The sequence below is a fragment of the Lynx rufus genome, unplaced genomic scaffold, assembly GCF_022079265.1.
Source record: "Lynx rufus isolate CCGP_SWC_20201006 ecotype Redwood Valley unplaced genomic scaffold, mLynRuf1.p SCAF_5, whole genome shotgun sequence".
NCBI classification, from domain to species: Eukaryota; Metazoa; Chordata; class Mammalia; order Carnivora; family Felidae; genus Lynx; species Lynx rufus.
Genome location: NW_025814867.1, coordinates 88,362,013 through 88,485,973, shown reverse-complemented (window position 1 = coordinate 88,485,973; position 123,961 = coordinate 88,362,013). Strand labels below are relative to the sequence as shown.

At 44.7% G+C, this 123,961-nt stretch overlaps 1 protein-coding gene across 1 annotated transcript; it reads right to left on the bottom strand.

The window, feature by feature from the left end:
• Positions 1-32,519: 32,519 nt before the first annotated feature.
• Positions 32,520-120,459, bottom strand: HEG1 (heart development protein with EGF like domains 1). Its single transcript, XM_047100436.1, has 19 exons — positions 120,422-120,459; positions 120,144-120,340; positions 92,071-92,358; positions 90,127-90,408; positions 83,013-83,366; positions 81,738-82,085; positions 78,047-78,313; positions 76,002-77,399; positions 73,582-73,698; positions 72,837-72,956; positions 68,837-68,940; positions 65,655-65,713; positions 65,246-65,406; positions 60,722-60,856; positions 55,424-55,466; positions 55,253-55,290; positions 42,295-42,382; positions 38,792-38,966; positions 32,520-36,018 (listed from the first exon to the last, which is right to left on the bottom strand). Exons 1-19 carry the CDS (start codon positions 120,457-120,459, stop codon positions 35,869-35,871), a joined length of 4,362 nt encoding a protein of 1,453 aa, XP_046956392.1. The 3' UTR covers positions 32,520-35,868.
• Between the last annotated feature and the right edge of the window lie 3,502 nt (positions 120,460-123,961).

The window sequence follows — 123,961 nt, the reverse complement described above, 5'->3', positions numbered from 1 at the left end:
CAAAAAACCATTTTCTATGGCTCCTGATATCTGTTGCCGCATTTCCTTTTGAAGGGAATATAGCCTTTGTAAGCTTATTAAAGTATCTGCACCCTCACCTGAATTGACTGCAAACATTTTTAAAGATGTAAAATGTTATTTTGTTTTGCTAGTAGCGTATCTGTAAAATGAGTGAAGGGCATTTCCCTCACATTTCTTTATGAATTTTATTTTCTCTTTTTATGAATAATTTGATAATGGCAACCAGCTTTTGGAAAATAAGTTATCCAAATATCTGTGAGCCTGAAGACCCATGACTATATCTCATTTACTTTGCATTCCTTGCTCCCTGAATCTAGAACAGACTGAATGGCATTCGGCCATCCTTTCCTTTATTCCATAAATATTTAGGAAGCACCAGCTTTGTGCCAGCTGCTCTGGATGCTGGGGACAGAGGAGTGAACAAAGCAGGGAGGCTCTCATGGAAGAGGAGCAACAGACAACCAAACCAACAAAGAGACCACGGAAGTTCACATTGTGAGGATGGTCATGCAAAATGAACTGGGGGCCTGTAGTCAGGTGGGGAGAGGGGCTCCTTTAGATGAGACCACCAAGAACCTTCCTGTTGTTGCACTTAGACTAAAATTTACACTCCCTGTGGCATCAGGCCACACTTCTCTGACATCACGATTCCATTATCTATCTTCTGGAATTAAGCTCTTAGGGAAGTTATATGGAGGGGCTTTCCCCAGGAAGCAGCTTCACCTTTCACACACCCAGCTCCCCGAATGGGATGACGGGAGATTCCATGTAGGGGAGGAAGGTCCCTATCGCCTCCACCAACTGTAATTCAGATTTCCTCCTGGAGGGGTGAGTGGTTCAAGAGATTATAACGCTGCTGTTAGGGTGCTAGCACTGGGCCTGGGCTCGTTGCTCTTGGAGAGGAGAATTGCCAACAACAGAGGGGAATACATTAGCACCTGTTTAGGGATCGCAGTGGTTTCTGGTTTGCACCTGCCAGCGTCCCCAGTCCAGTTGCTCCTAAAATGGGAGACAACGCAACGAGCAATGAGGGCAGTGGCCCTCAAAGTGTTCCCCGCACCAGCAGCATGCCCACAACTCGGGAACTTTTTAGAAATGCACATTTCAATCCCCAGCCCAGACTTACCGCATCAGCCATCTGTGTTTTAACAAGACTCCAGGTAATTTTGCTGTGTGCTCAGGTGTGACAATCACTGTGCCCGTGGCACAAAGTTGATTTTAAGTGGTCTGTGGTCACTGTTAGAAAACATTGATTTACTTGGAGGAGGAAAGTAATTGCCTTTTCAAACGCATTTCAGACACTCTGACTACACAGGGAGAAAATCACGCTGACTGCCAATGTATCTGTGTTCTGATACTTGCATATTTCCTTTACAAGGAAGACAGAGCAGCCCCAGGCACAGAGCCTTTGGCAGAGATATGCACCTAGAACCCACTAACACTTAATTTTTGTTGTGTTTATTTTATGATGACTTTCTATTTATGAGAAAGGAAACTAGTTTTTTATTTAAGGTGATGATGTAAAGTTTATTTTAAAAGTAAATTCATTTAGGTCTTAAGTCAATTTCCAAACGATATTCTAGAGGAAAGAGTAAAGACGGCATGTGGTTTGTCAAGAATCCCGAGGGTGGGACAAAACTGCCTGACATTCAGAGGACACCATGCTGGACACATCCTTGGGTGAGTTGAAGAAAAGTGGGGGTGGGGAAGCAAACATAGTAAGTTAGCTAAAATATAAATAAAAGAAATACCAAATATCAACACCATGAAAAGTGTCACTTTGCACTAGGAAAAGAGAAAACTAAACTAAGCCTCATTTGAAGCTGAACTCTGAGTTATTTTCGAATGGAATTTAATCAGATAAGTGCCTATTCTTGGGAATTTGGCTCCTATACCCCCCAGCTGGCTGTCAGTCTGGGGAGGGGGAGGGCCATAACATTTCATTTGACATTCAAGGCTTGAACTCAACTCAACTCCATAATCTTTAACCAGACATTCTTTTGAATTGTTGTTCAAGTTACCTATGAAATATCTCCTCTAAGAAGGAATTTTTGATTTGGCTTTCTAAGGAACTGTTTTCTTTATGACAAATTTGAAATAAAATGTCAGCACATGTTCACAAGCAATTACCTGAGAGGTTGCTCAGCACCAGGAACCAATTAGATACTATGGCTGTGGGCCTATTTTGAAAGATTGAAAGATTGATAGATCTTGAAGATTGAAAGATTGAAAGAATGATAAGATCTGCTGTTGGCAATGGTGTGTGACCAACATGCCATTACGGAAATTGCAACATGTATTACAGACCTTTAAAAATGGACAACTTCTGGGGCACCTGGGTGGCTGAATCAGTTAAGTGTCCGACTTTGCTCAGGTCATGATCTCACGGTCCGTGTGTTCGAGCCCCACTTGGGGCTCTGTGCTGACAGCTCAGAGCCTGGATCCTGCTTCAGATTCTGTGTCTCCCTCTCTCTCTGCCCCTCCCCACTTGCACTCTGTCTTTCTCTCTCTCTCTCAAAACTAAATAAACATAAAAAAAAAATGGACAACTTCTGGGAGGATGGCGGAGTAAAAGGATCCTACTAGATCCTATCATCTATTCCAATAGACACACTGAGACAACAGGCAGATTAGTGCAAGGAGCTCTGAAAACAACCTGACTGGCAGAACAGACTTTCCACAGATAAGTGTAGAGAGGAGGCCGCATCAAAACGGGTAGGAGGGGTAGAGACATGGCTGAGAACCAACACCCCCCAGCAGGACTAACCACAAACAGGAAAGATACCACAAGCCAGAGAAGTTAGCACTGAGAGAGGATCAGACACCACCCTAGGCATGGGTGACCTGCATTGGGAAGACAGGTTCTCATAACATCTGGCTTCGAAAACCAGTGAGGCTTAACTTTGTGAGTTTTTACAATAATCAGGGCTTAAGTCTGGGTACTTTAAAAACCATCCGGACTTAACTCTGGGAGAGCTGGAAGGCAGGAGGAAACTGACACCCCGCCCTTAAAGAGCCCGCATAACAACCCCACTGAGAAATAGCATAGAGCCAGCTGTTTGAAAAGCACCTGGGGTATATGTGAAGATTTATTTACTAACCTCAGAATGTGCACTGGAAGGCTTGTCCAAGAACAGAAGGGCTGGCACACACCTCCCCCCTCTCCACCCCCAGCCGAGATATCAGGACACTTGCAGAACCAGCAGGAACACTCTCCACCAGGCTCTCCAACACCTAGCACTGTGCGCTCCACCCACGTTCTCCTGCAGAACCACCCCGTCCAGCTTGTCCCACTGGGCAGCGGGAGTCTCTCCAAGGCGCTCCTGCCCCAGAGAGGGGAAGACAGCCACACGCTCTGGTGCACCTGCGGTCCCAGCAGCCAAACTCGCAGGCCACAAAACAACTCTCAATAAATTAAAAAAGATTGATACCAGATCATGCATCTTTCTGACCACAGCGGCATGAAACTAGAAGTCAATCACAAGAAAAAATGTGGAAAGAACACAAATGCGCGGAGGGTAAGTAAAATGCTACTAAACAATGAATAGGTCAACCAAGAAATCAAAGAGGAAATCGAAAATTAAAAATAGAATTACCGTCTGATTCAGTAATTCCACTGCTGGGTATTTACCTAAAGAAAATAAAAACACTAATTTGAAAAGATATTTGCACCCCTATTTTTATTGCAGCATTCTTTACAATAGCCAAATTATGGAAGCAACATAAACCCAAGGGCCCATTGATAGATGGATAAAGAAGATATGGTATAGATATGCAATGGAATATTACTCAGCCATAAAAAAGGATGAGATCTTGCCATTTGCAACAACATGGATGTATCTAGAGGGTATAATGCTAAGTGAAATAAGCCAGAGAAAGACAAATGCAATATGATTTCATTAATATGTGGAATTTGAGAAACAAACAAATTAAAAAAGAGACAAATACCAAAACAGACTCTTAACTATAGAGAACAAACTGATGGTTACCAGAGAGGAGGTGGATGGGAGGATGGGTGAAATAGGTGTTGGGGGGCATCTGGGTGGCTCAGTCAGTTAAGCACCTTGACTTCAGCTCAGGTCATGATCTCTAGATTGGTGAATTCACCCTACAGCAGACTCTCTGCTGTCAGCACAGAGCCTGCTTCAGATCTTCTGTCTCTCTCTGCCCCTCCCTCCCTCACTCTCTCTCTCTCAAAAATAAATAAACATTAAAAAAAAATACGTGGTGGGGATTAAGGAGAGCGCTTGTGATGAGTATCAGGTGTTGCATGGAAGTGTTTGTTCACCATATTCTACACGTGAAAGTAATACAACCTTGTATGTTAATTACACCTCAATAAAAAAAGAAAGCAAAGAAAATAGACATATCACTTGACCAGCGATTTCATTCTAGGAATTTGCCCAAAGGACATAACTAGACATGTACTCAAAGGATGCATTACTATTATTTTTCAAAGAAAAAAACATAAAACTATATAAATGTCCAAAAGCTGAGCTAGGTCAAGACAAATTTGGTGACTTCTTGAGAAGAATATTAAGCAGTCATCATAACAAAGGAAATTTTCAACAGAACTGTATTTTTACTAAGTGTGACTAAACTATCAAATAATCTACATAGGGAGGCATTGGACTTGGGGTCCGCCACCCATTATTGACTTTAGATTATTTCCTTTATTCACCAAGTACGTTAGAGCATCTTACAAGCACCAGACACTGTCCCAGGCTCTGAGGTTATAGCGATGAATTGAAATGAGCATTTCTGAGATAACTCTGTACAAAGCGCTACGAGGGACACATTCAGGATGTGGTGGGAGGATGTATAAGGGGACGAGCTCACCTTGGAACACTCAGCAAAGTGCACCCAGGAAGCAGGACACCCCACAGAAGCCAGCATGCAGTAGGCGTGCGATAGCCTTTGACTGGCTGACATTGTTCACGGGTGTGAAAATAAAAGAAACCTCATTTAAAACCAAGTTGGGGAGCTCTGAAGGGGATCTCTCATGCAGGTACCGCTCCGTGCAGCCTGTATAACCAGCAGGAAGAAGGAAGACCATTCTTATCTTGACAGGAGAGGACATTTTTCACATCAGAATGTCACTGCCTGCTTTTAAGAAAAAGAAGGAAGAGCCTTCCGGGCCTATGAGCACTTACTACCGCTTGCAGCCAGTGAGAAACCGCCACAAGCTCCAACTCTTGCTCTGCGCCAGCGAACTTGTATTCAAAACAACCCTCCCTGATTTCCTCCTAAAAGCTAATAGAAGCTGACCTTCCCTTCCCTTTATCTCTGGACTTGTCTGTCATCCACCATAGTTTCCAATTCTTCTGTTATTCTCCCATAAACTTTTTTGCTGGTAAAATAACTGGCTATTTTATTTTTAAGGTTGACAGGTACAAATATCCCCATTTCTGCTCCACCCCGGGGGAGCTGCTGCCTCTCAGGGCAGGACCGGAAACCAGTGTCCCCTCTGACCTTCTGTCCCGGTGTGGGGCCTGCCTCTCCAGGAGCACTCCTTCCTGTATGGAGACTTCTTTCCCAGTGCCCCTGCTTCCTCTCCCCAGAAGAGAGAGGAGAGATTTAAGTCTCTGTAAATCATAGGGATGGAGGGGGGGAGGTGCGCAGTAATCTCTGCAGAACTTCTTTCTGGAAGCAATCTTGTCTTGCTGAGTCAAGCTCCCTAGTAATAATCTGCCTGTAAGTATTTGTAGTTCTTTGAAAAACATTTCCACATTTCCCAATAATGCTTCTTAGAGGGTTAAGTAAATGCGTAGTTTTGTGAACCGGAAAGCTACCAGTGGGGCATAATCTCTGGGATCCTTTTCTCCTATGAGAAAAACTTAACTTTTGGTGGAAATACCCCGGTGTGCTCTTAGAGCTGGGCTCCCAGGGTGATGTCCCCACATGGACCCAACCTAGAGTGGTGAGGAAGGTAGTTTTCCAACACCCCATGTCAGAGAATTAAAAATGAACTGGATGTTACTTTACAGTCACTTGGAATGCTATAATAATAATAATAATAAGCAGATTAATTGCAAGTGTTGGTGAAGATGTGAAATCAGAGCCCTCATACTGCTGGTGGAAATGCAAACTTGGTGTAGCCACTTTGGAAAACAGTTTGGTGATTCCTCAAAATTAGACATAGAGTTATCATGTGACCCAGTGATTCTACTTCTAGGTGTCTTCCTAAGAGAAATGAAAATATGTCTACATAAAAACATATACATGAGTGTCCATTATTCATAATAGCCAAAAGATAGAAAGAACCCAATGTCTATCAGCTAATGAACAAAATTGGTATTTCCATACAATGGACTATTATTCTGCCATAAAAAAAAAGAAGTACTGATACTTGCTACAATGTGGATGAAGCTTGAAAATATTTTGCCAAGAAAAGCAAGCCAGTCACAAAAGACCACATTTCAGATGCTTCCACTTATGTTAAATGTCCAGAACATGTAAATCTATGGAGACTCAAAGTGGATTAGTTGCGGCCTAGGTCTGTGGGGGAGGTGAGAGGATTGGGAGATGACAGCTGAGAAAGTGCAGGTTTCCTTCTGGGTTGACGGAAATGTTCTAAAATTGGTTGTAGCGATGCATTGAATGAAATGAGTGAATTGTAGAGTATGTGATTTATATCTCAATAAAGCTGCTACTAAAAAAATGAAAGAGGAGGAGGAGGAGTAGAGGAAGGGGAAGTGAGCAGGGATAGGGAGGTGAGTGGGGGGGAGTAGCTCAGTTAGTTAAACACTGGGCTCAGGTCATGATTCACAGTTGGTGGGTCAAATCCCGTGTTGGGCTCTGTGCTGACAGGTTGGAGCCTGGAGCCTGCTTCAGATACTGTTTCCCTCCCTCTCTGCCCCTCCCCCTCTTGTGTGTGTGCTCTCTCTCAAAGGTAATAAATAAACCAGGACACCTGGGTAGCTCAGTCGGTGGATCATCTGACTTCGGCTTAGATCATGATCTCACAGTTTGTGGGTTCAAGCCCCATGTCGGGCTCTGTGCTGAACACTTGCTCAGAGCCTGGAGCCTGCTTCAGATTCTGTGTCTCCTTCTCTGTCTGCCCCTCCCCTGCTCACGCTCTGTCTCACTCTGTCTGTCAAAAATAAATAAATGTAAAACAAACAAACATTTAAAAAAAAGTGAGCTGGGATGGATTAGGTAGAAACCACTTTAGGACACTTTTAGAGACGACTGTCTTAAAGGACATTTTTATTCACTGACAGATAACCTTTTTTGTAATGACTACAATTCTATAGAGTTCAGAAGAGCTATAGAAATATAGCTATTAATGTTAATAACTTGCATTATAAAAGCACCTACCACATGCCACCATTCTACACACTTTACACTTATTAACTCGAAACCATGAAGTAGATTTACTATCATAGCATAGGTAGGACTGTGACTTAGATCAAGCTTAGCAAATACTTTCTATAAAGAGCTAGATAGTAAGTAATATAGGCTTTGTGGGCCAAGAGGTAAGACTGAGGATATTATGTATACATTTGTAGAGGAAAGAAAATAAATTTCCAAAATAAATTTTATTGATAAAATGTAAAATATAATAATAATTGAGCACAATTTTTGGTAATACTGGCTTACTAATAGAAGAATGGAATTCTTTTTTTTTTTAGCAATCAATTTCCAGTTTGTTTTTTTTTAATATATGAAATTTATTGTCAAATTGGTTTCCATACAACACCCAGTGCTCATCCCAAAAGATGCTCTCTTCAATACCCATCACCTACCCTCCTCTCCCTCCCACCCCCCAACAACCCTCAGTTTGTTCTCAGTTTTTAAGAGTCTCTTATGCTTTGGCTCTCTCCCACTCTAACCTTTTTTTTTTCCCTCCCCTCCCCCATGGGTTTCTGTTAAGTTTCTCAGGATCCACATAAGAGTGAAAACATATGGTATCTGTCTTTCTCTGTATGGCTTATTTCACTTAGCATCACACTCTCCAGTTCCATCCACGTTGCTACAAAGGGCCATATTTCATTCTTTCTCATTGCCACGTAGTACTCCATTGTGTATATAAACCACAATTTCTTTATCCATTCATCAGTTGATGGACATTTAGGCTCTTTCCACAATTTGGCTATTGTTGAGAGTGCTGCTATAAACACTGGGGTCCAAGTGCCCCTATGCATCAGTACTCCTGTATCCCTTGGGTAAATTCCTAGCAGTGCTACTGCTGGGTCATAGCGTAGGTCTATTTTTAATTTTTTGAGGAACCTCCACACTGTTTTCCAGAGTGGCTGCACCAATTTGCATTCCCACCAACAGTGCAAGAGGGTTCCCGTTTCTCCACATCCTCTCCAGCATCTATAGTCTCCTGATTTGTTCATTTTGGCCACTCTGACTGGCGTGAGGTGATATCTGAGTGTGGTTTTGATTTGTATTTCCCTGAGGAGGAGTGACGTTGAGCATCTTTTCATGTGCCTGTTGGCCATCGGATGTCTTCTTTAGAGAAGTGTCTATTCATGTTTTCTGCCCATTTCTTCACTGGGTTGTTTTTCGGGTGTGGAGTGTGGTGAGCTCTTTATAGATTTTGGATACTAGCCCTTTGTCCGATATGTCATTTGCAAATATCTTTTCCCATTCCGTTGGTTGCCTTTTAGTTTTGTTGATTGTTTCCTTTGCAGTGCAGAAGCTTTTTATCTTCATGAGGTCCCAATAGTTCATTTTTGCTTTTAATTCCCTTGCTTTTGGGGATGTGTCAAGTAAGAAATTGCTACGGCTGAGGTCAAAGAGGTCTTTTCCTGCTTTCTTCTCTAGGGTTTTGATGGTTTCCTGTCTCACATTCAGGTCCTTTATCCATTTTGAGTTTATTTTTGTGAATGGTGTGAGAAAGTGGTCTAGTTTCATCCTTCTGCATGTTGCTGTCCAGTTCTCCCAACACCATTTGTTAAAGAGACTGTCTTTTTTCCATTGGATATTCTTTCCTGCTTTGTCAAAGATTAGTTGGCCATACTTTTGTGGATCTAGTTCCAGGGTTTCTATTCTATTCCATTGGTCTACGTGTCTGTTTTTGTGCCAATACCATGCTGTCTTGATGATTACAGCTTTGTAGTAGAGGCTAAAGTCTGGGATTGTGATGCCTCCTGCTTTGTCTTCTTCTTCAAAATTACTTTGGCTACTTGGGGCCTTTTGTGGTTCCATATGAATTTTAGGATGCTTGTTTAGCTTTGAGAAGAATGCTGGTGCAATTTTGATTGGGATTGCATTGAATGTGTAGATAGCTTTGGGTAGTATTGACATTTTGACAATATTTATTCTTCCAACCCATGAGCACGGAATGTTTTTCCATTTCTTTATATCTTCTTCAATTTCCTTCATAAGCTTTCTATAGTTTTCAGCATACAGATCTTTTACATCTTTGGTTAGATTTATTCCTAGGTATTTTATGCTTCTTAGTGCAATTGTGAATGGGATCAGTTTCTTTATTTGTCTTTCTGTTGCTTCATTATTAGTGTATAAGAATGCAACTGATTTCTGTACATTGACTTTGTATCCTGCAACTTTGCTGAATTCATGTATCAGTTCTAGCAGACTTTTGGTGGAGTCTATCAGATTTTCCATGTATAATATCATGTCATCTGCAAAAAAGTGAAAGCTTGACTTCATCTTTGCCAATTTTGATGCCTTTGATTTCCTTTTGTTGTCTGATTGCTGATGCTAGCACTTCCAACACTATGTTAAACAACAGCCGTGAGAGTGGACATCCCTGTCGTGTTCCTGATCTCAGGGGGAAAGTTCTCAGTTCTTCCCCATTGAGGATGATATTAGCTGTGGGCTTTTCATAAATGGCTTTTATGATGTTTAAGTATGTTCCTTCTATCCCGACTTTCTCGAGGGTTTTTATTAAGAAAGGATGCTGAATTTTGTCAAATGCTTTTTCTGCATTGATTGACAGGATCATATGGTTCTTATCTTTTCTTTTATTAATGTGATGTATCACATTGATTGATTTTCGAATGTTGAACCAGCCCTGCATCCCAGGAATGAATCCCACTTGATCATGGTGAATAATTCTTTTTATAAGCTGTTGAATTCGATTTGCTAGTATCTTATTGAGATTTTTTGCATCCATATTCATCAGGGATATTGGCCTGTAGTTCTCTTTTTTTACTGGGTCTCTGTCTGGTTTAGGAATCAAAGTAATACTGGCTTCATAGAATGAGTCTGGAAGTTTTCCTTCTCTTTCTATTTTTTGGAATAGCTTGAGAAGGATAGGTATTATCTCTGCTTTAAATGTCTGGTAGAATTCCCCAGGGAAGCCATCTGGTCCTGGACTCTTATTTGTTGGGAGATTTTTGATAACTGATTCAATTTCTTTGCTGGTTATAGGTCTGCTCAAGCTTTCTATTTCCTCCTGATTGAGTTTTGGAAGTGTGTGGGTGTTTAGGAATTTGTCCATTTCTTCCAGGTTTTCCAGTTTGTTGGCATATAATTTTTCATAGTATTCCCTGATAACTGCTTGTATTTCTGAGGGATTGGTTGTAATAATTCCATTTTCATTCATGATTTTATCTATTTGGGTCATCTCCCTTTTCTTTTTGAGAAGCCTGGCTAGAGGTTTATCAATTTTGTTTATTTTTTCAAAAAACCAACTCTTGGTTTCATTGATCTGCTCTACAGTTTTTTTAGATTCTATGTTGTTTACTTCTGCTCTGATCTTTATTATTTCCCTTTCTGCTGGGTTTGGGGTGTCTTTGCTGCTCTGCTTCTATTTCCTTTAGGTGTGCTGTTAGATTTTGTATTTGGGATTTTTCTTGTTTCTTGAGATAGGCCTGGATTGCAGTGTATTTTCCTCTCAGGACTGCCTTCGCTGCATCCCAAAGCATTTGCATTGTTGTATTTTCATTTTCGTTTGTTTCCATATATTTTTTAATTTCTTCTCTAATTGCCTGGTTGACCCATTCATCTTTACTAGGGTGTTCTTTAACTTCCATGCTTTTGGAGATTTTCCAGACTTTTTCCTGTGGTTGATTTCAAGCTTCATAGCATTGTGGTCTGAAAGTATGCATGGTATGATCTCAATTCTTGTATACTTATGAAGGGCTTTTTTGTGACCCAGCGTGTGATCTATGTTGGAGAATGTTCCATGTGCACTCGAGAAGAAAGTATATTCTGTTGCTTTGGGATGCAGAGTTCTAAATATATCTGTCAAGTCCATCTGATCCAATGTATCATTCAGGGCCCTTGTTTCTTTATTGACCTTGTGTCTAGATGATCTATCCATTGTTGTAAGTGGGGTATTAAAGTCCCCTGCAATTACCACATTCTTGTCAATAAGGTTGCTTATGTTTGTGAGTAATTGTTTTATATATTTGGGGGCTGCCATATTCGGCACATAGACATTTATAATTGTTAGTTCTTGATGGATAGACCCTGTAATTATTATATAATGCCATTCTTCATCTCTTGTTACAGCCTTTAATTTAAAGTCTAGTTTGTCTGATATAAGTATGGCTACCCCAGCTTTCTTTTGACTTCCAGTAGCATGATAAATAGTTCTCCATCCCCTCACTTTCAATCTGAAGGTGTCCTCAGGTCTAAAATGAGTCTCTTGTAGACAGCAAATAGATGGGTCTTGTTTTTTTATCCATTCTGATACCCTACATCTTTTGGTTGGCACATTTAGTCCATTTACATTTACATTCAGCATTATAGAAAAATATGGGTTTAGAGTCATTGTGATGTCTGTAGGTTTCATACTTGTAGCGATGTCTCTGGTACTTTGTCTCACAGGATCCCCCTTAGGATCTCTTGTAGGGCTGGTTTAGTGGTGATGAATTCCTTCAGTTTTTGTTTGTTTGGGAAGACCTTTATCTCTCCTTCTATTCTAAATGACAGATTTGCTGGATAGAGGATTCTCGGCTGCTTATTTTTTTCTGTTGATCACATTGAAGATTTCCTGCCATTCCTTTCTGGCCTGCCAAGTTTCAGTAGAGAGATCTGTCACTAGTCTTATCAGTCTCCCTTTATATGTTAGAGCACGTTTATCCCTAGCTGCTTTCAGAATTTTCTCTTTATCCTTGTATTTTTCCAGTTTCACTATGATATGCCGTGCAGAAGATCGATTCAAGTTACGTCTGAGGGGAGTTCTCTGTGCTTGGCTTTCAATGCTTTTTTTCCTTCCCCAGATCAGGGAAGTTCTCAGCTATTATTTCTTCAAGTACACCTTCAGCACCTTTTCCTCTCTCTTCCTCCTCTGGAATACCAATTATGCATAGATTATTTCTCTTTAGTGCATCACTTAGTTCTCTAATTTTCCCCTCAGACTCCTGGATTTTTTTTATCTCTCTTTTTCTCAGCTTCTTCTTTTTCCATAATTTTATCTTCTAGTTCACCTATTCTCTCCTCTGCCTCTTCAATCCGAGCTGTGGTCGTCTCCATTTTATTTTGCAGCTCATTCATAGCATTTTTTAGCTCCTCCTGGCTGTTCCTGAGTCCCTTGATCTCTGTAGCAATAGATTCTCTGCTGTCCTCTATACTGTTTTCAAGCTCAGTGCTTAATTTTATGACTATTATTCTAAATTCACTTTCTGTTATATTGTTTAAATCCTTTTTGATCAGTTCATTAGCTGTCGTTATTTCCTGGAGATTCTTTTGAGGGGAATTCTTCCGTTTCGCCATTTTTGCTAGTCCCTGGAGTGGTGCGGAACTGCGGGGCACTTCCCCTGTGCTGTCTTGAATAACTTGCGTTGGTGAGCAGGCCACAGTCAGACCTGATGTCTGCCCCCAGCCGACCGCTGGGGCCACAGTCAGACTGATATGTGCCTTCTCTTCCCCTCTCCTAGGGGTGGGATTCACTGTGGGGTGGCGTGGCCCGTCTGGGCTACTTGCACACTGCCAGGCTTGTGGTGCTGGGGATCTGGTGTATTAGCTGGGGTGGATCGGCAAGGTGCATGGGGGTGGGAGGGGGAGGCTCAACTTGCTTTTCCTTTGGTGATCTGCTTCAGGGGGGGCCCTGTGGCACCGGGAGGGAGTCAGACCCGCCACCAGAGGGACGGATCCGCAGAAACACAGCGTTGGGTGTTTGTGTGGTGCAAGCAAGTTCCCTGACAGGAACTGGTTCCCTTTGGGATTTTGGCTGGGGGATGGGCGAGGGAGATGGTGCTGGCGAGCACCTTTGTTCCCCGCCAAGCTGTGCTCTGTCGTCTGGGGCTCAACAACTCTCCCTCCTGTTGTTCTCCAGCCCTCCCGCTCTCCGAGCAGAGCTGTTAGCTTATAATATTCCAGATGTTAAGTCCCGCTTGCTGTCCAAACACACTCCATCTGGCCCCTCCACTTTGCAAGCCAGACTCGGGGGCTTTGCCGGCTGTCCCTCCACCCCGGCTCCCTCCCGCCAGTCCGCCTAGTGCACACCGCCTCTCCGCCCTTCCTACCCTCTTCCGTGGGCCTCTCGTCTATGCTTGGCTCCAGAGAATGCATTCTGCTAGTCTTCTGGAAGTTTTCTGGGTTATTTATGCAGGTGTGGGTGGAATCTAAGTGATCCGCAGGACGCCGTGAGCCCCGCATCCTCCTATGCTGCCATCTTCAAGCCATTCCAAGAATGGAACTCTTTAGTGGGGATAATATTTTGCTTAATTGAGGTTCAAAACTAGGTTCCCGATCATCAAAAATCATCGCAAATGTTCAACTGTTCATGCTGATTTATAATGAAATTTTATGTATTTCATTTTTAAAATGTCTGTCCACATAGATAGTTCTGCCAAATGCTGGTATCAGTCCATGAATATGTAATTTTAATTATGTATATTTGTTGCTTGAAAGGCAGTTATAGAATTCTTTTTTTTTTAATGCTTATTTATTTATTTTGAGAGAGTTCAAGCGGGGCAGGGGCAGAGAGAGAGAGGGAGACACAGAATCTGAAGCAGGCTCCAAGCTGTCAGCACAGAGCCTGAGACATGAGGCTTGAACCTGAACCGCAAGATCATGACCTGAGCTGAAGTTGGCTGCTTAACCAATGGAGCTACCCAGGTGCCCCAGGCAGTTACGGTTATTAAATTCTTCTTTTGGCGGTTGCCTTTTAGCATGTCATTATATTACAAATTAATTACTTCCAACTGAAACTTAAGTAAATGCTCTCCTTGATTACATAGTAAAACAGATTTTGGGATATGGAAATTTTCTTCACACTTGCGCTGAAGTATGAAAAACACTGCTGGAACTGTAGTTTAAGTTCAAAAACTATGTCAGCCGCAGATCTGTATGGGAAGGAAGATCTTGCTTCTCATTTTAATTTTTGACCACACGTGGAAAGTATAGAAAGCAGCTTGACATTCCTTGGGAATTACACAATGTTAGTTGTTAAAAGGACTTTACTACCATATAAAATTTGCGTGTTAGTGCTGTTTTGCCTTGTAATTTTAAGTTGAATTCATCAGGAACCATTATTAGGTTTTCAGCAAAAGAGAACTTCAAAAGCCATTCTCCTTTGATTAACAGTGGTTGAGTGGTTCATCTCACTCAGAAGGATTTTAATCTCAGCCCTGTGCTCAAAAACTTGCAATAAAACTTTGCAACTGCTAAGCCATCAAATTGCTTTACGGTAGGATAAGTCAGGATACTAGCCAGCTTCTATATCTGATAAAATGTACAGAACCGCGGTGCCGAGCTGGCTCAGTTGGTAGAGCATATGCTACTCTTGATCTCAGGGCTGTGAATTCGAGCCCTACGTTGGGTGTAGGCATTACTTAAAAATTAAAAAAAAAAGCTTTAAGAAAGTAAATTCACAGAACCAATGATGATTAAGTCAACTGACAGTGAAATGAAGTTCACCACTGACGCTACTGGTTTTGTAACACATATTTCAATATTTTCCACAGAATACTCATGAATAATGTGATGAATTATCGTAAGCTTTATTTTTTTTTAAAGCTTTTTAAATCTTTTTTTTTTTTTTTTATTTTTGAGAGAGAGAGAGAGACACAGAGTGTGTGGGGGAGAGAACAGAGAGAGAGGGAGACACAGAATCTGAAGCAGGCTCCAGGCTCTGAGCTGTCAGCACAGAGCCCGATGTGGGGCTCAAACTGTGAGATTATGATCTGAGCCGAAGTCAGACGCTTAACTCACTGAGCCACCCAGGTGCCCCTATTTTCTTTTTTAACTAACCTCTACCCCCAACGTGGGGCTCAACTCACAACCCCAAAATTGAGAGTCACATGCTCTATTGACTGAGCCAGCCCCGCATCCCTTATTACCATAAGCTTTCTGAATGAATCCAATCATAGCTTTTTCTGCTCCATGTGTTTCTGCTACCCTCACTTGTAACACATCTTAGCAGATTCTACTTCAGTTTATAGTGAAACGGTGGTTTCTCAATTTCTTTGAAAATATTCTTAAAAAAACACACAGCTTTATTGAGACTTAATTCACACATCATACAATTCACCCATTTAAAGTGTGTAATTACATTTTGAAAATATTCTTTCCTATAGTTGTTCCGCAGAGACGTACCATGGAGGCTAATTCCTCAGTCACTTCCAACTTGTCACTGGCTCCTTGAATAAACCACCACTGAATAGTACTGGTAACATTTATCAACTCGTCAAGAGCCAGGGAAATCCACTCAGAGCTATTTGTTAATTGACTATTGGTACTCTTCTCAGTGTTCTCAACTCTCTGAAAGACCGTTTGTTCTTGCCAAAACAATCTGAAACAAGTTTCTTTCCTCTGGACACATTTCTTTGGCTGATGCGATCAAACACAATTTAATTAACTCATCCCTAAATGACTTTCCTTGCTTAGGCAACAAGTGAGCCACTTGGAAACTTGCTTTGATTGTGGGCCTCACTTTCATTACTTAATTGGATGAAGAAATTCTGCTGCAATGAAATATTCCACCTAAAATTTTCTGGCTTTCTGATGGTTACTTTCCTGTGAGTTGGGAATATTGTGATATGCTTTTAGTACGGTAATATGACATAATCTATTGTTTTAGCCCACGTATAGATTCACTGCATAATAAATAATGTTTGCCATCTAATTTGGTAACAAAATAATCCATGCTGTGATTTAAAAGCATGATATTTAAAGTCCATTTTTCTCTTCTTGTTTTGATGTGATGAGTACGCCTTGGTAATTTTAAGAAGAAAAAAATGTCCTGTTAAGGCCATACACGTGGCATTTGAAACACTGTTGAGTTACGACTACATCACTGCAATGTGTGGGGAGCTCTGGGGAGCAGTGTGAAATAGAGAGAGTATCACACATAATCTCTGTCTTGACTACTGGACTCTGCCATTGTAGCGTGAAAGCAGCTAGAGACAATATGCAGGCCCATGTGTGTGGCTGTGTTCCAAGAAGATTTCACTTGCGGACACTGAAATTTAGATTCTACCTAATTTTCACATTTTATAAAATATGATTTTTTTTAAGTGATTAACAAAATATAAAAATCAATCGTAGCTTGTCGATCCTGCAAAAACAGGCAGCTGGCTGAATTTGGCACACAGGATGTAGTTTGCTGACCCCACTCCAGAGTGCAATCAGCCCAATAGGGTTAGGGCCTGCCTCATCAGGGAAGGAGCTCATCCCTGTCTAAAAGCTTTTGGAAGATCGACAGAGGCATTGGTGTTTTTAACCTCTCTGAAGGACCACAAGCCTTGCCCTCCATGAGAATGTCACAAACCACCATCTTCCAGAGCTCTCTGCAGGGACTCTGAGTTGAATAATACAACACATCCATTGTCTCCTTTACCTCAACCCTGAGAAGTCAGTTCGATGGACAAGTTTTTACAGACTAAAAACCTAGGTCTTAGAGAAGTTAAGTAACAAGGGGATGTGTGCCAGACCTGGGACCATGTTCCAGCTTTCAAAGGCCATGCTCTACTCCCCATGCCCCACTGTTTCTGTTTCATCCTGCCCCTGTTCTCCAACCAGGCCATCTCACAGAATCACTGAAAACTTCTGCCTCCATTATGGAGTTCTGCCATGTCACTCAGCATAGGTGGGCTTGCTGGCCTTGCCCTCTCCCATATGCTCATGGAGCTCACATGTTTTCATGACATGTGCCCTAGAAGTCATAATATATTGGATGTCTAGACCCTGGACTCTTATCTCAACTGTCCCATGGACCAGTTATGCAAACTTTGGAAATCTGCCCTTGTCTGATCTTCAGTTTCCTTATCTGAAAAATTGGAGTGGGGGGAGGAGGGTGGATCAATACCATCATTTCCTGAGCTCTTCATCAGTTTTAACTTTTTATGAGTCAGCTGACTCCCTGCCTTGTTTTATTACCCACATGTTGCCACATCCCTTTATAGTAAGCGTTATAGAAAGTTACTATGCTGATAAACCCAGAGAGGCAAGGACCCTGAACCTTGCTTTAAGGTATGTGACGCAAGAGTCTATTAATAATCATGGCACCTCTGAAATGCCAACTGGTTGGCACATGCACAACAAGGACACTTCAGAACAAATTAACTGAACAAAGAGACCAACTTGATCTTCGGCCAAATGCACAAACTAAAGAGGGTAGAGGATGGGGAATAAAGGAGTGAGGGCAGCTGAAGTGACAGCCACTGCTGCCCATCTCTATCAAGCATCTATCATGTGTGTATTGGATAGAAGACAAAGAGATAAATAAGACTGACGTCCTTGCCCTTGAGGAGTTCACAGTCTAGTGGGTGGTAACCAAAGAGCTAATAATAGAAACTGAGGAAGAATAGGAATGTAGGAGTAATCTCAATCAAGTTAGGGAGCCTTTTGACTGACCTGCCTCTGTAGAGAAATAGGCTGAGAAAGCTTATTTTATTGTGATGTCTATCAGGGAACAGAGAGCCTCGGGGGACACTAACAGCCTCAGAGTTTCATTTTTCCTGAAGGTCAACCTGACTTAGTTCTTTGGGTACAAGTGTAGTGTTGGCTGGCAAAGGAGTAAGAAAGACGTCCCTCTCAATGTTTTTTTTCTTTTGTATTATTTCCTTAGTACAAATTCCAGGGAGTAAAATTACTAATTCAAGAGATAAAAAGTTTAAAGCTTTTAGAAACGGTTGCCAAATTATCTTCTTAAAAATTTATATTAAATTACACCCTTGAGGTTTTCCTCTCATTCATTAGCATGAAGCACTTTCATTTTTAAAAAGTGGGCTTTCTTTCCTACCATGGTAGGTGAAAAGTGATACCTTAGTATTTAAATTTTCATTGATTCGACCACTAGGAAGGTGAACACACCACACATTTGTTATTTGTAATTCCTGTTCATGATTTTCGTCTATTGTTTTAAGAGAAGGGCTATTCATAGTGCTCTAATTACAGTGTATGAGCTTTTTATATATCTTATGGATTAAAGCTATTAACCATGGTCGGCCCTTCATTGTCACCCAGGCTTTCCTGCTTCTGAGTTCAGACCCACAGGTTATAACTCAAAGAGAAGTCCTCTAGTGGTAACTTCCCATTCTGATGCTACCTGCCAAAAAAACCCTTAATTCCAGGGCAACATTGGCCCCCTTCTTCCTCCAAAACCCACTGCTGAATTCTCCTACAGGAAAATTATTTTATGTGGAGATTGCTACCACTGCAAGTTCACTGTCATCAACCTCTGTCCAATACCAACTCCATGTCCTGAGTCAGCTTCCTCCCACATTCCTAAATGGCTTCTCCATAGGTTCTCTCCTCCCCTCCTTTCAGCCCCTCCACCCCCTTGGCCTTCTCTTTCAGGAGGAGACCTTGTCTTCTTTTTCAACTGAAGTATGATTGACATATAACATTGTACTTGTTTTAGGCATACAACATAATCATTTGATGTGGGTTTATACTGTGAAATGAATACTACAATAAATTTAGTTCACATCTATCCCTAGTTATGAAAAATTTTTTTTCTTGGGATGAGTACTTTTAAGATCTACTCTCTTAGCAATGTTCATGACAATGTCTCTCTTGTTATAAGGTGATTCTCAACTTGTTTTGTGGTTTAGGAATTTCTCAGGAATATGATAACTAATAATGAATTAGTAAGTTGCAGGATACAAAATTAATATACAGAAATCTGTTGTTTCTATACACTAATTACAAAAGAGAAAAGAAATTGAGAAAACAATTCCATTTATAACTACATTAAAAAGAATAAAATACCTAGGAATAAACTTAACCAAGGAAGTAAAAGACCTACACTCTGAAAACTAGAAGATGGTGATGAAAGAAATTAAAGAGGACACAAATAAATGGAAAGATAGACTGGAGAGATTAATGTTGTTAAATGTCCTTACTACCCCAAGCAATCTACAGATTCACTGCAATCCCTATCAAATTACCAATAGTATTTTCAAACACAAATAGAACAAATAATTCTAAAATTTGTATGGAACCACAAAAGACCCCGAATAGCCAAAGCAACCTTGGGAAAGAACTCAGCTAGAGGTATCTCAATCCCAGATTTCAAACTATCCTACAAAGATGTAGTAATCAAAAGCAGTATGGTACTGGCACAAAAAGACACACAGATCAGTGGAGCAGAACAGAGAACCCAGAAATAAATCCATGCTTATATAGCCATTTAGTCTAGGACAAAGGAGGCAAGAATATACAATGGGGAAAAGACCGTCTCTTCAACAAATTGTGTTGGGAAAACTGGACAGCTACATGTGAAAGAAAGAAAATAGGACCAGTTTCTTACACCATACACAAAAATAAACTCAAAATGGATTAAAGACCTCAATGTAAGACCTGAAACCATAGAACTCCTAAAAGAAAACATTGGCAGTAAACTCTTAGACATCAGCCTTGGTAATATCTATATCTATATCTATACCTATACCTATATCTATATCTATATCTATCTATATATATATTGGCTTTGTTTCCTCAAGCAAGGGCAGCAAAAACAAAATAAACAAATGAGAGTACATAAAATTAAAAAACTTGTGTGCAGTGAAGGAAACCGTCATCAAAATGAAGGGGTAACCTACTGAATAAGAGAAGTATTTGCAAATGATATGTCTGATGGGGGTAATATCCAAAATATATAAAGAAGTCATGCAACTCAACAGCAAAAACAAAATAAGCAACCTGATTAAAAGTTGGACAGAGGACCTGCCACATTTTTTCACAGAAGACATATACGTGGCTGACAGACACATGAAAAATGCTCAATATCACTATTCATCAAGGAAATGCAAATTGAAAATGCAATAAGATATCACCTCGCACCAGTCAGAATGGCTAGTATCAAAAAGATAAGAAACAACAAATGCTGATGAGGCTTTAAAGAAAAGGGAACCCTTGTGCACTGTTGGTGGGAATGTAAATTGGTGCAGGTGCTATGGAAAACAGTATGGAGGTTCCTCAAAAAATTAAAAGTAGAAACACCATATGATCCAGCAAATCCACTTCTGGGCATTTACCTAAATAAAATGAATGCATGAATTCAAAAAGATGTAGGCACCCTTATGTTTATTGCCATTATTTACCATAGCCAAGATATGGCAGTGATGTAAATGCCCATTGACACATGAATGGAAAAAGAAGATGTGGTATATATACACAATAGAATATTACTCAGCCCTAAAAAAGAAAGCAATCTTGCCATTTGTGATGACATGAATGGACCACAGTAGAAGGTATTATGCTAAGTGAAATAAGTCAGACAGAGAAAGACAAATACCATACGACTTCACTTACATGTGGAATCTCAAAAACAAAACAAATGAATAAACAAACAAAAGAAACAGACTCATAAATACAAGGAGAATTGGTGGTTGGCAGAGAGGATAGAGGGGGAGGGATGGGAAAAATAGTTAAAAGGGATTAAGAGGTACAAACTTCCAGTTATAAAATAAATAAGTCAAGGGAATAAAAAGTACAGTATAGGGAAAATAGTCAAAGGTATTGTAATAACTTTGTTTGGTGACAGATAGTAACCATACTTACGGTATTTCATAATGTATATAAATGTTGACATTTACGTTATATACCTGAAACTAATGTAGTATTGTATGCCGACTATACTTTAATTTTTTTAAACAAAATGAAGAATGGTGTTTCCACTTTTTTTTTGAGAGAGAGAGAGAGGGGCGCCTGGGTGGCGCAGTCGGTTAAGCGTCCGACTTCAGCCAGGTCACGATCTCGCGGTCTGTGAGTTCGAGCCCCGCATCAGGCTCTGGGCTGATGGCTCAGAGCCTGGAGCCTGTTTCCGATTCTGTGTCTCCCTCTCTCTCTGCCCCTCCCCCGTTCGTGCTCTGTCTCTCTCTGTCCCCCCCCCCAAAAAAAAAGTTGAAAAAAAAAAAAGAGAGAGAGAGAGAAAGAGAGAGAAGAGGGACAGAGGGAGAGAGAAAGAATCCCAAGCAGGCTCCACTCTCAGTGTGGAGCCCAATGAGGGGCTCAATCTCATGACCCTGGGATCATGACCTGAGCTGAAATCAAGAGTCTGATGCGCAACCGACTGAACCACGCAGGTGTCCCTACTTTAATTTTTTAGAAAGGGGGAGGGCAGCAAGGTTTAAAAAAGAAACCATATGAATAATATTTTCCTTTTACTTCAAAATATTTGTAGCATGTTTATAATGGCAATATAATATTCTGTCAGGAGGAAAGTAAACATTTACTAATTTAGTTAGATAATTCTAGACATTTAGGTTGTTTCCAATTGCTCACTTTTATAAATCCTTGATGAACATCTTTTGCACCTAACTCTTTCCGTATATTGAATTATTCCCTAAAAGAAGATTCTCCCCAAGTGGAATTTCTGGGTCGATGGAAATCAAATTTTTATGGCTTTTAGTAAGTATTGACAGATTTCAAAGGATTTTTTAATTTACTCACCCACCCATAGACTCTTAATGAGAAGGACTTTTTCACCTTATTCTCGTGAGCATTAGGTTTTGCTCATTTAATAGGTGAAAAGAGTTTGATTTGAATCATACCAGTCACTAGAGCCATAGCTTGATGAATGAAAACACCTTGGTCTTTGGAGCCTGAGAGACATATGAGTTCATTTCCAGCTTTGCCAAGTGATATTGGTCAACAAGATACCCAACCCTTCTGAACGTTAAGTTTCCTTGCTTATAACATGCGAGGTATGATATTTAACATGCTCATGGTTGTGAGGATGAAATAAAAACCAATGCAAGATGATTGGTCCCCAGACAGTGCCAGCCTCCTTTCACCTTCAGCAGTATGTGAGAATTAATATTTTTTATACCATGTTTCTTCTTGCACTTTCTTGTGAATCATCTGTGCATGTCCTTTGTCCATGTACCTGTTGGGTTCTTAGTGGGTTTTTTTGTTTTTTTGTTTGTTTTTTAAGTAAGGTCTACAACTAATGTGGGGCTTGGACTCATGCCCCCAAGATCAAGAGTCACATGCCCAATTGACTGAGCCAGCCAGGTGCCCATTTTTTTTGTTAAGTAATTTGTAGGAGGTTTGGAGCATCAAGATACATTAACCTTCCTTCCATCATATCTGCTGTAAATCCTTAGTTTATCACTTGCTTTTAATATTTTTCTTTATGCAAAGTTTACATTTTTTTATAACTCTGTCCCTCTTTCAGCTAAGAATCGAGGGGCCTCTGTACCACTGTTTACATCAGATAAGGAGTCCCTTCTCTGAGATTTTAGAATTTTATGTAAATATATTTCAATGAATTAGCAGAACCCTTGGATAAGTACCAATTTACCAAAATATTCAAGTACTCTTGGGATCCTTGTGGTCTTCGGATTGCCAAGCTTTGTAAGAGAAACTTAGGAGGCATTGCCTATAGTGATGGCCCTGATTCAGGCTGTCCATCTCTGATCACCTTCGTGTATGTGAGGGCCTCCTCCATCACGAGTCCTGTGTTTCCAAGATAGAAGCCAACACCTTGCTTTTGCAGCTTCTCCTATCTCTAGGATGCAGGCCTCCGACTTTTTGCCGTAAACCAGAGGCATCTGCACAGGACTTGTATTTAGAAGAGAGAAACGAAAGGAAGTAGCACCAGATGAGTCCACTTTCTGGCTTTCGGGGTCAGCAGAAACTGAGGTGCCAGCATCCTGCCTCAGTTCCATGGTCAGAGGTGGGGGGGTCTGTGCAGAGCAGCGTTGGCAGTGGGCTTGTCCTTACTGGAGCACTCCTGCAGGGTGACATGGCCATCGTTCCTGTCTGCAGATCTTCTGAGTTCCTCCTGGAGTTCTGTGAGCCACCTGCTGTCCTTTAAAAAGCCCAACAGAATGGATGCCCACCTCTGCAACTAAGAATCCCAGCTAATACAGGAGATTATTATAGTCAGGATGTAAGTCTCTTCTTCTCTCCAAGAAAGCAATAATAACAGCACCTGGCATTGAGTACCTACAACATGCCAGGATGTGTGCTAGGCCATATAGGTTTGTGTCTGTGTTTGTGTGTGTATGTATATGTGTACATATAAGTGCACACATCACTATATATGGTATATGTACATATATTCTTTCAACAATTCTGTAAATTATATATTGTCTTCATCTTATTTTTTTTAAGTTTATTTTATTTGTGAGAGAGAGAGAGCACACGTGCATGCCAGTGCGGGGGGAAGCAGAGAGAGAGGGAGAGAGAGAATTCCAAGCAGGCTCTGCCCTGTCAGCACAGAGCCTGACGCAGGGATTGAACTCATGAACTGTGAGATCGTGACCTGGGCCAAAATTAAGAGTCGGACACTTAATCGACTTAGCCACCAGGTGCCCGGTCCTCATCTTATTTTTTAAATTAATAATTTTTTTATGAAAACGCCTCATCCTTGTTAAAATAAATTCAAGCAACATAGGAAAGCATGAGGACGAAGGGAAAAGCCACCCACAGTCTGATGACCAGCATTAACATTTTGTGGATGCCACGTGAGATAATCCTGTCCATGCATGTAGACTGGAGAGAGAGAATGGGTGGAAGTACATAGATGGATAGGTATAATTTTATAAGCATGGGCTCATAATATAGATTCCTTTTTTCAAATGGAACAAGACATTTCGTTTTTTATTTGAATTAACAGACAAAAAATCAACTGAGGCCAAGATGAAATAATTTCTAAACTTAAAAAATGTTTCTTTACTACAAGAGATACTATTTCCCAAAACACTCCTTCGAGATAAAGATGAAAAGTCAGGCACACCTTGAAGGTATTGCAGGTTCAGTTCCCGACCACTGTGATAAAGCCAGTATCACAATCAAGCGATTCAAATGGATATTTTGGCTTCCCAGCTCACATAAAGTTATGCTTACACTATACTGTAATCTGTAAAGTGAGCAATAGCATTATATCTAAAAAATGCACATACCTTAATTTAAAAATACTGTATGGTTAACAAATACCGGCCATCACCTGAGCTTTCAGCGAGGCATAATCTTTCTGCGAGCAGAGGGTCTTGCCTTGATGTTGATGGCTGCTGACTGATCACAGTGGTGGTTGATATGCCTCTGGCAGCTATAATAAATAATAACACTTGGAAACGGAAATTACTCCTTGATCTATGGGTTCAGAATGGAGGTTGTGTTAGCAGACAAGAAAAAAAAAACCCACGAATCTCATTGGAGACCTCCATCAGAGCTCTCAGGTGACACTGTGCATGGACAATGAGCAGTCATATTTTGAAAGGAATCTTTTTTTTTCTGAGCGGTAGATCTCAATGGTATGCTTAAAATATGCACTGACCCACATTGTAAACAGATGTGCGGTCATCCACACTTTGTTGTTCCATTTATAGAAACAGACAGAATAGATTTAGTACAATTCCTAAGGGCCCTAGGATTTCGGGAATGGCAAATGAGCACTGGCTTCAGCTTTAGGTCACCAGCTGCATTAGCCCCTAATAAGAGAATCAGCCTGTCCTTTGAAACTTTGAAGCCAGGCATTGACTTCTCTCTGGCTATGAAAGTCCTAGATGGCATCTTCTTTCAATAGAAGGCTGTTCTGATCACAGTGAAAATCTGTTTGGTGTTGCCACGTCCATTAATTACCTGAACTAGATCTTCTGGATAACTTGCTGCAGCTTCTGCATCAGCACCCGTTGCTTTGCCTTGCACTCTTCTGTTATGAAGATGGCTTCTCTCCTCAAGCCTCATGAACCAACCTCTGCTAGCTTCCAACTTTTCACCTGCAGCTTCCTCACCTCCTCCGCCTTCACAGAACTGAAGAGAGTTAGAGTCTTGCTCTGGATTAGGCTTTGGCTTAAGGAAATGTTGTGTCTGGTTTGACCTTCTATCCAGATCACTACCACTTCCTCCCTATCAGCAATAAGGCTTTGTCATCATTTGTGTGTTTACTAGAGTAGTACTTTTTCTTTTCTTCAAGAACTTTCCTTCACAACTTGGCTAACTGTCTGGTGCAAGAGGCGTAGCTTTTGGCGTGTCTCAGCTTTCGACGGGTCTTCCTCACTAAGCTAAATCATTTTTAGCTTTTGCTTTAGTGACAGACACGTGACTCTTCCTTTCACTTGAACACTTACAGGCCACTGTAGGATTATTAACTGGCCTGATTTCAATACTGCTGTGTCTCAGGGAATCAGGTGGCCCAAGGAGAGGGAGAGAGTTGGGGGAATGGCTGGTTGGTGGAGCAGTCAGAATACACACATTTTTCTATCAAATTGGCTGTCTTATATGGGCTCAGTTCATGGCGCCCCCAATTACAATAGTAACATCAAAGGTCACTGATCACAGATCACCATAACCCACATAATAATGAACAAGTTTGAGATATTGCGAGAATTACCAAAATGTGAGGGAGACATGAAACGAGCAAATGCTATTGGAAAAATGGGGCCTGTAGACTTGCTCAATACAGGACTGTCACAAACCTTCAATTTGTAACAAATGTAATGTCTGCAATGCACCATAAAGCAAAGTGCAATAAAATGAGATATGCCTGTACTGTGAAAACCCATAAGACATAGTTTTTAAAAACTTATTATTTAACTTCAGACAGTATGGATTGATCCACCTGCTCTGAAAAGTAAGGGAAAGAGCATCTCATTCTTGTATACTTCGTGTTTTTGTTACTTACATTGTATTTTTACTTTGCCGGGGTTTTGTAAGCTTTATATTCTACTCCTAAATTTTAATTATTTTTCTTCACTCTTAGGTCTATAGTTAAACAGTTTCAATACTTACCCTCATGGCTTCTCCATTCCTAAATTCAGGATTTTGATTTTTCTCCTGGTTGGCTGGACTTCACCATGGAATCATTTTTTTGGGTGCTGGGTTCCCTGAAATATTTTCTTTTATACAACCCCTCCCTATTGCTTTCATGATGAAATAAATAACTTTGTAGATATTGCTTCATTGTCCTCAAGCTTTGTGTGTTGCTGTGAAGTCTGAGACCAGCTTGATTCTGTCCTTTTGAAAAGGACTTCGTTTTTATACTTGACACTAACCTAGTTTTAAAAATGGAAAAAAAACCCAATGACGACTAAGATGTGAGGAATGCCACAGCTTTGTCAAGACCCTATCCTAGTGAGTGGCTCATCGGGGCCCAGGATTTGTATCCAGATCTGTCTCTGAAGCCTGTACTCTTTTAAGCACTGTGTGATGATGCTTCTTTCTTGGACAACAACCAGGGACAATAGGAAACCTTGGGAAAAGTAACTCAGGCTCATAGGGCTTTCATTTCTTCTTTCATAAAATGGCCTAGCTGGAACATGTCAGTGGTTCTCAGATTCAAACGTGTAAAAAAACAAAACAAAACAAAACAAAACTAGTGCTATGTCCCAAACTAGTGATGTGGAGGAAATGGATACAGAGGTGCTTGCTAAGTAAGTGTGGGCACAAAAATGGAAAGAAGAAAGAAAGAAAGAAAGAAAGAAAGAAAGAAAGAAAGAAAAAATGAACTACCATTTGCTATCACCATTGTTTCATAAAATAAAGGTCATTTTATAACTAAAAAAGTAGAAAGGATATTATCTCCTAAAAATATATTTATTATTTAAAAAATTTTTTTAATGTTTATTTTCAGAGAGAGTGTGCATGTGCATGCACACACAGGAGAAGGGCAGAGAGAGAGAGAGGGAGAGAGAGGATCCCAAGCACGCTCCACACTTAGTGCAGAGCCTGATGCAGGGCTTGATCTCAAGACTGTGAGATCACAATCTGAGCTGAAATCAAGAGTCGGACGCTTATCCAAATGAACCACCCTGATGCCCCAAAGATACCACGTTTAAATTGAACAAATTTAGCTTTTTGAAAAACTCACTACTTATTTCATGCATTGGCCTCAGCCCAGTGATGACTTCTTCCTGGCCCAGCTCCTCTCTGAGGGCAGGTTTTGTACACCATTGGCCTAGACCTCACCGAAATGCTCTCCAGGTCTCATATTCAAAGATTCTGTGAGCAAAGATGACCCCATTCTTGCTTTCCCAGGTTTGGATGGCTATATTCGAATCCCTTGGTCTTTAGAAAGGAATTAGTTTCAATGTGAAAGGTGAATCAACCAATAAGGAAGTAAGGAAGCTGAGAATCTATGGTTGGGATGCTGGGTGTGGAGTGACAATTAAGATGGACTTTGTTCCTCAATTTCTCGAGTCATCGCTGGGCTAAATATAGATCAAGTTCCCCGTGGAGAATAACGTACTGTATTGTGCAAAACAACTTTTGTCTTATTGACATCATAGTGATAATGCCTGACAATGGGATTTGGCAGCTGTGAGGTAAGCAGGAGGAAAAGGCAGAGGAACTAATATTCTAGCTTTATCTGAACAAGACAGCTGCTTCAAGCACACCTACCGTGGAGCCTGTGAAACACATCTACTCAATGCCAGCTTTGTCCCAGGCCCAGAGGTAAACGATGCATCCTGTTGTTCAGATATGCTTTATTATTTTTCTGGCAACTTTTTGAAATGTTTTTATTTTTGAAGCAGGGGAAGAAGAGAGAGTGGGGGAGGGACAGAGGATCTGAAGTGGGTTCCACACTGACAGCTGAGAGCCCAACATGGGGCTTGAACTCATGAACTGTGAGATCATGACCTGAGGTGAAGTCAGAGGTTCAACCAACTGAGCCACTCAGGCACCCCATTCAGATACACTTTAGAGACATCCTATCATTTAATCTCTCAACATACCTCTGAATTAGGATATCATTATTTCTAATTTCATAGAGGAGGAAAGTAGTGATCCAAATAGTCAAAAAATTCATCAAGATCTCACAGCTAATAAACTGTTTCAAACCTAGGTCATTCTGGTTCAAAAGCTCATCCATATCACAAAGTTTCAAGCATCAGGCTTAAAAAATATTAGCCACTATTGAAGGTCTCTAATGTGACCTGCTAAAAAACAAGACAAAAAAACAATCACACAAACCTAAAATCACTTAGTTGGACAATTTCAATGATAATCATAAATGTTCCATGGCATCGAACTAGTGACCAAGCAATTCATGTAAACATCAGTCACTAGTGTTAATTTTAGAGCGCTGTGCCAGTCAGGATGGACCAGGTAATGCTGCAGTAAATGACTCCTAAATCTCAGTATGCAACAAAGCAAAAGGATATCTCTAAGCCCGATGAGCCAGGGTCCCAGGCCAACAGTAGTGGCTGCACTTCAACATGTATTTCCATGACTGCTGAGACAAGAGGAGTGAACCTTACACACTGGCTCTTAAAGGGTCTTCCCAGAAGTGTTACATTTCACTTCCACTCACATTTCTTTGGTCAAACCAAGTCACATGGCTCTATTTGAAAAGAGGCGGGAAGTACATCCTACCATGTGCCTGGAAGGAGGAAAGCTGGAAATGTTTAGAGAACAGCAGAAATGCCCCTCCCTACCTCCAAGCAACCACTCATCTGTTTTCCTGTCTCCACAGTTTTGTCTTTTCTGGAATGTAATATAGATGGAATTATACAGTATGAAGGCTTTTATGTCTGGCTCTTTTCACTTAGCACAATGGTTGTGAGACTCTCGCAAGGGGTGCTGCCTGCTGCGATAGTTGGTTCCTTTTCTTTGCTGAGTAGTATTTCATCGTACCATTGTTCCACAATCCACCAGGCAAAGGGCTTCCTGGCGCATCTTTAAAGCCCTGCTTGGGCTTTGCTACAAGAGATCTTTGCTAAGGATTCCTGTTCAGTGTGTGTCACAGCCGTGTGCATACTTGCTATCATGGAGCCTCCAGCCTGCAGCTACTGGAGCGACTAAGTCTCCAGGACCTCCAACTTCAGTGTATTTCTCCTGTTGCAATGTTTCAACTTCCCACTTATTCACTCATTGTGTTTTAGCAAATGCCTGTTAGGCGCCAGGCACTGAACATATAATATTCAATAGGACAGGCTCCATTCCCACCCCTAGAGTTTACAATTTTGCACTCATTAATCCCTTCACGATATGGGGAGCAGGTGGAGGGACAGGGAAGGGAATTGTCAATACTTTGACAGCAAGTCCAAGGTCTTTGGGACCAGTTACTAATGAATCAACTTCGGTCTGACATCATGATCTGGGACAAACAGCCATGACATTTAGAGAATGTCTTTACCGGTGGTCAGAGCCCAGGCCTTCTGATGGTACTTTAAGTTTTTATGAGGGCAATAAAAATCAACAAGTGTCTTTATTCCTGGCATCTCTCTTCTTTCTGGAGTTCATGCTTGCTGAGTGAGATGGTTGCATGATGCCACAACCCAGTTCTGGGGATGTCAGAGATATCTTGGCCATCTAGTACCCCGTACAGAAGGACTCTGGCCTATCTAATCTATAGATTATGCCCCTTACCTTTCGTCACTTCCCAAGCAACTGGAACAGTTGGTGAAGTACATTGGAACTGTACATTGGTGAAGTCCTTTTACAGATATTTTTTAGGTCTTTACTTACTGGCAAATCGATGCCTGAGGTGGAGGCACAACATTCCCGGGTCAGATGCACAAGAAGGGCAAGCGCTCCAGCCAGCTTGTCAGTGGACAGCGTTGGACCCGTTTTAGGTCCCAAACAGATACCAGGGGTGAGTGGGTCTGAAAACGCCGTGATGTTTATCACGTCTGGCTGAGCTGGGTAGGAAAGAGAGGGGTCAGTCCTGGACTCCTGTGAAGATCTCAGTTGGGGTGGCCTGGGAAAGCGGAGTTGGGGGGAGCCGGGTCAGGACAGGAGAGTGCTGCTGGTCATCTCCATTCTGAGATGTTTGAGGGACTGCAACCCTGATCTAGTCTGCCCGAAGTTCACCATCATGCACCAAGCTGCCATTATTAGCCTCTCCTAGTGCCCAACGTTTCTGTCATAAAGCATCCAAGAGGTTCATCCATCCCTGTCATGAAAGGCACTGAAGGAAGCAAATAATTAATGAACATACATCTAGCCAGGCAGCCACATTCACTGGCCAGCGTAAGGGTAAGGCTCAGGCTCATGGCCCATCTCTTCAAGTTCCACGGATTCTCCCTGCCACAGAGCACAGACATGCTTATAGCCCTTCCCCCTCCAAGATGGGAAGAGTTGGCCTGGGGTGGTGGAGGGGGCCATTCAGGAGGAAATGTTTAACATCTGAATTGGTTACCTAAACTCTCCAATCCACAGAAAGAAAAGTAAGGGAAACAAAAGCAGGTGTTATACCTGAATTAGGCTTTTTATCATTTAGGTCAGTGTGACTGTCCATCCACCCATCATCAAAAGTGTCTTTCCTCACTGTGCTGGGCACTGAGTATACAGAAATGACTCAATCCCTAGATTTGCCATGCAAGAGTTCACTGCACAGTCCCACTGTTAACTTGTGAAGGGTAACTCGCTGTACTCTGGTCTAATTAGCTTGTTAGTATGAGAAAAACACACAAGGAAAATGATATTCATTTTATTGCATCATTTACTGACTAGAACGCCAGACTTAAAGTAGGTATAAGTATAAAAATAACCAAATTCTTACAAATAATACTTTGCTGCTACAGTACTGAATAATTAGTGGAGGTTGCAATTATAATACAACTTTAAATAACATTCTCATAATGGTTTTAACACAATCAACCAGGGGCTAAGGTTTAAAGGTTTGCAAAAAGAAACTCGGGACAATGTGAAAACTCAAGAAGTTCATATCCCAGCTACATGCTTCATTTAACCATAAATCCAGCGACACAAACAGTAACAAAACTCACAGCAACCCAGGATGAAAGACATCTTTTTTTTTTTTTTTTTTTTTTTTTAAAGAAACAGGCCAAGGTAATACAGAAATCTGTGTTAGTTTCCCAGGCAGACCTGGTTCCATCCCACTTCTGTCCAGTCCCATCCTTCCTACACAAGAACTCTGCACCTGCAGTGCATGTCCAAAAATACGTATAAAACCAGAATCTAATATGCAGATCCTTTGAAAGCCTCTTAAAAAATGCAGAGGGGACAAAGCTGGTCTAAGACCTGTCTCTTTGTAAACCTTAATTGTCCCCTTTGGTTTCACAGGCTTTTCTGTGAGCAGTTGACACCAACTAGGATGGATTATAACACTATTGAAAAGATATTTTAGCACAACAAATTCACTGGCATTTAATACTTTGATGTTTCTAGTATTTTAACCAGTTTCCTTCTCTGGGGATTTAAGAAAAAAAAAAAAAAGAAAAACAGAACACATACTCAAAAGACAATTCTACAAAACCATATCTCTCTTCCAAAAAGGCACATGAGAGCCTCAGAATGATGCTTTGTCAAGAAGGAGGAAAGGACAGGTCCCTTTTAACTCCACACAAGTCTTCACATAGAAAAATATCTTTGATATTAAGGGCAGTTTTAAAGATAGAAAATACTGAACTTTGTATTCTTTCTGTCTCCAAAGAAGTACTCTTGCTTTGAAATCAGTGTAAGTATCTTAGAACTATGGGTCTTAACCCTACTTTGGGGTACACTGGGCTGACCTAAGCCAGAAGCAACTAGAATGCTCAGCTTTGGCCTCTTCAGGCAAAGTTCCCAGAGTTACCGCGCACCTGGGCACTTCGCCAGTGGGCAAGATGGCTTCATGGAGGCCCCACAAAGCCACGTGTGAGGGATGACCCTAATGTGCCTGCTCTGGGAACTTGGACATCTGAAAAATATCGTCCTTCAAAAACATTTTCTCTGGCAGCCATCCTGCCTTGTCTTGCAAAGATGCTGCCCTTCTGTTTGGGCCAACTTCTTAAGAATTACCTCTTGAAGAGCTTAATACTCACATCTTTGTTTATAATTTCAAATGCTATCAGCCAGCTTGATTACACTACCCATTCAACAATTTTGGCTCTAAATGACTTAGCTGCTTCTGAAAATAAAATTTCGTCAAAGAAGGAAGATTTGTCAGCATTTAAGACATTCAACTGAATATGTTCCCAATTTCTGATAACGTTCACAAAAATGTGCTTCCAGTATGTGGGAGCCATAGCCTTACCATGGGAACAAGGCCAAACAGCCCTGAGATGGACATCTAAGTCTGGCTGTGTTTGTCAGAAACCTGGGTCATCGCCTTACCCTTCCTACACTCAAAGCCACGCACCAGTATGCTTCTTGCTAAGCACAAGCCAGTCGCTATTAATGATGACCTCAAGTGTCCAAGAAATATATGCAATAACAAACCCGAAAGGACTTTTTCCAAAAGGATTCAACCTTTTTTTTTTTTTTTTTTTGGCATTTCATCTCATTAGTTTAGTTAATGCTTAATAATATTAAGGTTATTTATTTTTTCTTAAGTATATTTTAAGCCCAGTCTCTCAAGCCCTCTTTGACATTTAAGGTACACTTAAACGGCGAGGCATTCACCATGATGGCAAGGCAGGGAGAAGGGTTTGAATCCTGGCGCTCCAAGGCAAGATAGTTTTCCTCTCTGGAAGTTCACACGTACAAGAAACGGACACTCTCATGCATACTTCACAAGGGTGTGGTGAGTGAGGCCAGGGACGTTGCACAGAGCCTGGCCATAGTGGGAACCACCAGAGATTCTGGCTGTGACAGGTAGACTTCGTAAGTTGTCTCCAGTGTCCTGGGCTGACTCATGGGGCAGAGAGGAAAAGACAGGAGAAATAAGAGCCCCTGGAGTTTAAACAAAACCCACAGTTGCCAAGTGGCTGGCAGGTGAGTCCCACCCTGCTCTGAGAGTCCCAGCAAAGTGCTTCTGCTTGCTACAGGACGCATGGTTTCTATTCAGTCAGCTCTCCCTGCAGAAGTTTAAGCCTCTCAAGAGCAGTTAAGTGTCACTTTTCCCTTCCACCTTCCCCTAGCTGTGGGGCCCCAAGGAGGCAGGACCATGGTATTTCTATGGGCACGGATCACACATTCCAGGTACAGGGGCTGATACCGAGCACCTATATGGGAGCTGAGAGCTTCTGCTTGCCAGGGGTGCCCCCAGCCCTGTCCCTTCAATCCAGCAGCTGCTGCTGTCCTATTGGTTGTTTGCCCTAGGCCCAGGCAGGGTCCTTTAGGAGGTATTAACCCCAGGCCGGGGCAAAGCCAGCCTCTCCCTTCCTCACTCACGGTGGCAGCTGGCACCGGATAACAATCATGCTGTTTGCATACCTTCTTAGACCCTCACGCTTTTGAGATACACTTTCTCCAACCCCACAGCCTCCTAGAAATGAGATACATATGAACTTAACATTGTACGGGTCCTCCTTTTTTCACAGTAAATGAAAAACAATATTCTTAATCCATTTCATGTGCACAAAACGTACTCACAGGAAAGCATTCTTGGAACTCACAGGACACTGTTTTCTGGACTTTGGGATTCTTCCCAAGAATGCTTTTGAGACAGAACACTTCATTTTATGTAACTTCTAGCTTCTAGTCCTGACACAGGAGATGATTTGTCAGCTGTGATGTCATCCAACACCCTTAGCTGAGTAAGCCTGGGAATAGCTCCCCGCCATGGCTCTGGGTCCCTGGGAGGAGCAAGGATCAATATCGAGAGCCAGGAAGCTAGGCTACTCGCGAGACAGCCAAGCCTGTCGGCTACGGTGAGCCGGAGTGCAGGGGCTCAGAGCTCTCCAGTTAGATGCAAGACCAGTTAGATGGTCTAGATGCCAGCTCTCCAGTTAGATGCAGCCCTTTGTTTGCTGTTTGCTGTTTGCTTCCCCAGAGAGATCCAAGACCCAAGGATTCTGAAAGGTGATGCTCTGAAATTTTAAGTAGGCATCTACTGACAAAAACAGAATTGTTTGCGTTTCTCGGGAGATGAGTGCAATTTAACGACTAAGAAGCATCACACCTGATTTGTGTTCCTGGCTCGTGGAGACCCCGGGACACAGGAGTTGACACTTAAGACTGTTAGGACGAGGATTACATAAGAATAAGGATGAGATGCATTCTAAAAAGAGAACTCTGAGAAAACAACCACACCCAAGACTGAACTGTCCCCCAAGGCTACACCGCTTCCATAAATGCAGGTGCCACGGAGCTCCAAGCTTCAGGATGGGAACAATTCTTTTGCCACTGTGTTCTCATCCCAAAACAGGATGTTTCAAAAGCAGATGATGAGAACAACTGCAGTTCCCCAAGCAGCAGTTAAAGACGCTGAGTACGGGGTATGCCCCCTCCTCCCAGGACCCATCTCACAGGCATAATAAATAAGACAGGTGGAATTTCCTTCCCAAAGGCAAACTCTCAACTCCTTAACTGGCCACAAGTCTTTACTCTCCAATGCTGACTTAAATGATGTTTCTGGAGGGAACCATGCAGTAGTATAAAGAGGTACAAATTACTGCATGAGTGAAAATAAGTTATTCAGTGAATAAACAGCTTTGAGCAGTTGGTTGAAAGTTCGCACTGAGTCAGCGGACAAGATCTGGGATACAATCAAAGAAGGCTGCACTAGTAAGAAAGCAGACTCACAGACGGGACGTGTGGCTCTATCCCAGCTCCCTAGGCTTCCTCAGGAACCCACATGGCTTCCCAAAGCACTGGGTTTCGGGAAACTGAACGTGCCCTATCAGCCTGCTCCTTTCACCACATTCAGCTGCGGGGACTCCATCAGGCTGCTTTTCCGTTAGTGGTGGAATGCCCCTCAGACCCAATCTGCATTCTGCTCTCCATTTCTACTGCATACACATAGTACTTGGGCCTCAAAGGTGGGGGGCGAGGCACTCAGGGACGAGAAGCACCCCACCGCCTCCAGCTCTGAGAGTCCCCCACCAGGGCCCTCGCCCAGCGCCTGTGCCCACTGCTGCCTGCTGGGCCTCACCACAGGCAGGGGGCGCCTCTACTGAAACCCACGTGGAGCTTGTTTTGCCCGGATCCAGACTTATTTGAAAAAGTGGGATGTAACTGCAGAGGGAAAAAATACTCCTAAATAAACATGTCACCTTGATTAAAAAACAAAGTGGAGTGTGTGCTGTGCCTCATAAATTTCAATTCTTCATTTTGAGGGTGGGCTTGGAAACTGCAGGAGACCAAGAAGCCCACGAAAATACTGTATGTTCCCCTACAGCATCTCCAAACCTTAGCGGTATGTTTATCATCGTCATCTGTTGTTGAGCATGTAGATACTGGGCAGGAACACAACAAAAGAGCCAGTGCTCTGCCGTAAATTAACCACCACCCAACTGAGGCCTATGGAAGTGTCTGAGGAAGAGAGGCCTTCTTTCTGGAACAGTCTTGAAACAAATCCGAAAGGAGACCTCCCTATCCAATTTACTAAAGTGCAAACTGAGGAAAGACTAGGTCCTGGTGAAGGTGCCTGACCATGTGCCTGGCTAACAGTCAGCCCTCGGCCGGTGGCGGCTGCTGAACTCAGAGACTCCTGGTACCGGCCCACGTTCACGTTCACAGTAACAGTGAAGGTGCCTAACAAGCAGCCCTCAGTTCCACGTCCCCGCATCCATCCGTCTCCTTCCACTGTGGTTACGCCCCTCACGCCTGTCCCGCTTCCTGCTTGCCATTCACATGTGGCTCCGCGAGTCCTGGGAGCAGCCAGTATTCGCGGGCCCCCCTGGTACAGTACTCTGAGCAGCCGAGATCCCGCAAGTTGCTCAGAGCAGTGGGCCCTCCCTCTCTCTTCCGCACTTAGAAATAGTCTCTTCTCCTGCTCTCATCACTGATGAAAGATGGGTTATACTGTCCAGGGAAGATGCACGAGTGCCGTGACCCCGGCAGTCCAGTGTAGGCCGGGTAGAGTCCATTTCGTTCAAGTTCAGGATTCCTTACACCTGTGGGCTGGTGGTCAGAAAGAAAAGGAGAAAAGTCAATTTATTATTCATGGATCTAATTTAATGTGTGTGTGGTTTTGTTTCTTTAAGAATAATGCTATGTTCTGGGGCGCCTGGGTGGCTTGGTCGGTTGAGCGTCTGACTTCGGCTCAGGTCATGATCTCATGGTCCGTGAGTTCGAGCCCCGCGTCATCGGGCTCTGTGCTGACAGCTCAGAGCCTGGAGCCTGTTTCAGATTCTGTGTCTCCCTCTCTCTCTGCCTCTCCCTGTTCATACTCTGTCTCTCTCTGTCTCAAAAATAAATAAAAACGTTAAAAAAAATTAAAAAAAAAAAAAGAATAATGCTATGTTTTAACAAACCTACGATGGAGGCAGCTAAACACAGCAGAGCAGGGCCCGACCCAGAAGTCAGGACCTTCCAGGCCCTCCTTTCGTGAACCCTGGGATACTTTTGCCTATATTTCATTTTTTCTTTCTTTTCTTTCTTGCTTTCTTTTCTTTCTCTCCTTCCTTCCTCCCTCTTTCCTTCCTTCCTCTCTTTCTTTTCCTCCCTCCCTCCTCTTTCTTTCTTTTCTTTCTTTCTTTCTTTCTTTCTTTCTTTCTTTCTTTCTTTCTTTCTTTCTTTCTTTCTCTCTTTCTCTCTCTCTCCCTTCCTTCCTTCCTCCCTCTCTCTTTCTTTCTTCCTTCCCTCCCTCCCTCCCTTTCCTTTCTTTTCTTCCTTTTCTTTCTTCCTTTTCTTTCTTTCTTTCTTTCCTCCCTCCCTCCCTCCCTCCTTCCTTCCTTCCTTCCTTCCTTCTTTCCCTTCCCCTCCCCTCCCCTCCCCTCCCCTCCCCTCCCATCCTCTCCTCTCCTTTTTCTTAGTAGGCTTCATGCCCAGCATGAAACTCAGTGCAGGCTTGACCTCATGACCCTGAGATCAAGACCTGAGCTGAGATCAAGAGTTGGACACTTAGCTGACTGTGCCACCCAGGTGCCCCTGCCTATATTTTAAAAGGAGATTAAAAAAACTATCAAGGGGAGCCCAGCGATTTTAGACCAACACAGGAAAAGACCTGGGCTAATTATCAAGATTATTACTTGATTATTACCAGGTGTGTCTGTCTCTGTAGACCACAATGGCTTTAAATCCTCCCTGGCATTTACCAGAACACTACTGTCTCTGCCATGAATGGGGAGTTGACTTTTGCAAGGTCATAGGACCAGCTGTCAAAGGTGGAGTGAGTACCTCAGGGCGGGAGGCCAACAGTGATTCTCAGGTGTCTCTGACCAGATCCTAGCTGAGAGCATCATGACTACCTAGCTGATGTGCAAAAGAAGCCCCCAAGGAATGACATGGCTACTTTGAGGAGGCCCCACTGAGGACCACCAGGAGAAAATGCTTGCCTGGCAGAAAGAAAACACTGGATACGGCATATAATGAACATGAATCCTAGGGGTGCCCAAAGTACACCTGAGACCACTGTGAGGGACAGCCTTCTCAGGTGACAAGCTGCTTCACGCCATAAGCGTAGGCCCTGCTTCTACAGACTGCTCAGCCTATTTCCGATGTGCAGATGGGGCTGGTCTAAGTTCCTGATGATATCTATTTAAGGCAACTCTTTAGCTAACTCCATGGAAACGAAGAGGAGTTGGTCCTACGACACCACGGGTCTGTTTGTCCCTATGTGATCTCACCACACTGGGGTGAAGAGTCCCTAGTAAAATGTGCAAGTGTGCGGGCACACTTGGGTAAGCCCCCTGCTTGGTTAGCAGATATCTGCAGATACATGGCTGCAGTTATTAGAGTAAAAGGAGTTCCCAGACTGAGAAGGAAGCAAAGCACTTATGCAGAAACATCAGTGGGAACATTTCAACTAGCGCTATTTGTGTCTGTGTTTATTTTTCCCCTTATTCCCCTTGTTCTTCCTCCAGTTTCAAGTTCTTCAAAGGGTCCACTGTTAACAACAGCATCCTTAGCGTGAACCCCTCCCATCCAAAGTCTGAACCCTCATGGTTAGTCCCCATAGTAACCAGAGGTGTTTTGACTTCTGTCACAGGATTGCCTAGTGCTATTAAGTGCCCACAGGGCAAGGTTTCATGTTTATTGCTACCTCAAACGGGTCTACATGGGATGAGAGGTCACCTATGTCTGTTTACTTTTCAGCTCAGGGTTGTGTTTGCTGGAGGGCTGAGGCAGCGTGATGGTGAAATGAACCAAGGCAGCACATGGGAATAAGACAGGGGTAATTCAATGCGGGACAGAAGGAGCAAGGGTTCAAGGTAGTCTACCAGCTTTCCAAATGATGCAGTCCAGGGCTGGGTGCAGTCAATTATTGAAGACCTACTGAGTGAATACTATTCTAAACCTCTGAGAAGTGCTTGCTGAGGATGACATTGAATTGTTCTCTTTATACCTGTTTCTAATCCCCCAGTTTTAACTACCCAAACCACAGGAGGTAAAGTATGTGCAAGGGCCACAGGCTAAATGTCACTGAATTTTCTCTCAGTTTCCAATCTTATAACTTAAAAGCAAATTCCGTAACAAGAAGGGTTACTGCTATGACCCCATGGAAGTAATGTGTTCTGTGGAAATATCCTTTATATCTTGATGTCAAAACTAATAGACACCATGCAAATAGATCGTAAGTAAACTGAATATTAAATTATGTAAATAAGAGGCTCATGCCACCATTCTCTTTAACCCTCAACTGACTGGTAGCGTCTTTACCACCAAACACAGTCCAGAGGGAATCGTCAGAGGGAACCGGAGCCTGAGCTGCACCAGGCAAAGGGATACGCACCGAGTAATACACATCCGTCATCTGGAGGAGGTTTTTGGTACTTCCATTCTCATGCATTTCAATAGCTTCTCGGCCCCAGTCTTGTGAGCGAGGGTTCTTGGGGTACTCAGCATAGGGAGACATTTGGAAATCCCCACTTTTGAAGATGAGTTTGCTTATGTCATTTTTACTCTTTCTGTGGAATGAAAAACATTTGGAAATTTAAATGAATAAGTTCTGTAAAGAAATGATATCTGTGAAAGCACATTCTATTATTTTAGAAGGTAAATTAGACTGAAAGCTACCATTATATTCTTCTGTAGATGTCCACTGAAAAATGGCATTATTATTATTTTTAGTGTTTGCCTAAAACAAGTGAAAATGCAATTAGAGGGGCGCCTGGGTGGCGCAGTCGGTTAAGCGTCCGACTTCAGCCAGGTCACGATCTCGCGGTCCGTGAGTTCGAGCCCCGCGTCAGGCTCTGGGCTGATGGCTCAGAGCCTGGAGCCTGTTTCCGATTCTGTGTCTCCCTCTCTCTCTGCCCCTCCCCCGTTCATGCTCTGTCTCTCTCTGTCCCAAAAATAAATAAACGTTGAAAAAAAAAATTAAAAAAAAAAAAAAAAGAAAATGCAATTAGATGCAAAAAAAAAAAATGCAAAACAAAAAAGTCTTCCAACTCGAAGGGACAGGTTACCAGGGACAGAGAGGACAAACACAGCTGCAGTGAGGCAGACAGTCTCTTCTGGGGACAGAGGTTACTGCCTCACAGGGAAATCAGGGTCATAAATTCCCAGAATGCTGGCACCAAAGGGCCTTTAGGATTCTTCAGTCCAGTGGTTCCAAACCTGCCTGAGCACGAGAATGTACATGGAAGCTTCTAGATCACACCAAGATTTACTAAAAAGAGGAGCTCTGGGGATGAGACAGTTCTGGCTTTGCAAAGAGATGAGATTTGTTCCCCAGGTCACATTTTGCTACTAGCAAAGTGGGACTAGAGTTCAGGCCTCCTGCTTCACCAGCCAGTGCCCTTTTACCACATGAGGCTACTTCACAGACCATAAAAACAGGATATTTCACCTGCAAAAATGCCCACCTGTTTATAGTTCCCACACATATTCTCCTTTCAGCAGGTTGGGGAAAGCCCAGGATAAGTTCCCTACCTGTGAGGGTTCACTAGCTAGAAATGGTTGAAATATGTGTGACTCGGGGTGCCTGGGTGGCTCAGTTGCTTAAGTGTCAGACTCTTGGTTTCGGCTCAGGTCATGATCTCACAGTTCATGGGATCAAGCCCCGCATCAGGCTCTGTGCTGACAGTACAGGACCTGCTTGGGATCTTCTCTCCCTCTCTCTCTGCCCCTCCCCTTCTCTCTTTCTCTCAAAATAAATAAACGTTAAAAAAAAAAAAAAAGAAAGAAATATGTGTGATTCACTTATCGAATGGGCCTAGGATCAGACATTTTTAGTTACATTTGCCCTGGGTAAGATATTCTGAAGTTTCTTCCTTTTTACCTCACTTTCCTATAAATAAACTTTCTGGGAAGGCATGAAATGACTCAGGGTCATAAAACCAAATGTCCAGCATGTGGCTTAGGCGTTGTCTTTCCTTGCACGTTAAGAACAGACCTGCCACTGTGTTGCTCCCTGGAGGGCAGGGCGTCCGGTTTCAAACAATGACTTACTAATTCACAGTCACCTTCCCTCTGCAGCCCATGGTCACAGGCTCCTTCTCCAGGCGGTTATACTACCTGGTACTGCACCCTTAGCAAATATGAGACTTACGTCTCCTTGAGGTTTAATCCCTCTAGCTTCTAGTCTCATACCCAGGATTTTATTTCCACTCATAGTTTGTCTTTGATGATTTGGTGGTAACTTTGTAAATGACAGGCAAAGGACCATGTTCCTGAATGGGCGGTTAGGGTACACTGCTCTCTGCAGCCTTCCTAGAGGTGAAGGATATCTTAAAATGTCATTCATGCCAACGGTCGAAAAGATAACTTGCTATTTTGGGAAGTGCCATCCATCTGTTGCGTCAGAGAAATTCCTGCCATTTATAATCATCTAAATCAGAGGTCATAACTTTCCCTTATCTGAATTGATAATCACTGAGAATCCAACTCCTTCCTTTCTCTTCCTTTTCCAGTAGAAACTCAATCACACTGGCTTCCAGGAGGCCCAGAGCCAAGCCTCGTGCTGAGCACCTGCTCACCCCATGTGCCTGCTACAAATTGTTCACTGCTAAATTATCTCAGGTAACCCTCTTCATCTTTGCTTCTAAATGTGCCCAAAGTGTACACACCAGTGGTCGTAGTATATTCACACTTGTGCAACCATCGTCACAATCAATTTTACACTTCCATCACCCCAAAAAGAAACCCCTTACTCCTTGGCCATTACTCCCCAGTCCCCACTCCCCCTCCACCCCAGCCCTAGACAACCATTAATCTACTTTCAACCTCTATTAGATTTGCCTATTTTGAACATTTCATATAAATGGAATCATATAGTAGGTGGTCTTTTGTGACTTCTTTCACTTAGTATAATATTTTCAAAGTTCATAAACTCTATAGCTTGTGTCAGTACTATGCTCCTTTTGATGGTTGAATAATATTCCATTGTGTGGATATATCCCATCTTGTCTATCTATTCATCAGTTGGTAGATATTGGGGTTATTTTCACCTTTTGGCTCCTATGAATAATGCTGCTATGAACACCCATGTACATGTTTCTGTGTAGACACGTGTAGACACACATATTCAGTTCTCTCCGTAGCTACCTCAGAGCAGAGGTGCTGGGTCAAATGGCAACACTATGTTTCACTTTCTGAGGAACTGCCAGACTTTTTCAAAGCCTCTGCACCATTTTGTGTTTCCACCAGCAGAGTGTGAGCATTCTAATCTCTCCACATCCTCACCAACATTTGCTATTTTCTTTCTTTCTTTTTTTTTAAATAGCCATTTTAGTGGGTGCGAAGTGGTATCTAATGGCAATTTCATTTGCATTTCCCTAATGGCTAATGATACTGAGCATTCTTTCATGTGCCTCCTGGCCATATGTTTATCCCGTTTGGCGAAATGTCTGTTCAAGTTCTTTGCCCATTTTTAAATTAGGTTGCATCTTTATTATTGAGTTGTAGAATTCTTAATATATTCTAGATACAGTCCCTTATTACACATAGGACTTTCACACACTTTCTCCTGTTCAGTGGGCTGTGTTTTCATTTTCTTGATAATGTTCTTTGAAGCACAGAAGTTTTTACTTTTGATGAAGTCCAATCTATCACTTTTTTGTTGCTTGTGCTTTTGGGTATTCTCTTTTAGTAAAGGAAATAAAGTCCCATGTGGTATCCTTTTCTTTGTTCAATGGCACTACCTATCAGGAATTTCCCTTTCTCCTTTTTTTAATGGTTCAGTCAGACATTATGATTTAATACTGCGAACCACCCCAACCATACTTTAAAAGAGTAAAAACTGACCTGTGCTTAGCACAGGCAAAGAGAAATAGAATGTGAACCCCCATCACTCACCGGCAGCAGGTAACAATCAGCGCAATGCCTAGAATAAGGAGAAGCCCGCCTCCTGCTGCTGCAATCACCACGGTGATCAGCTGATAGGCTAAACAGGTTAAAAAAGGATAAAAGTGGACAGGTAAGAGGTTATAAATAAATAAATGCATACGAAGGAGTGATTCCCTCCCCAGCCCATAGCTATCATCAGGCCTTAGCTGGGGACCTCACCTTTCATTCCTGGGCCCCTAGGAAGGGCTCCTCAAGGCCAGCACTGCATTTTCTCTGTTGGAGAATAGTACAGTATACTACCCCAAATATTCCTTGTTGGCATGCTTATTTTGAGCTGATTATTTTTGAGAAACTGCAACACAGGAGAAGCTCTGAAAAGAGCAGGAGTAATCCTCGGGTCGCCTGGGTGGTTCAGTCGGTTAAGGGTCTGACAGCTCAGAGCCTGGGGCCTGCTTCAGATTTTGTCGGCTTCCCCCTCTGCCCCTCCCCTGCTCATGCTATGTCTACCTCTGCCTCTGCCTCTACCTCTGTCTGTCTCTCTCTCTCAAAAACAAAATAAACATTAAAGGGGCGCCTGGGTGGCTCAGTCGGTTGGGCGGCCGACTTCGGCTCAGGTCATGATCTCATGGTTGGTGAGTTTGAGCCCTACGTCGGGCTCTGTGCTGACAGCTCAGAGCCTGGAGCCTGCTTCAGATTCTGTGTCTTCCCCTCTCTGCCCCTCCCCTGTTCATGCTCAGTTTCTCCCTATCTCTCAATAATGAATAAACATTAAAAAAAATTTTTAAATAAACATTAAAAACAATTAAAAAAAAAAAAAAGAGGAGTAACCCTTTTGTAAGGGAGATTTACATTAGAAAAGGGGCCTATGCCGGGAAGGCTGCTGTGACCAAAGATCATTTTTTCAACAAAGAGAACTGGTCTTCCCCGCCAGGCAGCCTTTGTTGACCTAACATTTCCTCCTCTTACCTTCAGCGGCTTGCCTTTGCAGCCCCTGACACCTTGCCCTTTCCTTAACTCAGAAGGGTATATAAGCATCAAATATCTGGCTGCCTTTGAGCCTCATATCTTTGTGGGGTTCCTGTGTGTGCTATATAATTAAAATGGTTTTATTTTTCTCCAGTTAATCTTTTACTGAGCGGAGGGAGGTACGGTTCTAGAAGGATAGAGGGGGAAATTTTTTTCTTTCCCTACCTACACTGTTTTGAGAAGACTTATCCTTTCTCAGCCACTCCTAGAATGGTGCACGGATCCCAAATTCTACCTGTAGACCAGCCCCGATGTCATTTTCACTAACAGAAAACTAAAGGAGATGCATGAAGTCTTCAAAAACTGAATCTGTTGGTTTTAACAACTGTTCTAAGATTTTATCCTTCCTACTTTTTTTTTTCTCACTTAGGATGGGTGCATTTTATTATGTGTAAATTAGGCCTCCAGTAAAGTTGTTTTTTATTTATTTAATTAATTAATTAATTAATTAATTTTTTAAACATTTCAACGTTTATTTATTTTTGGGACAGAGAGAGACAGAGCATGAACGGGGGAGGGGCAGAGAGAGAGGGAGACACAGAATCGGAAACAGGCTCCAGGATCTGAGCCATCAGCCCAGAGCCTGACTCTGGGCTCGAACTCACCGACCGGGAGATCGTGACCTGGCTGAAGTCGGACGCTTAACCGACTGCGCCACCCAGGCGCCCCTAAAGTTGTTTTTTAAAAAAAGTAATGGAGAAAACAGAGAAACATTTCTTGACTACTTCCCACACTTTGATATTAATTGTTTTTAAAGTTTTTGAATTGATGATGATAAAGTAGATATAAAAATTCTTTATTTGGTTTTAGGTTCTTACTTGATAAGATAAAAAGTAGGCAATCCTATATTATAAGAAATATTACTGGTCAACTAAGTCTAGAGTTCGGGAATCACTGCATGAACCATGCTAGGCACTGAGTTGTTCACTGAATACATACAAACTGGATTTAACTACCAGATACTAGCAGTCATATATGTATATGTATATCATATGTAATAAACACATATCATATGTAATAAACAATATTAACATTTTAATTAATTGGTTTTATACCTGCATATTTCTGGCAAAATTACATTTTCAATAAAGTATTCAGAGGCACCTGGGTGGCTCAGTGAAGCGCCTGACTTCGCCTCAGGTCAGGATTGCACGGGTTCGTGAGTTTGAGGCCCATGCCAGGCTCTGTGCTGACAGCTCAGAGTCTGGAGCCTGCCTCAGATTCTGTGTCTCCCTCTCTCTACGCCCTACCCCTGCTAGCTCTCTGTCTCTCACTCTCTCGTAAAAATAAATAAACATTTAAAAGAAAAAGTCTATTCAGTATTCGGATTGGTTTTTTGTTGTTTTGGAAATATAATTAAAATTGTGTTCCCAGGTTGTAAGGTGTAGGATGTTTAAAAAGGGCCAATAACCAGACTTTCTATAGTAAATTAAGACTGGAAACACGTTCTCTTGGTATTCAGGTAAAGTCAAAGTAATGTGCAGAGCTGACAGCAAGCAGACTGTGTGATAAAAGCAAATAGAAGCTATCCAACCACTTACCTATCATTTATTTAAATAAATAGCACAAAAACCTGATTATCTTGAAAAACCATCAGTATTAAGGCATATAGGAAGCAAAGGCAAACCACGGAATGAGCTAATCCTCTCCCACATCTCCTGACACCTGTATTCAAGTTTCATTTTCAACAAAATCTCTTGAATCTGTTGACTTTTCTTTGTCCCCACCAACACCACCCTAAACTGCCATCAACTTTTGACCAGGCAACGGCAACCACCTCCCAACTCACTTTCCGGTGCCCAGTCCTGCTCACTCATTTCAAAGAACAAGTCTGATCAAGCTGTTTCTCTGCTTTAAAATCCTACAGTGGCTTCCTTTGTTCCTAATGAAAGGCCGAAGTCTACTCCTGCTTCACCCTCCACGCCAAGTTCAAATTTTCCCACTTCTAGCAAAACGAGCAGGCACTCATTTTAGAAGCCACCCTTGCAACTGGCTGCCAGTTGTGGCAGAGTCCTCCTTGGAACAAAAATTTTGTCTAAAAAGAAACACAGATGGGGGTGCCAGGGTGGCTCAGTTGGTTAAGCGTCTGACTCTTGATTTAGGCTCAGGTCACGATCTCATGGTGAGATCGAGCCCTGCTTTTTGGGCTCTACGCTGACAGTGTGGAGCTTGCTTTGGATTCTCTCTCTCCCTCTCTCTCTGGCCTTCCCCTGCTCACTCTCTCTCTCTCTCTCAAAATAAAGAAATAAATGTCAAGAAATAAAGAAAGAAAGAAACAAACACACACACACAGATGGAGTAGACCAGTGCTTCTCTCAAACTATCTGCTGCCAAAGACCAGTTCTTCTTTGTTGGTGATTTTGGGTATTGTTTTCAAATAAAAAAATACAGCCTCATTGACAATTCCTGCCTTTCCCTACAGGCACCAATCCTGATTTTCCCTTTCTCCATTTTTTAAGGAGTCCTGTGGACTGGTTGTATAAAATAAAATAAAACTTTCATGCTTGGATGTCACAGCCATATCGAATTAACATAAACGTTCCCAGGTGCTCCCTCTCCAGTTTCGTATTACTCCTGTCCTAGTCCAGGAACAGTCCACAGAGCACATTTTGAGTAGCAAAGGTACAGACCAGCATTTCTCAAGCTTTCCTGTGCATCTGAGTCACCCAGAGGGCTTGTGGGAACACAGATGCCTGGTCCCCAGCCTGAGAGATTGAATTCTGTAGGTCTGGAGTAGGGCCAAGAAGAGAGATGATCTCTGGCAAGATTCCGGGGCATGGTGGTGCTGCCAGACTGCAGACCAGACGTGGGGTGGCACTGGCTTCAACTGCACAGTAGAGAAAAGAACACTGTACTGAAAGCAGAGGACCTCACACACATGAGCATAAATGGCTGGAAGGGGATCCACCAAAACATTCATAGAAGTTGGTGCTGCCTTGGGAAATCATGGCTAAACTTCTACTTTCTTCTTTGTGCTTTTCTATACTTCCCAAATGTTATTCATACACACACACACACACACACACACACACACACACAACCTCCTCTTTTTTAAAGCATATGTTCAATGGTCTTTGGCAGTTAGGTCTTATTACCAGGAACTTGTAATGAGCTTATGGACAAGATAACCCATAATTTTTTCCCTCATATGTGCTATCAAGTGAGTTCATGAACTAAAACAGATCTTTTGAACTTAAGACTGACCTTGGATTTATGATGAGGCCACATAATGATGTGCAAGAGCATGGGGTTTGAATAAACACCAAATATAACATTTACAGTTTTGTGGGTGTTCTGTTTATTTATTGCGGTGAGACAGAAGGCAATGAGTGCCGTCTTAGGCTTGTCCATCCCATCCTTTCTATCTGAAGAGATTCTCCAGAATGATGAACTTGGAATTCTTAGTTCTACTTCCTCCTTGACATTTGTTGATATTTTACAGCCTATCTTTTCTTTATTCTTTTTTTAGTTTGATCATAGGTTGATGCTGCTGTCGTTGTTGGGAGCCCATTGTGGGCTTGGTCTTTCCTATAAGCTACATTTGTCCTTGTTTATATGCTCATTTGGATGAAAACTACTACAGGACTGTTTAGGCAGCCCCTCTCTGGGAACGTTCACACCCCTCATGTGCAGGTTACACCGGGGATGGTTAGAGTGGGTTACGTTTGTGTTTATAGCACCATCCCTGGCTACAGCTGACTGGTCCAGGAGTAAACACATGATCCAAGTGGATCAGTCAGTTCCTTCCCAGGATTTGCAATTTGGTGAAGAGAGAGAGAGGGAGACAGACAGAGACAGAGAAAGAGCGCATACACGCCTTCTCTTTCAAAATGGCTGAACGGTGACATGTACTTGAAGCTGCCTGCTGAGTCTATTTTCAGTCATGTTGTCTGGGAAGGAGGGAAAGCCTGTACATGGACACACACAGCAAAGAGTGAAGGTGAGAGATAAAGATGGAGTCTTGTTAATGTGTAGTCTGAAAAGCAAGCCCCTAAGCTCCAGCTGCTGTGGTTCCCCACAATTCCCTGCTTCTTACTCCTTCTGACCCTGGAATTCCATGACACACCCCAGGATCCTTCCACTAAGCTGTCTTTTGTTGCTTAAGCTAGTGAGGCTGATTTACTCCAGAAGAACCTTAGCCAACTGTGATACTGTGATTTATAACAAGAAATATATATTTGGTCTTACCCCTTCCTGGCACAAAGTTTTTAAAACCCTTGGAATTTCCTAAGTGAAGAGAACAGAAAGGTGTCTTTTGTTATATTAAAGAGGTGACTTTTGGAAAGTGCCTGAGGATGGAGGGCTGGTTGCCAGGAGAATCAACCATGTGATTAGAGGGTTGGAATTTTCGGTTCCCATCCCCTGACCTCTGGGGAGGGGAGAGGGGCTAGAGGTTGAATTCATCAATGGCCAATGACTTGGTCAATCATGCTGATGTAATGAAGCCTCCATAACAATCCAAAAAGACAGAGTTCACAGAGCTTCTGGGCAGATGAACATGCAGAGAGCTGGGGAGAGTGGCTCCCTGGGAGAGAACATAGAAAAACTCCCCAACCTTCCCTTGGGCCTTGCTCTGTGTGCCTCTTCCATCTGGCTGTTCATGAGTTACATCCTTTTATAATAAACCGGTGATCTAGTGAGTACACTATTTGAGTTCTGTGAGCCACTCTAGCAAATTAATGCAACCCAAGGAGGGTATTGTGGGAACACTGATCCACAGCTGGTTGGTCAGAAGTATAGGTAACAGGCACTCAGACTTGCAGTTGGCATCTGATGAGGAAGGGGAGACGGTCTTATGGGATCGAGCCTTTAACATGTGGGATCTGATGCTGTCTCCAGGTAGATCATGTCAGAAGTGAGTTAAGTGCTTGGTGGCATGGAAAAAACACACACGTCACAAATGGTGTCAGAACTGAACCAACCAGTACACCTTCTTTTAAAACTCTTGAGCCCATTACAGACTTTTCTAGGTGGCCACATTGTTGTATTTAAAAATTCCTTCAGCTATCCCCATGTTCCCCCTCACTGAGCTCATTAGTAATGCATGGTTAAAATTTTGCCTTTAAATCTTTCCATTCCTCTTGCCTTCAGAATCTCTGTTCACAGCATTCTTTTTCTTGTCTGTAGCTTGTGAAATGTGTCTTTCTCACATCTATAGGCTGTATGTGGCCATACCCAAGAGGAGATACAGAGCAATATTCCCCTCTCCCAAGCCCTGCTTCCTTTCTGTTCTGACACTGAGTGAGGTCAGTCAAGATTGCGTGAGATGTTGGCTTCAAGGGGAATGAAATTTCCAGATGACTTCTGGACAATTAATTATCTTTTTTCGTTCCTAAGCAGTTTAGTGCTGTCATCCTGGATGTTTGTTATGAGTAACTGACTCCTGCCAACACACAGCATTTCCACTGGTGTGAATCTTTTTAAAGCCTAGTGTAATAATACAGTGAATGCACTACAAGATACTTTATACATTGGTCACCAGATGGTGGGATGGGTGGGAAGACCATGTAGATCTTTAAGTTGAATGTTCTGGTTTCACTGGAAGCAGAGAAAGAGGATCATATGTGGGGAAAACAGGCTCTAAATCCTTGCTGGCCATGCTAGGAGGTTGGTGGGGAAGGAGTCTCTGCTGAAGGAACACAGGACGTTTGAACAGAAAGAATGCCCTACAAAAAGGCATGTTGTGAGGGGCACTTGGTGAGCTCAGTCTGTTAAGTGTCCGACTTTGGCTCAGATCATGATCTCATGGCTCATGGGTTCGAGCCCCGCGTTGGGCTCTGTGCTGACAGCTCAGAGCCTGGGGCCTGCTTCTGATTCTGTGTCTCCCTCTCTCTCTCTGCCCCTCCCCCACTCACGCCCTGTCTTTCTCTCTCTCTCTCTCTCTCTCAAAAATAAATAAAAATTAAAAAAAAATTTTTTTTAATTTTTTTAACGTTTATTTATTTATTTATTTAATTTTTTTTTCAACGTTTATTTATTTTTGGGACAGAGATAGACAGAGCATGAATGGGGGAGGGGCAGAGAGAGAGGGAGACACAGAATCGGAAACAGGCTCCAGGCTCTGAGCCATCAGCCCAGAGCCTGACGCGAGGCTCGAACTCACGGACCGCGAGATTGTGACCTGGCTGAAGTCGGACGCTTAACCGACTGCGCCACCCAGGCGTCCCTAACGTTTATTTATTTTTGAGACAGAAAGAGACAGAGCATGAATGGGGGAGGGTCAGAGAGAGGGAGACACAGAATCCGAAACAGGCTCCAGGCTCTGAGCCATCAGCACAGAGCCCGACGCAGGGCTTGAACTCACGAACTGCAAGATCATGACCTGAGCCAAAGTCGGACGCTCAACCGACTGAGCCACCCAGGCGCCCCTAAAAAAAATTTTTTTAAGGCACATTGTGAACATATAAGAGGGATGGGTAAAAACGTCTGCAGCCAGACAAAGGTAATCTAGGAAAATTATGCGAGTTCTATAATCACAAAGTGACAAGAACCACAAAATAGAAAAATGGCTTAGAGGATGGGAATATAAAAAAAGACATTAAAGAGGTAGTAAGAGGGGAATGGTGTATCTGCAGAGTAGAATCATAGTTATCGAAAGTGACCTTATAAAATGATGTAAATGAAAACACTGCACAGCTTACTAGGCTTAAAAACAAGTTACAAAACAGTATATTCTGTTAGAAAGATGCACACATATGTACTTCTGGAAAGATACATAATACCAGTGCTTCTCAAACTTTAATATGTGTATAAATCTGCATATTAATCACATTGAGGGGTCTGGTTAAAATTCAGATTCTGATTCCATAGGTCTGGAGTGGAGAGGCCTGAAATTCTACATTTCCAACAAGCTCCCGGGGGAAGCTGGCACTGCAGGTCCTGTGAGCCATGCTTAGTAGCAAGGGTAGATGCCAGGGTATTGACAGTGCAGTTTAGTAGGTGATGAGAGTGTTTACTGTAGTTTCCTTCTTCCCTCAACTTCTATTTTCTAATTAACTTGAGTTAAAAAATGAAAATTAACGGGCATGTGTCATTTTATATTACGAAAAAACAAAATTAATTTATCTTAAAAAGAGAAAAGAGGTGAAGCAAACCAAGATGGCATGGGAGGTGCAAGGAGGAGCGCGTGTAAAATCCAAGCAAAGGAGGAAATGAGGGCACCTGAGAAAAGGTGGAGCAGAAGGGGAAGCAGGGGCATCTCTGTTGACAGTTTGTAAGATCATTCTGAGGCCAGTATAAGAGCTAGAAGGCAGAATTGTTAGGCTCTGTGGTGTGAACAGGTGTCTGTTTATTGGACACGGAAGAAAATAAAAAGAAGTACAGTGACAGGTGCAGACTTGAGCTGAAGGGTGAATGCAGGGGGTGCAGGTGGCCCTACCAGGTGCTCCTGGGCCCGTGCTACCTCTGAGATGAACGGGGTTTGCAAGAAAGGCTTGTCCTGACCTCTCCAGCTTGAAGAATATTCTCTATGAGGAGCAAGAAGTGGAATCTGCACATAACTCAAAAGCTAACAGAAACTTTCAGAAAGGCAGGTCATAGGTTATGCCTAAACCCAGAATGTAGTGGCATGGGATGACTTCCAGAAATGTAGGAGTGAGGGAATCTCAAGACTTGGCTAAACAAAGGTGAGCTCTCCAACTCATTGAGCTTGGGTAGATCATGTGCCCCAAGAAGTCTGCATAGAGAAGCATTTCTTGCCTGCAAAGAATCCAGCCTAAACCCCAGCCCCAAGAAGGCACTCACTATCATTGATGGTGAGAGCAGAAGTGACAGCAGTGAGTGGTCAGAGCGCTGTTATTTGGCACAAAACATTGAGTGACAAGCCAGATTCCACAAGGTGCCATCACCACAAATGGGGATGAAATTCAGGTGTTCCCATTCCTTAACCAACACGGAGGGCCGACCTGAGATCTCAAACAAAGGGATAGGTGGAAGGTGCTATTTATTATCAGCCACTATTGACTGCTTTGCAACACTAAAACAGATATCAAAATCGTACAGTGATATTCACACACCATCAAGGAGTTAACAAGTCACCAACACAAGGTGGCTGGAAGCGGGTCATCCAGACAGAAGCCTGCCCTCTGCTGGACATAATGATAACAACTTGGATGAAAGCGGAAGGAAAAGAAGTCTCAGGATCAGAGAGAAATATCCTGGCTACTTCCAAGACCCCACAGACATAAGGGAGAGACACAGGAACTTACAGAACAATCAATGGATATACGGGTATATCATCTCCAGACCTGTATAGTCTTTAATGATCTCTGAAGAAAAAAATCACTAAATGCCACTTAGAACAATGCCCTACAGTTCAGATCCCTTTCCCCAACCCTTTATGGGGCTTTCCCCTATATCCATTTTCCCTCCTTGGATCACTCTTCCACTCACTGAGAAATCAAAGCATTTTCTGGTAAAGCCTATTTAGGGAGCTGTTTGAGCAAACGGGGTTTGAAGTACTGGCTCCTGAGAGGCCTGTCAGGACCAGGAGACGCCAGAAGGATGTGACAGATGGCGTCTCCTACTTCCTGCTCCCTGGCTTAACCCCAGAGCTAGACACATCTCCACACTCCTCACCTGCTTTCCTCATTCTCCCTTTGCCATCTGATGGGGTTCTATTCAAATAAGTTTCTTGCACATGTGATACAACTCTACTGTATCTTGAGCCTTCCTCCTTCCCTCAAATTATTCTAAAACCATCCCCTATGACATTATCTAAAGCTTCTCCTTTTCTAATACTTACAGTGTCTTAGAATAAGGTTTACAGGCTCGTGGTGCAATCGCCACTGTTAGCTCTAAACCATCTCTTCTAAAGAACTATATATACTCTTTAGTTCTAGTATTCTAGCATTTGGTGAACATGTCTCAAATTATCGTAACTGTTTTGTCTGACTGTTTAGGCTCCTTCTTTCTACAATGAAAGTTCTAGGCTTTCTTCTGTCTATTTTCGTGCGCAGGCTACTCCATTCTCTGATCAATTTAAGAGTGTTCTATGGCTTGGTTCTGGTTTTAAGTGAGGAATGAGATTCACACTAGAAAGTGAACAAAGATAATTCTGCACCCCAGGCAGCCCCTGTAAAGCACAGATACCTTCCTGAACACAAGCATAAAGATCCTGAACCCAGTTGACAAAGCTCGTCTAAATAGCGATTTTTATAGAGGGACATATACTGCTATCCACACTGTTTTACATAGGCCAACAAACCTCAGAAAAAACAAAAAACAAAGACAAAAAAACAAAAACAAACCCAGAAAACAAAACAAAACAAAAAACCAAAACAAACAAAACCAAAAAAAAAAAAAAAAAACCCAAACCAAAACACAACAAAAAACAAAAAAACCCACAAAAAACAAAAAAACAAAAAAACCCTGAAGCCCCCAGTTACGGAATGGATAGGTCACAGGAATAAAAGGTCCAGCATAGGGAATATAATCAATGGTATTGTAATAGTGATGGATGGTGACAGATGGTCGCTACACTTGTGGTGAGCACAGCATTATGTATAGACTTGTAGAATCATTATGTTGTGCACCTGAAACATTGCGTGTTGACTGTACTTCAATTAAAAAACAAAAACAAAAAACTAAAGTCTACTTTTTTTTTTTCCTGAAGATCTAATTGGCTTTATTAAGTGGTTCATGAGTCAGACAGCATCCAATCCCATGTAGGAAGTAGAGAGGATTTCAGAAGCCCACTTTTTCAAGCACTGATATTTAAAAATAATTTTTACTATTTTATAATTTTTAAAAAGCATAATGTATGATAACTCCCTCCTCTTGTTAAACTGAGTACACCTGTGATACTGCGATATACTAAGAAATTTTTATTTGGTCTACACTCCTGGTTCTTAGCCTAAGGGCTTCTAAAACCCTTGGAATTTATGGATGAAAGGGGTGAGAGTTACACCTTTTGTTATTCATTTGGAGCCTTTCTCAACCACACCTCAGTTTATGCTAATGAAGTAACCCTCCAAGGATGGGGGCTGGTTGCTGGAGGAACTTAAATCCCACCTCCAACCTCCAATGGCCCATGACCAGTGATATCATTTATTGATACTACGTACTGGAACTCCCCCCCAAACCCTAAACAAGGAAGTTTTGAGAAATTCTGTGGTGGTGAACATTTAAAGGAGTGGGGAAGGTGGTGTGTCCAGGAAGGCATGGAAGCTTCCAGCACCTGCCCCTATACCTGCCTCTGCATCCCTTTGTTTGGCTGTTCCTGAGTTGCTGTTGCTATAAGCTGTTCTAGCAAATTACTGAACCTGAGGAAGGGGTCATGGGAACCTCTGATTTATAGTTGGCTGGTCAGAAGTCCCAGAGGCCTGGACTTGGGATTGGTGTCTGAAGTAGGGGCAGTCCTGGGACACGGAGACAGTGTCTGACACTAACTCTGGATAATGTCAGAATTGCTTGGTGTGAGGAAAACCCTGACACATTTAGTGTCAGAAGCTTTGTAAGTAAAAAACAGTTCATAATAACATGGAACACCATTTGGTGTGTGATGACTTGGGTCCATCATGATGAATATCTGTACTTAAGTGGTTTTACGGCATGATGGTGTCCTTAGGGATTACTAAATAAGACAGGGTTGTCTACCTCTCCATGGCCTCAGCTTACTACTTAAAACACACACATACACACACACACACACACACACACACACACACACACACACACACACACAAACCCCAAATCACATTAATTCTGTGAACTCCTCCTCCCTTTGTTCTATATGACTCTATACATATTGGCTTTTAGCAATGCTTCCCCAGTCTTTCTCTTAGGCTATTTACTGTAACCTCTTGCTAGTTTGCAGTCAGGATAAAGCCAATGCCCAAATCACCAGTAATCCTAGATGGATATGTAATTCTAAGTCTCTAGACTCTGGCCTTGAAAGTGGCTCCGTGCTGGGCACACCAACATAGCTTTATGTCAGTTAAGTATTGAATTTGTTTTACTTTATTATTTTAGTTTATTTATTTATTTATGCTCAAAGAAAGTGCAATAATGAAACTTTCTAATAGAAAGCTTTATATGCAAAGAAAATACCAGTGAAGACATAAAATGTCAGGTATACTACTGGGGAACAGGAACTGGGCACTTTTACACATATTAAATAAGGTCATGTCTACTTTTGGTCTAATAAACTTCGACTGTTGGTATATTCATCTATAGAATGAGGGACAAAGCTATCCTAAAATAAAGTACTGAATGTTATTATTCCTATTGTATCATATATCCAGAATTTCCTTCAATCATTTCTCAGCTCTCCGGATCACAAAATGTCAGTGAAAGTGATCTTAAATAAGTCGCAACTGCTTTTCTCAAAGAACAGAACCCACCCTCCTTACTGAAGCCTGACCGGATTTTCTCGATCAACTGCTATCTTCTCTTGGACTCTTGCTTCCACCATGGATACTGATTAGAGTCGAAAGTCTCAGGCTGGCCATCAAACACCAGAACAGCGTGGTCCCTTTTTCCTCTGCCAAACTAATCCTCCACTCTGCCTTCCTCTCCTTCTGTCCTCAGCCACACCACACACATGGTCCCTGGAACACCACCAGCCCAGGCTGCCCCAAGACCTTCAAGTTGTTCCCTCTGCCTGGATTCCTTCTCCTCCTTCTGCCAGTTGAAGTCTTCCAAAACGTCCAATTCCATCCCCTCCAAGAAATACTGAGGAAGCTCTTCTATTCTCCTGGGCGTGCTCTGTCTTGCCTCCCACCTCCCACCTAGCTTCTTGTATTAACACTCCACCGTCAGGGCTGTTCAGGAATGTATTCATCTCCTCCGCCAGACCTGGAGCCCCTGGAGAGCCCTCCACTTTCCCCACACCTCCCAGCATAGGGGCTGAGAGGAACCAAGGGAAGGGGAAGCATACACCCTGTGCAGGACAACAACACTGGCCCCGCCCACACGAAAATCCAGACCATTGCATACTCACGGTTTCCACAGTTGAGACCACCGAGCCCAAATGGGCAACTGCAAGTCAACAAAGAAAAAGAACAAGAATTACTTTCAAAAATCAAAAGAAGTAATGGGAGGCAATCTACCCAAGTAACTTCTAAATAAGGCCTGTCACAAATGCATCAGAATATATGAGCACAGAGCCTACCTCATACAGGTTTCATTTTCAAGCCTATATCCATCTTCACATGCTGAAAGAGAAAAGGGAAATCCATGAATATGTCCCTTGACTTCCTTTGGCCCAAACTGACAGGTAGTAGACACCAGTCCCTTTAAGTCTCCAAGAATATTCTAGAACCAGAAGCCTACAAATAGCTTTAGAATTATCTAGTACCTGCCAACTCAACCTTTTATTTTACCACAGAATTTTCTTAACCTTTTAGTGGCTCTCACTTTCCCATCTATAAAAAAAGGGGATAACAACGGCAATAGTAGTATCTACCTTGTAGTTTCTTGGAAGGAATTAAATAAAATAAGGCATGTGAATGGTTTAGCAAAGCGCCTGGCACATAGTTATCACCAAATAAATGTTTGTAGTTATAATTATTATCCAACAAATGTAATTATTTTTGGAAGTTTTCTGTGGCCCCTGTGTTACATCCTTCCACATACACACAGACAAATGCTTTGGTTTCTTTAATGTAAGTCAAACCTTTAACCTGCTGTTGCCCTCACTGACCCCTTCCAAGAGGAAGTAGGAGCTGTGACATCCTCTGGGACATGGTCAGGGTGGAGCTCACCCTACCGTCTGTGCAGGGGATTCTGGACATATCTAGATGAGTGCTAATCAGCACATCACCCAAGAACATAACTTTGAACCCTCTGGTGCTGCTGCTCATGGACTGAAGGGCTGTGGCCCAGCCATTCCTGGGGATCAGCAGTTTCTGAATTTATTTGATCATGGAACACTACAATAAGCTGACAGAACAGCATGAGCTATAACGCATGCTTGGATGGAAGCAGACAATAAAAAATGGCCTCATAGTCAAATTCATTGCTGCAAGAAGTGATAGGAATTTGATTCATGAATAATGTACGATATACTGCATAAAAGATGACAGATAAGAAAAGGTACACAGCATAGAGCAGCAATCCCTGGACAGACAGCACACACGCTAATGGTAAGATGTGAGTGTCAGCAGCATGCACGGATCAGGGGGTGCATGCCCTGTGGGCTGGGACAGGAGGTCTCTCACAGGCGTCCTGCATCCTCTGTTACGCGTAATAATTAGTGTGTAATAATATTAACTTACATAGATGTGCCCAACGCTGTTCTTCCTTCTGTTTGTTTAATTTTTAATTTAATTTTTTATTTTTAGAGAGAGAGACTGTGTGAGCAGGGGAGAGGGGGCAGAGGGAGAGAGAGAAAGAATCTTAGGCAAGTTCCATGCTCAGTGCAGAGCTGGACACGGGGCTCGATCCCATGACCCTGGGATCATGACCTGAGCCGAAATCAAGAGTTGGATGTCAACCGACTGAGCCACCCAGGTGCCCGCTTCCTTCTGTTTTTAATGTTAGATGCTAAATGTTTCTAGCATCTATTTTGTTGTCCTAGATTATTGAGATATCACTAGAGTTTCATAGAACAGTTCAGAAAACACTGCTCTAAATAATCCGCAATTCTTTTATACCAGATCATTAGAGTTGTCACCCTGGACTGTGCTGTTTTGGCTCCACAGAACCACTTTTCCTGAGCTCCATCCTCTTGTAGTAAGGGCTATTATAAGCAGCAGCCCTGGGAAGGCCCCCAGTATCTACTGCAGGATGTCACGGGCCACACTGCCACAACACCACACAGTAACCTCTTGATGAGGACGCCCCAAAGAAATTTCTCTTGGGCCTTGGGGCCTACAAAGATGGGGATGCTTCTGAACGACTGTACTTTGTTTTATGAACCCTGACTCTCTCTAAAACTGTATTTCCCTCTTTGCCTCAGTGTCCAGAAAGCTCAGAACTTGAACGAGTGGCCTACCTTTAGCAAACATGCAGGACTTTATAGTATATCTTTCTGCATATTCACTTTCCTCTAGCTTCAGCAAAGTAGTAGCTTTATTTCCACTTCAACCTAATTTATCTTTTAAATTAAATCTTATTTAGTTTAAGTTTAGGCTTTTTAGTAGGTGCTTCCGATCTTTTTTGCAACAAAGTAGGGCATGATCATACTCCATTTAGGGGAGGAGGAACGAGCCCCTTCCCCACATCTTGGGACACCTCTGAGTTCGCTGCTGGCCTTACTCAGGTGGGGCCTTCTTAAGGAACAAGCTGAGAACTCCTGCTTCCCTGGGCACGGAAAGCACCATCCCTGGCAGTCTTCATGCTACAGTGGTTTGTGGGAGCCGGGAAGCCACTCCTGGGTACTCCACGGCTCTTTCTCCAGGGCAGCTCCACGGGGACCGCTGGCCTCCCTGTGACTCATCCCCATCCATCTCAGCACTGAGGCAGGCTGATGTCACAGCAGTCTGTTCTATTCTGAACACTTCTTCCCGGAAATGTTTTTACATCAAATCTACCCACCCAGCCCTCCTCTGCTGGGTGGGAGCTTTCCATCCTGTGGCTGTCATCCTGCCAGACGTAACGTCCATCTGTTGCCCAGGCTGTGAGCTGATGGGTTGGTCTGTTTTCACTCAGCCTCAGAAGTGGCCTGACTTCCTGGTGTAACGATATTTTTTCTTTACTTCGAATGGGCTCCTTTGGTCATTCACCAACGACAGAGTGCCACCGTGGGCCTGGTGCTGTTCTAGGGGTTCTTAGAAAGAAAGCTCCAGTGCGCCTTAGGACCCAGCTCGTCATCTTCACACCCTAGTAGGACTGATCCGTGGAGCACTGGAGACAATGGAAATGTGGCAACTGCTAGTGTGTATGCCCAGATTGGGTTTCCCCTATTGACAAGGAACATAAGCCAATTCAAGCCTCCTGGCCCTTGATAAAATAAGCAAATGGTGGAGTCTTCAAGACTCTCTTGTTCCCAAGCTCTGCCATTTGTGTTCTATCATATTTGCTACCTTGTCATCCAGTTGTTAATTCAACAGACACTTGTTAAACCCCACAATGTGCTAAGCATATTCTAAACACAGTTCTGGCTCTCAAGGCACCTGCTGCCTGGTGAGAGAAAGAGGCCTGCATGGCAGAAGGAAGCTAAGACACCTATGGGAAGGACACCTACTTCAATTTTGTATGATGCTTTGAACGTATGGTAAAGACACTGTGAAGATATTTCATGGGAGACATTAAGAAGTGCATACGTACGTACAACAGAGAACAATAGAGTCCTGCTAATGTACAGATTTAGAAAACACACCTACATACCTCTCTTCCCCATTTATCTGGGGACTGACCTTGGATGTGAAGTGACCAAAGGGGACTTTTTTAAAGAAAAAAATGTGTTTATTTATTTTGAGAGAGACAGAGAGAGAGAGCACGAGTGGGGGAAAAGCAGAGAGAGGATCCTAGGCAGGCTCTGAGCTGTCAACACAGAGCCCAAAGCGGCTGGATCTCAGGAACTGGAAGATCATGACTGTAGCTGAAATTAAGTGTCAGTTGGACTGAGCCAGCCATGCTCCCCAGGGACTTATTTTAAATACCCCAGTGCTCCAGCACTAATGGCCAGAAGATGTCACTACAATCCATCAGAACCCGGCCAACGGGGCTGTGCCCAAGGAGCTGCCGAAGCCATTCATCAGAGGCTTTCATCTGACGGATGAAAATCTAAGCGACAAGGATACTGCAGAAACCGAGGCTTTGTGGGGCCTTGGCAAAAAGCCCGAAAGCTGACCAAGGTTTCCTTATGCTGCATCTTAGGTCATTACCTCATAACATAAGGTTGCTGAAGCCTGTATCCCTGCATTTGGAAAGTCTCTGACGGCCTTGCTATTGCTAATGCTAGTCTGTAAGTGACACGATTAAATTGCTGACTTGGAAACAAAGGCAAGTGGCTGGGGCCAGCGAGAAGCAGAGGTGGCAGGGCTGGCTGTCCTTGAGGCTGTGGGAAACTCCAGAGACTCCACACGCCGGTGCCACCACTCCCGTGCGCTCCACTTCTGCCCACTTTGCCTTCCCTCCTGCCAGCTACACAGCGCCCCAGCACATGGATTTTAGCAGAGGTCACCTTCCCACATGCCGCGGGACTCAATGCCCCAGTTTCCAAGAAGGGCCAGGAACACATGGCATGAAACCAGGTAAGAGGGAACTAGGAAGCATCATCTCTTTGTATCACAGGGGCAGACGGACATGTGCTGAAAAGCGCTGCAAGGCCGTCGTGCCTCAGGACTGCTGGCCGGCACACGGGGTCAGCCTCCCCTTCAAAGCCCACCGCAGGGCTTGCGTGGGGAGCAGAGAGGGTGCACTTTCAAAGCCAGTGTGTGTAAACCTAAGTCAGAGGGTCTGAAGCTCAGGACGACAGCACTGCCCCGAATGTATTTTTATCCTCTCCTGATGGAACGAGCCCTCTACTGGGAAGTCCTGATAGAAATAAATGACAAGGTCACCTTTCCCCAGTATGTGACTTTCACTCAGATTCCAGTACATCTGTCACCAGTGGGTGTTGGCCAAGCAGGAAAACTGTGTCATACACATTCTAATGTGGTACAACGCTTAAAGCCACACCACGGCCTTCATATTGCTAGTTTTCCTGGTGATTACAAATTCTAGCAGTCGTTTGTAAGTCAGGGACACAGTGCTCTGGACTTGAATTAATTTTACTTTAAAGTAGTATTCTTGCCATGCATTTACTGAGCATTTTAGTTCAAACTGAATGGATTTAAGTCTCACCTACAAGGCTAGCAGGATTAGGTTTCTGCCCTCACACCCTTCATGAAACCTTTAAAACTGGAACTCATTAATTCAGCCACATCCTGGGTAAAAAACAAGGGCAAATGCTGATGGCTTTCAAAGTACCTCCATATACATTGCTTTCTTCAATCCCCAGAATATCCAATGAAGCATCAGCATACCCATTTTGCAGAAGAGGAAACCAAGGCGCAGCAAAGCAAAGTGTCTTGCTCAAGATGATACATGATCCATGAGGCAGAGTCGGGCTCTGATTCTCTTGAGCCTCAGCAGTACTTTGTCTACTAGGCCACAGCTGCCTCTAAAGAGACAGGCCCGACTCCATGCCTGTGTTTCCATTTTCAAAGATTAGCAGACAATAGAATAAAGCTTTGGGAATTAAAACAACAATTTTCCTAACTTCCTCTAAAAAAAAAAAAAAGGCACTGCATGCAATAGGCATTCCATTCTCTCTTCTTTTCCTTTGAATTTGATTGGCCAGACCCGTTTGCGCAGGTCAGAGATAATGCTATTATTCTAAGGAGATAACGCATTCAATCCTGCTGTGAGCAAAATAACAAGAACTAGTTACCCCTAGTTTAGGACAGTCACACCTAGAGCAGAGAAAAATATCTTCCCTGTCCCTGCACGGGCCACAGAACCCTCGGGAACTTGCTGGTACCTCGGCAGGAGTGATCCATCTTGTTGAATTGGAAGTAGCCTGACTTGCATTGGCACAGGGCGACACCGTCCAGGTCAGTGCAGATGGAGGTCTCCTTGTCACATTCCGGAGTCTTCCGCTTGCACAAGCTGCCCGCTAAGATGAAAAAACAAGACAGTGAAACAAAACAAGACCTCCTCCACTGCAAACCTCAAGATACATCAACTTTCTATTTAAAGAGGCTCTGAGAACAGTTTCTGAAAAGTGCCTGGTACAAGTCTCCTTTCAGGGGCCCGCTTTTAGCTGCCTTGGCCACTCCTTCCCTGTGTCAGCCCCAAGCCTCTGTACTCCAGGTCACACCGCATGCCATGGGACAGAGGACCCAGACAGAAGAAACAGGGTGCTGTCTCCGACCCCGCAGCCACCGTAAATACGGCCCTCGGTGCCATGGTGTCTTCCGTGCCTGCGTCCTAACAGACTGTGGGGGAGAGCCAGCACTGAGCCAGGAAACATGATCGTGTCCTTCTTAGGAAGCCGTAAGGCTCAGACCTGTCTCAGCGGAGGCACAGCTCTGGGTCTGCTCTGTGTCTACATGACCTAACGGGAGGCTGTGCACTCCTCTGGCAGGACAGCTTGCTGCCCACAGACCTATTCCAAGGGTCGGTGTGGAAGACAATCTGCTGCCCCGGCACTGTGGTGTCATTATGTTTCCTGTGTCCCCACTACACTGGCCATTTCTTGGGGCTTACTCATCTCCGGGGCTTCAGCACCTTGCACAGGGATGGTCACACACAGTGCTCAATACATGCATGCTGAAGTGCTTCAGGTCACCAGTCACCAGGCCGTCACCACGGGAGACAGAGCTGGGGAGAGGAATGTGCCTTTCTGGCTTGCTACCTCCTTCCCTTTAGGGCCTTATTTTCTACATGTGTATCTACTAGGCTTGTCCAGCTCTGGGCATGTGGGTCATGCTCATTTCATGGATGACAAAGAAGTATCTCCTTGTTGTCAAAAAGCACTCATTGTTGGGCATGTGGCCCTCTCTGAGGCTGCACACAGTAGACCCTCTCTGTATACACGAGACACATAATGAGGGCACGTTCACTAAGACACGCCTGACGAAAAGGCACATGTAAATGGGGGCACACAGAACAAAAACGCACAACTAACTGGATAGTGGACAGTAACTTCTTCACAGCCAGGTATAGAGCAAGGCAGGACCGACATCTGCTCTTGCTGCAGGGAGGTAAGAGCAAGTTCACGACCGGGAGAGCTGCCGAAGGGTGATGTGTACACCGTGCAGTGAGGCCTGGTCTCCCCTTTCCCATCTTAAGGAAGACACCAACCTATTCAGAAACCAAGTACTGGTTCTTACCATGGCAAAACTGCCCCGACCATGGTGATGTGAGCTGACACCCACACAGGGTCCCCACAGCCGCCTCCTTTTCTGAGTCCCAAGAGCTTGGGACCTAGGGGACAGCCTGGTCACAGGGAGGCGAGCTTAGGACACAGCCTTTAGTTTTCAACACTGCATTTCCTGTCTTTATCATTGGAAGCTGGTGTGCTAAATCAAAACTCAGCTTGTGTGTGCGATAGAATTTCCTTTGTTTATTGTGAAAGTTGGTATTTAAAAGAGAAAAATAAAAAATGGAAAATCTCACCAGACAAACTATAAAGCTGGCATCAGAGAGGTACCAAACGCCCACAATTCGTCATCTAAACTTTTGGAAAGCTTTGCCAGTCCTCAAGCTTTAATATAAAGGAATACTTCCGGGGTAAAAGGCTGGCGCTAGCCTTGTCCAGTAGCCAGACTGAGTTGCCTGGCCTGATTAGATATTTTCTGGAAGTCAATGTCACATTTTCCTTCCATCCTGCCCATTAATCCAGCCTGCTGACAAATACTACTCGCCCTGCTGAAGCAACCCTTCCCTACAACGAAGTGAAGAAGCCAGGCCTTACCTCTGCAACAGTGGAGTTGCTATCCTAAAAATCCTTAAAGAACATTCTGCCATAAATCCATCAAATGCAACCACATATAATCCCATTTTCATTTTTAAGCCTGGCGATGTGATTTTTCTACATCCACAATTCCCATGGTCTTTCCTGGGCATAACATCCGCCTGACAGACAATGAGAACTTATGTAAATCTAAGGCTGAGACACTCCTTGGGGGATTTCCAAAGACTCTAAACCTCTGGAGGCATTAGAGCTGCAGCTCTTTGGAAGTTGAGGAAGTGGACATTTTGCAAACTGCAGGGTGAAAACCTGCCTTTGCAAGGGCAGCGTCCAGAGTAGCCCAGCATACCCATGTGTTGGAAACACCTAAATATCAGAACCTGACAGCTCCTGCCTGTCAAGGCTACCTCTCCAGCACTCAGAAAGGGAGCAAAGAGACAGAGTTGGGTATGTTGGCAAAGCCAGGAGAAGAACTGGGAGGAAAACCAGAGAAGTGAGCCTGTTTTCAGCCAAAAGGCATGGCTGTCTTTGTTTTCGAGGGCTCTGGAAGGAGAGGTACAGAATGGGGACCAGAAGAAGCACATGTAGGGGCAAGAGGCCATGTGAGAAATCCTCTCAGTTTTGCTGTGACCCTAACGCTGCTCTAAGAAAATAAATAAATAAAATCTAAAAAAAAAAAAAAAACAACAAAGAATGGGACCTCAGCAAGGAAGCTAGGAAGCTAGGGGCTTTCCCATAGGCCACATCCAAATAAGAGAAAAAAATGGGGTCAGAGTAGGCAGACCTGCCATGAGCAGGATCTTACAAATCCAAGTATGTGGCCACTTGATTTGCAAGACATGAAACACATTTACTGGGGACATAAAAATAACCTGGTACTATGCTGACCATATAGGATGAACTTTTTTTTTTAACGTTTTTATTTATTTTGGGGGGAGAGAGGGAGAGAGAGAGAGCACACACACACAAGCGGGGGAGGGGCAGAGAGAGAGAGGGAGACACAGAATCCAAAGCAGGCTCCAGGCTCCAGGCTCTGAGCTGTCAGCACAGAGCCTAACGCGGGGCTCGAACTCATGAACCATGAGATCATGACCTGAGCTGAAGTCGGACACTTAACTGACTGAGCTACCCAGGGGGCCCCTAGGACGCACTCTTTAAGTGTTTAGTGAATGAAAAGGTCCCCTTCCTGCTAACTAGAGATGAAAAATTGGGACCCTTGAATCACTGGCAAGAGAAACAAAGAAGAGCTCTTGCCTCAAAGTTTAGAGCACAGTATAATGGGGCGTAAACTTTTTAGTTAATTCCCCAATGATGCTAAATGACAGCAACTTCAATTCCAGAAAGTTCAGCTCCTTTCTTCCCCCATATGAATAACTAGCCTTGAAAGGAGCTAAAGCTACAGCATTCACAAGGTTATGCTCGCAGCTCCCCAGCTCTGCCATGCACAGGCCTGTGAGAAGAGCCCTGTGGATCAGCGCTCAGAAAGCCCTGAGCCCCTGGGAATGCCCTGGATCTTCCAGCAGATACAGCCCCAAACCTGCTCCCTACAACTTACATCCAGCGTCTGGACACCAGATGGAGAGGCTCAAAGAGTCTGCATCCTTTGCTAGTCCTAACTGTCTAGCACAGGGAGCTAACCAGAGCTCACTCTGATCACTTACGAGACAGCAGCAGGAATAAGCCTCCTTTGTGAGGAAGCAATTTTAATTCTAGCAAAGTTTTCCCAACCCAGAGGCAAAACTTCCTCTCCAAGATCCAAGTCTGCCTTCTGAACTCGTTGTCTATAATCCCTCTCTGTATCTACTTCACAGATGTACTGCAGAAGTTTTGACGAAGCAGATAAAGCGAGAACAAGAAAAGGGAAACCAGCGAGTAGTCTGGCCTACATCGTTCCGGTCTTGTTTCTGTGCATTGGTGATTTGCAAACACACGAACAAGATGGGTAATACTGCCCATGCTTTTTTTTTTTTTTTACTTAGTGGACTATCACGATGAAGGTTTGGGGTATTGATAAGCATGTATATTCTGTGCAGGAATTTCTGTTTCCCTCAGAGAGAGCTGGAACTTTTTAAGGTAAAGAGGAATGATTTCATCGCATCAGCTCCTGTATCCCATCATCTCTTATACACCAGTGAAGAAGAGGAGACAAAAAAGAGGCAACATGCCAAGAACCCCGTGACTTCAAGGCTATGTGTGTGTGCACGCACACATGTACAAAGATACAGACACACAGAGGCCTTTCGCTTAACACCCATTTCTTTTTTTAAGTTTTTATTTATTTTTGAGAGAGAGAGAGAAAGTGCGAGCAGGGAAGGGGCAGAGGAAGACAGAGTGAGAACCCCAAGCAGGCTCCACACTGTCAGCGGGGAGCCTGATGCGGGGCTCAAACCCATGAACTGTGAGATCATGACCTGCACCAAAGTCAGACCCTTAGCAAACTGAGCCACCCAGGAGCCCCAGCACCCATTTCAAAGATAGACTGGCTCTGTGATGAACTTTTTGAATCTGAGCCCCGAGTGCCTTACATATCTATCCTAGGTCTGTGCCTAACTATATAGGCGGGGTTCTCCCAGAGGGCCATTCTCTTACCTCTGAAGATCCGCCTCTGAGATCCCAAGAGCTGGCAGACCTCAGCAGAGGACCTACAGGAGTTGACACATTTCTGCATCCCATCAGCCAAGTCAAACAGTGTCACATTGGAGGCCAAGGAGAACGTGGTTTGCAGGGACATGACCACTGCACTGGACTCCCTGTAGACAAAGTGTGTAGGGTTTTAACTGTCCTAAAATGACATGTGGGCCCAGGGCTTTTGGAAAATGAATCCATCTCCGTTCTCCAGGAAGGGAATGGGAGAGCATGGAGGCCCAGTGACTTTGGCCCCCCTGGTCACTCTGTGGATTAGTCAAAACAGAGCCCAGTTTAGTTGCTGTCACCTATGTTAGAATAGCCTCCCCTTTATGAAAACTGGTTCACAAGTGAGAGTAATTCTGTTACTTACCTAGAAGCATGAACTGTGGATCGGGTATAACCAGGAAACATTGAAAAACACACATTTAACTGAAAGGAAGAACAGGTTGGTCGTTAACTGTGAGATAGATAAAAGCCCTAGACCTAGAACCAATTTCCTATTTTCAGGATAAAATAGGCATTTTCTAGCTATCAAGTTATCAGCAGGCAGCTTTACAGAGGAGTGGTGTCCTTTTTTTATTCCCTTCTTAAATGCCTCTCTGCTCTTGTTCTGTTGTTCCCTGAGTACAAAAGGAAAGAGGCAGATAGTAAATCAGTGGGGAAAATCTTGGCAGGAAATGATGTTCAGAACAGCACCCTTGGATGCAAAACATCTTCAAAGGAACAGATCTCTTCTAAGACCCAGGGTTTCAAAAAACTCAGAGGCAACTGTTTATTTGGACTTTGCAGAGTGAACGAGGCTCACTGAAAAGACTTCAGCTACCCCCGGTCTGGCAGGCCCGACACGAACCCCTCATAATCTGCAGTGAGTTGACCTAACTCAAAGATAGGTCCTCTTCAAAAAGGCTCTCCATGGGAAATTACATTACATGGGTCAAGAGCCCCTTTGTCGAGAGCAAATTAAGAGTGACTCTCCCTGTGTTTGCCTTGTGCCCTCAGAGAGAGCAGAAAATCCCTCTAGGGCATCAAGTTCCATGCCTGTTTTTCTGCTCCCCCAACAGTGGAGGCTGGAGATTCCTTCTATGCTGCAGAAGGTTGTAATACCTTGACCTATGCAGACACGCCTGTCTTCAAAGCCTGTGTGTCAGACACATTTATTGTTCATAAGATGGAATAAAACATAGGATGTTATCAAACCTTTGGCTTTGTATGACATTGCTTTCTATTCTAATAGGCAATGATTTATTAGTAGTATAATTACTTAAACGTTTTTCCCCAGGTGAAAACAGAAAAGGCACATTTCAGAACAGAATGGTATCTTGGGAAAGGCCACTTGAAGTGGCTTCTCTAGTCTAGTCTAGTCTATGGGAGTGGGGATGTCACATCACTAGTAAATTATACACTCATACCTGGTGAAAATGAAGAAGTTAAGTAAGTCACTGAGCAGCGTATACTGGGAGGGACAGCACCTCTGCACAGGATTCTAAGCCCCTGTACTCCCTTCAAAGGAAATATTGACCTATAGCACACCCAAGAGGCAGCTGTGGTGAAGTGACAAGAACACCAGGTATAGGGCTGGTAGACATAAAATCCTGCTGTATAGTAAAGAATTTAATCTTGCTCAAACAGAGGTCTGGCCCTTGGCTCCCAGAAGCTAATCAATAAGCTTTTGGAATATCCTTTGTCTACCTGGAGGCCCTGGGCCACTCCAAATATCTAACAATGTGATTTATGCAGGGGTTTGGGGTTATATGGTATCAGCCTAACCTCGAGAGGGGCTGGAGACTGAGGTCAGCCATGTGAGCGGTTGAATACGTCCATATATTTGCTCTAGACACCAAGGTTCAAGTGAGCTTAGCAATACTCCATGAATACTGTATACATCATTGCCAAGAGGAGTTAACACAGTGCATGGCTCCATGGCGATAGGACAACTGGATGCATCAAATTTGGAATCCTCCTTGACTCTGCCCTATGTGTCTCTCCCATAGCTGATTGTAACAGGGACCTTTTCACTGTAATAAACCATAACCGTGAGTTTAAGAGCTTTCACTGAGATCTGAAGTCCTTACAGTGACTATCAAATCTGAGGGTGGTCTTGGGGATCCCCAAACTTGCAAATGGTGTCAGAAGTGAGGCTGGTCTAGTGGGCTGTTCCTTAACTTTGCATCTGCTCTGTGTGAACTCAGGCAATGTCATTAACTTTCAGGGCCTCCCCAAATTCTAGCTGTAAATGTGTTGGCAATACCTCTTACAGGAGTGAGGCATCTGGCAAAGTGCCTGTCATAGACTAGATGCTCAATAGGTACAGAGACAGAATTGGAATCTAAATGTTACGCAAATAAAATCTACAGTCCTATAAAATCCTATAGGTTTTGGCTAATATACTCTTACCTATAAAAAACAAGTAAAACTGAAATCAGAAATCAATTAATCTCTAAAACTTATATTAATGGCAATTTTCAATGTTCTGAACACCAAATCTTAGACTCAGGTAGCAGTTGAGAGGTAAAATTTACTATTTGAGCTTCTTTTTTTTTTTAAAGAAAGAGCAAGAGCGCAAGTGGGGAAAGGGCACAGAGAATGGAGGTTAGAGGATCCGAAGCGGGCTCTATGCTGACAGCACAGAGCCTGATGTGGGGCTTGAACTCATGAACTGTGAGATCATGCCCTGAGCCAAAGTTGGATGCTTAACTGGCTGAGCCACCCAGGTGCCCCTGAGCTTCATTTTTATCTCGTTTTCCTTCTTTTTAATTTTTCCTTACTTTTTCCACCTGACAAAAAGTAGGCAAAGAGGGAAAGAAGAGGAATCAAAGGCCTCTCGATAATCTTTAAAAAAATTTTTTAATGTTTATTTATTTTTGAGAGAGAGACAGAGTGCGAGCAGGGGAGGGTCAGAGAGAGAGGGAGACACAGAATCCAAAGCAGACTCCAGGTTCCAAGCTATCAGCACAGAGCCCAACGCAGGGCTCAAAGTCATGAACCATGAGATCATGACCTGAGCCGCAAGTCTGATGCTTAACCAACTGAACACTGAGGCTCCCCAAAGGCCCCTAGATAATCTGTGCAGTGAGTTCTCAACCCTGGAAAATCAGGATTAACTGTTATGTCTTTGGCATTCTCCTGAGGAAAAAGAGCATCATTCTCCCCAAGTTTGGAAACACAGAGCGAAAGTCACACAGCATGTCAGCTGCAGATGGGAGAGTAGGATTTTCTGGATCTTTCCTCTTTGCCAATAGTTCTTATTGGTGCATACCATCTAACCGTCTGTGCCTATGAATCTGCACAGGGAAAAGAAACACCAAGGCACTGATAAAGGCTGCATGTGAGAGCACACCGAAGAAGTGCTTCTCCTGGGTGTCACTGGATCTCAGCACCTCCTTTCAACTTCCAAGAGGCTTTTAATTTTACCATGAAGTTTACCTCCCAAATGTAATGGAAATGAACAATAGCCCAGGAAATATAGCTGGTCCTCACGAGGTTCCCAGTTCTGAATGAAATTTGTTCTAGAAAACAAAGGACTCAAAGAAAGATGCTTTTCAGGAAACTTACTGTTCTGGTGATCTCATTTTCAACTTCACGTAGGTCTGAGTGTTTCTCCATGGTGGTATTGAGAAACGTTTTCTTTAATTTAAACTCTGTCACGAAGGTCCTAACTGAAAATGAGAACATAACCCGTGAGACCACGCAACTGGCCGACCGATACATAGCCGTGTGTTTGTAAATCTCTAGCATATCACTCTTAACTCCACCTCGCAGGACAACCGTGGTGCCTGTCCTTCTCCTTGAGGATAGAGAACACCTCTCCCTCTTCTAGCTCCTCTCTAGGAAGGTGGGCTTCCACTGAGCACAAGGCTCAGACTCAGTAAACCTTTGGGTCAAAAACTCCTTTTGCACGTGTGTGTGGGCTGCTGTGAGGAGCCATCCTGCCACCTTGCCAGTCGCCTCCTACACAGTAGATGCTCAGTGAAGCTGGGACAAGGAGGAAAGACCAGCTGGCCCAAATGACATAATCCCAGGAGGAGGGGGAGGGGATGTGGGGTCAAACACAAAACACGTTCGTCAGGCCTGAGAAAGCTTTCGATAGAGGAACGCTGTTGTTCTCTAGCCTACACTGCAAAGCCCTCAGCTTCAAGGGCAGGCTTTGGTTTCCTCTTCTCATCAGAGTTACCCCACCAGCCGCCATCCCTCTCGCATAGAGGAAATGCCCATTTTGTCGCTGATGAAAGAGACTTCCAGAAATCGGACAACGGATTCAGGACGACAGAGAGGCTGTGGAGGAAGGTGCCAAACATCTGTAGTGGGCCCAAGCTGCGGGAACCGCCAGGCCCCATGGTCACAAGCCAGGCAATGCAAACGACCCATATTCAAGATATTGTTTGAGTTCAGACCTGAAAGAAAGCAGCCCCGTTTTCAAGGCCCATTTCACTCATAAAATAAAATCGTACTCATCACTTTGTGCTGACTGGGCCTGAGGAGAATGGGACTTACAAATGGGCAGGCAACCAAAAATTAGCATAGCATGCTTTCTATCTGCCTCTTATCTTCCTTTATATTAAATTCTTATCTTTCCCTCTGGACAGGGAGGGAAAAAAAAGACTCAAAACCCAGGAACCCACGAAGCTGCTCTTTCACAGAAAGCTTGCCTGCTGAATTAAGAAAAAGGCCCACAAATGAGCCAGGGAACACATTTAACATCTTATACTTACTGTCTAAAGCCCTTAATCCTTATTTAACATCTTTTTGCTTGTTCTACAGTTCACTGAAGCCAGCTGCTTAGGACTCTTTCTGAGCAGCAGGGAGCTCTTTGAAAACATTCTTGGCCAAATGAAAGCATTTCAGCATGCTCTAATTTGCATGTTCCTCTGATGTTTATGAACAATGAAGCTAAATGACTTGAAAAGGGAAAGATGATTGTTAACACAAAAGAACGGCTCTCCTCCTGATCTGAGGTGCCTGTGGGACACTGCACACAGGCTTCCACAACTCCCACCCCACTCCTTCATCTTCCTTTCTCACCCAACCAGGCTGTTGGACGGAACAGACTCTCTGGACGGAAATATACATATTGTAACTGTTACGTACACAGATCTCTTCCGAATCATGACAGTAAATGTGGTCTCTGCTTTAAGAGCAGCTCTGAAGACGGCATCACGCCGCGTCCTGCAGCCCCTGCACGCTGCCCAGCACACTGACGTCTTCACGCCTGCCTTTCATCATCTGGCTTTAAGGCAATTTTTTACTTCACATGCAACTAACTGCTGACTTATATGGGTTATATAAATGGTTTTTTTCATTATTTATTTATTTTTATTTACTAAGTTTTTAATTTCGATTCCAGTAAGTTAACATAGTGATATATTCATTCCAGATGTCCACTATACACTTCCATGCATCACCATGTGCTCATCCTGACAAGTGCCCTCCTTAACCCCCATCGCCTATTTTACCCATCCCCTGCCCGCCTCCCTCTGGTAACCATCAGTTTGTTCTCTATAGTTAAGGGTCTGTGTTTTGGTTTTCCTCTCTCTTTTTATAGAAATGAATTTTTAAAAGATCCATAAGTATTACTTTGTATTCAGAGTACTTAGTGTTTTCATTGCTGTCAATTCTGGTCCAAGAGGTTGGGGGCTAGTGTTAAATGATACCTCCCATCTGGAGAACTCCCCCATTTTCAAAGCTTGCTCAGATACTTCATTTTATTTGTTCTTCACAATAACCTTGAGTGGGAAGCAGAGCAGGTGGTAATCTGATTTTACAGATGAGAAAATGGAGGCTCAGGGGTCATGGGCTGTAGGTGGTAGCTCCAGAGCTGGAAGCCGGGCAGCTGAGCTCCTGGCAAGCGCATTTTCCACACTGCTTCAAAACAAAATCATTCCATCTTCTGCATCCTTAAACCAAAGACTCCTGGCCTATTTCTTCCAGGGGGTAGCTAAATGGAATCGGTTACCCCCAAAACAAATAAACTATTAGAGTAAGAGGAACTCTTGATTTCGAGTGATGTCTATATGCCTAGATTTTTTTGTCCTTTAAATAATGCTTTGACTTGGTCCTTGTATTTTAAACAATTTCCAAAATCCTACCATTATTTTAGTAGGGTATCAACTGTTTGAAATACATTTCTAGGCCCAAGATGGAGCTGCTCCTGCCCAAGGTGCCATGTCAGCCAACCGAACTTTCGAGTTCTGTAAATGCCCCCCCCCCCACCGTGACTAAAATTGCAGCATATTCAGTCGGTCAGTTCCCCAACGCCAAGTCAACTATTGGCTCTATACTTACTCCCTTGTCCTTGACCTTTCTAAATAAGGGCAGATATGCAAGCCTAGCCGATCATGCCCTGTTTCAGAAGTGATGCCGCTTCTAATACTCTATAAAACTCCTGCTTGCCCAAAACCCCTCAGGGAAAGAGCTCCACTGTTTGTGAGGCTCCGTATTCCCCCAGTCCACGACTGTTCCCCTTTAAAGAAAGGACATCAAACTCATTACCTAGCCCTTCTAGTTTTGTCATTTGACACAATCTTTTTAAAAAATCTGATGATTCCCCTCAGCCTGTTAATTCACGCAAATATCACTTTTCAGAGGTCACAGACATTCATTCTCTCAAAAAAATATTTACTGAGCACTTTTTGTGTGTTAAGTATCACACCGGTCAATCAAAGGTGAGTCACTTTACCTACCAGTTTCCTTATCCAGACTAGATAACTCTATGCCCTTCACTTCTAATTTCTTCAACAAGTTCCATGTTGAACTGAACACTCTAACGCAAGGTTATACCCTGTGTGGAAGAAAGCTTTTATGATGAACACATTATTATGTGATGGGAGCTGTGGGCTGAAATGTGGCCTCTCATCAAACAAGCGTAGATACTTGGCCACTTAGCACCTGGTCAGGACCTTGGTTTTCAATTGTGTTGTTTGCTTTTTAACATGTAAGCTGGAGATCATATTTAAAATCAACCAGCTTCAGAACTATCAAATTAGGGAATGAAGTAGGACAATCTGTATGGTACAATTATGGCAGCTTTGGAAAAATGTATCTGCCTATGAACAGGACCATGAAGATCATTTTTTAAAAATGAAAAGGATGTGTGAATGTGGTAGGATAATCAGGGTTTTATTCTCTCTTTTTTCTCCTTAAAAATATATTTTTTATTATGTAGTTAGAATATCCTTTTGATATATATTTTTCCTAACTGTAGGGTGAACGGTTAAGCAAATAGTGTTATGCACAAATAATGGCCTATCCATGTACTCATTGGGAAGTTTGTAAAATATTTTTAATAACATGGAAAAATGTTTAAGATATAAAGTTTGTACAAATACTACATGGTTGCAATTGTATACAAATATAATGCAGAGTAAAAAAAAGATTGCAAATAAGGTGCTGTATCTCTGAGTGGTTGAAAAATAGGTAGCATCTTTACTTCTTTCTATATTCCTTAAGTTTATACCTTGGAAAGATCCTGATTGTTTAGGGAGGAAAACAATAAATGTTATTTTTAAAAATATTTTGTGGTACAGAAAAAAATTCCAAGATAGATTAATTCTCTTACCCAGATTGCATATTCCTTTTTCCAACTGGTACCCAACCGGGCATTTGCAGGTATAGGATCCCTGAGTATTGTTGCACATGGCCAGGGGTGGGCAGGGGTTCAAGAGGCATTCATTCACATCTACAGAGGAGAGAAAACGGGGCCACACTGAACCTGCGGCAGACAGCAGAATCATTATCCAGTGCAGTGAGCACTTCCGAAGGGCCAAATGGCACTGGGTGCAGTGGGGCCCCAGAGATGAGTAGGATGTTGCCCTTGTCCTCAAGGGGCTGTCTATCTACAGGGGATGGAGGCCGTCATGTATATGACCAACTAGAAACAAATCAGGCTTTGAAAGTACAGAGAGTAGGAGATCCTGATGGAAGGGAGATTAAGGACTATTTCAGATAACATCTGAACTGGGACTGGAAGGACTTTAACAAGCAGATGGCGGTGGGGTTGCAGCCTGAGGCACCAGCAGCGAAGGCCACAGGCAGGAAAGCATAGGGGTCTTTAGGGAGCTATAGATGATCCAGTGCAGTAGGGGCAGAGGCAGCCCACCAAATGGAGCCGGATCATGGAGACGCGTCAACATTATCGTCTGATGTTATTCTGCAGACAACACATAAGTATGCCAACTCTCAAATAAGTAGGGTTTTTACTTATGAAAAATCTTGCTTTCCTACATTTTGAAGGAAAACAGCATTATTGACTATCTCAAGGACATAGTGTAGTACAGACCACTGGAGACTACTTTTCCTCTTACCCATACTGCAGTCATCCCCTTGCCAGGAAGGTGAGCACATGCATCGATACCCACGGCTGCTGGAGTCCACAGAGCATTTCCCATCATGAAGACAAGGGTTAGTGGCACAGCTGTTAACTAAAAACACATTCCAGGAATAAAGCAGTTAATCACATAGGAAATGTAAAAGCAGCTCTAGGTAAATATTTAATTCTCCTGGCTAATATTTGATTTTTGCTTATTTCTGTTTACTTGCCCTGAGAGGTCGCACTACTAAAATAGAACGGGTTCCCGGGAGGTACAGAAGAGACGCTGAGGGACCAGATCCTGGCAGTAGTTTGTGTACGTGCACGTGTGTTAGACAATTGGATCCTTGAATGCAAGAATTGGTTCCAATCCTAATGCTGCTTACAGGTCACTCAGTTCAAGGCTGATGATTATATCGCCTTTGACACTCAGAAAATTCTACTTGAATCTCTGCCAATTTAAAACACACATCGGGGGAGAAGAGGTCCCTGATTAACCATTCTCCCTGCTCCAGGATTCCCCCGTTCCAAAAAAATCTTAAAATATAACTGGGCCTCCATATATGGTGCAATCATTTGGAAAAACAATCGAAGTTGTGCACTACAGTGCCCTCTCTTTACATAATGTGACTATGAACCCTATCTAATTCATCTAGGCCCTAATAGTGCCCAGGCTTCAGCATCATCTTAGACTCCCGGGGCGGAGACCACAACTCTCTGTTTTGGTATCTATAACTAGCATTGTCATGCTCCAGTTATGTAATAACTGCGTAATAAAGCCTTCTGACACATGCTCAGAGAAGCTGAAACCCACAACATAACTGCATCATTTCCAAGCAGAAAAATTGCTGGAAGAATGAGAAAAGGACGGCAGGAGTCAAGAGTTGTAATGCCAAAAAAATAATCCTGAGAACAAATGAGCTAAACCTAACAATGGTGTTCCTATTTTGCAAGGCTACGTTAAATATACCTAAAACTACCCAAAGAGGCACAGGACCTGCATAACCAAACACCGTACCATGGATACTATCATGAAAAATATATTAGCAGGAAGTAACGATGTTACTTATTCTCGCCTACAGTTATCATTGTAATGACTACAATTGGCTTTAAGGGAGATTTCTGAATTAGGTTCCATCTGGTATTGGAATAGATTTGGCTGGAAATGAAGCCCTGTGAGTCCTGAAGCAGGGCTCCCAGCTTCCCTGGAGAAGGATCCACCTTTCATTTCCCAGAGGTGTTCAAATCACTGGCACAAAAGAGACACTGATTCGCCTGACATGGGGGGCTGGTGGCAGGGGTGGTCATGGGCCTCCAGCCCCCAGGCTGACCGTGGCTGATTGGCTGGAACTCAGACACTAACTGAGCTCCCTTGCTCTAGTCACCACAAAGTACTTCTCTTCTTTCCTCCTTCCTTAAGACGTCAAGCTCCAGGGGTGCCTGGGTGGCTCAGTCAGTTAAGCATCCGACTTTGGCTCAGGTCATGATTTCACAGTTCATGAGTTTGAGCCCTGCATCAGGCTCTGTGCTGACAACTCAGAGCCTGGAGCCTACTTCAGATTCTGTGTCTCCCTCTCTCTCTGCCCCTCCCCCACTTGTGTGTGTGCGCGCTCTCTCTCTGTCAAAGATAAATAAAGATTTAAAAAATTAATTTAAAAAAATGAAAATAAAAAAAGATGTCAGGCTTATATAAGCCCTTCGCAGTTTTCCTTTTCTGGATCTGGACAAGCCGAATGTACAAATTTGAACACGACATCGAAAGATATACCATTCTAATTCCTTCTGCCTTTCCTTAAACTATGAAGAATCATGTGAATGGTTTTATTTCCCTCATACCAGCCACTTCAACATGAATATAAAGATAACCTCAAGAGTAATGTCAAGAAGCTCAGGTCGCCCTGTCACTATCAGAAAAGGTTAGTTCATCAACCCTTTGCCCGCATTTGTCTACTAGCAACACGTTCTTAGGAAGACCAAGGAGCCCAGCTTCCCTTGAATCAAGAGAAGCCTTCCCGGTGACTGAGAGGCTGGCTGACTGAGAGGCTCAGGGCTCTGACCGGCGGACAGAGCCTACTCATTCCCTGTCTTAGAAAGGCCACCTAAAGCTTCTCGATGCAGTTCTTCCACCGTCCCATCCCACAGCGCTGACCCGCTCTGGCCTCACAAGACTTAAAGGCATGCCTGAAAGGCTCTTGCACTTCTGGGAATTACAAGCCACAACGGTGCTACCTACTGATGCCATACACGGCCAATGGCATCCTCACCTCTTCCTTTAGGGAGAGTTAGGTAACTCAGAGGTGAGAAAATTAGGTCATCCATGACATTGTGTTATAAGAGGACAACACAGACACGGAACTATTGCAAATCTGCCACACATTCACAGGCATCCCGAGACTGTGCGGCTCCGCCTTCTACCTGGAGCTGCCGATGACAGGGCTGTCGGTGACAGTGTGCTGCCCCGAGCAGCGAAGGTAGTAGATCTAGGAGTCAGTACTTGGTCTGTGGAAACGCCTATGGTCTGGGGAGAAGGAGATGTTCCGAGGAAGTGTGAAGCCGGGCTGTTCTCTTCCGTCACACCGAGCCCCGTGGTTGGTCCTTTCGCTGACATGGGTACACTGGTCAGGGGCACCAACTGGGTGGTAGCATCTACATGGGCGTGGCTCTTTTCTGTGGTGACAGCACTTTCTGTTGAGATTCGTGGTACTGGAATTTCAGGGCTGGTTGGCAAGAGCTGCTTTCCAGCCGTAGTCTGTACTGTTGTGGGGTCAGCCATCAGGGCTGCTGTGGTTGACGCAGGGCTGGGGGGATGAGAGGTCTCAAGAATGGTGGTTGTCAAAGCTGGAGACGTTCGGGCCATGCTGGTGCTTACGGCTGGAAGCGTTTGCTCAGTGGAGGACTCTGTTAAGGCCGAGGGCATAGGGATCCCTGAGGTAGACCTCATTGTTACAGCTTCGGTGGCCTCTGTGGGCAGAGACTCCAGGCTCGGTGGCTTTGACTCTGTAATGACTTTCTCATGGTATGGGTTACTCTGGTTCTTAGGATTTGCCGTTTGACTGCTGGGGAGCATTGCCACAGACAATGCCATTGTCGCCGTCTGAACTGGAGTCACAGGCAGGACCAGAGTAGAAGGTGAAGGTGCCAGCGTTGTTTGGGAGGTGGACGGCGAGGCAGGGGTAGATGCTGTCAGGGACGCTGGTGAGGAAGACACAGGTGTGGGTGCATGGGGAGTGGACTGCAGTGGAAGAGTAGAGGCCCTGGTTGATGGTAAGATTGAGGAGAATGACTGGTGGGACTGGGATACTGAGGGCAGGGGCAAAGGGGGTCCCGAAGAAGAAGAAGAAGAAGAAGAAGAAGAAGAAGAAGAAGAAGGAAAAGAAGAAGAAGGAGAAGAAGGAGAAGAAGAAGAAGGAGAAGAAGAGGAAGAAGAGTTGCCAATTGATCCAGCATCAGCGTCCAGAAGAACCAACGTGTTTGGCATGTTAATGGTGGATGTGTAGGACGGAAGGTTGGCTGTGTGCAGAGCCAGGGACTCGGTGGAAGGCTGGGCGTACTCCCCTTCATAGGATGACACATTACTTCTTTCAGTCTGAGCCTGAGAAGAGGAAGAATAGTCTGAATGTGAAGAGTTTGAGATCTTAGCAGAAGAGGTCGAACTCTCCCTTATGTCCGGGGTTGAACTGTTGTCTACAATGGACAGCAATGCCCGTTCTCCTTTGGTAAAAGTAGAGGAGACATAGGTGTGGTCTGCGTAGTCGCTGGAAGCCTTCTGTTCAAAGTCCGTGCCACTCACTTGACTGTAGCTAATTCCAGTGACTGTAAATGGAAACACAAAAGTTAGGTCAACTAGACATACAAGAAATATCCCAAACACATACTAAACGCTTTCTTTGGAGAGGTGGTTTTCAACAGCGAGCCCTCTGGATGAGCAATGTGGGAAGGCAGGAACGGGCAGGGTCTGCACAGAGTATATTTACCCTCCTGGGAGGAGTGTGGGTGGCAGCAATGCAAATGGTAATAAAAGAGAAGTGGGGCCAGGGGCTGAAGAACAGGGAATAGGTCCAAATTCCTTCCACATGCCTTTTTTGATAAAAGCAAACTGGTATCTGAAAAGCTCTTAAGACCCCAACAGAACAATTGTTCTGTCTAAATGGAAAAAGGAAAACCCTCCCCATTTTCCATTCTGTGTAATGATAATGAGATATTTCTTTCCCAGGAGACTGGCCTTGGCCACAACTGGTTGGTCTCCTTTATTCCAAGTATCCTGGTGGACAACACCGTAAGTGCCTTAGGCAAGTGCGTGTGGGGATAGGTGAGGGGGGGCGGTGAGAGAAACTAGAAAGTTCTCTTCAGACAGAGCTTGTAAGGTACTTTCTGGGTTGACAGCAAACGTAATCCTTCTAGGACTGTGAGTACGCTGACAGGTGAGCTGAAATAACGTGGGAAGAGACCCTGCTCCTCACCTCCCAGGGCTGGTGAGGCCGCCAGGGAACCGGAGACCAGGTGGGCGTCAGCAGTCACCGTCACGTTCCCGTGCTGGGTGGCACTCTCGGTTTCTCTGGGCACCACAGAGTGCCCCACTTCTGCAGAAGTTGTGCTTGTGTTGGTGAGAGACCGCGATGTGCGCTCTGCAGTCCCCGGAAAAGTAGCTGCAGTGTGCGGGTGGGGAGCCTCGGCAGTCCCCTCCTGTGCGGCAGAACTTCCTCCAGGCTCAGGACCCTCCTCGGTGGCTACAAGGAGATTGAAAGGGGATGGCCAGTCAGTACAGGGGTGCAGCAGCACTGTCAGAAGCCTCAGGAATGAGCCTCCCTTCGTGCACTAAGTTAGCCAAAGTGCTTCCCTGTGCTTTCCCTGGTCTTTATGTGAAACTCACACGTGGGAAAACGAGATGCATTGTCCCCCGCCCCACGGATCACAACCGCAACCTCAAGAGGCACTGCCGACCAGCATATCCGTTCAGGTGACCTGGATTTATGGGAAGGTTTCCCACTTCAGGGAACAGGATCAATATTGTATTTCTGCTCCATGATACATAACAAACAGAGTTTACATCAGGGAAATCGGTGGTGGTGGCAGGGGAGGTGAATGCTCAGCAAAAGGCTAACAACCCCTTTGGGGCTTTATACTTTCTGACAAGTCACAGGAGGGAGACCCCCAGGACTCCGAAGGCTTTTTACTCCCTGGTAGGACCAGTGATACCTGAACTGAATGGGGTTTGCCATTCTTTTAGAGTTTTGGTTTTTCCCCTTAATGCATGGTGGTTGGAGGTAAAGATGGGCTTATTTTCTGTTTTGTGTTATTTTTTTTTAATGCATTTATTTATTTTCTTGGTGGGGATGGAATGGGGCAGGTGACACATGAAAACATCCTTTTCCTCCTTTCTTGAGTGTATGTTTTATACTATAAGCTCAAAGAATCTAATATTAGATTATCAAATAAACTCTTCTTCTCAGAAATTATGGAAAGGAGGTCTAACTCTTCTTGGCCTAAATACTTCCTAATCTGGATCTATAAGAAAACAAGTTATTTCCCTGGTTCTTATTCCTATTCTCATACCAGACTAGCTCTTTTTTTATCTCAAGTTTATTTATTTAAGTAATCTCTACACACAATGTGGGGCTCGAACTCACAACCTCAAGATTAAGAGTCGCACACTCCTCTGTGCCAGTCAGGTGCCCCCAGACTAGCTCTTGATGGACACACCCCAGTGGAAAACAGAGGTAGAGCTGCATGTTAGGTAAGTTCACCTCATGATACGTTTGCATTAACTGACAGACAGGAATGAGTGTGGGGACAGGGATACACAGTGAGCTGGAGCAGCACGGAGACAGCCAGGAGGCAGGTGAGATGTGACTTGACCAGGCTGAAGGGCCTAAGAAACTCATGGGAAGTCCACCAGGAGAGGCTTGAGGCCGTGTGTATCTGAGCACAAGTTCCCAGGGCAGAGAGAACAAGGCCTGGGGTGGGAGGATTGTAAGACTCTTAAATGGAATTTAGGCGAACCACCACGTCAGGCTTCCAGGGTTTAGAAAGTGGAGAATCGTGACCTGAGATGGAGGGGCTGCATCCAAACCCAGAAAAAGGAACAGACCACGAACTCTGAGGGGCTGGATGGCAGAATCAGTTCACTCTGAGTGATTCAGAGCAAATGAGATAAGGCATTTGGCTAACAGACAGTGAGTTGGTTTCAGAAAGGAGGCTATTCCTTATGTAGCTCTTTATAACTGAACACTGAGACCTGCTCACACTGACATCACAATTTCCATACAAACCAAGGGCGCACGCATTACGGAGCAAAGGGTCCTAGTACTGAAGAGATGCACGCGGGAAAGGCACCTGAGCTCCTGGTCTGAAGAGGAGAAACGTTGAGCCCCACATTGTGAGGGTGGAAAATGACTCCTTTTGTTTAGGAGACAGATAATGCATTTTCCATGGACACACACGAAAGAACATAAATATTCTCCACCCATGCATGTGGTATTCTTTCATGACAAGCATATGCTTTTCCACGTCACATCAGTAGTAATAAACGCGAGTTTTCCTCACCAATTAGGATGTTCATATGGGGGAAAGGGAGCTGCTATTATTAGTAGTGGTGGAGAGGTAAGAATGTAAACCTGTTATAACCTTAAATGATCAATTATTGCATTTTTGCTTTAGTCAGTACATGCTTTGCATTGACAAGGTTGCTGAGAATGGTTTATAAAATTGCCCAAAAATGTTATTAAAAAGGACCATCCAAGAAAAAGTTTTCTCAAATTGATAAACTGATAAATTGATAAATTGATAAACTTCATCAAAATTAAAAACCTTTGTGCTGCAAATGATATTGTCAAGAAAGTGAAAAGAAAACGCACAGAACAGGGGGAAATGTCTGCAAATGGTATATCTGATAAAGGAACAGTGTCCAGACTACAGAAAGAATTCCTAACTACTTTTAAAATGGTCAAAAGATCAGAAAAGACTTTCCCAAAAGTGAAAAGATACACAACATCATTAGTCAGCCAGAAAATGCAAATCAGAACCACTCGTGACACCACTTCACACCCCCCAGGATGACTAGAATCAAAAAAAAGATGAACAACAGGAGGTGAAGAAGCCGAGAAACTAGGATCCCCCGTCCCTCCTGGTGGCGGTATAAAGATATAAAGCAGTGCAGCTGCTTTGGAAAACAGTTTGACAATTCCTCAAGAAACAGGGCTACCATAGAAGCCAGCCATTCCAAGAGAATTTAAAACACATATTCAAAAAATAAAAAACAAAATTAAAAAAAATAAAACACACGTCCACACAAAAACTTGTACTGGAATGTTCACCACGGTACTACTCACAATAGACGAAAGGTGGGAAAAACCCACATGTGCAATCGTTGACAAAAGGATAAACGAATATGGCACATCCGTGCGATGGAACCAGTACTCAGCCACACAAAGGAACGAAGTACTGTCACACGCTACAACATGGACAAACCTCCAATGCACTATGCTAAGTGAAAACCACAATAGGCCACCTATTGTATGATTTCCTCCATAAACTGTCTAGAATAGGCACATCCACAGAGACAGAAAGTTAAGTTAGTGGCTGTCAGAGGCTGGGAGGAGGAGAGAACACAGAGTGACTACTGATGAGCACCGGGTTTCCTTCTCGGAATCAGACAGTAGTGGTGGCCGCTGTATTACAACTTTGTAAATACACTAAAATACACTGAATTGTATACTTTAAATGGGCAAATTGCATAGAATGGGGATTATATGTCCATAAAAGCTGATTAGACAAGGGGGAGAGTTGCTCTTGACGAATGCCCAGACATGGGGTGAACAACCACCCATGAGAAGGTGATATTTTCACCTTCCAGAAGCTGTGTGATTGAGGCAGGCATGGGGGTGTGGGGTAGGCTACAGGGCGAGGTAAGACATGGACAGAGAAGTCCCTGAGCTGTGCGTGAGAGGGGCGGGTGGCAACAGCAGCTCCGGGGAGATGTACCAGAAAAAAAAAAAGGAGACATACAGCTAAAAGAATGGCCTGGGAATAGTGACAGCAGAGGGGCCTCTGGAGTGGTCCATTAACGCACGGCCTTACTGTGCCACAGAAGAGCATGAGCCTCGTAAGCCCTTTGCCCTCCGAGTGGTGCAGTTCTGTGAAGGGGAAACTCACTTGAGCACTCACCACGTGCTGCTGAGGAATCCAGGCTTTCTGAGGAGGATGAGGACAAAGACTCCGTGGCCGGCTCAGAGTAGCTCCTGTCGCCCAGTGCTGCGTCACTTCCTCTAGACTGGGACACAGAGGCTGAGAACCGGGTCAGCACTGAGGCATTCACAACTTCAGGATAGGAAGTGGAGCTTCCTGTCGCATCTGCGAATGTCTTGCTGTTGGTCAAGAACCAGCGTGCTGTGCTGGCTCCATTTCTGCCCGACAGGACTGACCTAGACACAGTCTCAGTTTGAGACATGGGACTTCCATCCTCTGCGTCTGAGCTGCTGGCAAGCTGCTCTCCTCCCAAGGCTGTAAGATGTCAAGGAAACAAATGTCATGACATGGATGCGAAAGAGATTCCCCAACAGCTGAGACGTGAGTCTTCTCTAGGGAAAGGTTCCCTTTGCAAGGATCTTGTATGGTATTTATTTTACGTGTAACCTGACATGCATTTTCATGTTCTAAATAATTATTTCAAAACTCTTCAGTGTCAATAAGATAGCAATACTAAAAATAAGCATTGGTGAAGAAGGGAGCCTTTAAAGAACAAGTGCAAAGTAGCAGGGCAACTTCTAGGCTGTGGTGTTTTACTCCCTTTCCCCAAAAGTGGTCAAGGGAAGGAATATGTTATGTCCAACAACAAATATGACGTGCCTACCTACAGTGCTTAGTCACATGCATCTTTCCAAAACAGTTCCATTATTAATAAAGATTATTCTAATTTTCAAGTATAGCAAACAAAAAATAAACTATACGGCATAAACTGAAGCCATGAGTTTGGAGGAATATATTTATGCCTGCACATTTTATTTGCAAGAATGATCTGTACATAAAATAGCTCCAGCTAGTCTGAAAGAGCAGGCCAGCCCTCACCTTGAAGACAATCCCACAGAGCGGTAACATGCGATTGACAGTGACCGCTCCAAGGCCAAGCTCTCAGCTCTGCTGTGAACAAGCTACATGCCCGTGCCCTCATTTCTTAAACCCTCTGGGCCTGAGTTTCCTCGTCTATAAAAGAGCAGGAGGAATGATGCCTGTCTGATGAACTTCACAATGTTCGCATAAGGACAAAAATCAAAATGAGATAATGTGGTATACCAGATAAAGGAGATGGTGTTAGCTAAGAATACACTGTATTTATTTTTTGAGATTTCAAATGGTCTTGAAGTGATCTTTTAAGGCAATCCAATAGTTTTTAAAAGTCCATGATAGATCAAGTAAAACTTAAATACTTACTTGGGGAATCATTTTGCCAGAATTCCACTGAGACCCCAGAAGATGTGAGGCCAAATCCATTTTCTGTGGATGGCTCAGTGAATTCCCCATCCCCTGGATTCCTGATTACTCCACTGCCTCTTCTCAGCTCTGCCTCAAAGGGTGAAGAACGGGCTGATACTGAAGTCATGGCAATTTCTGAGTCCTTGGGGGAACGCTCCGTCTCATTTAGAGGTTGTGGACTGCCGGTTAAAGACTGGAGCATCCCTGGGACACCACTGGGGAGCATGGTGGTAACACGCACGCTCTGTGTCCCATTCAGCAAGGTGCTTCGGAGAGTAGTGGAGTTGTTAAGCATCTCAGTGCTTCCAGAAGCTAAAACAGAAGAAAATATGCTTTAAGACTACTCAAGAGTTGGGGTCACCTGGGTGGCTCAATCAGTTAAGCTTCCGACTTTGGCTCAGGTCATGATTTTGTGGTCTGTGAGTTTGAGCCCTGCGTTGGGCTCTGTGCGGATAGCTCAGAGCCTGGAGCCTGCTTTGGATTCTGTGTCTCCCTCTTTCTCTCTGCCCCTCCCTCACTCATGCTGTCTCTCTCTCTCTCTCTTAAAAGTAAACAAACATAAAAGAAAAAAAAAACACTTAAAAAAAAGATTCCTCAAGGGTTTAAGAAAATCAGGGAATGTATCTAGATACAAATAATGTTTATTACATTTTGTTGGATAAATCTAGATAATGTAGACCTAATATAGATAAACACATTTGACACTCTCTCTTCACAGGTTCTGATTTTCACAGAGTTCAGTGAAGAAGCAGTCAGGTCCTTCAAGCACAATGAAAAGCTTCGGCTCTGGCTGAAAAGAAAATGGAACAAAGCCTCTAGAAATTCTTTGCCTTGGCTTTTATAGAGGAAGGTAAAAACTTGTACTCTTGAATTCCACCTTATAGATCATGTAGGGACAGGCCATTGTGATAAGGTACAGGTTTTTGTTTTGTTTTATTTTAGCAATGTAACCCTTTTGTTCAAATGCTAGTATAAAGTAAAACCCGTACGTAAAAAATGAATAAAAGTAAGGTGGTGGTAGGAGCCCAGCCCCCAGGTCACCACTGGGGAGGCCAGGGCTCCACAGACCACAGTGGGAACAATACTAGCCTAGAGCAATAATTTCTGGCCTTGTCACCATTAAGGGTTCTTTATTATTTCCCACCTCATGGCCACCGTAACCCTTATGTTCTGAAAGACTATAAACTGAACTGCATTTAAGAAGTAACAGAGCTTCTGATCAGCAGGAGATACTCAGTGTTACCCCACTGATTTGATTTAATTCCATCCAAAAGCAAACAAGCTTCATTATTGTAGTTAGCCTCATTAGGCTTTGGACACCGACTCTCAAGCTTACATACTACCCCAGTGGACCACGAGCAAGTCGAAGACTCCAGGCGGGGAACAGTTTTTCTGATGAAAAGGATGGCAGGATGGCAGACACTGGATTAATTTTCCAAGAACCTCAAAAATGGATTGATAGGCCATTTTGGTCAAAATGCGCAGCCTGTTCCACAGGAGTACAGGTGGCTTGCTCATGTCTCCCTTCCACAAAGAACTTTCCAAAGGATACCCTGAGAACTGGCCTCCGGAAGGGCACACTGACGTGCTCATTCCAAACAGGAATAAACTGCAGGAAAGCTTGGTGAGTGGGAAGAAACATGGCAGGCAAGATCCAAAGGCAAGAGAAAACATTTTTCTTTTCAAGCCAAAAATAATAAAAAGTAACTCTATACCTTTATAATGAAAGGTTTCAAGCTGTTATTTTTGACCCTGAAAGGGCAGAATTAACTTGCCATTATAAATGGTCCCTTGAAGACCAGTCCTATGTGTAGTTGTGACCAAAAGCACAGATAAATATTAAATATAATTAGAGAGAGAGCAAGAGCGCCAGGAAATAAAGGCTCCTCTTACTCTTGTACAAACCATGGAACCTGTACTATATATACCTAGAACACAGCAGGCAGTTCTGGACACTGGGCCACAATGAAAGCGAAATGAAGGGGTAAGCAAGCCACACAAATAGACGGGACCCCAAAGCGGAGTCCCAGCTGACCTAACCATCCCCCTCGCTGAAAAACATAAACAACCAAATAAAAACGCATTAGTATAAAAAAAAAGGAACCCATCATATATGTATGCCCCAAATCCTCACTAGCTACTTAGCCTCTTAGGACCTAACGTCATCAGAATCATCGTCTAAATCTGCCCGTTTTCAACCTCCTCGGTTGCTGGGTGCTCTTTCAAATCACTCTCATCCCCAGTCAACTGCATTATTTCATTGATTCACTGTACAGCGGCAGCTATATTGGACTCAGCCTCCAGACCTGTATAGCAAATCGATGGCCACAGAGACGCAATTACAGAAGTCACAAATGCTGAAAGCCACAAAAGGAAAATGGCTGCGTTCTCTCTCCCTGACTGGGGCCCCATGGAATGCTGCTTCACCATCTCATCAGCATTATTAAAAGCTGCCATTTACCGACCAAGTACAATGCGCCCGTATTTTATATATACCTTTGTACATTGTGCTAAGTACTTGATTTACATAATCTCATTTAATCCTCATGGTAAAGCTATGGAGCAGTACGAATGCTTCTATACAAGTGGTGAAAAGGAGAAAAAGTTAAAAGTTCATCTATAACCACCACTTTTACTATTCAATGAGCACCTGCTGAACACATCTGGGGGAAATCTGCCATGTTTCCAATCGACAGGCCAGCAATATTGGTTATTTAATAACTGTCCTTCCTTGCTCATTTCTACTCTTGAAGCACCCATTCAAAAATGGGAAGACCATCCATTTGGGAGCAGAAACAAGCCAAGTTCCCTAATCTTTATAACAGGAGGTGGAAAGAATGCCCACTCATCTGGTAAAAGTATGTACATCACTCTCCAACCACAACAGAAAATGCTGGAACCTCAGGCATGCAGCAAGTGCTCAACCTTGGCTTGACTGCTGTCCAGAACCTGCCAAAAATCCAGCTGAAGTGGCTGATAGTTGAGAAAGATACACTAAGTCTACAATCTTCTGAGTTATTTATGCTCTCTTCCTTTACAAAGTGAAATCACCACAAAGCAATTTACCTGGACCACATTAGCTCAGCTACCCACAGAAGTACTTTCATGAGTTGAGACCCATTATTACACCCTCAGCTCCTACTGAGAATCTATATAAAATATCACCTTTTAAAGAACATTAGCACAATTTCCTCAGAACAGCAACTGATGGCATTTTTCTATTACGAGTCTCAACATTCCTTATATAAATAGTCCTCTTAGAATTCACTGCCCCCATCGGAATGCAAGCTGGTGCAGCCACTCTGGAAAACAGTATGGAGGTTCCTCAAACTAAAAACTAAAACTAAAAATAGAACTATCCTACAACCTAGCAATTGCACTACTAGGCATTTATCCACGGGATATAGGTGTGCTGTTTTGAAGGGGCACATGCACCCCCATGTTTACAGCAGCACTATCAACAATAGCCAAAGTATGGAAAGAGCCCAAATGTCCATTGATGGATGAATGGATAAAGAAGATGTGGTATATACACACACACACACACACACACACACACACACACACACACAATGGAATATTACTCGGCAATCAAAAGGAATGAAATCTTGCCATTTGCAATGACGTGGATGGAACTGGAGGGTATTATGCTAAGTGAAATTAGTCAGTCAGAGAAAGACAAAAATCATATGGCTTCACTTATATGAGGACTTTAAGAGAAAAAACAGATGAACATAAGGGAAGGGAAACAAAACTAATATAAAAACAGGGAGGAGGACAAAACAGAAGAGACTCATAAATATGGAGAACAAACTGAGGGTTGCTGGAGGGGTTGTGGGAGGGGGGATGGGCTAAATGGGTAAGGGGCATTAATGAACCTACTCCTGAAATCATTGTTGCACTATATGCTAACTAATTTGGATGTAAATTTTAAAAAATTAAAAAAAAAAATTCACTGCCCTCAAAACACTCATGCCTGTGGATGAAATTGTATGCTTACTTTATCTGGCAATGATCACATGCCCCACCCGGTTTCCCTTTGTGCCCTCGTTTCCAGGAAGCTCAGTACTAAATTTAGTGCTCAACTATAGCCATTCTCACACAATTCAATATACACAGATATCTTTCTGCCTTCAAAAGAGAACTTTTCCCCCTGTGAGCTGCTGTACTTACTTTTCCCCCAATGATCAAATAGTACATGTTCATTACAGAACATATGGAAAGTACAGGAAGATATAAAGCAGCAAGAAAAATAATTTCAAAAGGCTTCTGATCGCTTTTTAAAAATCTGATTTAGCTGTCTGGGCCTATCCCTGCTTTAATGCATCCATCCCTGGCATACAATTTATTTTCGGAGGCAGGGAACTCCTGGCTAGCCAGACCTCAGACGAGGCGGTGCTACACGCACGTTTCTGTGTAGCAGAGCGAGGAGAGAAAGGAGGCACAGAACACAAAGGCTGAATGTGTTTGGAATAACAGATGCTGGAGCTAGAAAGGATGTTTAGGATCATCTGGTCGAATCCCTTCATGTTTCTAATAGGGAGCCCATCTCCCCAGGCCAGGCTCCTGGTGGCCGCGCTAATGTTCACCTCCAGAGGAGCACGGCTCATCTGACCGGCCTAAGTGCCAGGACTTTCACTGGGTCACGTTTACTGGTGGATGGAGCAGCCAAGTGTCAACAGACACACGCCCCCACCTCCCTCTCTCTTCACTTCCCTTCTACAGAGTGCCAGCTGGGTCCCCTCCGAGCCTGCCTCTGGCAAGTCCTACCTGCTCCCTCAGTGCTCCTACATGTGTGCCTTGAGCCCCTCAATCCTGTCGTTAGGCAGGGATAGTAAAGTGTCAGAATTCAGATTTAAGGGGTGGAGGGAGGAGGTATACCGGAGTGCTGGTTAGGGGGTTAGCAGCTAGTAGCCCAGATTGGAAAGTAAAAGCAGAATTTTGCTTCCCATATGGCTTCAGGTCTCTGTGCACGTCCCCCTCTCAGCTTCCCCGCAGGGAGGAGGGGAGGCTGGCAGGCTAGATCTAGACAGTCCTGGGTGCCTGGCTATTCCCTCATTTAACAGCACTTAGGGACCTAGCGTCTAGTATCTCAGAGGGAGTTGGGCCTCTACCTAGCACAGAACACCCAGTTCAGTAAAAAGGAAGAGAAATGCTCAGTGAGAGACTCAAGGAGTAGGAAAGATATGGTGGAACTCTTCAACAATTAAAAGTAAGACGTTCTTTTTTTTTTTAAGATTTTATTTTTAGGTAATCTGTACACTCAACGTGGGGCTCAAATTTATATGCTGAGATCAAGAGTCACATGCTTTACTGACTGAACCAGCCAGGTGCCCCTAAAAGCATAAGGTTCTAAAAGGATGAATGCTCAAGGAATTTGAAGGCCAACTATTTTTTAATGTCAAAAAATCCAGGTGACTACAGGGTCAAGTCCGGTAAAATTGGAAACAGGCTGATTTTCAAATAAACCACTATAGTGGGTTGAATTTAAATTATAAATATTAAATGACCTTGACCAGAATCAAAGTGTAGCTTCCTAGAAAATGCTTCCTTTCCACCATTTAGTAAAGTTGGTTGTAAATCACTGAACCACAGACCTTTGCAGCTGGAAAGGCTTGTAGCTTTTATCCAATCTGACCAATGTTTAAGAATAATCTTAAAAGGAATCTCCCAAAAACATGAATCATAAATTATATACATACCTAGTCAGCAGAAACTGTATACAGAGTATATAGAGGAGGAATTGGCTGCTTTAAATAGGCATTACAGAAAGGACCTCCAGGTTCCGTTTTTGCTCTGGTGACACAAACCCGAACCCCCTAGTACCTCTAAAAAACCTGTGACCTACAACAATTTTGAAATGGCAACTTTGAAGGCAGTCTAACCTCTATTTCCAAGAATATTTCCAGCCCTCTCTGTGCTGCTTCCTAAGGCATGCACAGACTCTGAATAAAACCTCAGAGAAGAGAAGAGAAAAGGCAGGCAGAGTTTCCAGCATTCTCTTTGGTCGGTAGCTGGATGAGCCCTGTGATACTGGGGCACATGCTAATCGCCATTACTCACCAACTGTACCTTGTCCTGGGATGGCAGGGAACCCAAGAGAAGTAATCAATATAGCCTGTGTCCTCAAGAGGGTTACACACTGAGTACCAGATAGGTATTGGAGAACTAATGCGACAAGGTGGATAGCGTGGAGGATGAGAAGGTTGAAAACAGTTCCAGACTAGACATGGAACTGCCAGAGAGGGGCCTTACGATGACTAGGAGCTGAAAAGGCAAGGAGGCGTGTTCTCCACTGCTGCAGCTTTGCAAACACCTGCACTGTCTGGGTTTCTTTTCTATGACGCCTAGCAAAATGTTTATCTGTGTTATCTTTGCCATTGCAAGAAACAAGTTGGCCATAACGAAGAAACACAAATCTAACTCCTAATCAAATGACTCAGTGCTCACCAGTTCACTCACCCCAGAGCGTGGTCTCTGGTGCAAAGGATACACACCAACAACACTTAGTCCCTGTTGGATGCGTGTACGTGCGTGTGTGCAGGGGGTGAGGGGACAAGCAGGGGTTGGTGGACACAAAGGCCCAGAGCAGCCACCTGACCAACTCCTATTTTCCTTCCTATGCAGTTAAAGAGAACATATTTTAAAGACGAACTTCAGGGGCACCTGGGTGGCTCAGTCCACCCAGTCAGTTAAGTGTCCGACTTTGGATTGGGTCATGATCTCACAGTTTATAAGTTTGAGCCCCGCATCGGGCTCTGTGCTGACAGCTCAAAGCCTGGAGCCTGCTTCGGATTCTGTGTCTCCCTCTATCTCTGCCCCTTCTTCTCTCTCTCTCTCTCTCTCTCTCTCTCTCTCTCAAATACGTATAAATATTAACAAAAATTTAAAGACAAACTTCAGTATGAAGGTAAATTGTGCGGATGGTACTTTTCCCCCAAATACTTTGCGTTTGTCTTTAATGTCTCCTCGCCTCGGCCCCTGTGACAGGTATGTTACTAGCAAGCTGTACGCATCTATTACTTCTATTCTGAATGATTTCAGCAGGTGAGACTGGGATAGGAGCACTCACATCTGGGGTGGTCTGAGGGAGGGGAATGAGCCGGTGTCCTGGAGAGCACTGGTCCTGAAAAATTTCTCTTCCTAGAGAGCGTGGTCTCCTCTTCCATCTCTAAAGCAGGAAGAGGGTCCTGGCTGAAAACCCAAGTGGCAGCCAGTTGGGTGTGCACAGTCACGTCTTTGGGGAGCCGCTTTCCTCTTGCCAGGGACCCTTGGGATGTTCCGCTCTCAGTGTGAGAAGGGACAGTTCTTCCTTCTGACCCTGAACTGGATGGTGAGCGAAGTGTCCCCAACGCTGAAAGCAGACACCAACAATTAAAATTCCACCAGCAGACTTCAAAATGTCTGAATAATGTTTGAGTGGGCTCACCTCTGACCTCCATGAAAACAAATTAAGAGCAATTATTCATTCTATGAAAAATTAACTCCTGAGTGAGAGATCACAAACCAAGACAAAGACTGTTTTCAGATCTCACAAACAAAGGCTGCATTTTGTGGTGAAGTTACTCTAAAAGGGGCACAATGAAGCTAAGTATCAGATGATATGGGATCAAAGATAGGACTCTGATCACCATGATTCATCATTCACATTCCATAACGCTGGCCCCAGAATTATTTACTTGAGTTCAACATAAACAAAATTTCCAAAACCTGGATGACCAACGAACTCAGGCAGCATCAGGCGCAGATCTAAGCTCTGTGTCCATCATGTCATGAAGGGAACATAAAATACTGTCATTTGTACTCTATAGAATTGAGTCCCTCAACCCGACCCCCTGCAACAAGCTCATGAAAGCAGGGGGCCATCTTTGATGGCGTCATCTTCTACTTTTAGGCTGTTATCAAGTTCGTATCAATTTTCCTTTGTGAAGAGTCTTTACCAATTGCTTCCTCTCTACCCCTGAGGCCACCAGGCCATGGATCTTAGCACCAGGCATCTGGACTTCTATGTCCGCCTGGGTGGTCCCCCTGACGCCAGGTTCACTCTACCCCATTTCCCACCCCAGACATCTTATACCTGCCTGCCAGGTGAATCCCCCCCAAATTCGCTTTAATCATGTCACTGTCTTGTTCAAAAACCTTCGGTGACTCTTCCTACAACACCAAATCTAAACTGCCTGGTTTTCTAAGTCCTCTGTGACTCCTCCTCACCCCATGCACACGACTATCCTCTCCTCCATGTGTGACTTACATCCTCCCCCATGGGAAGCTGCCAGCCTTCCCACTCCACAAAAAGACCACACTTCTGTCCTTTTCCTCACATGGTCTGTGCATCCCACTCCTAAGCTATCCCTCCCACCGTGCTCAGACATACAGACTTAGGCTCAAATCCCAGCTTTAAAACCTATTAGCTGTTTGACCTATACACCTCTGATTAATTACCATCTCTACCCTCAGTTTCCAAATTCCTAAAATGAGAATAATGTGACCTCATTGGCTTGCGGTGAGAATTGAGAGAATAGATATGTCGGTATACAGTAGGTACCTAAGCGGTGCCAGTTTTCTGTGTCTTCCCTTCCTCAGTCAAATCTTACACATCCAGCCCTAGCCATTTCTGGAAACTTTTTGCTAGAAGTGGCAAGCCACCGAGCTGTGCAGATTCAAGCAGGAACCGCCATTTGGGCAGCCACGCAGCCTACCAGACCAGATCTGGTATCTCTGAGGCTGTGGTGTGGGGCATGATCAGCGGGTGTCCTTTGGACTCAGTCTGGCCATGGAATGTCAATTCCCAGGACTGCTCGGGGCTGTAGGCAAATCTGCACCCTCAGCTGGTCTATGCTGATAACTCACTTAATCACAGCATGCCACAGATGGAGCCTGAGCCACAGGGGTGAGCTACCCCAGCCCAGGACCCTTGGATGGGCACTCAGGATGGGGAAGAGGGAGACTGGCAAAAACTTCATCTTCCAGGACCGGACATACATGAATGAAATGAGCATCGTTGGCACAAACTCACCTCTGGTGAGGCTCTGGGAAGTCAGAGCTGTTGCTGTGTCAGACCCAACAGGGGAAATGGTGAAATTTGTTTTCCTGGAAGAGTCATTTCTTCCTCTAGCATCTGCTGCTTCAGTTTGTGGAATGAAGTTTTCTGGAGCATCTGAAGAAGTGTGGCTCTTTCTGGGGGTCTGAGTCATCACGCCCTCCTTGGAGACCACCGTTGAAAAGTCCATTTGGTTCTGATGAATGGTGATGTTTTCTATGTGGGGTTTGGTGCTACTTTCTGGCCAGTGGTTCCTTACCACAGCTGAAACAATAAGAAAATGGATCAGTAAGAGCCTGCTGGTTCTCTGTCTGCCATGAGCAGATACTCAGTAAAGAAGTGGATTCAGGTAGAATAATTTCCCCTTTCTTTTTTCTGCACAGTAATTATTCTTACAATGCAGTGGGAGAAATTATGTAGCAACAATACTATGTAGTATTGAATTTTACAGTCAGTGGAATAAATGATGAAAACGGACAGAAAGAGACCAATACAGGGCTCAGGGGAGAGGACCTGAAGCTCTGGGATCCAGGCAGGCTCCGGGAGGGGTGCAGGGGATGCAGGTCAGGTGTGAGCAGGGGGAAGGAAGCACTCGCATGCATCAAGGTTGTGAATTGTGTCTTCTGCATGGTAGGAGGGTAAAAGCTGGCAGCTCTCGATCCTGACACCTACTCTTGCAGGCAGGGGGTGGGAGGTGGGACATGCCTAATTCTGGAAAAACATGTGAAGGATTTGGCAATGTTACCAAAACCTTCGTAATGTAAATAGGTTTGATGCAGTGCTTTTGTTTTCCTTGAATTTATCCTAAGGAAATACTCAAGAATGTGGACAAAAATTTAGCTGCACTGATGGTCATGATGTCATTGTTTATAATAGCAAAAAAGAAAGGAAGGAAGAATAGAAGGAAGGAAGGAACAAACAAAACTGAAAACCCTACAGCCGCAGATCAATTAAACCAGTTGCATTATGTCCATATGAAAGGACATGATGAGGTATTAAAATATTATAAAAATAAAGACGTTTTACAGGTATTATTGAGTTAAAACAACAGGTTTCAGGGGCCCCTGGGTGGCCGGGTTGGTTAACTGCCCGACTTCAGCTCAGGTCATGATCTCGCAATTTGTGGATTCAAGCCCCACATCGGGCTCTCTACTGTCAGTGTGGAGCCCACTTCGGAGCCTCTGTCTCCCTTTCTCTGCCCCTTCCCTGCTGTCACTCTCTCTCAAAAATAAAACATTAAAAAAAATTTTTTAAAGTTTCAAAATAGAATTGAGAGTATAGTCTCATTTTGTTAAAAAAAAAAAAATAACAGCAATCATGTATGTGTGTGCATGCCAACCACGGATGTATGTTCTCGACATGTCCTCATTTGTTCAATCCTTGTGCAATGTCGAGGTAGGTGCTCTTCTCCAACTCTGCCCGGGAGGCAGAGGAGGTGCGGGGCGGAGGCTCATATTCCTTGCCCAAGTCACCTGACAGCCTGCTCCCCGCCCAAGCCCCTGAGCATTCAGCTGTGCCCAGTGCTCAGGACAAAGCACGTGGTAACAAATCCTCCTGTTCCCCCTCGCTTCCAGCACAGGGGTGTTGAGGAAAGGTTGCTTATTAGTACGGACTGTTATTTGACATTTATGAATTAGGGGATGGATTTAGATTAGTCGGGAAATATACTGAAGTGATCATTTTCTGCCATATTGCCCAACATGATGGCAGAGAGGGCATGAGTTACAAACATCAAGATCAGGTGAAAGTTGAGGGGAAACCGGGCGCAGAAGCAACCATCTGTGGAATTAGGTATCATTTATCAAGGCAGGGGGTTCAGAGTCAGAGCAGGTTGGTGGGATGCCCAAGTCCAGCCCAAGGAGGGTGCCTTGTTACTCTGAAGATGTGTGCACACGACGCAGCCACGGCTTGGAAGAGGGAGCCCCACCACTGCTGGGGTGTCAGCTCCTGAAACCAGGACCAAAATACAGACCACATTTTAAGAGCCACTTCCCTGGATATCCAAGCTAATGTAGAAGTGAATATGAAATACATGTGCTAATTGGAGGGCACAGAGTTTAATGAGTTTCTAGAGAAAGCAATGAGGACAAGGACCATTTAAAGTTATTGCTGATTACATGGGTCCCTTAAAAACCTATTTTTATTTTCCTCATTTGGGAAGGATATTTTTCGTTCTGCTTAGGACCAGGGGCTGTGAGCACTGCTGAGAGACCTCGGTGGGAATGAATGAAGTCACTTCTATCTGTATGAGTCAGGCAAAACATGGCCAGCCATCTGACTAGTAGCGGCTGCAGGCAGAACCTATGGTTCAGCTCAAAATATCACACTTTCCCAAAACGAACGAGTTACCTTCTAGATCAGCACTAAGAGATGTATAAAGTAAGACACAAATGCAAACCACATATGTAAGTTTACTTTAAAAAGTAACAGATGAGGGGCGCCTGGGTGGCTCAGTCAGTTGGGTGACTGACTTCATTTCGGCTCAGGTCAGGTGATCTTACAGTTCATGACTTCAAGCCCCACGCTGGGCTCTGCATTGACAGCTTGGAGCCTGCTTGGGATTCTGATTCTCTCTCTCCCTGTCTCTCTCCCCTCCCCCTACTCATGCTCTCTCTCTCTCTCTCTCTCTTTCTCTCTCTCTCTCTCAAAATAAATATATAAACTTAAAAGTAACAGAGGAAATTAATTTTAATAAATACTTTACATACTCTGACACATTCAAAATAGTAGCATTTCAATATGTAATTGATATAAAAATTGAGATACTTTGCATTCTTCTTTTGGTATTACACCTGTAAATTCCAGAGTATGATACTAGCTGTACTTCAAGAGCACAACAGCCACATGTGGCTAGTGGCTACAACACTGGACAATGCAGTTCTAGGTCAATGGTTCTCCACATTTCCTCCACCCTGGTCCACTCCCACCAGAAGTATGGCTCATTTATTGGGGTTGGAGGGGTAGTGATTTTTAAATCTTCCATAAGAGATTCTGACAAACTTTCCTAAAGGAACCCTTTCCTCCCCAAATCCCTTGAGAATCGCTGCTTTCATGCTTCCTATTCTGTTTCCCGTAATTGATAATTAACAGAAACTTCCTGGAGAGGGGAGGGACGTTGCCAAGCATCTGGGTTCCTCTGGGGTCCAGCCCCAGACAGGCAAGGACCACATTCACCTGAAAATGGGATTTGGAGGGGTGCTTCCAGGGGCAGCCACCAAGTCCACAATTTCAACTTGAGACCAGAGACCCACACGACATGTTCCCTTTGTTCTTTCTATTTGAGCTGCAAGGCAAATTGTCCTCTCCAGATAAGGTGAAAGGGTCTGAGGATGCTCTCTCTATCCTCCTGGTCATTTGGGCACAATGAAGAGAGACTGTTCTTAAAAGAAGCCAGAAAAAAAGTGATGTGGGGAGGTAGAGGCGACCCAAAACCAATGCCTGGAAGCTGGTAAGCCATGAGCAAAGGAAGAAAATGAATTTTGCTCTATTGTAGCCTTAAGATGAGTGTGACACTTGGCTATTGTTGAGCCTCTGAGGAAGCCCATGGCTGACGAAGCAGCAACATGCCCTTCTTCACAGAACTGGGAATGTCCCTAGGAGTTCCACTGCAGTCTTTAGAAGGTACGGAATGGCCACATAAAGACAAGACATGAGTCACACTGAACCATGCTGTCTCCCTGGAGGGGTGACAAAAGATGGAAGAAGGAAAAAGAAAATGTACCCTATAAACAAAACAAAAAAGGCAGACCGTAGTCTTGCATTGTCCCAAATCATCCTACCACTATAAACGAAATATACTAAATAAAATATGTTTTACAAAATATTTCTAAATGCATTGCTGAGTTGGCAAGTAAGTAAAGAATCACATCTTCTAAGGCCAAACATGAACCAAGAGCTGGAATACAGAGAAGTGAGCTAATTCTCGGCAGTTAGAAGCTGCCCTGGGGCACCTGCTCAACTTTTGTGAGCTTGAACTTCTGGTCTGATTATTAGGAGGATGTAGGGGATAGGAGACAAAACTCTTAAGGAGAGAGTCTGAGAGGAAACTCAGACTGTATGAAGCTGGGACTAGGGCTATACTATGGGTGTCAGACACATAGGGGAAAAAAATCTGCCCTGCAGAAGGGGGCCAGCAGGGAAAAGTGGCCTTTGATCTTGGTTTTAGATGAAGGAAAATAAATCTCACTCAAGAATTTGTAACCAGAAAGGTAGCCCTCATGTGGGTATGCAGCACAAACTCACAATACTTGTATGGTCTAAACCTCAAGCCAAGGATATATTTTAAAAGTGGTCTTGAACTTTGTGAATATACTAAAACCACTAAATTATATACTTTAAGAGGGTGCATTTTATGGTATGTAAATCATATCTCAAATACACATGCACATATGTGCACCCACATATACCCCATTAGTGTGAAGGAAAAGTGGTTCAGATACACAGTGCCTCTTGCTTTGCAGAAATAAATGTGAATGCTCTCTAAATGAACATACCTTCAATCCGATTTTATCATTCATTGATAAAATTCTAAGGAATAAGAGATCACTGTCAAAAAGCACAAAATATAAAAGGAAAAAAGGCATCAGTGGGTAAAAGTCAGCAACCTAGATAGGCAAAGCCTTCAAATGCTGGAAATATCAGTCAAAGAATGTAAGTATATAAAATACATAAAAAGAAACAAGAAACTAAAAATGAGAGAAAGAGAGACTATAAATAATGGCCAAAAGAAGTGAAAGAACTCTAAATGGAAATTCTAAAAATGAATAAAATATAATGATTGAAACTAGGAAACTTGACAGATTTAGATACGACTGAAAAAAGAACTAATAATTACAAGACAGATGATGAGAGAACACCCAGATGATATAAAAAGATAGAAAATATGAAAAAGAGAGGAAGAGACAAGGAAGATAGGAGTGAGAAAGTCCAATATATATATAACTGGAGTTCTAGGCGGAGAAGAGAGAAAAGAGAGAAATGGCGATATTCAAAAAGGTAATGGCTGAGAATTTCCCTCAAACTAAGGAAGCCCAACAAATCCTTAGAAAACAAAATAGTACAGAAATATAAACTCACATCATAGTCAAACTGCAGAAAACCACAGACAAGGTACATCTTAAAAACAACCAGAACAGGGAAAATGACAAATCATGTATAGAAGATGACAATTAGACTAACAGCTGATTTCTCAACAGCAACAATGGAAGTCCAAAACCAGTGGGTAAATATTGTACATTCAGTAAAACTATCTTTGAAAAATATCCTGAGACTCTCTTTCAAAAAAGAAACATTTTCAGTCAAATTTCAGTTTATCAACCACCTCCACAAAAGGAAATTAGGGAGAATTTTATGTCAAGCAAGAAAAACAATGCTAGATAAAAGCTAGAAGAGGCAAGAAGATATAATGAGCAAAGAAAATGGTAAATATGTGCATAAATCTAAAGCAACGTTGAATTTATAAAATAATTTCTCATTTGTGGGATTAATAAAACAAGATAGAGCAAACCATGGATAACAATAGCGCAGAAGTCAGGAGGGCATAACCAGAATCATGTTGTGTTGAAGGGTGACTCTAAGCTGTGTAAAAAATGCATTTTCAAGTTCCTCAAGCTGACCCTGAAGAATAGAAAGAGAGTGTATCACTTCCAACTGGTAGAGCTTGCAGTAATATGAAATTTCCATTGAGAGAAACTAATTAATATTGCCTAAAACCAAAACAATGAATCAACAAATAGCAATTTAAGCATGTTACTGAGAGGTATGGGCAGGATTACTAAAAGAGCTTGTTAAAAGGGTTGAAAGTGGTTGATTCTGGGAAGTGGAAAATGATTGGTGGTAGGAGTGGTCAGTGTTTTTTATAATAGCCTTATAAAACATATTTGATCTTTAAACTATGTATGAGTTTGATAAAAAATAAGAATTTAAATTCAAAGAAGTTAGATAACGAGCCAGGGTAAATGCCTGCAGCGGACGATAAAAGTTTAGCATTCCTAACACGTGAGGTTTTTCAAACTCCTAAGATGTACGGAGCACTTGGGTGGCTCAGTCTAAGGTTAAGGGTCCGACTAGATTTTGGCTCAGGTCATGATCTCACGGTTATGAGTTTGAGCCCCACACTGGGCTCTGCCCTGACAGCACGAAGCCCGCTTGCGGTTCTCTCTCTCCCTCTCTCTCTGACCCCTCTCCCCCGCTCTTTCTCTCAAAGTAAATAAGCTTAAAAAAATTCCTAAGATGTACATCTCACAAAGAACATGAATATGTGATTCACAGAAGAAAATGTATAATTTGAGAATAAATACATGACAGGATTGTTGGAAAGAAATAAAATACAAATGTAAACTAGAAAAGCCTTTTTTTCAACTTTTTATATAAATTTATGTTTGCCTATCAAATTGGCAAAGACTCAAAAAATGATAAGATGTAGTGTCACTGCGGGCATAGCAGACTGGCACCTCCACACAACACCAGTAAGAATGTAACTGGCACATTCTGGTGAGAAATTCCGCAATCCATTGCAAAAGTCTTAAAAATAGGCATATATTTCGACCCAGGAATTCCATTTCTGGAAATTAATTTCAAGGAAATTCTTAAGGATATGCACAGATTCAGGCACAGGGAAGTTTACCACAGCATTGTTTATAATAATGAAAATTAGAAACAACCTAAATTTCTGCAATAGGAACTTGTAAGTAATTATAAGACAACAAGATTTTAAAGGGCTGACCAAAATATATTATTGATACAGTTTTAGATATGTACTATGTTCACCCTGTACAGTTAATTAAAAATATAAATTAAAAAATGGCATGTACCATATGACCTTATGTTATTAAAAATAGATGTGTTTAGGGGCACCTGGGTGGCTCAGGTGGTTAAGCATGCAACTCTTGATTTCGGCTCAGGTCATGATCTTACAGTTTGTGAGTCTGAGCCCTGCATTTGGCTCTGCACTGACAGCACGGAGCCTGCTTGGGATTCTCTCTCCCTCTCTCTGCCTCTCCTACTCATGCTCTCTCTCTCAAAAAGAAAATAAACATTAAAAATATATATATAAACATAAATAAATATGCATATATATATATATATATATACACATGCATACATACATACACATAAACATATATATACATATATATCTGTTTAAAAACCTGCATCTCCTGGGGTGCCTGGCTTGGCTCACTTGGAAGAGCATGCGACTCTTGATCTCAGGGCTGTGAGTTCAAGCCCCATGTTGGGTGTAGAGATTCCTAAAAATAAACTTAAAAAAAAAAAAAGCATCTCCTAAGAAAAAGAACAAAAAAGTTGGTATCTTGGTAAAAGGACTCTAGGTCTGGAAGCCTTCTTATAAGGAGCTTTCTTTGGTCCCTAGACTGCTCCCTAAGGTAGGTAAAGCCTGTAGACTTTCGATATAAAGGTGGCTCATGCAACTTGCTCATAATACAGCTATTTCTGAAACATAAGCATTGTGAGTGGCCTTGAGCACCCAGCTGAAGGACTGATGAGTTTACCTGTGTCTGGACAACCAGCCTCTGGGTACCTAACCACTCAGCACCAGCTGGTGCCTGATCAAGGAGATGACCATCTGTCCACAGCAACTAGAGACTGAACACAGCCCTGGTCAGTACTGCCACTGCTGGGCCCTGTGGGCGTTAGAGACCTGTGGGCTTATGATGCCACCTCTGCCCTCTTTCCCTCAATTGCAGGTGCCACCTGGATTGATCAGAAATTCTTACCTTTATGGTCTCTCTTCTTCTGGGGATCTTTCCCTTTCTTCCCCCCAGAACACATGACGGGGAAAGTCACCTGCTTACCCCACCTTATGAATCTGTGTTCTGTATGTGGAGACTCTCTCATCTAAAAGGAAAAGAGCCTGCCTCCAGCTCCCTGTCTGGATATAGAAATTCAGTACTTACTTAACAAGAGAAGCAGTGGGTAACATACAAACTGGCTAAAGTCAGGCTGTCTGTGTTAGACTTCTGGTTCTACCATGTACATGCCGTATGACCTTGGATGACATACGTAATTTCTCTGCCTTGGCTTCTTCGTCTGTAACAGGGGGATAATGACAGCACCTACCTCACTGGGCTGTGACACAGTACACACACGTGAGAGTGTCAAAGACTATCTGGTCCGTAGTGAGTGCTACACCCATTGCAGCTGTTCAAGGGGTCTAGGTCTCTCAATGTGAACGGACAGATTTGGACATGACTTTGGCAGGCACTGCTAACCAACCCCTCTCCAGGCAGCAGAGCAGAGCTAGTTGCAGAGGTACAAGTTCTGCTGGAAGCTAGGGGTGCACCCCCTGAAAGAACTGAGGTGGGCTCTGTGAGCTGGGGCCTCGCTCTGGCTTTGCTCCAGGACACTGCCAGCAGATGCAGGAAGAACTAGGAGGGCACAGGGTAAGAGCCACGCCCACCTCTGGCATAAGCCCCTGATGTCACTGGCCCAGGGTTCCAAAAGAATAGTATTCCACTGCCTGCTGTTGAACTCTGGATGTCCCTCTACTTCTTTATTGCCTATGAACTACTCTTCAGAAGGGGATTAATTAACCATGCAGCACCCCAGCCCACCCACTCTGCCACCCATTCACAATCTTTTGATTGTGAACATGCAAGTGCTTGACATGATTCCATGCTGTATCTTGGGGGGGGAACAATGAGTCCAGTGCTAAAATATTTATTGAGGTCCAAGGATGAATCCCTTCAGAAGCCCTGAGTTGTTTAGGAGTACTGTGGTTGAATTTTGGTTTTGGCGTAGCTCCCTGTTCAGCACAGGGGTAAACCCCGAGTGGGAGAGAAATTTAGAGTAAAGCAGCGAAGAGTCAGCAGGGACCTAACACTTGCAGGGGGAGAATCCAGAACCTGCTCTGACTCTTGGCAGAGAAGAGAAATGGCCTTGGAGAAATGGAAAGAAGGTACACCTCAGGCTTCGGAGTCTGGGCCAGAGAAGGAGGATGAAGACCCTGTGCCCTACTGGACACTCAGGGGCAGGCTCTGAGGCTGGCTCTCCTCACCTCACCCATCCCTCTCCCCAGATAGTCAGAGGTACTTGCTCAACCTCACTCACATCCCATGGCAACTGAGCCGCACCAACCAGCCTCATACTGGAGTTGAGATGTCCCAACCTCCCAGGTATATTTGAGCTGGAAATACCATCCTTCCCTCTGCACTCAGCCCCCTGTGTCAAGACAGTTTCATTGCTTTGCCTGTTTTTTCCCCCAAGTTGACAACTTCCACTTCTGTAGTGTCTTCATGTTCTAAAACATCTGTTTGTGAACCAACATCAGGGATGCTAGCACAGCCTGGGAGTAGGATTTCCTAATTAGCAGCTGCTATAGAGTCAACTCCTCACCACCCACCCCATGATTTGGGGTTTTTCAACATGCATTGTTTCTGAGCAGTGGAGTGGGTGTGTACAGGGAGTATGCTGTGTCATCCAAAGAGGCAATTTCCTCCCAGAGGGCCCAGCCCGCCCCCACATTGCACTGTCAACCACTCCTGTGGGCCCTATGTCACAGAGTTAAAGCAGGATCCCTTTATTTTCATTTCCCTCCATTTAGAATCAGATTTCACAAATAGCTACTCAGTGCTTACCACGTGCTAAATGTTTTCAAGGGCATTTATCTCATTTAATGAGAATGACAGCTGGTCAAGTGGGTATCATGGCACCCGAGAAGAAGGGCAGAAAGATTAAGTGGTTGTTCAAGGTCATGCACTAAACGGCAGATTCACAATCTGAACCCAGCTCTTGTTCCCTCACATCCCAGCTTATTCTGTGACATGGAGCTTTAAGGCATTGGTCAGGGAACAACGTCCCCCTGGTCTTCAAACCCCGGTCTCAAATCCATTAGCAATGTCCTGCTCCTCCCTAAGAGGAGTGACCTAGCCTGTGGCACAGGGGCTTTGGAATCAGACGGATTTGGTTTGATGATAGCTGCACTTATTAACAGGAACACTGAGCAAGAAGACCTCTAAAGAAGCTTCTCAGAGATAATTTTCATGAGTAATGAAAAGAATAATAATAAAGAGTGGAGGCAGAATGGAGAATGAGTTTGAGAGACAAGAAAAGCCTGTTTTCAAAATATGAAGTGAGGGGTGATATTATAACTTCCCACTGGAAATGTCTGACAGGCCGTTAAAAATTTGGGACTGTCAATTAGGAAGAGGGATGAGGAGATGGAGTATGAAGGGAAAAGTGATGGTCGAGGACTGAATTAAGGGGAACCTTGAATCAGAGGGAGAGGAAGAGTCAGTGAAGGAGACACAGAGGACCAGGGAAGGATAGGATGAATTGAAGTAGGAGCCAGCAAGGCAATGAGTGCCGAGACACCACAGAGAGGCACGGGCCAGGCCTGTGGAAAGGCCAGAGAATAGTCAAAAAGAGTCCCCGGGACTTTCCAGAGTGTCACGTGGCAAAGAGAAGATGAAACTCAGATTGTTAGGGGTTAAGGCTCATGAGAGAACGTTCTGGAAAAGTAAGACACTGACTGCTCCCCTCCCCCAGCTGTGAATTCCCTGTTTCTGCCTCCCCCTCAGAGCTTTCCTGGGATCCCTCAACTTGGGGAACACATGGGAGAGCTGGGTGCTTTCTAGCCACATGACTGCATGTGCTAGCATGGGTTCTCATACCAATGATAGTGAATTTCTTTATAATTTTTAGAGATTTTCCTCAGATTCAATTGCTCACACAGGACTAGAACTGAAATGAAAAAGCTGCCTTTTTAATCCCCTTTTTGGTATGGTAGATGGCTGTAAACCACAAGAGGAGCAGGACATTGTCCACTGGAACTTTATAGGAGGATGGAATTTTGCCCCTATTCTCAGAGATCAAATTAAGAAATCCCACATGTTTATAATCTGCAAAGCGCTTCTTTACTTGATAATTTCAGGGGGCTAAATTATCCTGTTGGGTCCTGACATTCTGCATGGCAAGCAAGATAGGAATTCTTACCCCATTTTAGGAACAGAAGGCTAAGACTCAGTACTAAGGTCACATGCCTAGAATAACCCAGAACTAAGTGGCAGGATGGAGACCAGAGCCCAGCCCTTTCTTTCTGGTGTCTTTCCTAGTTAACCACACCCAAATGAAGCCAGTGAGGACTGAGAGGACAGGAGCTCAGCCAACTCTTCCCAAACTAATTTATGGCATGTAGCCTGCTTCGCTAGCTAACATCCAGTGCTTTGCATCATGCATTCTGGTCAAAGTTGGGAAATTGCCTGGGTTGTCCTTAGTGCCCCCATCCCTCTCTGAAAGTGACCCCTGCCCTTAGGGACCATAGCAACGAACTAATCTGACCCTCAGACAGGACCGGGGTCCAAGAGGGACAATAATAGCTCCAGGTCCATAATACGTCCGGTGGGTGGCATTTATAAATTCAAAAGACTGTTTACTTTCATACTCATTAGGACAGCTATTATCAAGGGGAAAAAAAAGGAAAAGAAAAAGAAAGGAAAGTAGGTGTTGACGAGAACTTAAGAGAAATTGGAACTTCCGTGCATTGCTGGTAGGAATATAAACTGGCACAGCCACTGTAGGAAACAGTTTGGTCATTCCTCAAAAACTTAAACATAGAATTGCCATATGATCCAGCAATTCCACTGCTAGGGACATACACAAAAGAACTAAAGGCAGAGAATCAAAGAGATATTTGTACACCCGTGTTGACAGCAGTATTATTCACAATAGCCAAAAGGTTGAAGCAACCCAAATGCCCATTGATGGATGACTAGATGAGCAAAATGTGCTACATACATGCAAGAGAATGTCACTTGGCCTTAAAAAGGAAGGAAATCTGACATACACTGCATGAATGAACCTTGAAGACGTCATGCTAGATGAAAAAAGCCAGTCATAAAAGAACAAATATTATATGATTCCACTTACATGAGGTACCTGTAATAGGTAAAGTCATAGAGACAAAAAGGAGAATAGAGATTAGCAGAGGCTGGGGAGAGGGAGGAATGAGGAGTCATTACCTAATGAGCTCCCATTTGGGATAATGAAACAGTTCTGGAAATTCATGGTGGTGATGGTAGTACAACACTGTGAATGTACTCAATGCCAATAACTTGTACCCTTAAAAATAGATAAAAAATATATTTACTGAGCATCAACCACACACAAGACACTGTGGATTTTGCCTCAAGGGGCCTATCGCTTCCAAGAGAGCTGAATGGGGTTAATAAATTCCTGTGATGCAGATGCCAGTGCCATGGGTGTGTGAGAAGAGGCCCAGCTAGGCAGAGAAGGTATCCTGGAAGTTTGGTAGGCAGAGAAGCTAGGGAGCTGGGCAGAGAAGGTATCCTGGGTGCAGGTTTGGGACAAGAATCCCATCCTCGCTTTCAGGGTTGCACTCTCTCTCCAGATCACGGCCTCCACCCCAGGAATCCAACAAACCAGGGGGATTTCCTGCCGGATGCCCAGCAGGTGGGATATCTGGGGGTAGGCAGGAACCTTGGGGACATGGAGGGAAGGTGGCTGCGACCTCACCAGAGGGCAGCCGCCTACTCAGTGCGGCTGCTCAGGGCTGTGTTTTGAAACACTACTGCGGATGTAATGATTCTGGGTGGAGGACGTTTAGGAGCCAAATGAGTTTGTGTGAACAAAAGGCAGCCCTCGATCTGGACTGTCCAGGGCTCTCGGGGAGTTTCATTTCCTTCCTTGTTCTTGCCCTGAAAGGAGCAGCCCTAAGAAAAACCATACACATTAAGAAGTGTTTGGACCTGAGACCCAGTGATCTGATTTTTTTTAACGTTTATTTTTGAAGGAGAGAGAGAAAGAGCGTGAGCGGGGTAGGGGCAGAGAGAGAGGGAGACACAGAATCCGAAGCAGGCTCCAGGCTCTGAGCCATCAGCACAGAGCCCAATGCGGGGCTCGAACCCACGAACTGTGAAATCATGACCTGGGCCGAAGTGGGACCCTTAACCGACTGAGCCACCCAGGCGCCTCTCCAATGGTCTGATTTTTAAAAACAGGTCCCCTAGGAACAGCGTCTAGTAATGAAAAGTATAAAATTTACAAGGCATATTATCCTCTCCTCCTTGTGAGAGTCTGCTTTTGTCTAGCTGAGTATCCTCTGGGGAGAAAGGCAGGCTTGTGGGACTGAGCCATGACCCATGACCCAGGGTGGGGCTGGCCAGGACCCTCCCCCTCGCCCCCTCCCCAAAGTCCGGAGTCCCGCAGGCTTCCAGAAACAGAATCACCTCTGAGGTGGCCTGAGGGTGCTAAGGAGGGAAGCAGCCTAACCCCAGGCAGGAGAAGAAGGTGAAGGACTCTGAGGTGACCTCAAGTTCCTTGCTTTAAAAATAATTCCATAGGATTAAAAAAAAAAAAGGAGGCTTTGAAAAATAGCCCAAGGGTCATGTCAGAAGATTCCCAGTCAATTAAATTGGTAAACAAAAAGGCTGTTTGAGGGGGATGGGAAGGCTATCTTGTCCCTGTGGGCATTTATCTATCTGGTGCCTCAGTTTTCTTTGCCCCTCTCATTCTTTGAAAGATAAACAGCCCATGGAGGGGCTGAGAGGTGGCTCAGCAGAGGTGGTTTTGAGAAGGGGGCCTAAGGGGCAGCTCCCTGTGGCGCCTGAAGACGAAGTTGGGGGGGTGGGCAGGGAAGCGGGCCTGTCTCCTGTATTGTCACCCTAACATTCACTCACACCCAGAGAGGAAGCCCGGTGGCAGAGCCCCACCAAAGGAGGCCTGCCAGCTTGACAAAACAATAAAAAGGCAAGGAAAAACATCCTGGTTCCGAGGAGGAAGAGGGGAGGTGGGAGGGAGGCGGGGAGGTCGAATGACATGAAATACGGCCACCTGACTTTTGTTAAGTTCTGCCATAATTTGTTCCATAGACCTGTGTGAAGGGGCCCAGGACTCTAAGGAAATCATAGAAACATCATTTGTCTGGAAGGCTTACAGTGTTAGAAAATGTACACAGTGGAACGATGCTGCAGCACAAAGGGCCCGCGGGGCCAGGTGGGGGAAGGGAAGGGAGGAGGCCGCGGCTGTCACCGCCAGCCCCAGAAAGGGGTGCTCTCACCATGGGCCACTGGGAGCCCGTGGGGGTGCATACATAAAACCTATTTAGAGACATAAATGAAAGGTTTATCAATAGGCCTTTACAACTAAGTTGGGAAACTTGACACTCGATTCAAATACAAGCAATATGTATGTGTGTGTGTGTGTGTATATATATATATATATATATATATATATATATATATAAATGTAATATATACATTTTTTAGATTTTAGATTTTTTAAGTTTATTTATTTATTTTGAGAGAGACAGAGACAAGTGTGAGTGGGGAGACACAGAGAGAAAAGGAGAGAGAGAGAGATTGAGAATCCCAAGCAGGCTCTGCCGATGGCTGTCAGCACAAGGCCTGATGTGGGGTTCCAACACACACACACATGTGAGGTCATGACCTGGGCCGAAACCACGCTTAACTGTGCCACCCAGGCGCCCCTCAAATATAACCAATATTTTTAAAGTCAGTTGTATGCTATAGCCAGTTAAGAAAAAGATATAAAATAGAGCGAGTAGAAAGAAAGGGAGAAACTTACAGAGAGAGGAGGAGAGAGTAAAGCTAGGGAGGAGAATGCCAGAGTAGGCTCATTACGACGAAGACGAGGATGAGGATAATGACAGCAGCCCAGATACACGCTGCAGGCACCACGCCAGGCATGGCACATGGACTGTCCCAGTTAATCCTCACCACAACCCTGGCAGGTGGGCACCATTATTGTCCCCATTTTTTTTGATAAGGAAACTGAGGTGTCGAGAGATCAAACAGATGCTCAAGGATCCCACAAATAATACACTGGGATCCCAGCCCAGGTCTGTCTGACTCCAAAGGCCTTCAATATAAAATATCTAAAATAATAATAATAATAATAATACAGAAATAGAAAAAGAATGAAGGATAAGAATGGCAAGCACAAGATGAAGACAGAGCTACAGAGGCATGGCAACATACTCTGAGAGGGAGAGCCAGAAAGACACAGGCAGGGCTCCTCAGGCAGGCTTCCAGGGTGTCTCCCAGGACCCCTGGATCCAAACTGCAGTTTCAGGACCCGAATGGGGACGTTACATCCCGGCAGCCCACGCTGCCCACTGTCCGAAAGGAATTAAGAGTATGGACAGGATTCAGAAGAAGAAAGAAAGTGACAAAGGGAAGAGTCGGTGGTGATCCCATGTGCGTAAGAAAAAGCCGCGAGACAAAGACGGCTGAGGTTCTGAATGTGTGACTGAGAAATTAACGGGACCATAAACAAGCAAAGGAAGGACAGGTTCTCGGCGGGGGGGGGGGGGGGGGGGGAGGAGGGGGGAGATGACATGTCTGCATTTATAACCATTATCTGTTGTGTTGAAAGTGAAGCACAACTGTGCAAATGTTTGGCAGGTGGCTGAAGAAATCGGACTGGGTATCTGAAGAGAAGAAAGATAGTTGTGGGAATCACCTCCTCAGAGAAAACAGGTGAAGCCATGCTATGACTTCCCTCTGTGCCTCTGTTTTGTGGACCTCCCTACCTAAGTGCCCTGCTCCCTTTCCCTTGGGCCTTGGCAAAATCTGACTGCTTTCTCACAACTGGCTCAGGGAACACCACTCCCAAGAAGCTTTTTCCAGAGAGAACTTGCTCCCTCTTGACTACTGTTTTAACTTGTTGTACAATTATAACATATTCGATCATATTTCTGTGTCCCTTAGGAGAGACCGTGGCTCCTGGGAGGACTCAGTAAACACTCACTGAACCGAGCTGCAGGTAGAAGGCCAAGGGCAGGCCTGTGAAGAACATCCTACTGGTTGGGTGGGACAGAGGATGAGAAAGAGCTAGCCACCAAGACCAGAGGCAGCTGAGAGGACAGAGATGGAGGACTGACAACAGGCCAGTGAGACATCCCAGAATGCTGTCCCTCTCTCCCCTTCCTCTCCTACTTTCTACACATCCCCCTGCACCTACCTGCTCCACAAACGCCACCTCACTTAGAGTAATAATAATGCCGGAGGCATTCCCAAATACACAGCACGTGCATGTTCACAAAGCCTGTCCACGAGGATGAGTTTCCATCTCACCCCTATGATAGCACTGTGAGGTGGATGGAGCTGGGAGTATCCTCGCCATTTTACAGATATGCAAACAGGCCCAGAGATGGGATGCCTGGCCCAGGGCACAGTAAGTTCATTGTATTCTGACTCAAATTACTCGCTGTGTCTACATTTAAACATGCCTTTGTGGTCATAATTATATTTGCTCCTCCTCGGAAGCCTTGTCTAGGAAGCAGGATAGATAGCATTAGCCCCATTTCTAACATAGGGAAAGTAAGACCCAGGGACATTAGGCAGCTGCCCCCTACCACACAGCTAGAAAGCAAAGGGGTTAAGACCCTGTCAGAGTTCTTGAGCCACCACTGGCATCTCTCTGTCCGACCTCCGCCTGTGGCTATAGACAGCAGCACTCCGTTACCATAAGGCACAGCTATACTATAAATAATTCCTAACCAACCACAGGAATTCACCTACCAATGAATATGGTCTTCTTCAAAGAAACCCCATTAAGATCTTATTTAATCCAACAACACTGTTACCCCTCAGACTGTTTCCTAAAATTCTCTACAATCTTCAACAGCGCCTGAGGAGTATTTTTGAGTTTACTGAATAAGGACACATTTTCATCCCTTGATAATAGATTTGGATTATTCTGGAAACACACAAAAATTCCAAGCCCAATTTAGTGACTGATGCAGGGGATCGAGATAGGTGACCCCATTTTGGATCCAGGATGATGGAGAAGTACAAAGAAACACCAATGAGTTGCTTGTGGCCCAGGCACTGGCTCTAAAGGGGGCTCCCAGCTCCTTCGAATGCTTTTTGAGGTACGTGTCAATAACCTCCAAAAATTCTGACCTGAAGGAGAGTACCCTTTGACAACAGAAGTCCTAGCATGACTGATTTTAAAGGTTTATTACTTTGGAGTCACACCTCACATACCATTTTTACTGAATCCTTACTGCTTCACGTGCATTAATCTGGTCTCCGCAGATAACTGCAGGTGAGGGCTGGATAGGTGGCACTTAGTTGTTCTGACTTAAAATCTTCAAATTGTGCTCTTTCCTCCCTGCATTGGAAGCTAAGGATGGAGAGAAAGTTCTAGGAATACCAAGAAGTGAGGTTCGGGGGGCCCGGGGAAGGGGAGGGGGACCAAGTAGCAAATGTCCTTGGAAGGTAGACCTGACCCCTTTGCATTCAGAACTTGTCCCCCATCCACTGAACCTGGAGGTGAAGAGGTTGTTGTCATCAGTCCAAAGGTCAGTATAAACAGGCAATAGTTTCAGGAGCATCATCGTGGCCAGTATTTACAGAGCTCTCCTGCCCAGCAACAAGCAGTCTGTTTTACAGAGTCTATATGACCCTTACATTCCTGAGTAGGGCCCATTAATAGCCCATCTGACAGATGGGAAACTGAAGGCACAGAGAGACTGAGTAACCTACCAAGGTCCCACAGCTTGCAAGTGGTACTGTTGGGAGTTTAAACTGAGGCTGTCTGACACCCAAGCCAGGACCTCCCCAGGTCTGTGACTGCAAAGCCAGAGGGCTCTTATACATATCCTGGCAACAGATGACCCCAGAAAAAGTCTCACTGCATGGCACAATGAAAGTCCTGGTGGCCCCAGAGGCTCAGGAGTGAAATTCATCCCCACGTTGAAGCTGTTTCCATCTCCCCCTACCACCCAGGGAAGGAAAATAGAGTAGTTTTCAATACTAGCCTGATTCGTGATAATCACCAATCATGACCTTGCACAAAGAACAACATCGTACCAGATTCCAACCAGGTGTCTCTCTCCTATATGTTCACTATTCCCTCCTCCAATATGACTGCTTCAATGCACATGGCCCAGCATGGCACAGGGCCAGCTAGAGAGCTTGACCTTGGCCTCCACCTTCTTCTTGTCACCTGTCTTCCTCCCTGGACTTCTTATCCCAACTTATCAAAGACACTGAGCAGAAGTCTGTCAAAGGTATCACATCCATCTCCTCGCTTCCAGTAGCTCAGCTCCTTCCCAGAAGAGACATGGAGGCTGCTGTTATTCAGGGTCTCCAGTGAGATCAGAGCCTCCCCTGAGGCCCCCACAACCACAGGAACTGGGAGCACAGAGCCTGCCTGCCATACCACCAGACCTGTTAGCTTTCCTCAAACATTCCTACGTGACAGGAAAGCCTGCATAATACTGCAAAGCTCAAGTATCCCAGAACCAAGGTATAAAGCAAAAGGAATGTGTCCATTTTTAACAGTCTCTGTAGGCTTCAGAGATGGCCTTTCTAGCTCCTTAAGAGATCTTATGACAGGAGCCCTAGGTCACATGGTGGTGCAGGTGCTGCTGTAATACCACCTGGGCAGTGGGTGGCAGCCACAAGTTGGATAGATGCTCCCTGGGCCAAGGCCAAAGATGAATATGACCTGTGCCTCCTCTCAAGGAGCTAGAGGTCTAGCAGGCCCACAGGTGCACACGAAGACCCACTGTGAGGTACCCTTCCTCGTCCCTCACATAGGCGCCACAGCTCCCGACCCTGAGCTAAGAAGCCAGATGTAGAGTCTCCTCACACTTCAGATCAACATCAGGGAAGTCAGGAGGTATTCACAGGATAAAGCTGGGACCCTCAGGAATGAAGCTTTTGGCATCAGATGGCCAATCCGTCATTTCACAGATAAAGAAATGGAGGCCCAGAGAAGGAAGTAATATGCCCAAAGTTACCCCGTGTCTAAGTGGCAGAGCCAAAACTTGATCCTGAACCTTCTGGACCAGCCCCCACCTCTGGCCACTCCACATTGCTAGAGCACCATTTTCAGCCCCAACTAGAGCTCTGTCACTATCATGGTTGTCTAATTGTTTCACTGGTTTCCAGAACCTTTCTAGGAAAAATCACGTCTGTGAAAATGCAGCCAGTCATATCACTCAATTGGAAGCGTCTGGATTTGTCACATATCTCCTAATCTAAGGTGACCTCGGATCTTGCATCATGTCCTGAACAAAGAGACAAAAAGTTTCTGAGAGCAAAGTGAAATTTACTGATTCTGACTGGAAATCAACCAGGGTAAAAGAGGCAAAAGAGTGACAGCCCCTTTCCCTACTTATTTGGGAAACAAGCCTGCCATTTAATGAATAAAGACAGCTTTTTAAAGTTCCCTTCAAACCTGGAGAGTCTAGGATTCTCTGAACATAAAGAGAATTCTCAAGATGTTCTTATAGACCCCAAACTGAAATCTAATTTTGCCCAGTATGCCAAAATTTAAAGGATCAATATTGCCAATGCAATGGCTCTCATTTACGAGGTCCCTGTGGTGTTCTCTTGCTCCATCCCAAATTTTGCATGACAGTTCCTTCTAAAATACTCGTGTTGCCCTTCTGCCTGGCCACTTTGCCCAAAGCACTTGGCTCGGATGCCTCCCTGCCCAGATGTAGCCACGCTGACACAACACAGTGGAGAGCTTGCTGCCTGCTCTGGAGGAACCCACCTCCACCAGCAGCATCCACCACACTTCCTGCTGGTCAGACACCCTGCAGAATCAGTCACCCACTGAAACATCCTCTCCTCAACTTGCTTCAGACCAGAGGATAAGGTGGAGCCCCAGCAGCTTCCAGATATAGGGTTAGTAGAGAGATGCTGTGATTGACCACACCCAACATACACACACACAGACACACCACTATCTGAAGACATCTGGGTGAAAAAGAAAGACAGGAGAAGGGTACTGTGTTTTAATCAAAATCCCTGGTGATACACAGAGTGTGGTGAGATCTACATTGTGAGATCACACAATGCTGTTGAAATAATTTGGTACCATTTGGTAGTATTGTCAGGGATCTTAAAATTTTCCACATCCAGGAATTAACACTAAGCAAATAATCAGAGACAAATACAAAAGCTGATTCACAAAGACGTTCATCACATTATTTATGATAGTGAAAAACTGGAAACAGTTATATATCCAATAAAGACGTAGCTTTAAAAAAGTTACAATATACTAGAACAGTATCCATCTGGATACCATATGGAAATACACATGTATTATATGTGTGTGTGTGTGTGTGTGTGTGTGTGTCCTATTTTTTAAAAGTCAGCCCCGATGTGGGGCTCAAACTCACAACCCCAAGATCAGGAGTCGCATGCTCTACCGACTGAGCCAGCCAGGCACCCCTGTGTATCCTATTTTAAAAATATATAGTTTTAGGGGCACCTGGGTAACTCAGTGAGTTAATCCCCGATTTCAGCTCAGGTCATGATCTCAGAGTTCATGAGTTTGAGCCCCACATTGGGGTCTGTGCTGACAGCTCAGAGCCTGGAGCCTGCTTTGGATTCTGTGTCTCCCTCTCTCTCTGCTCACATTCTGTCTCTTTCTCAAAAAATAAACATTAAAAAATTTTTTTTAAGTACATACACAATTTTGTATTCCTTGTAAATGAGAAATATAACAACTGCTAATGTTTTAATATATTTCTGGTAGTTGGCATATAGGTGGTATTTTATTTGGCGCTTTCACTTTTCTACACCTTCCAAATTGTATATGATAAATATACAAAATGAACATAATCAGAAAAAAAAAAGTTCTGATTTTTAAAAGGCAAAGATGATCATGCACCTTGGAAGTACCATAATGCTTGTACTTCATCCTGATCCTAAGTCAGAAATGTCACCTCATGGCCTCACTGTTGACTGACAGCAAGGCAGGCTTCCAAAGGAAGCAAATGTCAGGGAGATGCGTCCTTGTCCTCTGACAACTCCCAGGCAGGAATGCAACAAGAGAGGCAGGGAGGCAAGCAAAAGACAAACACATCAGAGACATACATCAAAACCCCTAACTCCAGAGATCCCCCGACCACAGCAGCACCCCAGCCCAGGCACCCTGCACTGCACCACAGCAGTGACACGGGCCACTCTGCTCTGATGACAGTCCCTGTGCCCCCTCCCTCACCTGGGGAAGACTGTCCAGTGCACTGTCCTAACACTTTGGGAGGTAAAGTGTGAGGAAGGTATTGCCCGTCCCATGTTTGATGATCCAAGAACATGAGGGCTGCTCAGTCAGAGAAATATTACCACAAGCATGGTTCTTTCTACCTCCAACTTTTGTGTTTGGGCCTAGCTTCTATTTTAGGAATCATTTATTCAACAAGTACTATACATGCTTACCGTGTGTCAGGCACAAACTAGCCGTGGCTTCCCACCTTCACTTCCTGTCTTGCCTTCCTAGTCTACTCTGCGCATCACTCCTCTGCTAAAACCCCTCATGGCGCTTAGCAGAAAATCTGACCTTTCTACTGTGGTTCTCATGGCCCCACATGATCTGGCCACCATGGCCTTCCTTCTTTCCAATCCCGAAAACACAACCTTGTTCTGGCCTTCGGGCCTTTGCACTGGTTGTTCCCTCCCTCTGCCTGGAGAGCTGTTCCGCTATAGGCATGGGGCACCGTGTGCCTAGTCTCCAGGACAGGAAGGAGTCTGGCATGTGTACACAACTATCTGGTGTGGTTAGAAGGGGGTCAGAGAAAGAAGAGGCCAGAGAGTCAGCGGGTCAGGTCCTGGTATTCCAGCAGGGAGGCTGGATTGTTATTTTACTTTATTTTATTCTAAGTACAATGCAAAGCCCTTAGAGGGTTTTCAGCCTGAGAGTAAGGTGACCTGAATTACATTTAAGAAGATCACTCTGGGCTCTGTGAACACGGATCAGCAGGAGAGCATGCGTGGAAGCAGGGAGAGCAAAACAGAACAGTGGAGATGGTGAGGGCAGATCCCTGATATATCTATCGAAAAACAGAATCAAGAGTCCCCCTTCCCCACCAAAACAAAGATGCAGAGGGTGAGGGAAGGAGCTGGATATCGAGTGCTTCTAAGTTTCTCATTCAGGTAACAAGTGGGTCCTGTTGCCAATTCCTGACGGCAGAGTGGGGTGGGAATTCAGAGTTCTTGTCCCTGTTAAACTTCATCCGGGGTGGTGGGCGTTTGCTGTCTCCCTTAAGGTAAACAAACTCTTCCTGTTCTTCAAGTCTCCCCTGAACTTCTCAGAATCAATCCAGTGGTCTTTCCTCAGGCCTCATTCTTCCTGGCTCCCTCTCCCCTTTAACCTGGATATACCTGGATGAGAAAGCAAGTTCAGGCAGGTTCATGTCAACCTATCTGTAACTTCCTCTGCCCATGCATGGCCAGCTTCCAGACTGCCCCCCTCTCAGCTGCACCTTCAGGCCGCTTCCTGGCTCACCATCTACACTGGATGCTCTTGACCCACTGAGTCTGAGTCTGCCTCCTCTTCTCCACTGGCTTCAGCTGCTGTTGAGGTTCGCCCTTCCAGGCTGACTCTGACCCTGGCTTCCCCCTAGTTCAGTTCCACGTCCGTGACTGCACAATACTTCCGCTGGGACAGGCTGCAGGCTTTACAGTGAAAGCACCTCCAGCGGAGGCAGCCTCTTGCAGGGCCAGCCAGCTCTTTGCCATTGTCCTCGTCATCCCCACAGCCAGGCAGTCCCCAGGTCCTCCCACCTTCCTCTTTTAAATGGCCCTTGCAACGCTCCCTCTCAATTTCCACCGCTCCCATTCTAACCCATGCCTTGTTTTCAGTGTTTTCCTCCCAACATACCGATACAACGCCTGCCAGCATTCCCAGACTTCTGAACTAAGTCCTGGACTGTAGGAAGGGCAGAGACCCACACGTGGTTCATCCCCGAGTCCCAGCGTCAAGCACAAAGGAACACCGACCAAGCACGCAATACTGCTCCTTCCTCAAGGGCTCTCAGGGCTCCTCAGTGCAGATGTGACAAACACAAATGCCTCAGGCAGGTCTCTCGAGCCCTCCACCATCGGTACGAATCCTCCTTTCCGGTCTGGTCTTCACTCCAGTGGCTCTGGACCCTAGCAGGTCTCCCAAGTCCTCTTCCCCGGACTTCCCGGCTACTGATCACCTCCATTTGAAAAGTCTTAAGCTTTTCAGTATTTGGGGTTTTGCTGATGCCAAAACCCTACCCCCTCTGTGCTATCCATATCCCAGCCCACACCTTCCTCCTGCCTGGACTACCGGCGCCCAGCAGCCTCTTCACCTCTGCACACCATTCCTTGGGTCGGCATGATCTGCTTGTGACATTTCTTCACTTCTGGTTCACTAACACACCACAGACTCCCTGGTGACGGGGTTGAAGGGCACCACCGACTTGCTCTGCAGCTCTCCACAGGTGGAGAGCTGCAGAGCCCCTCATGTGTAGAAAGGGCTCTTGGCTGTGTTTTCGGGTCTACAGATTAGCTAAACTGACACAGACTGACACATCTGCCACACTCCCACAAAGGAAGAGGGAGAAGCCAGGATAGAAACATCTTTGTTCTGTCTGTACCAGATGAACAGGGAACGGGTGGAAGAGGGCATGCACAGACGTTAGAAAGAAAACAAGTCTAGAGCATCAGAATGGGGTACCATCCAACCTCTCCTCCTGTTGAGGGGGTGTTCATACCAACTGCCCCATAACACCGGCCACGTTCCCAGCAGAGTCCATTAAGAATGTCATCAACTCATTTCAGTTTGGGCGATAATTAACAGAGCTACCTCTGGTATCAGTAACATATGGATTGGCATATAGATGAAGTGTAATTCACAATGTCTATATAAAATGCCATTTTTATACATATATACAGACTTATGCTCTTGTGTTGAGCAATTTCCAAAAGAAAATTTTTGTTTGGATCTCCACTCAGCAGGTTGTTCCCATCACTGCTGTCATATCCACATCCTGCCTCTCATCCCTGATCTCAAAAAAACAAAAACAAAAACAAAAACGAAAACAAGGGGCAAGAGCAAGGGACGGAGAAGAGAAGAAGCAGAACACTGCACTGGTCTTAGAGATCCAGAACCATCAGGCCGCTGAGAAAACCGGGGCTGCACGATACCATGGAAACAACAGGTGAATCTGGTCAAATCAGTCTGAATGTTGGCTCCTCCATTTACTGTGTGATCCAAGCTCACCAGGATTCAGTTCCCACAGCTGTAAAAGAGCAGTGCTATCCCTCACAGGACTGTTTTGAGGGTTAAATGCGAAAGCGCCAACCAGACCACATAGGTGCTCAAAGGCTTCAAGTCCAAAGACAGACCCAAACTGATCTCCGTCCCTGGTATTTCCCACTCACACAAAAGCAGGGCGGGCAGAGGGAAGCCACGGAAGAAGGTAATAAGTGGCTAACGAAACCACAACCGCCACCTTTCTTTGTTCTGTTCTTCGCTCGCTTTGTGAGAGTCTCTGAGAGAGCAACAAGTCAACTCCAAGAACACTGCTTCCAGCCAGCTGGGCAGGGCTGCTGGGAGACACCGGGACCACCGGGAGGGCACCGACTCCTTCCCCAGCCTCCCAGGACTAGGTATGCAGTCACTGCCCAGCTGGGCACCAAATATCTTTTGTTCTGCCTCTATCCGCACCAGCCAGGTCTTGGGCAGAAAATACCAGTTCAGCATTTGCAGGCCCATCGAGGGAAGCAATAAAAGGGTTCTTGCCAGGTTAAAAGGATGTGGCTTTTAAACACACGCACGCCACAGAGAATCCCTTTCCCCACACCCTTCCTTCTAATTTGGAGCAGTCTCCATCAAAGCAAGCGGGCTCCTCAGAAATCCCTACCAGCACCACTGCCAGCCTCAGCCAGGGGAGAGGTAGCCACACACACTCCCTTCCCTACGGGGCTGCCTCCTGCCCGGCCTTCGTCTTCGCTGCACTGTGTAGTGGTTCTCCCAGCAGCTAAAGCTAGTTGGCCTGAAAAGTTACAGCACTTCAGGGTACAGCGATGGAGCAGTCCAGGAGGGGCTGGGTTCACAGCGCTTCCTTTACTCCAGGGAGCTGCATTTTTCTAAGATTATTATTCCTTGGGCCAGCTGCTCAGCTACTCAGCGTCATTTCCCCTTTGGGTGGGAAAGTTCTTCCCATCTGCATTGATTTTCATTAGGACTTAAGCCTTTCGCTTCCCCTTTCATCTGCAGGTCTCACAATTAAAGCATGGCCTATGGAGCACAAAAATCAAGGCATATAAACTTAAGCACTCAGAACTGTGGCTCAGAAGCCCTAAGCTGTTAATACACACACCAAGAAAAAGAAAATCTCTAGGACTTGGCATCGTCTCCATCTCCACCAGCTCAAACACCAGCGATGGATCTGAACAGCCAGCAGGATGATAGGCGGGTATGCAAATGGAGGATGTGCGGCCTAATGCTGGCAAACAACCCACAGACGGAACACAAGCAAGGTTACTCAGCAATGAGACCCCCGGACTCTGCCAAGAGGAAAAGGGCTAGAAATGGCCCCCAAGGGAAAAAAGGACATCTCTGGCCCCTGCCATTGATGCCTGTGTATCCAGAAGCCCAAGCCATGAATGCCAGGCACTGACCACCTGTATCCCCACAGCAGAAGGGGCTGCAGCAGTTTCCCCGACAATCAAAGGAAGCACATCATTTGTAAGACTTGGGGCTTATTACCAGCAGGAGCGAGCACCTCCCCAAACACAAAAACGTTACTGCAGAGCCTGGATGGCCATCTGTCAGGGGTGCTGAGAGGGCAGATACCCACATGGGACTCAGTGCAGACCAGAGGGCCTCTGGAGGTTCTCTCAGTGTTGAGACTTTGCTGCCTTGGGAAGTGACTGATTGTACTTTGTGATACATGGTGGCCAATCAAAAAGGGTCCAAAGAAAATCCTGAGCGGTTATTAGGAAACTCGGACTCACTGAAATCACTTATTGCTGGATTTCTTGTTCGTTGTTTCCTTTTCTCTCTAAGTGACGTTGTTTGAGCTACCACCAGAAAACAAGCACAGGACATGCTCGCATCCTCAGCCGTGTTACTAGTGTCTAGCAGTTTTTAACAGGCAATCAATTTCCTTTCTTACTCTCACCGTTCTAACATCCCACCTGAGGCCCAGCCTTAGATCAGCTGAAGAGCAGGTGCATCTTGGGTGGGCTTTGTGGGGGTGCCAGGAGAGACCTGCTCAGGTAAGAGAAATTTTGGACTACTCTGGCTCCTGCTACCTGCTCTTGGGACTCCCACATGCATTCTTCCAGAGCCTCATGCACCCGAAGCCTCCATTGCTCTCTGCTCCCAAAATGCATCCAACGGGAAGGTTGCAAAGCCAGGACTAGCAGTGTTACCTGCCATATCTATGAAGAAGTGTGGGTCACTTAGGGCAGGAGGGGAGGATGTCCCAACTAGCAAAGGAGATCAGCTCCAATTCTTACCTGCTGAGTCCCCTAGGCTAATTCCCTCCACTGTTCCTCTCCCTGTGTAACACCCAGCTCTCTGTGATGTGTGAGGAGTCTCAGCCATGAGAAGGAACGAGACTCAAGTGCCAGCCTTATCCAGTCATGTCTCTGCAAGTTAGCATCCCTTCCACCTACCCCCAACAAGGCTGGGGCCCCACAGCTAAGAATGCCTGACCCCCAGCCAGAGAAACCTGCCTTCAGCTCCTGGGTGTCTCCTCCGAAATGGCCTCAATCCCCTACACCCGCTCTCCGTTTAGAAAATTTACAAAATACTATGTGGTGTTCCTTAGTTACTTTTCTAGTGTGAGAAAGTCAGGGAATGTTCTCTTTTATGTTCTTGATTCTTTCTCGTGGAACTTAGAACAATATATGCTGTAAGTTATCTGAAGTTACACAGTGGGTAGGTCTCTGATAGGTCTTTTATAGCTTCTCTCTCCCCTCTCTTCCCTTACTGTTACTCAGTTTCTCAGTCTTGTGCCAGTGCCTTAGATATTCACAAGGACAAGGCATTCTGCAATGATGGGAGTACTCCTGAACGTGGACTTGACTTTTTCCTGGGAGGTGTATTTTTTTTAAAAACATTTTTCTTATTTAGAGGAAGCATCCCTAGGTTCAATGAAGCAAGCTAATTCCTACGCGAGATAGTGTGTGTGACATGAGAAACTTAAAGTGCCAATTAGTTAGATGAAATCTTCTCAACCTTCACGTGAACTTCAAATCAATGCCTAGTGTTGCAAGCAACCTTGCTTTTCCAGGTAACCCTGAGAGAGAGCATGTGCCTCGTGTCACTCACAGGAAGGCAGTGGCTAACACCACCACATTGCTGACTAGTCAAAGCACTTTCATTTATTTTTACTTTCATTTTGTCACACCATCACTAGAAGGCTAGGAGAAACAGGGATCATTACTTCCATTTCACAGATGGAGAAACCGAGATCAAAAGAGGTGACATTCTCAAGGTCACAATGGTGTCACAGTCAGAATTCCTAGGTCGTTGGCATTTCTTCCAGATCTAAAGAAGGAACTGGATAAAAGTCCAGAGCAGAGGGGGCAGGTCCCTTTCTGAGCAGGATAGGCAGGGGCTATGTATGGAGCAGCAGCCCATTGGGAAAGTAAGGGGAGGCTCAGGGGCAGTCCTGTGTCACGGTTTGCCTCGCAAGGGTTTGCCCTTGTAACTCCCCACCTCCACACTGTCCCCCCCCGCCCCCGTCCCTCCTCTGCTTTTAGAGAGAACCAGTAGAGTGTTGTGTTTCCAACTACATCCTTTGTCCTTTACAATATTCGCAAGGCTAGAACCCTTAAATATCAGTTATTTATCTTCGAAAGTTACGCTCTGTATCTGGAGAGGCCATTGCTGTATCTATAGGAAAAGACTGGGATTGGGGAATTGACGGGAAGATGTTACCACCTCCGAGGTGGGAGAAGCGCCTTTGGAAGGTTTGTGGGGCGGAGGTTCTTTTCTTTTTGTTAAAGGGAGGTGTCGGGGAAGAGGTCCAGGGTACGCCACGGAAGACAAGTTTTCTTCCATGGGTGGGGGGAGAACAGGACGGTCACACCCCCCAGTCCCGCCACCAGCGATGGAGTCCAGGACAGCACTCTCCCCGCTCGCCACCCTCCCTTGCGGCCCACCCCCGGGGTCCCCAGCGGCCCAGGTAAGCGGGGCGGGGGGTGGGGGGCGGCCGGGACCGAGCGCGCGGAGGGGCCTAGGGCGGGGGATGCGGCCCCGAAGCGCGCCCACGCCCCCCGCCCGAGGCTTCCCGGCGCCCGGCCGCGGCTCTCACTCACCCGCGCTCCCGCCTTGGGGGGCCCGGCGCGAGCGTCCCCGGCGTGTGGCGGCGGCCGGCCCGAGGGCCGTGCGGCTGGGGCCGGGGGGCGCGGGCCCGCGGCGCTCCCGGGGCGGCGTGGGCGGCGTCGGCTCGCGCTCGGGGCCGGGCTCGGGCTCTGGCGGCCGCGCCAGCCCCGCGGCTGCGAGGGGCGCCCGGCTCGGCGCGCGGCGGGCCGGGGAGGGCGGCTGCCCCCACGTCCCGGGGGCGGCCGGCGGCGGCAGCAGCAGCAGCAGCGGCAGCAGCAGCAGCGGCAGCGGGAGCGGCGGCGAGGCCATGGTGGCGGCGCCCGCCCGCGCTCACATGCCCGGCGCGCGGGGCGGGCGCGGGGCGGCCGCGGGTGCGAGGGAAGCGGGCGGCGGGCGCCGCGCGGGGCCGGGGAAGTGAGCGAAGTGAGGCTGCGAGCGCAGTCCCCGCCTCAAAAGTTGTGGGGAGCCGCGGGAGGGCGGCCGGGGCCGGGCGGGCGCGGCGGAGGCGGAGGCGGCCCCGGCGCCGCTACATGCTAATTAGCCCGGGCGGGCCGCGGGCGGGCGGGCGGCTCCTCCTCGGGTTGACATCACCGGCCGAGCGCGGCCGGGCCCGGGGGCGGGGAGAGGGCAGGAAGGGGGCGGGGGCCGGCCGGGGACCGCGGGGTGAGGGCCACGCTGCCGGCCAACTTCGGTCACACTCACACACGCCCTCCCCACCCCCATCACTGCAACTTTGCCACTGGGAGAAAAAATCAGAAAAACCGAGTCCTCCGAATTTCCCAACTCCTTAAATGCACAGTAAATGGGTAAAAAGCAGGTACTGGGTGATGTGATTTGCACTAACTGGATTGTACAAAGTGCTTTGATATGTGAGAGAAGTGGAACCTGTTCCCCCTGCTCCTCACAGCGCGCGGTCAGTGCCCCTTGCTCGTTTGAACTGCCCTCCCCACCCCCACCCCCGTTCCCGCCACCACCACTGCTCCTCTGGGCTGGTGCTGGGTTCGCTGTTGCCAAGCCTAACGCCTCGCCCTGTGGCCAACCCGAGAGTCATCCTATCCCCCAGCGCCTTCTCAAGTGCGGACTCCAACCCCATCGGACCACTGCTCCGATGTGAACTTTGGCTCGCACCAAGAGTTCGGCAGAAATGTCACCTCCCGGACACCCAAACAGGCCGCAGGGAAAAGAAAACTGTGAATTCAGGCACGGCTAGGCAAACTCGTAATCAGAAAAAGGGCCGCAGATCAAAAAATTAAACAGAAGGACACACAGGGATCACTGAATTTTAAATGAAAACTTTCAGGGGAGAAATTCAAAGATTTAATGAAAACAGCATTTCCTGGCAAATGAAGTTCCATTTGTGTCCATATCCCTTCCCTTCCCAGTAAATAAATGTCTAAATTTTAGGGACTGAAAGAGTCTTTACTTCTAGGTGAAGAAAGAGGGGCTCAAAATGGGAAAATAATTAACTCAGAATTCTGAAGCTAGACCCAAAGATTAAGAGGTTTACCTGTAAAGGACTGTGTGGCATTATTAATTCTGGTCCCATAATACAGAATTTGCAATAATCTAGACGATGTCTCAACTGAAATGGAACACTGGAGTTCCTTGGGGAATCTCTTCGGTTCCACTGGGGACTCCTATCTGACCACCAGATGCTCAGAAAACTATGAGTATGGACTTCCCTTTCAGGCCTGGCTCTCCACCCCATTTCTCCGCTCCTCTCTGCTGTCTCCAGAGCTCCATGACCCCCATCTCCAGGGCCATGAGCAGATCATGGTGTCCAGGACAGCTGCAGATGGATCTAGGCCCACTTTCTAGTGATTCAGTCCAAGTGAGTCACTTGGCAGAAAACATAAAGGATACTGTGTATAAACAACCTCACCTTAAAAGGGGGAGTGGGGAGTAACGATTTGGTTTTGTTTTATTTTGTTTTGAACAACCACAAGACAAACCCAACTTGCCAGGGCTCTCGCATGGAGTTTCCAGGTCTTTCCAAGAAAGTACCATACAATGATCCCCTGTAAGTAACTTGATTTGCTCTCGTGGCCCCAGCTCAACTTCTCAGGATCCTGTTCTCATATTAACAGGCAGAACTACCCAGCTGTCCAGACGCAGCCAGACAAGCCCCAACAAGCCAAGACACTGCACTCAGAGGTTCTGGTCACCACCACCCCCTCCCTTCCTCGGAGTACATTTCACATAGGACAGGTCGCCCTTCCAGGCAACCAGTAACAACATTTAAGGGTTTAATGGCTTCTCATGTGGATTCAGAGATCCCACTAGAGAGTCTGCGTTTCATTACCAAAGCCCAAGGAGCAAACGTGCACGTGGGACATGTCCCTCCCTTTTGGGCACCACAGATCTCTCTCTCTCTCTCTCTCTCTCTCTCATCTCCTCTCTGCCTTCTAAGAGAAATAACCAAGCACACGCCATGTCAGCTGGGAAGGGCTTAACCTGTGGAGGAGGAGGGGAAGATGCAGGAGAACCTGGAAAGACTGAACACAGTGAAATGGACCCTGGCACTTTTTCATCTCCTTCTAGGACAGAATAAGAGAAAACAGCAGGAGAGACTTGGAGGCAGATAGAACCTTAGAAAGAGTAGTCAGCTTGGTCTTGGAGCCCTGGCTTCTTGTCCTGACTTTACCATTGTTTAACTGCGTGATCTCAGCCTCTGTTTCCTCATCTGTGAAACAAAGACTGTCTGAGATGATTGCTAAGGAGTGCTCCAGCTCTGGTGTTTTAGGGTTCAGTAAAGACCTCTGACACAGTTAGCAAGGAGGTATGAAACGGGTGTTTAAGGACATTTGTGGTGTTTCCTTCCCAGGGATATAAAAATCCAAATAAGATTTTTGGTCACCCTAGATGGCTTCGAAGAGGCCCTATCTGGAGGCAGGGGACAAATCAGATGACCTTTCAGATGTCTCCCAGCGCTAGGAATCTACTGATCTAAAATGAAACAGTTGGGAAGCCAGCTTGGACCTAGTTCCCAGATGGAGTGAGTGAGGAGTCAGGCATTCCTAACCTCTCCATGGGTGGGAGTGGGGACACTCCGAAGTGGTTGACAGTGAACTCAGCAGTGGGCCAGGTGTCTCTACCACCCAATACTGCATGTGGTCAGAGTTTCTGCAGGGGCTTTCTGTCTCTGCCTGTGTTGGTTAGATGAGGTTTCGGCCAGACTGCAGGACTACAGGCCCCCAAGTGCTACAGCCTCACATCACAGATGTTTTCTTCTTCTGGTTCTCCTAACAGCCTTAGGCACTGACGTTCAGGTCAGCGGCTTGCTCTTTTCCACACAGCCTTCCAAGGATCCACACCATGGCAGCTCTACCATTCTCAACGTATGGCTTCCAAGGTTGCCCTTGGAAGTGACATCCCAATCAGCCAGAGGTGAAAAGAACATGGAGGTGTGAGCATGGGAGGTTTTAAAGGGCCAGGCCTGGAAGTGGCATCCTTCACTTCCTCTTACACCCCACTGGAGAGAACATGGTCACATGGCTCACCAAACTGCAAAGGGGTCTGGGAAATACAGTCTAGCCATATGGGCAAAGAAGGGGAGAAGGGATGTGGGTAGACAGCTAGCAGTCTGTGACCTACCACTCACTATCAGAAGGGCGGGGGAAGGAACGGGAGGGTAAAGGATTTTCATTGCTCTGGCCTCAGTTTCCTCCCTCATAAAACAAGGGTGCTGAGTCAGATGATCTCTGAGGGCCCATCTGCTTTAGCATTCTGTGGTTCCAAGAGCTGATGAAATGTCCTTCTGCACCAAAGTAAACAAGCCTACAGACTCCTGCTGCAGCTTATCCTTGGCCTG

Bases quoted from the DNA above. Each gene is read 5' to 3' on its own strand.
- HEG1 (XM_047100436.1), bottom strand. From the start codon at position 120,459: ATGGCCTCGCCGCCGCTCCCGCTGCCGCTGCTGCTGCT. The intron at 83,367-90,126 runs GTGAGTGCTCCT...CTTCTGTTTTAG, and splicing joins TCCCTCAGACCACCCCAGAT to CTTCTGGAAGCACTGAGATG. The intron at 77,400-78,046 runs GTGAGGAGCAGG...TTCCATTTACAG, and splicing joins GGCCTCACCAGCCCTGGGAG to TCACTGGAATTAGCTACAGT.